We start from the raw sequence: 132186 nt of genomic DNA, 5'->3' as shown, positions 1-132186 counted from the left end.
GTAGAGAGAGAGAGAGAGAAAAGAGAGAGGGAGGAATCTCCAATATTTGACAGATAAAGAATATTCTGGGGGTGATGAGACCTCTCAGTTGAAAAAAGAAAAAAAAGCAAAGCCAGAAACTCTTGACAATGAAGATGACAGGATGCAGCTGGCTCTCACGTATATTCATGGCGGTAGATGCCATCTTCACCTTTCGTCCTCGGGTTGCTTCCTTCCTTCGCGCCGAAGAGAAAATGAGCATGTCGGCCACAACTCTTCCTGTTCCATCACGAGATTCAATACTTAGCTTCGAAGAAGTTACGCCAATATTTTTACAGAGAAAACAGAGGGAGGAAGAAGGAAAAGAAGGATGGATTCTCGACGCCTTTACCTTCCAAGGAATATCCAGAAGAAAGAAGAAAGTGGCCCAACATTGGTTAATTTTGTTCTTATTTGGTGTGGTCCTGAATCAGATTCTTAAAGAGCTTGTCTCTTCAATCTGTTTTAAGTATTAAATAAAAATAATACAATATCTTTTAGATGAAACGGGCCACACCGTGATTCTTAAAGCAAGCTGCAACCTTAGATCTTTTTGAGTTTAGTGGGGCTCTGTGTATATATAATTAACAATATGCTTGCTATCATTCTTGAAAGAAATAAAGCCGCATTCTTTTAAACCATCGAAGTTATTGTGCATTAGGAGTTGTTGATTTTTTAAGTTCATTCTCACTTGCACTATGTAATGTTTTAAAATTTGTTACTTTTGGGTAAGCGATGTGTATTTCATCCAACTACTCAAAAAAGAGCCGAAGCTTCCACCTAACTTCTCATATCTTTAAGGTATATGACTTGCTTTTGGGGCCTTAAGTACTTCAACTTGCACGTCAATGGCTCCTTTTGCAGCATAGAAAATTGACACTGAAAATTCAAAACTAGAATTGACCGCCTACTAGTTCCTACGGTTGCGCCAACCCGCTCCCTTAATGACATATGTTGATAATTATAATTCATTAAGTGAATTTAAAGTACGGTACGTTAGAGCACATAAAACCTGGGGCTCACTACACATATACACACAACATCAAGCAACCTGGGGCTCCCCATTTCTCACAGAATTAGAAAACATAAAGAAGCTGATGGCCAAGTACATTTAATTCATGAATTTACTTTTTGTCTGACAAACCGTGAACATAGACATCATTTGAATGATTATATACGTGTGTATGTTTGTGTGTATTCGATTCATGTATCTCTCTAGTTGAGGTTGGATAGAAAAATCCTCTGGCCTTTTACAACATACTGCTTGTTGGGTAGCTGTAGTTGGATGAAGTCCAAGATGGCTGGAAGATTTTGATAGAAATGTAGCACCAATATCTGTAACCCGAAAACAGCACTCACGCAGGAAGATAGAGAGAGAGAGAGAGAGAGAGAGAGAGAGAGAGAATGAAAACAAGAAGAAACTGAGGAGAAGAAGCCGTAGCCAAAATGGTTTGCACGGCCTCTATTTATAATCTCATTTTCAGAATTCTAAGAGTCTCCAATCGTAGAATCCTAGGAGATTTCACAAGCTCCAAGGACATTAATTACATCATAGAAACCTAAGAGACTTCACATATTACAAGGATATTAACTACAACATAGAATCCTAGGAGACTTCCCATATAACAAGGATATTAACTATAACATAGAATTCTAGGAGACTCTTCACATGTTACAAGGACATTAAATATTTTAACACATTCTACAAGGAGGTGGAATCCTAAGAGACTCCTCTTCAACGTGCTGGTGAAGGATTTATATTTTAACACCCTCCCTCAAGTTGTGCATGGTTTTGCACCATGTACAACTTGCCTTTTAGAAACCAGAATCGTTCCTTTGTTAATCCTTTTGTAAATAAGTCTGCAACTTGTTCATCTGTACGAACATAAATAGGCTGAATTTCCTTGTCTTCCACCTTTTGTCTAACAAAGTGTTGATCAATCTCAATGTGCTTTGTTCGACCATGTTGTACGGGATTAAAGGCAATGTTAATAGCGCTTTGATTATCGCACATTAACATTGATGTTTTAATCTTTTCTCCAATGTCTTCTAGCAAATGTCTAACCCATGTAACTTCAGCAGTACCTGCAGCCATGCATCTGTATTCAGCTTCAGTGCTGGATCTTGCTACTGCCTTTTGCTTTCGACAACTCCAAGACACAAGATTACGTCCAATGAAAATACAAAAACCAGAAATGGACTTTCTTTGATCGGGATCTCCAGCCCAATCTGCATCTGTGAATGTCATAAGTTGATGTCCAGTGGTTATATTTTCACTCTTACCATAAACTAAGCCATCTCCTGCTGTCCCTTTAGTCGTCGACTGTAGATAAGACCCGAATACCGATGTGCATTGTTGCTCTGTTCATTATTGTTTTCGTGATGACTTGATGGCTGTGTTGGATCTTCTTGATTTTCACTTTGAGCCATATCCGACGGTTGTATTGCTCTCTCTGAATCTTCACTTTGAGGCACATCATTTTCTATAACAGGATCTGCATTGAATAACTGTGTACTGGTCCACAGGTCCAGGGATCATAAGATTCAATGGTCATAGGCATTTCATTTGTATTATCAAAACTATGTTCATCAAAAATGACATTTCTTGAAGTTTTGATACGTTTAGTTGTTGGATCATAGCATCGAAAACCTTTATATTCATCAGCATATCCAACGAATCTACATTGAATAGCTTTGTCTTGAAACTTGTTCCTCAAGGCAGCATCAACGTGAACATAGCATACACAACAAAAAACCTTCAAGTTCTTGTAATCAGGTTGTTTGCCTAAGAGTGTAAAATATGACGATTTAGACATCAAGAGTGTCATAGGCAAACAATTTATTATGTATACAGCAGTATGGAAGGCTTCAGTCCACAAGGAAATGAGCACATTAGTATCATGCATCATGCTCATGGCGCTTTCAACTATATGTCGATGTTTCCGCTCAACTACACCATTTTGTTGTGGTGTGTAAGGGCAGGAAATTTGTCTAGTTATCCCTTTTTCACGTAGAAATTCAATAAAATCAAGCGAGGAATATTCTCCCCCTCCATCACATTGAAAATGCACCACATTGGATGAAAATTTAGTTTGAATCATGGCATAGAAGTTTCGAAATATGTGAGGTACTTCTGATTTGTGTTTCATGAAGTAAATCCAGGTGAAACGTGAGTAAGAGTCAATGAATAAGACATAATATCTTGACCCAGACATGGAATCAATAGGGGCTAGCCCCCATACATCAGAAAAAATAGTTTCAAAAGGTTTGGAAGCCCTTTGATTTATATTATGGAAAGGTAAAACATGACTCTTACAAAGTCCACAACTTGAACATTTTTTGACACTTGAAGTAAGAGGTAAACTTGATCTTGGAATGAGACTATCTGTGACAAGTTTTTCAATGAAATGTCGACCACAATGTCCTAGCCGACTATGCCACAAATCAGACTCCAAAAATTGGTTAGGGCCCCTTACTTTTGATTGAAAATGGCAAGAACTTGGCACTGATGACGCATTATGAGAAAGAGAAAATGTCTTCAATCCTATATCAAAAGTGGATGAATCCTTGGGTAGACATTCCTTGAGGACGTACATATTCCCTTGACGCTCCCCTCTAGCGAACATTTTCTTCGTTTGGAGGTCCTTGACATAGACAGAAGAAGGTGTGAATTCAACAGAAGAGCTTGTATCATCAATGAGTTTAGAAATGGATATGATGTTCTTTTTGATATTGGGAGCAAGAACAACATTAGACAGTGATAGAGACGAGGATGACAATGGAATATGTGCATTTCCAATATGTGTAATAGGATGAGATTTTCTATCACCTGTTATAATGCAACTTCTACCATAATGAGGGGATAAGTTAGTCAATTTACCTGCATTTCCTGTCACATGGGTAGCTGCACCTGAATCCAAGAACCATTCTCCCTGCTCATTTTGCTTTATAGTCATCTTTGAGAATGCGGCCATCAATAGCTGTTGCATATCTTCAGCGGTGGATTTAGAACTTTGTCCTCCTTGTTTATAATCATGTCTTACCCCTTTGTTTTTATTTTGAGGATTAAACCAACATTGTGCCTTCATGTGTCCTTTCTTGTTGCACTGAAAACAAATTGGTATTTTTCTTGAAGTATCCAAAGGAGACATACCTTGGTTATGTAGTGTTGGTAGAATGCCACGACCACCATGGTTGGAGTTCCCATGGCTCTTACCAAACTTTACATTCATAGCCAACACATTTTGGGAGTTCCCTTGATCAGTCCTTTCAATGACTCTTTTCATATTCATTTCATGTTGGAGAAGTTTACCTTGTAGTTCGTTGAAGGAAGGCAGAACAGGAAGGACCTCAAGAGCTGTAATAAAAGCATGATAATCATGCCCAAGTTCATTCAAGGTTTGCTGCACCTTTTCCTTATCAGAAATGTTATTCCCTGAGGCAGCAAATTGGTCTGCGACGGCCTTAATACGCCCCAAATAATCCATGATAGACGTTGAACCTTTGCTCAAATTCTGAAATTCTTTCTTTAAGTACATAATTCGAGCTTCTGATATTTGGGAAAAGGTATCAGCAAGGGTTTCCCATCATTCTTCTGCAGTACAATCATCAGAAACTGAAAGTAACACTTGTTGAGATAAAGTGGACAAAATATACGCAACCAGACTTTGATCATGTCTCATCCACATAGCATGTTCAGGATTGTTGTCTTCATGAACAGCAATAACTTCTCCTGCCTCATTTTTTATTTCCTGTAAGACGGATATTGGTGGAGCCTTTGTTGAACCATCGAGATGTCCAAAGAGGCCTTGACTTCTTATGAAAGGCATGATTTGCCTTTTCCAGATCAGATAATTCTCATGGTTGAGTTTTTCGGTAATAAGGTGAGGAAGAAAACTTGAGGACATGCCAGAATGCGAAAGGTTTTCCATGACAGCAGAAAGGAATGGTATATAGGTAGAAGATGAGAGGGAAAGAAGACACGATATAACAAGATGTGTCCTTGATAAGCAAGAAGAAAAAGGAACAAGAATTGCGCAAGAGAAAAGTAAATTCAGGATAGAGACAAGATGAGAAAAGAGTTCTAACCAGATCAGACCTGTTTGGGCATTTCGTTTGGTAGAGATAACGTAACCTGGCGCTCTGATACCATGATAGAAATGTAGCACCAATATCTGTAACCCGAAAACAGCACTCACGCAGGAAGAGAGAGAGAGAGAGAGAGAGAGAGAGAGAGAGAGAGAGAGAATGAAAACAAGAAGAAACTGAGGAGAAGAAACCGTAGCTAAAATGGTTTGCACGGCCTCTATTTATAATCTCATTTTCAGAATTCTAAGAGTCTCCAATCGTAGAATCCTAGGAGATTTCACAAGCTCCAAGGACATTAATTACATCATAGAAACCTAAGAGACTTCACATATTACAAGGATATTAACTACAACATAGAATCCTAGGAGACTTCCCATATAACAAGGATATTAACTATAACATAGAATCCTAGGAGACTCTTCACATGTTACAAGGACATTAAATATTTTAACACATTCTACAAGGAGGTGGAATCCTAAGAGACTCCTCTTCAACGTGCTGGTGAAGGATTTATATTTTAACAGATTTGAGAGAGGAGAGGGAGAAGGAGAGGGGCGATTTTTTAGATCTGTGAATAATTTTGGGTCCTGCCAATTGGAGGCTCTTTGATTTCACAACTAACTACGGTACAAGATCGGGGTTAGTTTAGTAAACTGTTGGCCCACTTGTGCTTCTTGAATAGGTAGAAGACAGTCACTATTGTCATCTAGTGGGCAGTATCTCGCATAGGGATTTGCTTTGGTTCCATGAGAAAACAGGTTGGAGCAATACTGTCATAGAGAAAGTGGAGCTGAGAAGAGGAAGCAAGAAGCAAATGGTTAATTAAATATGCATGAATTGGGAACGAAAATATTGTAAGAAACACTTAAGAAATGAAGTCTTCATTTCTTTAACGTATTACAGGAGTTGTTTTGCCTCAAGTTTTGTTCTTTAATATAGTCTTTATTTTATGGGCAGGCTGCCATTATGCAGATTTATACTAAATTATGCTAAAAGAGATTCACTAGATCTTAGATCAATCATGGAGATGCCAAAACTCCAAGTCTGGATCAATCATGGAGATTTTCAGATCCTGTACTGAACAAGAGAGTGATGTCCACGAGAATCAAACCTCACCTGCCTGTATGGTGCTTGCTGCCTTTCTTCTTAATCACTTGGCCATCCTCTTTTAGAGAGATCTTTAAATTTGCTTAATTTAAAGAAATCAAGAACAGGAAAGCAGGTAGAAATTAAGGAAAGAAGCTGTAAGAGAAGAACAACTAGAGCGAGTTTCGAAGTGAGGATCTTCTAGAGTAGACTATGCGAGGGCATTTTCTTCTTTCTGCTATCATTCCTTGCTCAGATGCGGTCGAACTTAGGTGGGAGAGTGCTACAAGATACATGCACATGCACACACATATAATGCTTATGCATTGGATCTCACTTTTGGTAGTCCACAGATGACCTTGTATAGGTATGGACATTGTCTACTTGTACAGAAATTGTTACAAATTACTCTTCATGTCTTTCTTCTTAGAAAGTCAATAATAGATTTGTTCAATCATGAAAATTTGCTTCCAAATTCCAAGCATTGTCCCAAAGGGGGTTGGCACAATGATTTGGGGTGGAGACTGATGTCAATCTCTTGCGCTGCAAAAGAAGAGTCACTAATTCGTATATTAAAACACAATAAGAGATGCACCCCGAGACACTAAAAACATAAAGGCCTGTACCATAAAAAGATAAGGGGTTGAGCGAAGCTACAGCTTTGTGCTGGGCGGTGGGTCTTACCTGCTCACCCAAAAGTTCTAAGCATTGATTGATAGCATTTGAAGGCATTTCCACACTTGAAAGACCATGAGTGCAATTCTCATTTGCTTCGTTGACCTACTTAAGCATTCTTATATTTTACGAAACGATGCTTTCTGGAATGGCTAAGCTCATCAAAAATCCGATTCTATGTGAAGAAACTTATAATGCCATGCAAGGTTCGTAACTTCTTCAAATTAAAGGTTTTGTGTAACACCTTGGCAAGGCTGGAGAATCTTCTATTGGCCTTTCAATTGAAAGGCTAAATAACTGTCTTCCTTTTCTGTAAAAAATGAGAACCCTGTGGTAGCTGCCTACTTAGTTTGAAGCAGGAAGCGGGTTTGCACCAGCTTCAGACCGGCTTCAGCCGACAAACACCGATACGTATCGCCACTGGGAAACTGTATTCCTTGTATCGATTACATGGGAAAGAAGATCCACTGATTGATGCCATTGATACCACATTCACCATGAAACTACTTATGCTTCCACAAGTTGGGGGCCACCGGCCACTGCAGCTACTTTGCCACTCTTGGTATCTCATTCTCTATGAAAACTTTACTTCGAGAAAATGACAGAAACCAGTCGGGGCTGTGCTATAAGACAAGATGTCTTGTAACAAAGTAAATATGCATGTTATGTTGATGGCTGTCGCGAAAAATTCCAATCGTGCTTAAAAATAAAAATGAAAAATAAGTAACAAGGCAACTCACTCCGAATATAGGCTTTTAAGTTTAGATATATGTTTTGAAAGTTGGTAATGGAGAAAATATGAGCACGAAAATCATATCTAAAGTGTACTGAAGAAATGAATGAAAACTCAATAAATAATTTCATGGAAATATGGCACAAGTTTTCCAGGATAAAATCACTAATGTTAAAATCTAAAAAGAACCATGATATTCAACCCATGAAATTACTTCCACAAGAAACGGAAAGATCTATAAACTAATTATCAGAAAAATGATATTGATATCTATGACTGTTTCTTGGAATATATGCATAAGAATTCTCGCAGAAATTCTGGGAACTCCTTTTTTGTTTATATTGAAAGGAACAACAATATGTAGCATTCTTTTAAGAAGAAAAAACGCACTACCTTGTTGTACTTGTAATTGCTTGGAAGGCTGACATATGGATTTGGAACCTTGATCCAAGAGAGTGTAACTTTGTGAAAATGATAAACAAGTTCTTTTGTTACCAATGCATAATCACCCTGAATTCAGAACAGCATAAGCAAACACACAAGATTCTGCTTGAGTGAAGACGGTGGATGTAACTAATGTTATCACTGCCGTATCGTATCGTGTATCGGTTGGGTTGACCTATACGCTGTATCGTAACGTATCGTAAATGTATTGTAACGTATCGTAAAATTAATTTTTTAATTTGTAAAAAATATTAAAAAATATAAAAAATAGAAAAAAATCTAAAAAAAATCCAAAAAAACAAGTAAAACTCAAAAAAACTCAAGAAAAATGTATTTAAAGGAACATTCATCATTCATGTATATGAAGTATGAACTATGAACTTATGAAGTATGAATATGAACGACACATTCCAAAATAAGAAATCAAACATTCAAAAATCAAAATAACATACTAAGCAAGCGAAGAGTATTCAATTACATCACAATTCATAAGTTTATAAGTCAAAACATATAGACATAATTATCATATTTCATCATTCAACAAAAAACCTCGTCAATCGTCTGCATCATCACCTTCATTCTTCATCATCATCTTCATTTTCTTCATTAAGTGCTTCTTGATCTATCCCCTCTGTTGCAAATGGAATGTCACCAACATTCCATTGCTCCTCAGTCTCTCATTCTTCAATAATCTCTGTTGCTCCTTCAACGTTCAAAAAATCAAAATCGTCCTCATCAAGTATTGCAGATGGTTTTTCTTCAACCCAAGAATCTAATATATCAAAATGATCAATGTTGATAGGATCATATTAAGTGTGATGCTTTCTCGTAGATGTTGTTTCTAGTTGCCTAATAAGAGAAAAGTTTAACACAATTGATAGAAATTAAAATATATATTAGAATTTGCTATTTTGTATAACAAATGTTTACCTTTGTCTCAACTTCATATTATAACGAACGTAAACAAGGCCATTCAACCTTTTATGTTCCAGCCTATTCCTCTTCTTACTGTGGATGTGTTGAAATACACTCCAATTTCTTTCACATTTAGTTGCATTATATATTTGGCTGAGAATTCTAATTGCAAGCTTCCTTAATTCTGGGCAATCAGGCCCAAAGCTTTCCCACCACAAATCTAATAACATATGGAAAGTAAAAATGAGACAGAATAAATATATGAGAAGGTAAAAATGTAGAATAGAAGCTAAACAACAAAAAGTATAAAGTCTCTTTTTCTAATACCTGGATGCATAGTTGTCCAATATCGAACTACTGTGTCTCTCGCCATGGTACCAGAAGCCGTATCATATTTGTTGATTGACATATGGATAGCGTCTTGTTCTTTACTATCACTTACTAATACGTCAATACAATCCAACGTGTCATACTCGACCTCTCTGTCCTTCTTAAAAGTGAGAAGATATCTAATAGCAGGATTTAGTTAGTAGGCTACTGCATGAAGTGGGCAATGAAGTTGTCCAGACTACCTTTCATTTATAATCTTTCATATAGGCATGTACAATTTCTTTTTTCCCTTCATATTATCTCTAATGGCCTCCTTGGCTCTGTCCATAGACTCATATAAATATCCAATAGAAGGTCTATCTTCACTATCAACTAATCTGAAGACTTTCACTAGAGGTACCCAAATCTTCAATAAGTGCACACATGATTCCCAAAAGTCAGCATCGAAGATGGTATCCACAATTGTCGTAGCCTTTCTTTTATAAGCATGTGGAGAGAAGAGTTCTTTGCTTGACTATACCCTGCACAGTCAAAACATTTGTAGCAAACCGTGTTTGTGTAGGTCGAATCAATTCAGCCCCATTTGTGAATTTCTTCATCAAATTCAAGACATAAGCATGATTATAAATAAACTTCGTGATTTCTTGGCATCTATAAACTGTCAACTTCATATCATCTCTTTCACTAAGATCCTAAAGCATAATATTTACACAGTGAGCAGCACATGGATTCCAATAAAATGTCATATATTGTGCTACTAACATTTCACTTGCAACTTTATAATTTGCTGCATTATCAGTGATAAATTGTACGACATTTTCAAGCCCAACTTCTTGTATAACTTTATCAAATATCTCAAATATAACATCAGCAGTCTTAGGAGTATCAGACAAATCAAAGATTTTAAGAACATGATATCAAGGGGGCAATATACAAAGAAGTTTACCAATGTTTTGTTCTTGATGTCTGCCCACCCATTTGCCATTACACTGCAGCTTTCTAGCTCAATTTTAGTTCATCACAATATGTCTTGATATCTCTAACTACATTGTTGAGAATTTTACCTCACAATTTATGAAAAGAGGGCATTTTATACCCTCGGCCTACACTAGCAATCGCATCTGCTATAGGCTGAAAATGATAAGAGTTTGCTACATTGAAGGGAATGGATGCATCATAGAACCACCTTCATATGGTTTCATCTGCTGCTTCAACAATATCCTTTGATTGCATGACTATACGAATCTCAGGATGAGCACCAGCAATAGTATAATTGGGAAAAAAATTCTTGATCGAACCAGACATATTACTCGACCTCATAGTAGGTACTCTACCACCACCAGTACGACCATGACTCTTGCCACGTCCTCGTGAAACTGAACTTGCACTTGCACCTTTTTTTTTTTTTTGTTGCAGTTGCAGAAGAACCACCTCTATGCATAATGTCTTTTCCTTTAGTTGTTCCCAAACTGACACCAACATATTCTTCAACCTCAACATCTTCACATTCACCTTTTTCCTCTTCATGTGGGTTCCCATATCTTTCATTGCATTTCCTTTTCAATCCTATTTGCTTTCACTGCATTAAGAAGGTGCTTTACATACGCTTGCAATGGGTTCTCTTGGAAGCCATTGCAAGCAGCCACATTGCTGTGTGTACTAGCTATATGGTTTTTAAAGCGAGAGATCCCTTCTAATATGATTTGCTTATAATAATTGCACTTAACTTTTAACCTATTTTTGGGATTCACCGTTGTACACCAGTGCCATGCAGGATCCGACATTATATCTTTACAAAACAAGTAAAAACATACAAATAAATGTAGGAAATAAGAGAAATGAACGATTCAACGACAAAAATGAGTTATTTCTTACCTTCTTGGTGTTACAAACCAAAAAACCCTCTTTCTTTAAGCTTCCCACCGTTCCAAGACTTCCCACAATAAGAAATAAAGCTTCTTCACCGGCAAATCTTGATGCAAATGGAGAAAATCTCTCCCTCCCACATCTTTTGTAGTGTTTCGAAATAAAAGGAGAGAGGGAGAAGCGTAGGTTTAAAAAAAAGACGCAAAAAAAAGGCCGTCGAGCCTCTTTTTCATTTTACTCCCGTATCATGCGATACGAACGCGTATCATGCTTAAAACATGTGTGGTATCGTTTTTGTTGATACGGATGATACGTATCGTACGATATGCGTCCGTATCGTGCGATACAAATAACATTGGATGTAACAACGTTTGGGATTGGTTTTGCAGTTCTGATTTTAATCAAGAAACAAAACGCATACAATTCACATATCAAATTTTATTCATGGTACAGAAGAGTGGCCGACAGAAAGTGCGTGCGACGAGCAATGACATTGATTCATCCCTCCACTTCAAGTGATATTTTCACTTGGTTCTTATCAATCTCAAAGGAAGTGTTTGCATGCTAGCTGAAAGTTCAAGGATGTAACAACGTTTGGGACGGTGGATGTAACAACGTTTGGGATTGCTTTTGCAGTTCTGATTTTAATTAAGGAACAAAAGGCATACAATTCACATATCAAATTTTATTCATGGTACATTGTTGGGCAGAAGACTGGCCGTCAGGAAGTGCATGCGACGAGCAGTGACATTGATTCATCCCTCCACTTCAAGTGATATTTTTCACTTGGTTCTTATCAATCTCAAAGGAAGTGTTTGCATTGCCAGCTGAAAGTTCAAGGAATCAGATGTCACAATATATCAGAGGAAATGGCTGCAGATATACTGAAAACCAGATCTTACCCATGGTTTGGGAGTCCTCAGATCACCTTTGGGATACAGTTTTGACAACTCTGAGCGAAATGTTATAACTATAGAGACCTGAAACTCTATTGAAAATTGTCTGCATTAAAAAGGTAATAGTTAGAAGATGTGCATCAGAAAAGAAACCCAAAAGATCTTTAGAGTATATTAAAAATGTTAAAAATCTAGTGAAAACATCTCAATATTTTTGTTTTCACATGATATTAATATATATATATATATATATATATATATATATATATATATATATCATTGATAGATTGTTCATTTGTTGTACTAATAGAAAAATATAAAGTCGTACACTTCACCCCCTTAAAATACCAAAGTCTCAAGCATGCTGCAAGTTTCCAATTTGAAAAGGAAAAAGATTGATGAAACCAGCAAATTCTCCAGTATTGAATTCAAAAGGTTATGAGGATTGATGACAGCAACACAAGAAATCGAGTCCTCCTATTTTCACAAAAAACAGTGGGATACTGAGAGGAGCACACAGAAAGATATCAGCGATTTAAAAGAGAATAAAGTACCTAAAAAGGTAGCAGCAACCTACCCAGCTAAAACTGTAGGACATGTCAATAGACGGGGAACTATGATGTAGATGGGAAGCATCATTGAACGATACACATCTCCATCTGCCACCTGTGATATAGAAAAAGCACAGGGCCATGATATCTCAATTTCACAAATACCAGTAGGGAAAAAATGCTAATTACCTGTGTGGTTTGAATGACAGATGTCTCACTTATAAATTTCTCACCAACAAGGATTGATTCCACGCGAAGCAACTGAATATCAATGGACTCTATTTGGGCAGCAGATGCTTCAACTGTTAGATCACCAGTTAAAGGATTGGACAAAGTGCACTGGGTCACCATTTTTCCAGAAATACGAAAACCACCTGCATGACCACAATATCATGTTTGTCAACTCGTAGTACAAACAACATAAACATTTACACTGTTTTAGAATCACATAACTGACATCGTTCATGAAAGTTTGACACCTATTTCAGTGCATGGTGCATTCTAAATTAGTTGCTTTCCATGTGTATCAACTGCATCAATGTACACATCAGTGGATATGTTTTCTGTAACTAATTCTGTTACTCAGATGAAGCAGGACGTTACAAAACCAAATCAGTAAAGACATGAGATCCAATATGATCCTCGTATACAATGCATAGGTCTAGTAATGGCATTATGTAATAGGTTTGGCTTCTCTTTTGGATTCCTTCAGTTCTGTCTCAGTGTATTCAAATTTGTCAAAGCAACATAACAGCCCAAAGTGAGGTTTTACTTCTATTTTATTTTATAAAAGTAAATGGAAAACCAAGATTTTAAGGTTTCTACTCAACTGTTCAAAATTAAACATGCAAAAACCCTCAATGAGAAGACATGGGGGGAATAAATTGACCACTTACAATCTTATACAGCAAAAGATCATGATACCTGAAAATTAGGAAAAATGCCAAGAAAAGAAGTGCTCTGTTATACATCCCAAACATGTGTGTCAAAGTTCAAGTATTGGGAAGAGGACTGATCATATTAGGTGGAGGAACTGATGCTGAATGAGCACATTCCACTGAGAGACTTTGAACTGTGAAAAATACTGCAAATGCATTTCCCAAGGTTCGAACTTTAAGCTCCTCACATTGTCCCAAAATTGGACTTTCAAACCTAATCTGCTGATAGTAGCCAATTTGTTACTTTAACCAAGGGTTTTGACCTCCTGCAGTCAATGATGAATCATTTGATGTACTTATTAAACTAGTAGCTTTGTTACTCAAAAATCCATCTGAAGTACACGACATTCCCTAAAGGACAAATGATGGTGGATTGTGCCAGCTGAATATTCATGACAAAAAAAGTCAAATAGTGACAAATCACTGTCAAGTCAATATTTGTAATACCACAAATAAGGGTTAAGTTCTAAAAGAGACTAAGGTGCTGCAATCTCCCACGCAACGACCAGTTCCACTGATTCCCAATCATTAATACGGAAAACAAAAAAAAAAGTCACAGAAAAGGAATTCTAGATAAACAATCTATTTATGTTAAAATTGCCTTGACAACATACGAAAGAAACACTGAATAACCTGATAATAGTTCTGGCAATAATTGGTGACTCTGAGTGTCTTGAGTGATGTAAAAGCTGACCATTTCAGGAGAAGGTATAGTCTCCATAAGCTTAGCTGGAAGTGACGGCCAGAGCATGTCAAGAAAGCCAAAAGTGAAACTAGCACATTTTGAAAAGAGAGAAGAAAAGCCAAACACACTTGAGTACATATCATGGATCATTGTCTAAATTCACTATGAAATTTACCTCGGTCGCTTTCAATAATGAATTCCATAGTCATAGATAATGGTTTATGCAGATATCCCCTGACCACATCTGCAGTTATTAAATACTATCAAAGAATGTGTCAGACATTATAAACTAATAACCTTTAGAGGTTAAACATTAAAGTTGCTGAGATGGAGAATAAAACAAAGGATTAGATATTAAACGTAGTGGTCACACACGATTTTTAGTTTCTGATGATGGGCATCCAATCCAATTGAGGGAAAGGAGAAAAGGTAAAATCAGAAGAAACTAAGATCTTCCTGTCATCATAAAGAAGGAACAATTTCAAAAGGAACAAATGATCCATCCTTCAGAAATATGAGAAGTGCACCCAAGTTTTCCATATTCTTAAAATGCTATATATCTTTTGAAAATAAACAAAACATGCAACATTTCACTCATCACACATACCAGCAAATTCATGGTGAAGCAATCGTTTCTTGCTGGAGGAAAAAAAAAAGAATCATTTGCATCTTAAGAGGGGAAAAAAGGGTTAGAGTAAACAACAGAAGGAAGAGGGATTAGTCCCTGGATAAGAGGAAAAAAGGGCAAATTTACCTCTCAAATCTCAATGGAATAAAGTTTTATCTCATCAATGGAGAAAAGTTTAAGGCACAATCTTGAAAGTAAATAAGACCTGACATAAAAGTTCTGACTATTTCACAAAAGTCAGGTAGTTCTATGAGCTCTCCAAGAAGAAGAAAGTATACCTGTATGCTAATATTTTCTCCATGGAAGGTCTCAAAAAATTCATCAGATCCTGGTGAGGCTAAAGTAATACTGAATGGTACCTGTTATGGATTGTCAGAATTTAGACTTGTATGTATGGGCTCCTGCTTTAGATGAAGAAAATGTAGAAATAACAAACAATTATCCAGATATGCATATATAATGCAGATTATGTCAGCGAATGACCCATGAAGCTACTGCTAGACTGCTAAGGTTTGATCCGAAGAATGTAATCACTTAGGCTCATCCAGGCATTACAACGTTACTTATTGGAGTCTACCACAGAGATTGTTATGTGATGGTACTGGCATTCTAAAAATAGAACCTTCATGGGAAGTCCATAATCTTCCTGATATGGCAATGTCAAAGGAAACAAATGAATTTCCTAAGATAAATTGATAATATAACTGAATTTCACAGAACCAACATCAATTTGAATCCAATGGTCCAAGTTATCTGTTCTTTTTGCTTGTTTGATATCAAACTGTTCCAGTACAACCAACTACTTTCCTAAAGACCTAAAATGAATGTAGTTTCTTTGTTTTCTCAAAGTTGATGGAAAATGTTATGGACCTAAAACATAAGTTACAAATAAGATGATATTAAAAAAGTATAAATAGTTTAAGAACAAGCCTTTTAAATATTTTTTTTTCTTCCCATGTTTGGTGTTACCAATGCATGAATATGAAGAAACTAACATCTTAACCTTGGTACCAAAGTTTCTCTTACATAGTTCAGATATATTACCAATGTTTTACCAGCAGCTAGCTTTCTGGAATGACTTACATCAACACATTTACTCCTGCATTTTCATAAGACTAGGATGTTGATAACCAAAATTAATAAAGTAATATAAGGAACTCAAACTTATGCAGTTCAAAAGTGACGTGTGTAGACAAGCACGCTAGTGTGCTGAAGACCTTCCTGTGTGCTGTAAAGAGAAAACATTAGCCAGGATGAATGCATGCCAAGTAAATTTGATTCAGTTCCTAGTCACCAAGGCTGTAACAGTGCATGGAAAATGGTCAATTTTCTAAGACAGTAGCGTGGCAAACTTCTGAAAAATGAAGACAACTTAATTATGTTTAAGTGATGCAATAAGTTGCATCTCAAACTATTATGCCCACATGCCTAAGTTCAGACATGTTATAGGAACCCCCACTAGCAACCAACAAGCTTCTGAACGAAATCGAACAAAAAAGAGAGCGAAGAAAGAATTCCTGGTACAAGCTTGCAAAAATATTGTAGCAGGAGGCTTGAGCAATTTTCTCATTGTATACCATACAAACACATAACCTGGCTACCAGAGCAGTTTCAAAGCCAAACTGAACACTGCGAAAGTAACTTACCAAATGAACAATTACTGCCTTACTGGCTAGTTCATATAAAGATTCCAACATCCAAAGCTTGCTTATTCAAGGAAAAAAGGATCCAAATCTAGAATGCCATCCATGTCCAAGAATAATTACTACAAACTGTCCTAGTTATTCATGTTTATCTCTTGCCACCTACATCAGACCTTGCAGAGAACAAAATGGATAACCTATCCTTGGATTGACAAATGTATTTCTAACTAACAATAACTATGCCACAACAATTTCTGATAAAAGCAGTTGCAATAACGAGCAATTAAACATCCTACAATAGATGTTATACATAACAGACCATCCAAGGTCCTTTTCATTTGGTATCCTATGTCAAAATTCCAACAGAAGCTAACTTCGTATGAGTAACACTCATCAACTAACATATCTGTTCCCAAATCTAACAGACGAGAAATACTTGAAAAATGTATGAGGATTTGCATTTCTCACTTATGTTTTTCCCGAAGACTGATTATCCATTTGTATACTGGATAGGTTCAGGCCCAAGAAATACTGCATATTATCTCTCCATGATAATCACTTGGAGACATTGCTACACCATATAAGTTAGATTTCTGATGACTATGGATGCAGATGAAGTTCTTTCATTTTACTTGCGGTCTCCCTAAATGAAGCCCTGCTTCATCACAGAAATCAGCAGTTGCGGACAAGGATAACTAAAGACATATAAAGACAAACCTACAAGAAAAAACTCAAATAAATACAGTGCAATTTACAAAACTCACATGATTTTAATTGGTTTGACCGAACCGTACAAGGAATCAATCACCCCGGTCACTCCACTTCGTGCCTAGTAACAAGGAGGACACACCACAAATGAGAAGCAATCATAAGATTACGTAGATATAACTTTAATTCAGCTTATTTCTTCAGTTCCCATTGTCACTGCAAGGGAAACTGAGGCACTCAAACAAGTCATGCGCCTTCAGAGCCGATCAGGATGGCTGGAAAACTGGACGCTCAAGTACCATCCTCACTACACATTTCCACCACGTTGTAGCCATATTTGACCAGAGAAACATGTGACAAATCAATAATGAGAAAAGCGAAATTTGGAAAGTGGTCCAATGAATGAAGTATGAAGGATTAACAAAACAACTTTCATGGGGGAATGGAGTCCCAGAGCAGCGACTTCGCTTGCAGCCATGGTTCAACTCTAAGACGAATGCTGTTAATGGGACGTGGCCCGAATCCCTTAACGGTGTACTCGGAAAAAATTACAATAGTAAAACAAATTTCTGTCTGGTGCAAGGTGATCCTTGTGTTATGGTTTCATGCAGATGAAATTGATATTACAGAAAGAAGCAAAACAAATGAAAGAAGGGAAAATTCACCTGCAGATTGACGGCACCGTTAATGGTAATCTTGATGCCATGGTGTGATATAGGTGACGAAGAGGTGATGATGATAGTTCCTTCAATATGTTCCTGCACACCGTTGTACAACTTTTAAGAACAATAACCAGTCGGAAACCAAGAATAGTTCTCTACTTACTGATGATTCAGAGAGAGAGAGAGATAGAGAGATGGAGCACATAAATATGCTGTTGTAAAAAGAGGAAGGGGTGTTCATGGAGGCCGAAAGATAAGGGATGCTTACAGATGGGCGATATATACGATCTGCTCGAGACAGCTTTAGCTCTATAGCCATCATCCACGAGAGAGAGAGAGAGAGAGAGAGAGAGAGAGAGAGAGGGAAGGAGGGAGGTAGGGAGGGAGACAGTGAGCGAGCGAGCAAGTTCTATAGCTTAATTGGGCTGCCAAGGCAAGTTCTGTAGCTTAATTCGGGCTGCCAACGGAGCTGATAGGATCTACAAGCAATTGGGGAATCATGACCCTTGTTGAACCGAAGAGAAAGATCAGATGAACAGTAATAATTTTGTTAAATCGCTTCCAATTTTAACCGTAAAGAAGTGATTTGTGTAATTAAAAGCATCAAAGTTCGTACTTATAACAGTTTTTTTATGTGTGTAAAGCTATCACTTAACAAATACAATTTTAGCAATTTTAGATTGATTGTCTATCTTTACAACATTCTATTTAGACATCATGGTGTTCAAAAATAGATTTTAGACCATACCCATATGACGACATTTTGAAAAGCATATGAGACATTGATACCTAGAATGTAATGCCACAAATTTTCAGCAATTACATTGCATGTAATCGCTATAAAAATTATCAGAAGCTCAATGAATACCGAATCCTACTTTTGAATCCTCCATAAGCTTTCTTTCTTTTTTACCTCTCAGACAAACAAGATGGATGTTTTAGACAGCTGCCAAAAAATATACTAAGTAGGTCACAATTCTTGACCTTTTTCACATAAAGGTCACAAATCAAACACCTAACTAGGTACTGGTCTTTTGTATAACCCACACTGTGGAAGGATAGGCTTCTGTTTGGCGACGGCGGTTTTTACATGTTCTTGGCTCATTTGTTGCTGGTGGAAGTTACCGAAAGCAAGCAACAACCAGATTGCTTCTAAAATGCGGCTTCATGCAAATAGTGAAGATATTGATGCAGATATATCAAAGATACTTTTCTAAAATGAAGCTTCATGCAAATAGTTTCAACTTCCGAGACAAAACAACCTTATTAACCATTTGTCAACTTAAAATGTTGGAGAAGGTCCCCTTCCGTTATTTCTAAAACTTTTACATAGAAAAGTAAGGAGCCAAGCATCAAGCAAGTAGAGATAGAACAGCAAAACAAAATGTAGACTACTCCCTTCCCTTTAACAAATTAATTACTAGAAACTCTAAAAGGACATTGGGTTCAAAGGTCAAACACATAGAATGTGGCTGCACTTTCTTCATGACTCGTGGAACACCAAAATGGCATTTTGAATGTGAGTGTTAACTCTTAATACTAATCCAAGAAGGTTGTAGGTAAAAAATTTAATTGGGCACTATTGGTCCAATTGTTATGTCTCCACTGAGCCTTAATCCTCAATCACCTCTAGCATCTATATTCTAGGAACTAGCTAGAAAAATTGTTATTATGAGGAAAGTTCGAAGTATTTTGAATAAGCTTTTACACAACTCTCACTCAAGAAATCTCTTTCTTAATGGCTAACACCGTGACAAGGCTCAAACAGTATACTCAATGTCCTTTCTGAAGCATAAACTCCTTGGACAACTAACAACATACAATCAACCTCTCATTTTCATCCTCCTTGGATTTGCAAAAGAATTTTCCACAATAACCTAGCGTTTGCTTACAAATGCTTTATTCTAAAATAACCTGCCACATAATTTGGTTAAATGCTTCTAGCAATTTTTATACAGAAACAACCAAATGGAAGCACCCTTTATGACCAGCCAATGAAAATTGAATACACTCTTAAATGGCAAATTTCAAGAAAGATGTGGTTAATTTCTAAGGGCAGTCTAACTAACTGGTGACAGTCTTAGCCTCTTTGAGCCACCATTTATTTCATAAATAGACAAGAGTGGGATTCTTGGAGCCCATCCACACTCTAGGCCCCTTCATTCTCATGAACTTTTGGTGGATGTTTATTTTGCATCTTTGAATGGGACACAGACTGTTGATTGACAAGTTGATGTAAACAAAGGATGTGGAACATATTTAAATGACATTCTGTAGAGAGTTTGTTTAATGATGCCAAATTATTCTTAGGATGGAAGGAACATGACATCTTATTCTTCACATCTTCAGTATAGAAATCAAACACCTCTTAGGAGCATTATGAGATTTAAAGCTTTAGATACTTTGTGTCTACTAAACTGGCTTTTAGAAGATTTTGATTGTTTATGATCTTTCCTTCTAAGTAAGTTATGTTAAATTAATCAAAATCTCTTATCTTGGCTATCCATGATTTCTTCTTTGCAAAGGGATTTCTAAAATAGAAAATGACTGCCTATTATGGTTTGCCTCTTGCCAAATCAGCAGATAACCCTTTTTCAAAGTAGTTCACTTTGTTTGAGGGATTCTCATTGCAGAAACCAAAATATAAGAGAGATGAAATGACTAATTTGATGAGATAGAAACAATTTTCTACAAAAAAAATTTGGGTTTTAAAGTGTTTTTTTTTTTTCTAAACCAACAGTTGATGGAAGGTATCTTTGTGATGCTTGCAAATAGAATGAAACAAAGATAGACAGGAGAAATGATATGATTGTCATCTCAAGGTGGAATATGTGTTGAATATGGTTCACCTCTAAAAAAAATGGAAGAAAACATTCTAGGCTGCCACTTCAGACCAATTGTCACTGGATGGGCTCAGGTCTATCCGAATAGCTGCCATACAAATGTGTACTTTAACAGAGCCTAGATGACCTATTGTTTTCAGCATTTGATCACAACGATGTTGGTGATATAGTAGCCTGTTATACTCATAAAGGTAGTAGAACTAGCGAGGAATTTGGTTCCTTATAAAATTATTTATTAGAGTATTAAGCGTCTTTTTGCTTATAATAATGAAATTTAACTAAGAGAGGGTCTCTGAGTTACAACATGAGGCTAATGAAAGTGTAGTGAACAAAGAGAAACATGCTGCACCTTACAGGAAACATCAATAGAAGTTAAAAAAACCGCAATACGGTTGACAAGATAACTGTTGTAGTCAATAATTTTGTTATGCTCCATCTAATCACGTTCTGCTTGATTCGAGAATTCATTGTTGCTAAACTATGAACTAAAATTTTGCTTGTGTCATCTACTCTTGTGGTCGACAGTATTAATTTGCTGGTAGAGAGGAATGAGCAAGGTCAATGAAAATATCAAAATATTGCATGCTCTTATACTTAATTCCATTAAGGTCACATATTATATGCAGACATGTTGATATAGAAGAAGAAACAATTAATGAAATGCTCAAGGATTTTCTAAAGCCAAAAGTTCGCTTGTGGGAGGTTGAAGATTATCAGTATGAGAAGGCAATAGAGAAAATCATGAAACCTGTTAAAGACAACATCAATGTCATCATGACAAGCTCCCAATTATTTTTAAGCCTAGATAACTTGTTGTTTTCAGCATTTGATCACAACAATACCAGTGATACAGTAACCTATTACACTGACCAAGTTAGTAGCATTAGCATGGAATTAACTTATTTATTAGAGTAGTAAGTGTTCTCTTGCTTGGAGAATGAAGTTTAACTAAGATAAGGTCCTTGGATTATAGGGCGAGGGCGATGAAAGTGTAGCGGATGAAGAAAAGCGCGATGCACTATACAGAAAGCATCATCAGAAGTTGAAGAACTGCAATCTGACTAAGAAGGTAATCGATGTAGTTCATAATTTTGTTATGCTCTGCCTAATCACGTTCCGCTTGATTTAAAAATTCAACGCCATTGAATCATGAACTAGAAGTTTGCTTTTGTCCTCTACTCTTGTAGTCGACAACATTAATTTGCTAGTAGAGATAAATGATCAGGGTCAATGAAAAGTTCAAAACACTGCATGCTCTTATAACTAATTCCATGAAGGTCAGATATTAGTGGTATGAGGAGGTAGTGGAGAAGCTCATGAAGCTTGTTGAGTATCCAGTGTTATGATGAAAGCCTCAAGTATTTTGAACAAGTACTTCTCACACAAATCTCGCTCGAGCAATCTCATTCTTAATGGATAACACTAACAAGGCTAAACTAATATACTCAAGGTCTATTATGAGTCAAACTTGTTTGACAATCAACAACGCATAATCAACCCCTTATTCTCATCATCCTTGATTTTGCTAAAGAATTTACTACAACAGTCTAGCATTTGCTTACAAATGCTTTGATCTAAAATGACTTGTCATATAATGTGATTAAATATTTCTAGCAGTTTTTATATGGAAGCAACCTCTTCAATAGCTGGTCTGTCATTGAAAGTTGAATACACTCTTAAATGAAGCTATGACATCTTTCAAGAAAGATGTGGTTAATTTTTAAGGCAGTCAAACTAACTAATGATTAGATCTTTGCCGCTTTGAGCCACCACTCATTTCATGAATAGACAAGAGTGAGATTCATGGAGCCCATTCACACTATAGGCCCTTTCAACCACAAGAACCATTGATGGATATTTGATATGCATCCTTGAATGGTGCACATTCTATTGAATGACAAGTTGATGTAAATAATGGACGTACACCACACTTAAGTGGTATTCTATAGAGATTTTGTTTGATGATGCAAACTTGTTCTTAGGATGGTATGAACATGACATCTTATTTTTTGCATTTTTAGTACATAAATCAGACACCTCTTAAGAACTTTGTGAGATTCAAAGCTTTATATACTTTGAGTCCACTAAGCTGATTTTTAAAAATTTTGATTGTTTATGATCTTTCTTTCTAAGTAAGCCATATTAGCTTCATCAAAGTCTCGTATCATTGTTCTCTGATTGCTTCTTTGCAAAAGGATTTCCAAAATAGAAAATGACTTTGCCTACATGGTCTGCCTCTTGCCAAATCGACACGTAACCCTTTTTCAAAGCAGTTAACTTTGTCTCAGGGATTCTTATTACAAAAACCAAAACATAAGGGAGATGAAATAACTAATTTGATGATATAGAGAATTGTTTACCAAAATAATTTGGCTTTGTAGATCGGTTTTTCTTTCTAAACCAACAATTGCAGTAGGCTTCTTTGAGATGCTTATAAATATAACCAGGGGCAGAGCCAATTTATCAGAATTGATTTCTTAGTTGCCCTTACAATTTGGCAATTATTTTGTTTTATCTTTGGATAAGCTAGATTTTGATGGTTGGAATATTGAATTCTTCCACACTCATAAGATGTGAATCATTTAAAGCTAAAAGGGCACAAGAAGCAAGCATCGTGCTCAGCGACCATAGGTCCACATATACATCCACGCTTACTGAGAAAAACTTGGTTGACTATTTCAAAATTCATACATATCATCCTTCTTTTTGATTCATTTATATAAATTAAGCTTTGACTGTCAGTGACAGTTCTACTGATCTTATCTCTCCTGTACACTTAGGCATTCTACTGGAGCTGGCCAAGCAAGTTGAGGTTCTGTCGCAGATGTCATTGGTTTGTAACTTTGTATAATACCTATACCTGGAGAACAAAGCACGAACAGCAACGAAGAAGAAAACACAAAATGTGATGGCCAGTAGTGCAGCTGCCACACTTTTGCCTCCACAAGGAGAGATGATAACCAAGCCCTTGGCTGCTGGTACTAGAAGCGAAAAGGAAGATAGTAGGAGGTATGCAGCTAGCTGATCAGACAACCTCAAACAGATTATATTTCAAAAAATGCATATGATTCTCTTCAAAGTCGATAGATCAACACCACACACACACAGAGATGCTCTGAGTGCATGAGTTATGTATATATAAGTGCAGATAATAGGACTCTTGTACCTGATCAGACAAGAAGAATGCACAATCAATGGCATCTTTTCGCAATGGCCCCATGGTACCGGAGATCCTCCTGACGAGCTTGTAACCAGAAAGCAGAGCAGAAATGGACAAAGAGAGAAACGTGCATAAGGAAGTTGCCAATGCAACAGCTACCATTTTCCGGCAACCTTCGCACGCCATTGCCGAGTCACTGGTCAGAAGCGACAGAGTTGAACAGGAAGACACTAGAAGGTATGCCATCAGCTGCACCATAGGTGATGTGTCTCAGACCACATGACATCACACACACACACACAACACACTCACACACACACACAGATTCCATGAATCCATCTAAATGTATCTAGAGAAATGAAAAAAAACTCCATTTTCACCTGATCTATGATAAAGGTTGTATAGTCAGAAGTCACTTCTTCAACAAGAAGCTTTTTCTTCGCTATTTCGTATAGATCTTTCAGAAGCTGACATGTAGAATAGGCCAGTGCCTTGGCAACGACAATCCGGGGGTACCTGTTACAAAAATCATGTTAAACTCCCATGGTCACAACACATATAGGAAGATGCCTTCTGCAGAAATCATCAAGTTTTTTTACTTTATGACATGCCATGAGAGTGAAAGCTCAAAAGTAAATAGAAAGAAAGAAAAGAAAAGTCACATGTTCTTCATCTCAATAGAGACCCTCTGCATGATAGAAGACCTCTATTGTAAGACATACAAATAAAATGGATTTTGTTTATTACACTTTGACGACTGCTCCTGTGTGAGCTAATGGCCTAATCATCATCTTACTAAAAAGAATAATTAGACATTACTATAAAATAGTTATCGCTTGAACGTTCTAGAGAACATTGGGACTTGGGAGGCCAACTTTTGTCCATCAGCTAGAAAGAGCCTCAATTTTTGACTACCTCGAACGTGCATGGTTCTTTAACTTCGAAAAATCTCTTCAAGATTAACAGTGGGAATACTTTAAGAAGATTCAATCGGACGGTTTGTCTTATTGAACTTAATAAGAGGGATAAAGAATTCAATGGTTAGATTGAATTTATTAAGAATGAAAAAAAACCCATCATAGAAGGACAAAATGAAAACTGAAAAAGTTGCTTTTGTTGCGGCCGGCGGACAAAATTTGTTTGATAAGAGGAAAAATACTGTGAAATGAAAACAAAAATGATGCCCTCATACCACCTTCAATCCTTTGTACCAATATCAATGCTTGTCACCATCTATTCAAACTTCAGATATTCAAATTTCAGATTGCTGGCTACTTGTTCAAACTATATTAGTTAGAAACTTAGAATCTAATTACATTAAATATTTGGCATAAGTGACCAACTTGTAGAATGGTCTGACCTTTCCATTCTCCTATTTAATGAATATGGAGGGGAGCATCTGTGCCCAAAAGTATTTTCTTCGTCAAATCTTTTAAAGATTAATTATATGAAAATTGTCTTGGACGTGACGTTATCCTTTTGGCAAATGTCATCAATATATGCCTCCAATATATATATGATTGGAATATGTTGGATATTGCTGGATGGCTACATATTAAAAAAAATCTATTGATAAAAAACAGTTGATAGAGGAACATTAGTAACAGTTTATGGTCCAACAGCAGTTCAAGGTACTTATAATAACATTTTATGGTGCTTTTAGTGATAGATTTCTAATTTTTAACAGTTTAGCGACATTCTGGTCCCCGATAGATTTTAATAAAGAGAGAGAGAGTGAGAGAGTTAAAATCAGTTAGCACTAGCTATTTGTTTTACATGTTTTTTTCTTTTGTTTTTTAAAGTGATGGTGAGCCCTACCGTGGAAAAGCTCAGGTGGATTCTTGATTCAGGGTTTCCAACTCTTCACATTCTTCTTTTACCACCTTCTCATCCCCTGTGGTTGTATTGAACAGATAATATTTGAAGAAATTCAATTCTAAACTGCCATTTAAATTAATAGTCCACAGGAGAAGGACAATGTTACCAACAACAAACATTTTCTATAAGGGCCTAAAGAATAACTGCTACGAAGCTATTCAAACGTACTGTTAAGAGAACATTTTCATTCGCACGTGCTTAAGTCAGGCCTTAATCTTTTTCTCTTTAAAAAAGAGGCTACAGGGAATATATTGGTTGCTGTGGAAAAATTTGTCAGATGGACGTGCAGAGATGTATATATCATGTATATGCACATAAATATTCCACTCAACCATTTGGGAGTTGACATAAACGATACTATAAAATAAGTTGTTTACTAATTATCTCAATACATTAATTGCCTAATAAAACCTTTGATCAAGGTCTCTCATATATATGCCTACTTCTCCTCAAAACTAATAAACCTAACTTTATACTGAATGCCCTAAAAATTTTGGTCATACATATAGAGTACGATCTTCAACCTGTGTAAAGAGTTACAGCACTCTTGAATCGGCCATGAAATCCGAATAGAACCGCTTTGCCAGGCTGACTTGGGTTAGTTCTAATAATGTCGAATTGATCACCCCAAGAATCAATATAATCCTTGTTTGTCATGATTTTTTGATAAAAAATAGTTATTAATTTTATGCAAAAGTTTTATTTTTAATGTTTATTTAGGGAAAACTACATTGGGCATAAAACCCTCAAGGTCATTACCCTTATGGCTTCAAAGTTGTGGTCTGCTTTGGGGCGTCGATGGACTTACAACACATCCTTTTATTAACTCAGGTATCACATTTTGCCACCATTTGTACTCCAAATAAGCATGACAGTGACCATGGGATGTCAATCTCGAACCCCCTGAGTGTGAGCTTTCATTATGCTGGGTTACGCCACGCCCGTCCACACCATCCAAAATGTTCTTAACCATTCAACTTTTCAACACTTAGAAATAAACTCTCAGGCACATAAATGAGTTTGATCAGCAATTTGTGACAAGATGTTTACCAAGTCAATCATGAAATCACATCCAAGGGTTTGACTTGACTTATAACCTTCATTTTTCTATAAACCTACATTCATTTCATGTCAAAGAGTTGCTGTATTCTTAAATCCAATTCCAGCCATGATTTATAAATACAAGAGAGGCCTCGAATAACAATATACTTCATGTGTTCCTTCCACTTGCTTTGTCGGGGGCACTGTTGGTATTTAAATATTTACTATCACAAAATCCAGATTCATCTGTAATGTTAAAAATCCAGAAATCTTGCCGCATATGTATGACTATGCTCTAAAATTAGGGTTGCAAACAGGTCAATTTGGAGGACGTGTGTTCACGCTCAAAATGGAAAAGGGGGAAAGAGCTAAAAAGTTTTTTTTTTTTGAAAAAAAAAACCGCGATGAAAATTCCCCTTACACAATACACAACACAGAAAAGGTGCTCGGGCCCGAACATGCGCACACCCCCCCCTTGGCCTTCTCTATCAAATGGCTTCTACATGAGCGCACCGCCCTAGTGCATGCACATATATGCATCAACCTGGAGTGACAGGACACAGGGAGTTGTGTGGGTTCTATAGCCATGCAAAATGTGTTTTTATTAAAATGTGTTAAAAAGACACTAAAAATGCAAAAAAAAAAAACACTTTTTCGTTTCTTTCGTATTTTTCATGCTTAATTGCCATATTTTTATTTTCAAATTTTTAGCATTTTGTTTAAGATTTTTTATGTGTCTTTTTTTCATCCAAAGATTAATTGTTTTAAAATTTGCCCAACTTTTTTTTTTAAACCAACTTTATCATACAGAAGAAAAACTTTACTGTTTTAAAACCGGAAAACGATATTTGTAACTATATTAGTTCGTTCTAAGCATTCAATAATTAAGTTTTTTCAAAGCTCTTTTGAAAAGTATAACTATAAAAACCTTATCCTCGTGAACTAAAATTGAGAAAGTGTTCATCGAATTAAGCCCCTTTTCATGAAAATGATTCCCAAATATTTCATGTGGCTGCATAAACACAACCTTCCCAACCTCCCAAAATTCACATACCATCAAAATTATTTTTTGGAGCTTGATGAACAACATTAGAAATCACATCTGCTACCCATCTAACCAAACCGATCAAGATTGAATTTCTTCTTTCCAGACTATATTGAAAACAAAGGAAGGTTCAAATTTTATTCATGAATCACATTACCCCTGACCATCTGATGCTGCTTTCCTGTCTGTGACTGGAAACAACATCGCCTGAACAGGTGATAACTCCATAACATGCATGTGACCAGGCGAGGCAGCAAAGAAGCCGTTAAATTAGAGGTCGTTTGGTAATAGTAATACATTGTTACTGTGTAAATTTGTCATAAAAGGGATTAGATTCATAAAATATTTCTAATTGTGTTTCATAAGTCTACTTTATTTTTTACTGTTGCCAAACAGTAGCAGTCATTAAACCTTTAACTGCAGCATTTATATTTGCCAGATTATCCAGTTCTCTGCATCTAAATGTGACCAGAAATATCCTGATTTTCAATGTTTGGAAAGCTACAAGAAGTTACGTCAACGAAGGCTGAGCGAGTTGATGTATAGATCATGGCAGACGTTGTTAGATAGTGGCCCTAAGCCCTATCCTTCCTCTCGTAACTGCAAGAGGGTTCTTTGCAGTTGCGAAATTAAAACAGGAAATTAAAACTCTGCTACTGCGACACACAGGTTTCATCAATTGTATCAGAGCCACGGTTCTTCGAATCCAAATATGACTTCATGCATGTAAGCATAGGATCATGTTGGCCTTGATTCTAAAAAGGCTGATTTATGTAATCATCAAGCCATTTCTCACTTTAAGAGACAAACCTACAGATGTGAAAAGAAGAACATATGAGACTTTTGAGAATGATGACTTAATGACCAAAACTATCATGCTAACATTCATGAAAAATAACATGATCAGAATGTTTGAAGACTATCCAATGACCAAAGATATGTTTGGTACTATCTCATCAAAATACAACACCACTACTACGATGCATATTCAATTATTGTTAGAACAATATAACTCATATAAAATGAAGGAGTCAGACAAAGTGGTTGACTATGTTAACAAAATGTTGGTCATGGCTAAAGACCTAGCCATAGTGGGAAATATAATATCTGATAACATGCAAATATGTACCATCCTGAATAGTCTACCACCTTCCTGGGATATGACAGTCACAGCACTGAGTCTCCAGTTTGCCACTTTGACTCTAGAGAAACTCTCCATATAATTAGCCATTCAATAAAAACGTCTGGCCAAAAGAAATGATGCAGAACTAACGACTGCCCAGGAAAAACCAACAAATGGTCATGTGCCTGTAAAACCCCAAAGAATTTAAAAAGAAAAGTGATGACAAGTTCAAAGGTAATTTTACAGGAACTTTGAGAACTCAAGGAACTGTAATGAAATGCTACAGATGTAAAAAACCTGAACACATCAAGAAGAACTGCATGACAAAATTCATGAACAAGAAGGACAACAAGAGTCATGACAACAATAACATGAGGAGAAATCAAGAGGACTCCGACAAAGAAGTCATTTGTGTTGTGTCAGAGTGCTTATTCGCAGCTGAAGATCTAACTAGTTGGTGGGTTGATTCAGGAGCTACACATCACATTACAAAAACAAAAAAGGCTTGATTCGTATGGAAGACCTGAGTCCATAAATGCAAAAAGTCTATATGGGTAATAATTCATATTGTAATGTCATGAGAGTTGGGTCATATCGACTAAATGTTGGGGGTACCAATGTCATTCTTACTGAAGTCTTGTATGTCCACTCTATGAGGGGGAATCTAGTATCTATTCCTGCTCTGACAGGAAAAGGTTTTTGAAGTCCGCTTTATTCCAAAGGAAGTTATAGTGAGAAAATATGAGAGGACCATGTTCGATGGAAAATATGTGAAAGAATATGGTATGTTCAAACTCAGTCAAATGAATAAAACTTCTAGTTCTACTTATATTGACTGTGCAATGAGTGTAAGTACTAATTTATAACATAAAAGATTCTGCCATATAAGCATCAACAAGATGAAGATTCTACCACAACAAAATATAATACCCAACATAAATGTAAATGATTTCGTGCAATGCGAGTTGTGTTTATGCAGAAAGATGACAAGAAAATCTTTCCCGTCTGAAGTAATTCGGGTCACTAATCTATTGAAAATAATCTATACTGATATTTGTGGACATTTCAGAGTCCAAACACATAGTAGCAAGTTATATTTTATAATATTTATTGATGACTTTTCAAGATTAAGTTATATTTATCTGATTAAATATAAGTCAAAAGCACTTGAAAAATTTAAGGAATATAAATTTGAAGTCGATAGACAACTTAAAAAATATATCAAAGTTGTAAAGTCTAATTGAGAATGTGAGTTTACAACAAATGAATTTCTCGAGTATTGTAAAGACCTTAGAATTAATAGGCAAAAAGTAATGCATAGAACACCACAATAGAATGGTGTTGCTGAGATGTGTAACATAACCCGCTTGCACATGGTGAAATCTATGTTGGCACGAGCACAATTACCCAAAGTTTTTTTGGTTGAGGTTATGTTAACAACTATGTATACTATAAATCGAGTGTCCTGCAAAGCAGTCCCAACCACTCCTTATGAGAGATGGATTGGTGTAAAAGCAGATCTGAGACATCTCAAGAGATGGAGTAGCATATGTGAAAATTATAGATCCAAAAAATAGATAAAGTAGACAACAAATCAGTAAGATGTGTGTTTATTGGATATCCAAAAGGATCCAAAGGCTACAGATTATATCATTCATCTAAGGACTTATAAAAAGTAGCGATATAGAGTTCCTAAAAGAACCCGATACGAAAGACCATGATCCAATGGGAGATCATCACGATCTACTGGATGATCTGATTTATTCAGAAGATCAGTCTGACAATGAACTAACTCGGGAACAGTTTGGTAACGAACCAACTAAGCATGAATTGTTTGAGGAACAGTCTGGTAACAAACCAACTGAGGAACAATTAGGTAATGAACCAACCGATCCGGATACCCTATCATCTCATACTCTGTTAGGTCATAAAAGACCTAGAGCTCCTCATTCATATTTGAGTGATTACTATGTATATCTTGCAAAGAAACTGTGTTATTTAGCAGATATTTACAAAATGTCCGACAACCTGACATATGACGAAGAGATAAACTCGAATGAATCATTAGATTCGTTGAACGCTATGGATGAAGAAATCAAATCCATAGTAAAGAATAAAGTTTGAAAACTAGTAGACCTTCCTAAGGATAAAAGACTCATTAGGTGCAAATGGGTGTTAAAGAAAAAACATAAAGCTGACGAATCAGTCGAGAAATTTAAAGCAAAACTGGTGGCGAAAGGTTTCTCCCAAAAGAAATGAATTGATTACTTAGAAACATATTCGTTGGTACAAAGTTTGCACAATCAGAATAATTTTGGCTATTGCACCCTTCTTTGACTTGGATATTTGCCATATAGACTTGAAAATTGCATTTCTAAATGGTGAGTTGAAGAAAACCATATATATGTCTCAACCACATGGATATATCATCAAAGAAAATGAAGACAAAGTGTACATGCTGCATAAATCATTGTACGGTTTGAAGGAGTTACCTAGACAGTGGTATTTTGCCTTTTACAAGACAATTATAAAGTTTGGATACATAACAAACCAGTTAGACCAGTGTGTATATGTCTAGAAAAGTGAGAGTCTCTTTTGTATCATATCATTATATGTCGATGACATTCTATTGACTGGAAACGATAACGATATGTTATCCAAAACAAAGACTTGGTTGAATGAGAACTTCGAAATAAAGGACATGGGTGAAGCATCCTATATATTAAGAATAAAGATCGCTCGAGATAAAGACTTGAGAATTCTGAGTTTGAGCCAAGAATGATATATAGACTACATCTTGAAGAAGTTTCGAATGTAAGATTGCAAACCAATTGAAACTCACATAGCTAAAAGGACAAATCTAAGTAGGAGCGACTGTCGTGGAGAAGAATAGCAAAAATTAAATATTTCTTATGCACAGGTTGTTAGCAGTTAATGTATCTAATGCCTTGTACAAGACTAGACATAGGTTTTCCTATCGGTCTTATGAGCCGTTACCAAAGTAATCCTGATTGGCCTTACTGGCAAGCAGTTAAAAGAATTTTTCAGTATATTAAAAAAACTAAAGGACTGAAATTGTTCTACCAAACTGATGAGTTAACTTTAGTTGGCTATTTCGATGCGGATTTTGTAGTTGTAAAGTCGACAATAAGTCAACATCTGGATACATTTTGCTTTTGGAGGTGGTGTGATAGTCTGGTCCTATAAGAAACAAGGATGTGTTGCTCAGCACACACAAGCAGAGTATTTAGCATATAATGTTACAACTATATTTGTTGTCTGGATAAATCGGTTTTTGAAAGATTTTAAATTAGATCTTGACCATGAACCAGTTCAATGATACTATAATAATCAGACAGCAATATCACTTATGAAAAATAGAGTTGGTAACTAAAAGAGTAAATATATAATGGTAAAATACCATTACGTCCATGAAATGATTAAGAAAAATAAAATCTCAGTTGGCTATATGTTTACCAATGACATGGTAGCAGATCTCATAACTAAGAGAATATCTGAAGATTTGTTTACCAAGCTTGTAGCCCATATGGAGCTAAGATATATTTGAAATGTTGCGATGAAAAACCAGTGAATGGGAAACCTTGCTATAAACCTTGAACAAAATTTAAGTTATGGTGGACAAAATCAATCATAGAAAACGACGTAATTAAAGATAAAAAAAACCTATACATAGTGGAAGCAAACTGGCGGTCCCATGGTCAAGCGAAAGATGTTGGATAGTGGCCTTGAGCCCTATCATTCCTCTCGTAGCTGCAAGAGAGTCCTTTGCAGTTACGAAATTAAAATAAAAAATTGATTACAAAATAAATAGATTCCATTAAACAAAATCAAGGTTTAATATGTTACCAATTACAATCTTACCAAAAATTCGCTCCGGCCATAACCGCTGCTGGGATTTGGGAAATCCTGGAAGGTAGACTATAAAATCCCAGCTTCTATTCATCCAATGTTTTGATTGTCAATTAATTAAGTTGCGCCTCCCAGAAGCAAACCTGGAAATCAGTTTCTTTCTTGCTTCTTCTTTTTTCTCCTTGCCACAGGTGCTGCCTCTTCATGCTGAGACGCTGCTACTGTTTCTGTTGCTGCTGCGACACACAGGATTCATCAGACGTACCTGGAAAGGAAAGAAACGAGGCAGGTATGGCAGCACGTGCCATGTGACTGAAGGGGAGCCATGGAGAGAAGCACCAGAGCCACGCATCAAAGCGCAGAAGAGAAGGCAGAGGTTGGAGAGGAACATAATGCTCAAGTCAGGCTATGCCGTCGGCCATGAATGCCGTGGACAATTGATTCCCGCCATTCCTTTCTCCCTTTCTGGCCTCCTCCTTCTTCTTTGCTAATTTCTTTTATTTTTTCTTTACAAATTTGCTCTCAACTGCGTTACCCAGGGTTTTATATTGCATGACGGGAATAGTTTTACTTAGATGTCCTATCTTTGGAGTCTTCAAGTATTTGTTGTCTGTACAGAATCTTCCTACAACACAAAGTCCTTATGCTTCTTCATTCTTAAATGTACAAAGCCAATTTCCAATGTCTTATGGGGATGTTTTCATTATGTTTCAACTTACATGTTGGTCTTGCTGCAGGAAGCGTTGATGCTACAAAAACTTGAAATCCAAACTAACTGTCTACCAATTCTTGTCTCATCCATTGTGCCAATTTTCTCGAGAATAATTTGGTTTCTTAAAAGCCATATACGTACTGTGGACCTACAATTAGGTTCATTACCCACTATTTATTAATGTCATGCATCTTATTTTAATTGCAATGCATAGACACCAACAGCTTTCATAACTAAATGACCTCTTACTAGGATCCTTTCTTGTTGGCTTTGCCATCTCTCTTCCATTAATCTTCATTCTCTTTCTTTTTTAAATATTTGAAAAGCCTTGCTTTCAACTGCGGAAGGTGGTTATGTGCATTTTCCGAAGATTGTGCACATAGTGTGCAATGACCAAAATTCTCTTATTAAAATACAAAAACAAACTTTTTAGAAGATTAGAAAAGAATTGTGAAAAGTGAAAAGTCCAAAATATTCATTATTTTATAAAAAATCAAAAAATTCAAAAATACCCTTACCCCATTTCATGCACACTTATGTACAGAGGTGCACACACAACTCAATCTTGCGTGGCAAAATCTTTCATTTTTCATCTTTCGCTTTAAATTGAATAAATGAGACTCAAATCTTTTATTCAGCGGGTTTGCTGTGTTGCATGTCAATATGAAGGAGCAGAATTCCGCGCCTGCTCTTCTTATGGTTATTAACACCCAATGCTCTCTTTACTATTAACACCTTAGATTAATTGGAATGAACATTCAATTACACTAATATTGTGGTGCTGAAGGCACTTTTCATTAGACCTGGCCATATGCACTAGAGTACACCATGCACAACTCCGGTGCATGACACGGTCCATCCTAACCCACTTTCAGGAGGAGCATGTCTTGCATAAGGGTCCCTAAAAGCCGTTGCATATAAACGTCCTTCAACATTTCATGTTACATCATTAACATGAGAAAACATTATCTCATCGTTTTACCATAATGGCATTTTCGTAATTTTATGGTGTAAAAAAATTTAGTTTTCATTCCTGCCTCTCTCTCTCTCTCTCTCTCTCTCTATATATATATATATATATATATATATATATATATATATATATATATATATATATATGCACCCATGCGGCAAAGACAAAGGCTTGAGGGAAGAAGTTTAGACGTTCTTGTGGCCGTGCCAGTTGGAGGCTCCCTAGGTAACTTAAAGATTTAAAGAAGATTTGTACCTTGCACTCAAAAAAACTCATAGTTGGCTTACTCACAGAGTTGGCTTGGGCATCACCAAGTCAACTCATATTGTTAAAGAACCTAGGCATGCGTAAAGGTTGGCATGGCTCGTCTCTGACTCGCCCTAACTCACCCCTGCTCGTCCTAACTCACCCAATTGAGGTTATTTTAAAACTTGACCAAGTCTAAGTCAACTTGCTGACCCGATGACTTGTCATGGGGATCTGAGTATGAGTCACCAGTTTGCCAACTATGAGAATAACTGTGTTGCAGACAAAGCCATTGACATTAATTTGGTTGGTCGGAATCAAATTCATTGCAATAAAATAATTACTGAAACTGTTAAAAACAAGTTTAAGTAACTATCTAGTTAGAAGATATTACGAGAATTCGAAAGCTGGTTTAAACTAGTTTTAATAAACGTACATTTTTTAATGTTTGCACTTGGAGCAACGACGCAGCCAGTGAAGTAAAGAGAAGGCGTGTCGATTGCTGGTTGACAATGCAAATTTTTGGAAGAAATTTTTTTCAAAGGCATAACCTGAATTATTTCGTGGCTATGAAAACTCACTTAATTATTCCGTAACATTTTTTAATTAATATAAATGACCCATAATAGTAGTCTTGTTAAACTAATTATTATAATAGTGGGTACTTACAGTTTTCCCCTTCAAAATCATAAGATAAAATGTCCCTAATTTTGCTAATGCATTCTTTGAATAACTTTCCAGTGTTCAAGTACATATAAAAAGTTAATTTATTATATACAGTTAACCAAGCTAATTTAAAATGAGAATTTTTACCTTGTTGGGTCTATTTTAGTGTTTTTTTTTTTTTAACATCGGCCCTAACCAGCTTAGTCTCGTAATACCCTAGATAGGGTAAATTGTCAAAAGGTTGTTTTCTAATTACTAGTGCAAACTTAGCTTGGTTTTATACAAAGTAAAAGACTGAGCTGGCACCTTTTACTCTCGCAAATTTTTAGATGTCCATGTGAATACTTTCCTTTCCCACAACTACGGTTTTACTCAAATATATGATCGACTTACCTATTTAATTAAAAAAAGGTAAGCTGCAACGGTTTCAACATTTAAGTAGTTCACTTTGCTAAAAATACCCACTAAGAAGCATGATTGGGGGCTAATGAAAATTTGATTATCAATTTGATTTTCATGGATGTTGTTTCTCTAGATTGCAAATGGTAGATGTATGAAACTCGAATTGACGCATGTACTACTTCTCACTTATGTTTCCAGAGCAATCCTGGACCCCAAGGGCGAACAGTAAAGGAATAGAAGCATCAACACCCTCACCTCCACCATCAAAAAAAGAAAAAAACAAACCCTCCTCAAGAATTGGATTCGAATCAAATATACCCTTAACTATATCTGCTTTTTTCGGTATATATTCACATATTTGGATTAAAATACGAATAAAAAAGAAAAGTGACATCAAGATCCGATTTCACAATCGGAATCCCAAATTTGAACTGAATTTTGTGAATTTTCAAAACTCTAAGGCACATAAATCCGTTTGATCAGCAATTTGTGTCAAGATGTTTACCAAGTAGTCATGCAGTCACATCCAAGGGGTTGACTTGACTTAGAACCTTCATTTTTCTGTAAGCTATGGTAAGGCAACCTATATCCATTTCATGCACATGCACCAGCTAATTGAATGTCTTATCTTTTATGTAAATGATTCCCAGACATTTCATGTGGCTGCAGAAACACAACCTTCCCAATCTCCCAAGATTCACGTCTAACCAAATAGATTCAAGATTGAATTCCCACGGTCCAGTCTACATTGAAAACAAACGAAGCTTCAAATTTTATTCAAGAATCACGTTGCCCCTGAATCCTGATCATTGATGCTGCTCTCCTGTCTGACTGGAGAAAACATTGCCCGAAGAGGTGAGGATTCCCTCACAGTTGACGAGGCGCGGCGGCAAAGAAGTCTTTAAATTAAAGAACAGCCATTAACGACGGCTTTCGAAGTCATTAAACTTCTAATTCATTCGTCGGATTATCCAGTTCTAACAGAAATATCCTGAATTCACTCTCTAGGAAGCTTAAGAAGTTGCACCAACGAACGCTGAGCTATAGATCAAGGCAGACGTACCTGGAAAGGGAAGAAACGAGGCAGGCATGGCAGCGCGTGCCATCTGATTGAGAGGGACCGATGGAGAGAAGCACCAGAGCCAAGCAGGAGAAGAGCAAAGCGCAGAAGCGAAGGCAGAGGTTGGAGAGGGACGTAATGCCCGAAACAGGCGGCGCCGTCGGCCGTGAATGCCGTGGACAATTGATTCCCGCCATTCCTTTATCCTTTTCCTCTTCCTTCTTCTCTATTTCTTCCTTGTCTATTTCTTCCTTCTTCTCTATTTCTTCCTTCTCCTTCTCCATTAGAGCAAATTTCTTCCGCTTTCTTCCTTCTCTATTTCTTCCTTCTTCTCTATGTCTTCCTTCTCCTTCTCCATTAGAGCTAATTTCTTCCGCTTTTTTCTTTTGAAAATTTGCTTTCAACTGCGTTGTCTGGGGCTTTATAATGAACAGTTTTATTTAGAGGCCTAATCTTTAACAAAGTTTTTCTGTTCAGTCCTTAGAATGAGACCCAAAGGGCTCATCTTTTCCTTCATCTCTCAAAGTATTAATTTTCCATGATTTCACTATCTTAGGTGATGCTCACATTATGTTTTTATATGTCGATGAGTTGTTTTTATTGATGCCATGAGATCTCGAAACAAGAACTGAAGCCTCTTCCTCATCCATTATTTCAATAATAATTTTCTTTTCTCTATAATTTTGACCAAGGGTAACGGTTTATTAAAAGCTGCATACGAATTGTGGACCTACAAATAGGTCCATTACCACTGTTCACTAATGTCTTGTATCTTATTTTATTTGTAATGAACATGATAGCCAATTGACCAGCCAAGCAATTTCCTTATAGAGAACCTTTCTTTTTTGGCTTTGCCATATCTCTCTCTCACACATTAATCTTCAAATTCTCTTTCTTTTTTTAAATATTTTAAAAAACCATTTTCTTTAATTTTTTTCAATATCTTGCTTTCAAGTCAGAATCTTCCATTTTTAATCTTTTGCTTTAAATTGAATAAATGAAACTCAAATTTCTTATTCATGGGTCCAAGTTTTTGGCAGTCCATTACAAAGCAGTTCATACGTCATGGAGCATGAAAGCAAGACTAGATTACTTGCACTTGGATGCATCATTCACAGCTTTTTGGGCATGATGAGGGGCGAAGACACAAATTTTTTATGAAGAATGCTAAATTAAAGTTTCTAAATTTTGACACGGGTCGAAATATCATTTAAGTAAAATTTTTTAAGATTTACATGTAAATTTAAAAAAAAAATTGAAGTGAGGCCAAAACTTATACGGCGCCCCCGAGCAACACATGCCCTGACACATTCTCAAAGACATGCATCTTTCATAGAAGCATGGTGTAGAGTTTTCATGTTATATCATAATACATTATCTCATATGTTATCAAACGAGTATTTTAATAATTTTGTGGTTTTTTTTTCAAATTTTACTTTTACCCTTACAAAAAGAATTTTGTCATTTGATTATAATGGGTATTTTGGTCATTTTCGACCCATCCTTTATTGGAGTCATAAATTGCTTCATTACAGCCCTGGGTTGACCAAACAACTATTAGTATTCTATTTTCTCTTGGTTCTCTTTCTTAGGAACCATTTCCTCATGAGGAGAAGTTTAGACTTTCTTGTGCACGTTTCAGTTGGAGGTCTCCTTGGTAATTTAATGAAAATATGTGGCTTGCATGCGAAAACTGGGTTACAGACGAAGTCATTTTCATTAATTTGTTTAGTCGGAGTAAAATTCATTGCAATAAAAAAAATAAAACCGTATGAAAAAAAATTACGTAACCATATAGTTAGAAGGTATTCTCAAGCATTAGAAAGCTGGTTTATATTAATTTTAATAATTGCAAATTTTTGAATCACTAGTGAGGTAAAACAGAGGCCCGGCAATTGCAGGTTGAAATTACAAAATTTTTGGTTGAAAATTTTGAGATGTACAACCTAAAGAATTCGTGGCTATAAAAAACTCAATTAATTATTCCATATTAAAAACTTTTGTTTAATTAATAAAAATGATCCATAAGATTAGTTTTGTGAAAGTAATTATTATTATAGTAGATACTTACAACTTTACCCTTCAAAAATCACAAGAAAAGTATACCTAATTTTGCTAATGCTTTCCTTGAATAACTTTCGAGTATTGACAAAGGCATACATACCAGCCCATTTTAAGTAGTGATAAAAGTTAACTAGTCTTAGGGGCCGAGTTAGAAATTTTTTATAAGAGGACTCGAATTAAAGTTTTTAAATTTTGACTATGACAAATATCATTTTTCAAAATCTTTATACAAAACAAGTAAAAATTTATAAAATTTACATGTAATTTAAAAAAAAATTAAGGTGGGTGAGGGCCCATGCGAGCCTACCTTGGCTCTGCCCCTATCAGTTTGTATAGAGTTAATCATGTACAGTGAAAGAGAGGCTAACGCAAACTGATAAACAGAGTCTATTTATAAAAAATGGGCCCTAAGCAGCTTAGTTTCCTAATAACCTAGATAGGGTTAAATGATAAAATATTGTTTTTTTAATTAATGGTGCAAAACTGAGGTGGGTTTTAGAAAAAGTAAAAGACTGAGCTGGCATTTTTTATTGTCACCAATTTTTAGATGTCCTTGTGAAGATTTTTTTCCCTTCTTAAAACGACATTTTTGCTGAGATATTTGATATAGGTATCTATTTAATTAAAATAAGCAAGCCACAACGGTTTATTACTTTTTACTCATGTTTCAAAGCAGTTCCGGACAGAGAGAAAGGGAAAAAGTTATGACCTCGTCCAACTAAACCCTCCCACCAAAAAAAAAAAAAAAAAAAAAAAAAAAACCAACAAGCCCTTTACTAACGCTTAGGCTCCATGTTTTAGAAGGCTTTCCCCTTTGTAAATCTTAATAAGACATGGTGTTGGAGTAGGAATGTCAATATATCATATTTGGATTGGATATTCGATCAAACAATCTCAAAAAAATAGGATACGAAAACTTCAATATCCGAGTAAGAAATCAGATCAGATTTGCATTGTAATGACATCCGATGGATTTGGATTTGGATACGAATTCAGATCAGATGTATTTTTAAACAAATATCGTATATTTAATGCTCTTACTTTTTGAAAATTGGCCAAATTTGTTCAAAATTTTGGATTCAGATTTGGATATGAATGTAAAAATTGGTTTTGGATTGTGAAAACAGATTCGGATATAACTTGTGTTTATTAGTATTCGAATATGTGAATATCCGAAAAGGCAAATACGATTAAGAGTGTATCTGATTCGATGTATCACTTTTTACTCATGTTTAAACCCCAGAAAAAAGGGGGAAAAGTTTCAACCTCCTCCACATAAACCACCTCCCCCCCAACAAAAAAAAAAAAAAAACCAACAAACCCTCCACAAAGGCTCCGGCTCCATGTTTCAGAATGCTTTTTCATTCATAAATTTAAATCATATATGGTGTAGGAGTAGGAATGTCAATATATCTGATTTGGATTGGATATCTAAACAAACCATCTCAAGAAAATAGGATACGGAAAATTTAATATATGATTAAGAAATCCGATCAGATTTGGATTGAAATGACAACCAATTGGATTTGGATACGAATTCATATCAATTTTATTTTAAAACAAATATCATATACTTAATGCTCTTACATTTTGAAAATTCATCAAATTCAGTACAAAATTTGGATTCAGATTCAGATATGAATGTAAAAATTGGATTCGGATTGTGACAACAGACTAAGGTATGACTTTTGTTTGTTTGCATTCGAATATGTGAATGTCTGAAAAAACATACACGGTTAAGAGTATCTAATTCAAAACCGATCCGTTGATATCCCTAGGGTTTTTTTTTTTCTTTCCCTTGCTCTATTAATCTTGGGTTTATTGGTGGAAGTTGTTGATGATACGGGCGTAAAACCTATTTGTTTATCTGGTCTAAGTACATGTATGCTAACAAAGAGAGTTTCTCACCATTAACTAAAGTCACAGTCAGAAATTTATTTCTTACTACTTTGTAAAAGAAGCCAACAATCAGTACTAAAAAGTTCTTCAAAATGGCTGAGCAATTTCAGGCCAGCTTTAGTTTTGTCGATTTAGTTATTGAGATATCAGTGTCGCCATACAACTAAATTTTTTTTTTTTTAGAGTCACCCAACTATCTAATCAAGGCCGTACATTTCATGTAATGGATGATTGAGAAAAAGAAATGAAGAAAAAGGTGAAAAGTAATGTTAGATGATGAAAATATACATCACTTTTTTATCCTTGTTTTTCTTTTAACCATCCATCATGCTATATCAAACTGTCATGATTAGATAATTGGGTGATTCTAAAAAGTCAAAGTTACAGTTCAATTTTTTAATATATATATATATATATATATATAGTTACTAAATCATGACTCTAAAAATTTTATAAATTTATGGACATCAACCCATTTTAATAGGATGCCTTAGATCTTTATCAAAAAAAAAAAAAAAGAGATTTGGTGGATGGGGGAGGAAGGATTTTGGTCCCCCGCCCACTATATATACATTTATATATATACACACTAGTAGTGCTGCCTAACAAAATGATAGATGGCCTTGGTATGATGTCCCTGAACACAAAAAATTTCCAAGTCATATGTATATATATATATATATATATATGCATTTGAAAAAATAAGAATTGACTCCTGGGAAAAATTTTATTTAGGGTGTCACACTGATCGTTACATCCCCTAAAGACTCAATCCTAACTTTGTTCATATATTTGTGTGTGTGTTTATACACACACAAGTTTTCTTGTGTTCTCTTCTCTTATGATCAACAACATTAATTTGCTAGTAGAGATGAATGAGTAAGGTCAGTGAAAAAATCAAAACATTGCATGCTCTTACACATAATTCCATTAAGGTCAGATATTATTTGTAGACATGCTGATATGAAAGAAAAAGAAACTAATGGAAAGATCAAGAATTTTCTGAAACCAAAAGTTCGCTTGTGGGAGGTTGAAGATCATCAGTATGAGGAGGCAGTGGAAAAACTCATGAAGCCTGTTTAGAACAACATCAGTGTCATCATGAGGAAAGCCCTAGGTATTTTGAACCAGTTCTCACACAAATCTCACTCAAACAATCTCCTTTCAAATGGCTAACATCATGCCCAGACTTAAACAATATACTCAAGGTCTGTTATGAGACATAAACTCATTTGAAGACCAAAAACACACAATCAACCTCTCATTCTCCTTGAATTTGCAAAAGAGTTTTCTATAGTGGCCTATCATTTGCTAAAAAATACTTTATTCTAAAATGACTTGCCACATAATGTGGTTAAATATTTCTAGGGAAACAACCAAATGGAAGCACCATCTGCAATGGCTGGTCCTCCATTGAAAGTTGAATATACTCTTAAAATAAAGCTATGACATCTTGTAAAAAAGATGCGGTTCATTTCTAAGCGCAGCCAAACTAACTAGTGACTATGTCTTAGCCACCACTCATTTTATAAATGTTAGTGTAGAATGCAACTCATAAAGCAAGATAATAAGCAATCCTCTTGCTTATGAAGGAGGTGACAGATGATCTATCCATTGAAAAAGAGAAAGAAAACATGTTCTTGTATAGAACATGCTGAGCCAAAAAGAAGTTGAGTCTCAGCTAATTACCGCTTCTTCATAAGAAGTGAAATAAATCATCCAACCTTTCAAACAAATCAATGAAGAGATTAGAAAAAAACTCAGATTGACCATAGAGTATAGCATAAATACAAGGTAAGAGAATTTTTTAGATCAGGGAATAGATAAAGTAGTAGATGCATGGCAGATGAAGTAGGTAGACTGTGATATAGAATCATGAGAGAGTCCATTTGGTATAAGTAACCATTAGAGCACATTTTGCAGACACTCAATGGTAGACCCAATATGCTGGAGTATGTATATTAGGGCACCATTCACTTTGAAGACAGTAATGATAAATGTTGTTCTTAAATTGATTAATCAGATGAGAAATAATCTTCGCTTGACAAAATATTCTCATAAGACTTTCAAGAAAACTGTTTATTATTAAAGGAACTCACCTTTTATAGTCTGTGTCTATGCTTGTGCTTAAGAATGCTACGTGAAGCAAAATCTATTCTAATGGAAAGTGGTTTGCTCATTCTTATCCGATTGAATACACCTTGGTTTCCATTATGTCTTTTGGCAAAAGTTATTAACGTGTGTTTGTGGATATATATAAAATTGACATGAAATCCTCACAGAAAAAGGAATTCCTACATATGCATGATATACAAAATCGTTATTTTGTACTCATGCAGAAATGGAAAAGGCTTTTATCTCATGCAACACTATGTAAGATGTAATATGGTTCGAACCCTTGTGACTCTATCTCCATGGTTCAAGCTTAATTTTCTTTCTCTTTGTCTCTCTTAATCTTCATATGGGTTGATAGGTCTAACTTTTCTTGGTATAAATTTGCAATTTTCAGTTTTGCAGCTAGTATTTACAATCATATTTTATTTTAGGCATTTCTACCCCAAGATCTCTTGGTTTTCTGGAATTCCTCTAATTTTGCTTGCCATATTTACTGACCTTCCATTCAATTTATCAGAATTGATTTCTTGGTTGCCCTTACAATTTGGCAATTTTGTTGTTTTATCTTTAGATAAGCTAGGTTTTGAAGGTTGGAGTATTGAATTCCACATTCATAAGGTATCAATCATTTAAAGCTAAAAGGGCACCTGAAGTAAGCATCGTGCTTAGTGATCGTAGGTCCACATATGCATCCATGCTTATGGAGAAAAACTTGATTGACTATTTCAAAATTCATACATATCATCCTTCTTTTGATTCATTGTACAAATTAAGCTTCGAATGTCAGTGACAATTCTACCTGATCTTATCTCTCATGTACACTTAGGCATTCTACTGAAGCTGGCCAAGCAAGTTGATGTTCTGCCGCGGATTTTGTAATTACATGTGGTTCCTGCTCCTTTCCCGCTCTCATTGTCATTGGTTTGTATAATACCTGTACCCGGAGAACAAAGCACGAACAGCAACGAAGAAGAAAGCACAAAATGTGATGGCCAGTAGTGCAGCCGCCACACTTTCGCGTCCACAAGGAGAGGTGATAACCAAGCCCTTGGTTGCTGGTACTAGAAGCGAAAAGGAAGATAGTAGGAGGTATGCAGCTAGCTGATCAGATAACCTCAAACAGGTTATATTTCAAAAAAATGCATATGATTCTCTTCAAAGTCGATAGATCAACACCACACACACACAGAGATGCTCTGAGTGCATGAGTTATGTATATATAAGTAGCAGATAATAGGACTCTTGTACCTGATCAGACAAGAAGAATGCACAATCAATGGCATTTTTTTGGTATGGCCCCATGGTACCGGAGATCCTCCTGACGAGCTTGTAACCAGAAAGCAGAGCAGAAATGGACAAAGAGAGAAACGTGCATAAGGAAGTCGCCAATGCAACAGCTACCATTTTCCGGCAACCATCAGAAGCCAGTGCCGAGTCACTGGTCAGAATCGACAGAGTTGAACAGGCAGACACTAGAAGGTATGCCATCAGCTGCACCATTGGTGATGTGTCTCAGACCACATGATATCACACACACACACACACAACATAGACGCACACACAGAGATTCCATGAATCCATCTAAATGTATCTAGAGAAATGAAACAAAACTCCATTTTCACCTGATCTATGATGAAGGTTGCATAGTCAGAAACCACTTCTGCAACAAGAAGTTTTTTTTTCGCTATTTCGTATAGGTCTTTTAGAAGCTGACATGTAGAATAGGCCAGTGCCTTGGCAACGACAATCCTGGGGTACCTGTTACAGAAATCATGTTAACTCTTATGGTCACAATGCATACAGAAGGGAAGATGCCTTCTGCAGAAATCGTTTTTACTTTATGACATGCCATGAGATTAAAAGCTCAAAAGTAAATGGAAAGAAAGAAAAGAAAATTCACATGTTTCTTCATCTCAATAGAGACCTTCTTCATGGCAGAAGACCTCCATTGTAAAACGTACAAATAAAATGGATTTTGTTAATTACACTTTGGCAGATGTCTGGGTCTTTGCCTGCTCAACTGTGAGCTAATGGCCTAATCATCTTACTAAAAAGAATAATCAGACATTACTATAAAATAATTATCGCATGAACGTTCTAGAGAACATTGGGAGGCCAACTTTTATCCATCAGCTAGAAAGGGCGTCATGTTTTAAAATTTTTTTTCCAATGAGCATTGTTCTTTAACTTGGAAAAATCTCTTCAAGGTTAACAATGGAAATACTTCAAGAAGATTCAATCGGATGGTTTGTCTTGTTGAACTTAATAAGAAGGATAAAGAATTCTATTGTTATGTTGAATTTAATAAGAAAGAAAAAGAAGGCCTCTGACAGGGAGGAAATGAAAACTGAAAAAATTGCCTTTGTTGGGGCCGGCGGACAAAATTTGTTTGATGAGAGTAAAAATACTGTGAAATGAAAATAAAAATGCTGCCGTCATTCCAACTTCAATCCTTTGTACCAATGTCAATGCTTGTCACCATCTATTCAAATTTCAGATTGCTGGTTACTTGTTCAAACTATATTAGTTAGAAACTTAGAATCTAACTACATTAAATATTTGGCATAAGTGACCAGCTTGTAGAATTGTCTGACCTTCCCATTTTCCTATTTAATGAATATGGAAGGCAGCATCTGTGCCCAAAAGTATTTTCTTCATCAAATCTTTCAAAGATTAATTATATGAAAATTGTCTTGGGTGTGACGTTATCCTTTTGCAAATGTCATCAATATATGCCTCCAATATATATATATATGAGTGGAATATGTTTGATATTGATATTAAAAATAAATCTATTGATAAAAAACAGTTGATATAGGAACATTAATAACAGTTTATGGTGCAACACCAGTTCATGGTACTTATAATATCACTTTATAGCGCTTTCAGTGATAGATTTTTAATTTTTAACAGTTTGATAACATTCCGGTACCCGATAGAATTTAATAAGAGAGAGAGAGACAGAGAGAGAGAGAGATTTAAAATCAGTTAGCACTAGCTATTTGTTTTACATGTTTTTTTTTTTTTTTTTTTTTTAAAGTGATGTTGAGCCCTACCATGAAAAAGCTCAGGTGGATTCTTGATTCAGGGTTTCCAACTCTTCACATTCTTCTTTTCTAGCTGCTCATCTCCTGTGGTTGTATTGAACAGATAGTATTAAAAGAAACTCAATTCTATACTGCCTTTGAAATTAATAGTCCTCAGGACAAGGACAATGTTACCAACAACAAACATTTTCTATCAGGGCCTAAAGACTAACTGCTACCAAGCTATTCAAACATACTGTTAAGAGAACATTTTCATTCGCAAGTGCTTATGTCAGGCCTTTAATCTTTTTCTCTTTAAAAAATTGGCTACAGGGGGAATATATTGGTTGCCGCAGAAAATTTTGTCAGAAGGACGTGCAGAGATGTATATATCATCTATATGCACATAAATATTCCACTCAACCACTTTGGAGTTGACATACTATATTATAAGTTAAGTTGTTTACTAATTATCTCAACACATTAATTGCCTCATAAGGCCATTGAACAACTTCTCTCATGTAGACGCCTACTTCTCCTCAAGATTAACAAACCCAACTTTATATGAATGCCCTGAAAATTTTGGTCATGCATATAGAGTATGATCTTTAACCTATGTAAAGAGTTACAGCACTGTTGAATCATCCGCACCGAACCGCTTTGCGAGGCTGACTTGGGTTGTTTCTAATAAATTTATAGTCACAAAAAGTGCGTTATTTTCGAAAAAACACGAAAAAAACATGAGAAAATAAAATGTCGTTTAAAACTAAAAAAATACGTCTTCTTGAAAAAAGCAAGTGCTTTTTTTCACATTTTTTCATTTTTCTCATTTTTAATGTCAAATAGTTTTTTTTTTGTATTTTCTATTTTTTTATTTGTTGCAAACTTACTTATCTTTTGATGTTTGTGTTATTATTTTCTCACTTATTTCATTTTTTTCTTATTTTTTGTTTTTAAATTTTTTTTAAAATACTATTTTTCCATTTTTTCTCATATTTTTCAAGTCTACTGTATTATACTCGAAAAAAACCTCGTCGTTTAAAACTCCGAGACATTATTTGACTATGGTTTCTAATAACATTGAATTGATCGCCCCAAGAATCAATATAATCCTTCTCCATCATGATTGTTTTGATAAAAAAGAGTTATTAATTCTATCCAAAAGTTTTTTTAATGTTTATTTAGGAAAAACTGCATTGCACGTAAAACCCTCAAGGTCAAACCCTTATGATTCTAAAGTTTTGGTTTACTTTGGGGCTTAGGTGGACCTACAACACATCCTTTAACTAACTCAGACCAAATGTCGCATTTTGCCGTCATTTGTACTCCAAATAAGCATGACAGCAACCATGAGATTTGTTCTTAACCATTCAACTTTTCAACACTTAGAAATAAACTCAGGCAAATATATGAGTTTGATCAGAAATTTGTGACAAGATGTTTGCCAAGTCAATCATGAAATCACATCCAAGGGTTTGACTTGACTTATAACCTTCATTTTTCTGTAAACCTACGTTCATTTCATGCCAAAGAGCTGGTGTATTCCCCGCCAAATAATTGAAGGCCTTAAATCCAAGTCCAGCCATGATTTATAAATACAAGAGAGGCCTTGAATAACGATATGCTTCATGTGTTCCTTCCACTTGCCTTGTCGTGGCCACTGTGGTGTGGTATTTAAATATTTACTATCACAAAATCCAGATTTGTCTGTAATGTTAAAAATCCAGAAATCTTGCGCTCTGAAATGAAAATTCCCCTTACACATTACACAACACAGAAAAGGTGCTCGGGCCCGAACATGCGCGCACCGCCCTAGTGCATGCACATATATGCATCAACCTGGAGTGACAAGAGACAGAGAGTTGTGTGGGTTCCATAGCCATACAAAATGTGTTTTTTTAGAAAAAAAAAAAAGTGTTAAAAGACATTAAAAATATATCAGCCGAAAAGAAAAAAAAAGGAAAAAACGTGGTTTTCAAAAACACTAAAACTGCAACAAAAGACACACTTTTTCGTATATTTCATGTTTAATTTTCAAATTTTTAGCATTTTGTTTAAGATTTTGGCTGTCTTTTTTCATCAAAAGATTAATTTTTTTAAATTTGCCAAACTTTTCTTCAAAAAAAAAACAAGTTTATCATACAGAAGATAAAATTTACTGTTTTAAAACCGGAAAACGATATTTATAAGTATATTAGTTCGTTCTAAGCATTCAATAATTAAGTTTTTTCAAAGTTCTTTTGAAAAGTATAACTATAAAAAACTGATCCTTATGAACTAAAATTGAGAAAGTGTTCACCGAATTAATCCCCTTTTCACGAAAATGATTCCCAAACATTTCATGTGGCTGCAGAAACACAACCTTCCCAACCTCCCAACATTCACATACCATCAAAATTATTTTTTGGAGCTTAAGTTTGAAATCACATCCTCTACCCATCTAACCAAACCGATTCAAGATTGAATTTCTACCTTCCAGACTATATTGAAAACAAAGGAAGCTTCAAATTTTATTCATGAATGACATTGCCTCTGATCATCTGATGCTGCTTTCCTGTCTGTGACTGGAAACAAGATCGCCTGAACAGGTGATAATTCCATGCATGGGACAAGGCCAGGCAGGAAAGAAGCCGTTAAATTAGAGGTAGATTGGTAACAGTAATACATTGTTACTACGTAAATCTGTCTAAAAATGGATTAGATTCATGAAACACTTGTAACGTTCACGAGATAATATCAAAATGTTACTGTTTGCAGTCCATTAAAAAACAACCAGTAACAACTCGAAAGCCGTCATTAAACTTTTAACTGCAGGATTTGTATTTGCCGGATTATCCAGTTCTCTGCGTCTAAATGTGAACAGCAATATCCCGATTTTTACCGTCTAGAAAGCTGAAAAAAAGTTACGCCAACTAAGGCTGAGCAAGTTGATGTACAGATCATGGCAGAGGTACCTGGAAAGGGAAGAAATGAGGCAGGCATGGCAGCGCGTGCCATGTGACTGAGAGGGAGCGATGGAGAGAAGCACCAGAGCCACGCAGGAGAAGAGCAAAGCGCAGAAGCGAAGGCAGAGGTTGGAGAGGAACATAATGCTCGAGTCAGGTGGTGCCGTCGGCCGTGAATGCCGTGGACAATTGATTCCCGGCATCCCTTTCTGGCCTCCTCCTTCTTCTTCTTCGCTAATTTCTTTATTTCTTCTTTGAAATTTTGCTTTCAACTGCGTTATCCGGGGTTTTATATCGCATCCCGGGAATAGTTTTATTTCGATGTCCCATTTTTTGCTTTTAATTCACACAGAGGTCTCTCAGCCTCTCTTTTTTTTTGTACTCTAGAGAGAAAAGTAAGATTATTTCAAAAGGGCAGAGAAAATGTAGGGCTTGGTTGGGCCTTAGCCCTATTTTATTATTTTTTAAAATTTACAAATAAATTTTAAAAAATTTTATTTGTTGTATATAAAAATTTTAAAAAATGATATTTCAGTCCTAGTCAAAATTTGAAAACTTTAATTTGATCCTCCTCATGAAAAATTTGTAACTCCACCCTTGCAACTGGAAGCGCTGATGCTACAAGAACTTGAAATCCAGAATAACTTTCTACCACTTACACTAATTTTCTCGAGAATAATTTGGTCTCTTAAAAGCTATATATGTAATGTAGACCTACAATTAGGTTCATTACCCACTATTTATTATTGTCAGGCATCTTATTTTAATTGCAATCCATAGACTACAAATGGGAACCTTTCTTGTTGGCTTTGCCATCTCTCTTCCTTTAATCTTCATTCTCTTTCTTTTTAAAATCTTTTGAAAAAGCCTTGCTTTCAACCGTTGAAGGTGGTTATGTGCAGATTCCAAAACTTTAAAACACAAAACAAAACTTTTTAGAGGAGTAGAAAAAAAATTGTGAAAAGTGAAAAATTCCAAAACATTTATAAAAATTTCAAAATTTTCAAAAAATACCCTTACCTCATTTGGTGCATACTTATGTACAAAGGTGCGCACACAACTCAATCTCGTGTGGCAAAACTTCCATTTTTAATCTGTGGCTTTTTATTGAGTAAATGGAACTCAAATTTTCTATTCATGTCCAAGTTTCTTGGATATCCATTACAGAGCAGCTCATACGTTGGCTCCGGAATCACCAAGTCAACTCATATTGTTAGAATACTTGGCCACTAGTCAATGTTGGCCTAGCTCATACCTGATTCACCCTTGACTCGACCCAACTCACCCTGACTCGTCTTGACTCACCCAATTCAGGTTATTTAAAACTTAACTGAGTCGATGACTCAACTCGCTGACCCGGTGACCTGGTCATAAGTGGATTTGAGTATGAGTCATGAGTTTGCCAACTATATAAAACTGGTTGCAAACAAAGTCATTTTCATTAATTTGGTTGGTACAATCAAATTCATTGCAACAAAAAAATTACTAAAACTGTTGAAAAAAGTTTACGTAACCATCTAGTTAGGAGGTATTACGAATATTCGAAAGCTGCTTTAAACTATTTTTAATAATCGTAAATTTTGAATGTAAAAAAAAATTAGACCATTCTCTTAATACCCTGGAAAAGGTTAATTCTCCAAAGGTTGTTCTCTAATTAATGGTGCAAACTTAGATGGGTTTTAGAAAAAGTTTTCAAGAGGTGGCAACATTTTACTGTCGCCAATTTTTAAATGAAGTTTTTAAATAAGCTCTTGGCCAATATCATTTTTAAAAAAATTTATATAAAACAAGTGAAAATATCTAAATTTACCTTTAAATTTTTTATTTTTTTAGAGGAGGGGCAGGGCCCTGTGGCTCCCCTTGGCTCTGCCCTGTGATTCAGGGCTGTTGAAAATTTGATTATTAATTTGTTTTTTTGTAATTGCTATTCATCTAATTGCAAATATGACTTCTCACTCATGTTTTCGATGCAGTCATAGACCCAAAGGACAAAGGGAAATAAAGAGAAGCTTCAGCACCCCCACCCCCACTAAACAAACCTAGATCAGATTTGAATCAAATAAACCCTTAACTATATCTGCTTTTTTAGATATAAATTCGCATATTTAAATTTAAATACTAATAACAAAAAAACATATCCAAATCCAAATTTTGAACGATTTGTGTGAATTTTCAAAACTCTCAGGCACATAAATCCGTTTGATTAGCAATTTCTGTCAAGAAGTCACATCCAAGGGGTTGACAAGGCAATCTATCTTTCCGAAACCTCAATTTAAGACATCTAGGTTTAGTATGTCATTTTTCTTGACAATGAAAACATATGATCTTCTTGTTGCATTTATCCTCATAATTTCGATTAAAGTGAGGATTACATGTAATTAAAAAAATCATTTAGCTTATATAAAAAATTTTAAAAATATATATTTTAGCTCTTATTAAAATTTCAAAATCATAGTTCAGCCCTCGTAATAGAAAAACATTTATGGCTCTTACCCTGATTTCATGTCAAACAGCGAGTGTATTTTCCACCAGCTAATTGCATGCCTTACTTTTTATGAAAATGATTCCCAAACATTTCATGTGGCTGCAGAAACACAACCTTCCCAATCTCCCAACATTCAAACACCATCAAAATTTATGGAGATTCATGAACAACGTATGAAATCAAGTCTAACCAAACAGATTCAAGATTGAATTCCTAAGATCCAGCCTACGTTGAAAACAAAGGAAGCTTCAAATTTTATTCATGAATCACATTGCCCCTGAATCCTGTTCATTGATGCTGTTCTCCTGTCTGACTGGAGAAAACATTGCGTGAACAGGTGAGGATCTGGTAGAAGTCACTGCTTGTCGCCCCCAACCTCCCCGTATCAGGATCCCATCACATGTGACCAGGCGCGTTGGCAAAGAAGTCGTTAAATTAAAGAGCAGCCATTAACGACGGCTTTCGAAGTCATTAAACTTCTAATTCATTTGTCGGATTATCCAGTTCTAACAGCAATATCCTGAATTCACTCTCTACGAAGCTCAAGAAGTTGCACCAACGAACGCTGAGCAAGTTGATGTATAGATCAAGGCAGACGTACCTGGAAAGGGAAGAAACGTGGCAGGCATGGCAGCGCGTGCAGTCTGATTGAGAGGGAGCGATGGAGAGAAGCACCAGAGCCAAGCAGGAGAAGAGCAAAGCGCAGAAACGAAGGCAGACGTTGGAGAGGGACATAATGCTGGAGACCGGCGGTGCCGTCGGCCGTGAATGCCGTGGACAGTTTATTCCCGCCATGCTCGAGACCGGCGGTGCCGTCGGCCGTGAATGCCGTGGACAGTTTATTCCCGCCATGCTCGAGACAGGCGGTGCCGTCGGCTGTGAATGCCGTGGACAGTTGATTCCCGCCATGCTCGAGACCGGCGGTGCCATTCCTTTCTCCCTTTCCTGCTCCGCCTCCATCTCCTCCTCCTTCTTCGTCGTTAGAGCTAATTTCTTCGGCTTTTTTATTTGAAAATTTGCTTTCAACTGCGTCGTCTGGGGTTTTATATTGAACATTTTTATTTCGAGGCCCAATCTTTTGCTTCTAATTTAGAAAAGGGGTTTGAGAGTCTTTGTTTTCCTTTTTTACTCTCTTCAGTCTTAAGGATGAAATCCGAAGCGCTCATCTTTTCCTTTCTCTGAAAGTATTACGCTTTTAGTACCTTAGGTGACGTTCAGCTATGTTTCAACTTACATATTGATGTTCTGTTCTTATTAATGCTACAAATTCACAATATTTCTAAACAAAAACTGACTACTTATCAGCTTCATTTGTTACTCCAATAATAATTTCATTTTCTTAATTTGAACGACTTGAAGTGTTTCTTAAAAGCTGGATACGAATTGTGGACCTCCAAATAGGTCCATTACCACTATTCACTAATGTCTTGTATCTTATTTTAATTGTAATGAATACATAGACAATTGACCAACCCAAGCAATTTCCTTATAAAGAACCTTTCTTGTTGGCTTTGCTATATCTCTCTCTCACACATAAGTCTTCAAATTTCTCTTTTCTTTTTAATATTTTAAAAAGGCCTTTTCTTTACTTTTAAAAAAAAATCTTGCTTCAAAGTGCATGAAAGAATCTTCCATTTTCAATCTTCTGCTTTAAATGAATCGATGAAACTCAAATTTTTTATCCATGGGTTCAAGTTTTTGGCAGTCCATTACAAAGTAGTTTATACGTCATGCTTAATAAGAACAAGAATAAAGGCCAGACGTGTACTGGAGTGCATCATGCACAGCTTTTTGTTAAAGTTTTTAAATTTTGACATGAGTTGAAATATTATTTTTCAAAATTTTTATATAAAACAAATAAAATTTTCTAAAATTTACATGTAAATTTTTTCAAAAAAATTTTGAGGTAGGACTTAGGCCTATGCAGGCCCCCTTGACTCCGCATGACACATGCCCGAACATGTTCTCAAAGAAATGCATCTAGCATAACAACATAGTGTATGAAACCAACTTCGACTTTTCATGTACATGATCTCATCTGTTATCAAAGGAGAATTTTAATAATTTTATGGTATTTTCTTTTTTCAAATTTTACTTATACCCTTACAAAGAGAAATTTGTCGTTTGACTAGAATGGGTATTTTGGTAATTTTCAGCCTATCCTTTATTGGAGTTGACCAAACAAACATTAATATTCTATTTTCTCTTGGTTCTCTTTCTTAGGGACCATTTCCTTTCCTCATGAGGAGAAGTTTAGACTTTCATGTGCACGTTTTATTTGGAGGTCTCTTTAGTAATTTAATGAAAATATGTGGTTTGCATGCGAAAAATGGGTTGCAGACGAAGTCATTTTCTTCATTTGGTTAGTCGGAGTAAAATTCATTGTAATATAAGAAAAAGATAAACCGAAAAAAAAAAATTACGTAACCATATAGTTAGAAGGTATTCTCAAGCATGAGAAAGCTGGCTTATATTATTTTTAATAATTGTAAATTTTTGAATCACTAGGGACCCGGCAATCGCAGGTTGAAATTATGAATTTTTTGGAAAAAAGTTTTGAAATGTACAACTTATAGAATTCGTGGCTGTAAGAACTCAATTAATTATTCCATACTGAAAACTTTTTTAATTAATAAAAATGATCCATAAGACTAGTTTTGTTAAACTAATTATTATAATAGAAGATACTTACAATTTTGCACTTCAAAAATCACAAGAAAAGTATACGTAATTTTGCTAATGCATTCCTTGAATAACTTTGCAGTATTGACAAAGGTATACATACCAGGCCATTTTAAGTAGTGATTTTGTTATCTATTTTCATCTTCTTTAAGAAAAAAAATAAACATCGGCTTTAACCAGCTTAGTTTCGTTAACCTAGATAGGGTTAAATGATAAAAGATTTGTTTTTTAATTAATGGTGAAAAACTTAGGTGTGTTTTAGAAAAAGTAAAAGACTGGCTCTTTTTATTCTGGCCAATTTCGAGATGTTCTTGTGAAGATGTTTCCTTACTTAAAACTACATTTTTTATGAGATATATGATATAGGTAACTGTTTAATTAAAATAAGCAAGCCACAACGGTTTCAACATTTGAGTAGTTCATTTTGCTCAAAATACTCACGAGTAAGCCCCGAGGAGTGTAGCGTAGTTGGTCGGATTGACAGGTTAGTGAAAGTCCAGTTGTCAATTTGATTTCTCTATGTGTCATTTCTCTAACTAGTGCAAATAGTGGATGTGTGAACCTCTAGTTGATGAATGTATTACTTTTTACCCATACTTCAAAGCAGTCCTTCCTCAAATACGGAGAAAAACCCCCCCAAAAAAAAACCAACAAGCCCTCCATGAATGTGCCGGCTCCATGTTTTAGAAGGAATATGAATGTCAATATATCAGATTTGGATTAGACAACCACTTTATAAATCTCAATCAGACATGGTGTCGGAGTAGGAATGTCAATATATCAGATTTGGATTAGACATCCAACAGAACCATCTCAAAAAAATAGGATACGAAAAAATCAATACCCAATTAAGAAATCGGATCAGATTTGCATTGTAATGACATCCAATCGGATTTGGATTTGGATACAAATTCAGATCTAATCTATTTTTAAACAAATATCATATATTTAATGTTCTTACATTTTTAAAACTGGTCAAATTCGGTTCAAAATTCATATTCAGATTTAGATATAAATGTATGAATTCGAATTGTGACCAAGTCTCGAATAAGACTTTTGTTTGTTCATATTTGAATATTCGAAAAGGCAGATACGGTTAAAAGTGTGTCTTATTCAAAACCAATTCGTTGATATCCTTATGTAGGAGGGCGTTATAGACCGAGTGTCTTTCCTTTGCTCTATTCTATTGATGTTGGGTTGAATAGGGGTCATCCTAAAAATAAATAAATTTTAGAGGTCAAAATTTTCGACAACCTTAGTTTGGCCCCTCTTAAGTTTTTGAAAAAATAAGAGTTGATTCCTGAGAAAAATTTTATTTAGGGTGTCACCAAGGGCGGGGGGGGTGCCTAGGCCATGGCCCCACCCTGGCAAATGAAAAAAAAAATGTTTTATATTAAAAAAAATATAATTTTTTAAGTGCGCAATGTATTTTTTAGAGCTGAATTCAATTTGGCCCTATCCAGATCCAGAGGTTGGACTGGATCATTCCATCCCCTCCTTTGTTCATATATGCGTGTGTGTGTGTGTTTATACACACAAGAATCATTGAATGGTGAAAACTGAGAAGGTACACGAAGAATAAAGATCTTCCAGCACCAATGGCTACACAGACGGAACTTTGCTTGATCAAATGATACATTTTTAAAATAATCCATTGCTCTTTGGCCTTTTCACCATATAAGCCGCTTGCCGAGCTTGTAACCAGACAACAGCGCAGAGGCGGCGAGAACCAAGAAGCAGAGCGAGGACGCGACCACCGAAGCTCTCACCGTCTTCTTGCAGCCACCTGTCGCTCCGTCCATCGTTGCATTCAGCAGGATGGACGACGAAGAGAGAAGAAGATAAGCCATTAACTGCGTATACCAAAGAAGGATTAATCAGTATCCCTGCAATCATCACCTTGCATATTATAATATTGATGAAGAATCCATAGATCATAAAACTGTTTGAAATCCTTAATAACATTTAGGCATCCCTCTCTCTCTCGAATTGGTTTAACTTGTGTTACCTGATCGATAATGAAGCCTGAATAGTCCAAAAATTTCTCAGGAATGAAGCCTTTGAGAGCGATCTGGATTATTCCTTTGAACAGTTGCAGAGCAGCGTAGAGCAGGGAAAGGAAAGCAACGATGACCGCGTACCTGCAGTCAAGAGGTCATGGTTGCAGTCAGATCACGCTCTGTATCGTCTTCTTCACGTAAGCCTGTTTACCATAAGAATTGGACTCACCAGGTCCATAGACAGAGATAGAGAGATAGCGAAAGAATAGCTAAGCTCATAAAATTCTCACAAGTGGCCTAGTTCACATGGAAGCTGGTTATATATACACGTCTATGCATGAGAGTTCTTTATTTTTAAATAAAAATCTTAAATATTTATTTTTATAAATATATAAGCATCTGCCAGATTTAAGTATCTTTAAACAAGTGGTAGCAGTCTTTTAAAAGTTTTTTATTTTTAAACGGGAAACTTAAATATTTATTCTTGTATATATATATATATATATAAATGCCCCATCAAATTTGAGTATTTTTAAACAAGTGCCCCTCTAGTAAATTGTTCTAACTTTTGTGCTGGTTATAGACCTTTTAAAAGTGAGCCAATAAAAAAAAAAATATGTCATGCACCGAGAGTTGTGCACGGTACTACAAATTTTAGCGGCAAAATGCCTTTATTGATAAACAAAAGACATCATTCACATAAGGGCAAATGCAGTACTCACTGTGAAATTCCAAAATATCATTTAGTAAAATGTGGGAACATGTATTACAATATTAGTAGTATGTATACTAGGAGGTCCAAATTAACATATAAAACATGGTAAGTATGTCATATACTCTAAGAAAACGACGGGTTGGGTGGAAACTTTGATGTTCCCTTAGTCAAATAATACCCTAATAACTAATTACAAATAATTTCGAAGTTGAGTGTGAACTATTCAGAATAAAAAAAAATTGTGCATGAATTTTCCATGATGGAGTCGTATGGACGGAAGGAAAGATCCAAAATATGAGTCGGAGTTTATGTGGACATCTGCCTAACAGTCCTAAAAAATGAGCCTGGCGTTTCTTGTACTCTTCACTGTCCACAAGGTCATCAAATTAAACATCGAGTGTCCACACTGCCCTTGTGGACCCATCACCGACATAGTGGCCCTTGGCGTGGACCCGATCCAAGATCCAGATCCAACCTTGTATCTTACGAAGAATTACAGATCCAAACAAGGTCTTATATATGAACCCCCTACACATCCTAGTGTTTTTCAGGGTTTTGAATCTTATATCCGAGCGGAAGATCTGGTATGGTATGGACTTGTTGGTTCCACAGGAGCTCCAAATCCAAAATCCAAGTTTGGAGTAGCTGGGTCTTACATGTCCAAAGTTTTTTAGTTGGGTAGTAATCAAAAGTCACTTAGGTCATTTATAGAACTATCAGTATCTAAACCTGATGAAATAGATAGGTGATATGATGCTCCAAAATGATCTTCTATTAGCTAGTGACTACACAAAGATAGTATACTTCCGTAAATGAGAAGCTTTTCTGGTGAATAATATAATTATGGGGTTCAACACTAATTACAAAAGTTTAAACTAAAATAAAGTACAAAATAAAATTATTTCTTCATAATTAAAAAATTAAGAGATGTAAAAAAAAGCAAGAAAATCAAGGAAAAATATGATCAATCACGAGCTTCTAAAAGCCTAACTTAGCCGAAGGATGGAAGGAGATACCCCAAAACCTGAAGCCCGTCTTCCATTTCCCCTGCTCATGAGGTCCATGGTTGCTTCGGAATTTGGGTGAACTTATGGTTGCTCCCTTCAACTCAAAAGTAACTTATACCACACCACCATTTGCAATCCAAAAAAATAACTAGAAGATAGAACTCTTGTTGTTGATGATGGTCAAGAGCAGACTTCTAATGAACTCAATAAACTTTTTTTTTTCTCTTTTTTCAATGAAAATCTGATTTTAAGTGCATTTGAATCCAGTAGATAACACCCTTCTTTCCTGTAAATGCTGAATGCCTGAATCCAATTACAAGATAGTAAATGGATTTATTATTAATTTATTTCTTCCCATCTGAAGTACTCATTATCAAATACATGCTTGACATAGTTGAGGTTTACGCTAATGAATTCCATTTCTCTAGTCAACCCACTTTAGATGGTAAGATAACGACACAGAGAACTGCTCCGAAGTCATTTTTGACTTGTTCAACCGCAATTTTCGTAGCCTGGAAAGCAGCAGGAATTCGCATAGAAACGGAGTTTCACGCATGAGCTAGAGAGCAGTACCTGAGAATTCTGATAGACTGGATTTAATTTCTTATGATTGGGACTTGGTGGAGAGGGTCCGTTTGGCTGGTCTACGAACAGTCATTTTCAGTTTATTCAACCACAATTTTCCTAGGAAAGCAGCAGGAATTCCTAGAAATAGAGTTTCAAGCATGAGCTCCTGAGAATTCTGATAGGTTAGACTTTCTCAGGATTGCTTGTAATGGTAGACTGGGTAGGAGAGAAGGCCGTTTGGCTGGGCTGAGAACTCAAAAATCGTTTTTCCCATAGCCCAGATTCCCTAGTATATATATATATATATATATATATATATATATATATATATAATGTAATTATTTTTGCTTTCTTTTTCTTTTTTTTGAGATGAAGAACTCAAAGAGAAAAACAGAAATTATGAATTTCTGATGTCCGGTTAGGATTTGATGAGCAGACACAGCTGAGAACTTGGGTGTTTTTGAAATCCAATCTGCACATGAAGTTTTCTTCAATTTTTCCTTTCCTTACTTCTTTTGAATCCTTATCTCTAAACACATAGATTTCATCAATGATTTATTTGGATTCATCATGAAGAACAACTTCAATTTTGAATCCTTATCTCTCAACACATAGATTTCATCAATGATTTATTTGGATTCATCATGAAGAACAACTTCAATTTTGAATCCTTATCTCTCAACACATAGATTTCATCAATGATTTATTTGGATTCTTCATGAAGAACAACTTCAAGACTCTAAGAAGGCTGGAAGATAGAAAGAAAGAAAGGATCCAATACGTAACATAATTTAACTTTCCATACTGTATAGCAAAAGGAGAAAGAGATAGAAAAGAAGGACAACGGTATAATGAGGAAATTAAAGTGGGAGTACCAGTAAGAAGATGAGCGGCAGAACGAGGGGCAGTGGCTTCCTCTGTTGCCGCCATTGCTGGTCCGTGGACCGATGAGAACAAGCATCAGAACTGCCACCAGCGAGAGGAGGAGAGCCGAGGCGCGGAGGATGAGGTCGGAGATGTGAAGGACGGGAGGCTTGGTGCTCACCGCCGTGGACACGATGGACAGTGCGAACGGCGAAGGTGATGGCAATGGATATGGGGAGGAGAAGGCTGCCGCCACATATCGGCTCGGAGTCCCCACCGGCGTACTGCCTCCTTGCTCCATCTCTCTCTCTCTCTCTCTCTCTCTCTCTCTCTCTCTCTCTCTCTCTCTCTCTCTCTCTATATATATATATATATATATATATATATATATATATATATATATATATATATATATATATATATATATATATTCTGCGGTTGGATCTCAGATCCATGGTTTTGGATTTGAAAAGTGTGCATTTGAAATCCGCCGTCCGTTTAAACGGTGGATCTCCTTCAATGAGGATCTTGGTGATTATTTAAACAATGGATCTCTCTGAGAGCAGATAGGAGAGATGATTAAGAACTATCGACAACAAAGATCACGAAAGTTAAATGTGTAGCGTGTCTTTTATGAGCCCAAAAGGCTAAAACAGGTGATCTTAATGTGTTCTCATAAAATCGTATTTGTTCCAGTACATTTTCATGCCTTTTTGACATAATTTTGAGCATTCCACATTAATCACAGTTATATATATATATATATATATATATATATATATATATATATATATATATATATATATATATATATATATAGAGAGAGAGAGAGAGAGAGAGGTGATGTTCCAATCTTCAATATTTCCAAATTCACAATGCCGTCCCTGAATTTAATGATGCAGATGGTCTCAACAAAGTTTTTTTTGTTGACAATCACAGTTGTTGACATGTTTTCATGAAATACAAAGGTCATACATAGCTTTTCAACCGTCAACTTTTCTTGTGTTATATTGCCTTGATATCTCTTTCATCTATGTCTACCACCCAATATGTTGATATTTTGTTTCTTAATATATCTCTGTTGAAGCTAAATCCGACTTCTAATCCAAATCCAAATTCTACTGGATATTTATTTAAAGCTGAATCCAAATTCGAATATACTATCCAATATCACTTCTTAAAATCCAACTTCATCCCTATTAGTCACATATATAATCCGAATCCAATCCATGGACATCTCTACTTAAGGTCTTTCATATGAACCTGAAATTGGAAAGAGTGTGAAGCTTGTGTCATCAACAAAGCAAATATTATATATATATATATATATATATATATATATATATATATATATATATATATATATATATATATATATATATATATATATATATATATATATATATATATATATATATATATATATATATATATATATATAGAGAGAGAGAGAGAGAGAGAGTAATCTACAGGGTACATTTATTTATTTCCTAAATATCATGTGCTTCTGGTCAACCTTATGAAGATGATCTTATCCTGCCACCTTCTTTTTATAATCGACAACAGTGTTGCTTTCTTGGATTAAAAATTCACTCCTGATGGCAACAGCAAAGGACAAGTTACCTAACCTCTATGAATTGAATCTTTATTATGAGATGATTTTACTATAGAAAATCACCTAGCTTGTCTTGAAAATATGTCATAATTGACCAATTTGATCTTAAGTATGGCACCAAGTTGGGAGTATGTGGGTTACTCAAATATTCCTGTCTAATCTTGTCCTCTGCAACTTGCTCAAGTAAATATTATCAACAGATACTGCAGCTATAGAAAATTTTCTTTTTTAATTTGAAATTTTTTCAAGATGCACCAAAGATTTGACTATAATTGAAAAAGGCACCTTGCTATTTCATACTGTTGAAAACACACCCAAGTTTTTCAATCAAAAACAAAGTTTCCACTGCTAAATTATTGTCACTAACCTCAGTTCAGTTAAAGATATAAACTAAATAGAATACCTAAATGCACACAGGTTTCTTGTTAATACCAACACATTTTTTACATTACCTAATCGGACAACTTTCTTTTCATAAATGTTTAAATTGGTTATAATTTGGATCTATTTTGTCTTTGTTAATGCTATAAAGTTGCCCCTGAGAAAATATTCACAAAATCATGTAATTAAAATTTTCATGTTAATTTTAGAGCTCAAAATGGTAACTTATTGACTGAACTTTGAACTTGACAAAGTTAAACTTATAAACCTTTTTAATCAGCTATAGATAAACTTAGTTACTTCTAAAACATTGCAAAGTTTGAAATATTTTGTATTACTGTTAAATATGTTGAAGATTTTTGCTGTCCTCGCATCCATGAATCTATGAGATCTATGAATTGAAAATGCAAAGGTTAGAAATTTATGTTCTAATTAAATTCTGCATCACTAAAAACAAAAGACCTAAGATCATTGTTGAAAATCATGGATCTAAAGAATAAGTTCTGAAATATCATCTGGTATCTAAGATATAGTCTTCTAGTAGTTCTATCCATAGTCACAAGAAACGCATTATTTTCGAAAAAGCACGAAAAAAAAAAACATGAAAAAATGACATGTCATTTAAAACTTTAAAATTTGTGTTTTTTTGAAAAAAATGTGAAAAACGAAAAAACTCATTTTTAATGAGTTGTTTTTACTTTTTCATTTTTTTAATGCCAAACAGTTTTTTTTATTTTCATTTTGTATTTATTGCAAATCTACTTAGCTTTTGATGTTTGTGTTATTATTTTTTCACTTATTTTATTTTCTCCATGTTTAGTTTTTAAATTTTAAAAAAATACAATTTTCCCTTTCTTTCCTATATTTTTTTATGTCTGTCATATTATACCTGAGAAAAACGTTGCCGTTTAAAACTCCGTAACGATATTTAAGACTATAGTTGTATCTTTCTGCTAAAGCCTAGTGTTGAAGTTTTCATAGAAGAAATTCTGAGCTAGTTGCCTAACTTGATAAATAAGAGAGATTTACACTTATATTGGAACCCAACCAGATAGCTTCAGTAAACAAAACAGAACCCGACTCGGCCACGGCTTAAATCCAGTTTATAATTGTAAACCACTTTTCGTGGACAAAATTTTTATTTTAATATTAAAAACCAGAAAAAATTACTTTCCTGTCAGTAGAAATATATATCTATATATATATATATATATATATATATATATATATATATATTAGGTTATCATGTCTCACCTTCAAATATGGTAGTGTAAAACAAATTAACATGGTTCCAAATTAATATGGTAGTGAAATATATATATGTCTGTGTGTGTGAAAAAAGAAGATGCCCGCAGTTCAACTTTAAGAAATTGTTTGCTATAAGGATCACAAATCATCATTAAAGCCAGCATAGACAATCATTAGTGTCAATATAGTGACTTTTTAATTTTTCTGACTTACAAATCCTGCAACAAAAGTTGATAAACAAAGCACTTTTTTTTTGTTAATTAAGGCAATGGGAACAGTAACGAAGTGTACCATGAATCGCCCTAAAAATTAAAGCAAAGAAAAAAAAAATAGAGCAGATTCATGAAAAGTTTGTCACTGTTCCCATTGCCTTAAATAACTCCTAATTATATTCAATGTTCAGTAGGGGCCGTTTGACAATAGGAACAATAATAAACAGTGTATTACTTTGCCGAACGCCCGTACAATACAAATTCTTCTTGCTTTGGTTAAGAGACTGCAAGTCACGGTAGAAAAAATTCAATGAGATTCGCACAAACTGAACTGGCTTTGTACAATATCGAAATTCTTTTCACTGCAACGTTGTTTTCTACCAGATGATTCTCTTGCAGAGCTTATAGCCTGATTGCAGGGCAGACATGGCGATGGTGAAGAAGGCACAGAAGGACATCCACGCCGAGGCGGCCACCAGCTTGCTGCAGTGTTGCATCACAGTGGCATTCGCAACCAGTGTCGAAGATGAAGACATGAGGAGGTACGCTACTATCTGTTACCACCTCAGACACAATAATTTTTTAACATAATTTCGGGTGAGCAAGAGATTAACAACCCACCAAAAAAAAAACACGCACACATGCACATGCACCCATGTACACCAGATGTGGAGCTACATAAAGGCATAATATTAAAAAAAAAAATGTGTTCTTAAAATATATGTTCTTAGTTTAAGAACATCATATTCTTGTTTCAAAAAGATGATGTGATTAAGCAATTTGACTTTGAATTAAAGAATGACATCTACAATAACTTCATGTTTCTAAAACTTTACACAATGGTATTTTTATTGAGCTCTCTCTAATGGGGAAGAGTATTCTTACCTGATCCAGCATGAAGGTAATGTAGTCAGAGATCTTCTCAGAAACTAGTAGACTTCTGAAAGCAATATCACATATGCCTTTGAACAGATGCAAAGTTGAGTAGATCGAGCTTATTATGGCAATAATCAGGGAGTACCTAGTAACAGATAAATAAACCTCAATCTGGTAGACTTGATGACAATTGTATTTGCCATTGGTTTTAAACTAAGTCGCCCAAATACCTGTGTTTGTACATGTACGTGGGTATAACTGCATACAACTGTACTTTTAAACTTAAAAATTTATATCTTCAACTTATTAGTTTTGATCTTTCCCTTCCACCTAGATTCTATTTTTTCTTTAATTTTTGAGAAATTTTGTGGATCATATATATATATATATATATATATATATATATATATATATATATATATATATATATATATATATATATATATATATGTATATTCCCTGTCGTACCATCTTACCCAGCTTTTCTAAAATCACTGCATCAATATCCTCTATGCCATACCTCTACCGGAACCTATACTAGTACCCGTGTGACTTAGGTTTTAAAAAGACATATAGTGATAATTAAGTTAAAAAATGAAAATATAATTGTATTTTCAAAAGATTGAAACTCCCCCTCAAATGAGATAAGAAATGTTTATTAGCAACATTCATTTGTTTTCTCCATCGTGGGGTATTTTCAATTTCTAAAAAATATAATCAAATTTTCTTTTTCCCAATTTAATCTCAATCATTGGATTTCCTTCAAATCAATGACTCAAACAATTTTCCATCAAATCCAGCATATGAAAGTCTAGTAGCTAATAGATGGCTATAAGAGAAATAAAAACCGGACCATTTAATTTTGGTGTTTAGAATGTTTTTTTTTTTTTTGCAACCTAACCTTACTGATACGATCATAAGAACAGGTTAACGCAAGACATATATTAAGTTAATAATTTCTTATAATTTAATAGTATTTTCATAATAAAAAAGAACAAATCGCCGCCATCTCATCAACATTTTGATAATAAAAAATCACATTTTTCATAGAGAATAAATAAATAAATAAATAAATATATATATATATATATATATATATATATATATATATATATATATATATAGTTAGACGCTCTTTAGGCTGTGCCAAAGGAGACTTGTCTCTGAAAAATTGAACTCTATTCTTTTCAACTTAAAAGCTTTAGTCTAGCGAGTTGGCAGGGCCTTTATGAGCATAAAAAAAGGCAGTTGGTCCAATTACTACATGGGGCTGTCACGATAGCCTGCCTTATAAATGATTGGCCAGGCAAGTTACATGTGTACGCTTCTGGCCCACCCATGTGATGTGATACACTTTCACTAAAATATATGCAGAAAATCATTAATATACCAATCACTTGTAAACCACTCAAATATATATTTCCCATTAGACTTGTGCCTCGTCGCCTTCTGTTTCTGGTTGGTCGGTTTTGCTATAAATATATGTATCCCATTTTAAAATTGAGACAATAATTGCCACTTAAATAGAAGACAAAGTTGTGTTGGTTAAACTAATGCTCCCAACTATTTTTTAACACCAAATGCAGAGCGGCAGAGTTAGAAAAATTAGCTGGAAGGACTTCTGTTTAGAAACATTTATATTTGAAGATATACTTATATATGTATCAAAGTAAATTCTAAATTTGCCAAGATATATCTTGAGGGGTTGCTCACGTCAGCCCCTCAAGTTTTCTTTATTTTTAATTAATATTTTTAAATATTTGGTCGGTTATGTATATGAATGTTCTTTCATACATTAAAAAAAAAATTCTGGTTCCTACACTGTTCAACTCCCTCTATTTTAAAGCCCATAAACTAATGGCACTGAACTGTCGAGTATCCTATGGCTGAGTAAGACAAAAGAGAGGTTGAGTAAGCCTACCTAATAACTTGTTCTTTTAGGTATTTGGCTACCTGCAACTCTATTGTTAGTTGGAGCGTTTCTTATTAGCCATCATGCTCTCTTTACCTAGCTAAGCTTTTCTTATTGGAATACTAGACATAACAGCTAGCTGGGAAACTTGATATATAAGTGAATTCAAATCTTTCATGTGTAGGATGTTACCGGATGGTTAAAAATTAAAAAAATTATCCATAAAAAATAGGTCGTTCCCATCTTAAGGGCGTTTTGTGCAGGAAACAAACTGCCCATTTTCCATATGATGTTAACATATGGGAAAGCAGCTGGTCCGTTCGCAAGCTGCAGTCAGTCGCCGCCCTTCTACCAAAGGCCCCTCATTTCTAAGAAACTTCGTTTCCTAAGAAATTTCTTCCCTATCTAGGAAAAAGGGACGACAAAAGTTCTAGTAAATAATGATATATATATATATATATATATATGTGTGTGTGTGGTGTGAATTAAACAAATTAAAACAGACTTTCCTTTAGATAATTTAACTTTTTTTTAATGTTTATTTAGAGGAAACTGCCTTCGGCATAAATCCCAAGGAAACTGCCTTCGGCATAAATCCCAAGGACATACCCTTATGCTTCTATGGTTTTGGCTTGCTTCAGGACTCGGTACAATTCTACTTATTGACCACACCCATTTTCACGAGACCAATTGAACCAAATTAAGAACTGAATATGAACTTGGTTTATGCTCATATCCAAGCTGCTCCCTGACCAACCAAAGACTCAATGTTTAGCCAAGTTCAAAGATATGTCTAGACATACCAGTAGGTAGACGAGCCGCGGAAGGTGGAACACTGCCATCGCCATGCTGAGGAAGTGACCAAAGCAAGAGGAAGAGCGGCGAAGAAGCAAACCAGCAGCGCCAAAAAGCGGAGGACGAGATTGGAGAGGCAAAGAAGAGTTGGCTGTGAACTCAACGTTGTGGATGCAATTGATTCTGCAGGAAATGGTGAAGGTGTATAGATCCCACTGAAGGACCCATACTCCATTCTTTCAGACTCCCCAATTGCCCTGTTCTTGCTAGACATGGAGACGGACTTGAGCTTTACAATGGTGGAAGATGCACAGATGAAACTGGGCAGTGATGAATTATATATAGATCAAGATTGTTGACTACCAACAGAGATATAATCAATGAGTGTGGGGCCAATGAAAGCAAAACATTTTTAATGTGATTTGTTGATGATTTCAAAACATTTACTATGAAAGGTCACATCAAGTGCGATGGGTCTCCTCATTGGCCTATAAATGAATGGGATAACTCAATATAATAGCCAAACTTTAACAGTTGAGCATGAATCAGCACCAGCCGTTTGCGGTTTTCATGCAATTTTTATGAGTCTTTTATCAACTGCCAACTAGAGATTTGTTTTCTTGTGAGTTGGGATCTAGATGAACTAAGTAAAGCAGGAAAAAACAAGATCTAGAAATCACGTCGTGCCAAAAAATCTGAAGTCATAATCAACCCTGCAGACATTTTATAATCTAGAAACCCTCAGGTTCCGTTTGATAATTATTCCGAGGTCAGATTTGCTGCGTAAATTTCTGAGGTTTATCAAAGTGTAGATCTAAAAACAGTAGCCCGTGAGAATGCTGAAATCCATAGATCTCAAATCGAAGTGAGGGCCTTACTTGAAGTGTAGATTTCAGATCCACACATAAAAGTAGAGAGGAGAGGAAAGTGATTCGAGGGAATCAAATGCAACCGCAGTTCCTGTTTTATTATGAAAAAACAAGAATTATGTACATGAAAGTTGAAATTCAACTATATATATATATATATTTGGGACATGACAAGATTGAAATCAGAAACATGGTAGTCTTATGGAGACATATAGTTTGCTATTGCGATTTGGTAAAAGTTATATCATATGCTGATAAAATGGAGGTCATACAAAAAATAAATCAGATTTGGCCAACTAGATACAAGGACATTAGGGGATAAAGACATAACAAGTGCCCATGAAAGAAAAGGATTGCATTTTTCTTCATGTTAATCCCACCTGTGGAAATCCATGTGCTCTGTCTTTTTCCTGTCTCATTCATCTATTTGGCCAAATCCATTGCAAACTTGGAGGCTACTTAATGAAGAAGAAGAAGTTGAACCACCCTCCTTTTCAATTAGTAAGATGCATGATAGTGAAGTTGTTGGATTGGTTGTTTCTAAGAAGCTTCATTGGGAAACTCTTCATCAAAGCTTTGACAACGAGATGTTTGTCTGACTTGACTACGGACTTTTGGATATGAATGAGTTGAAGTCAGTCAAGAGTTCAATTTCCGAAAGTTTGTTTGCCTGTAAGCAGGATGAACGCCGCTGATGTCAGATTGCTTTCAGAAAGAAAAAGTTTGATCAGAAGACTTGAGACATAAAGAATATTGATCCTCCCAAAAATATGTATGAACATCTAGAAGGCGTCAGAATGACACCTCGAAACCAGGTTTTGGAAGCAAAATCTGGTTTTACCTTTAAAATTAAGTTTTTGAAGTGTTTGAATGCCATCAAAACTAGATTTGAGGAAAACCTGGTTTTGTAAAAGGAAGCAAAAACTGGCCATTTTTTTTCACCAACGCCTATGGCATGGATGTCAGTGTAACTATTTTTACCAACGTTTGGAATATAGGCATCGTTAAAAGTCAAACTTCAATGACATCCTAAACTTCAATGACACTCTAACGCCGAATGTCGGTGAAGGCTTGTTTCACCAACATGGTAAAAGTTGTCTTTCACGGATGTGTCTTAACAATGTCCCCCCCTTACATTATTCAGTTCTAAATAATCAAACATGGAAAAAAAATTAACATCCGATTAAGAAATGACATATGATCGAGCTCGAATTCAGAAGGGTTTAGTTTTTAGATATGTGTCATATAGCAAATGTTCTTACATTTTGAAAAATCAGTCAGATTCAATTCAAGATTCGGATTCACATTGGGACATGGATGTAAAAATTCGGATTCAGATTCTGAAATCAGATTTTGGATTCAAATATGACTTTTATGTCTACTTGAATCTGAATTCAAATATGAATATGTAAATATAAAAAATTCAAATATAAATATGTAAATATCCGAAAAACAGATACAGTTAAGGTTATATCAGATTCAAATCTAATATGTTGACATCTCTACTTTGGAATTAATTTTTTGTGTGGTAATGTATGCATGTACCCAATGTCACGTTAAATTGTTTGCCAGATCCATCAAATAAATTGGTGCTCTAGGAGAGTTCATAGAAAAATTTCATCACTCCCATCTAAGATATGTTAAATAACTGGAAAATCTGTAGCACCGGAATATTTTTATCGATTGACTGGTAGATACTTGCTGAAATGTGATATCCTTAAGAAAACTGATATGGTGCCAACAGTGGCCACATGTGGTTTGGTGTGGTCAACAAAATCTTTATTTTTGCATTGTTGCTTTCAAGTTTTTTTATTATTTATACATATTGGTGTCCCTCCAAGTATGAAAATTTTGGATTATTGCCTCTGCAACTATAATTTCTAATTTCTGGCTCCACCACAGAGTGCCAACATTGACGGCTCATCTTCTTCGAGTTTCTGATGTGCTTAAATTCTTAATGCCCATGGGCAGTAGCAGAGGCAGCAGGTCTACCAGCCGATAAAAATTTATTTATTTATATATTGGTGCCTGCCTCCATAATTTTTATTTATTTAAATACAAGTTTAAACTGTTAGTGCCCCTCAGAAGGCACCTTGCCCTTATTGACATGACGCTGGGGCTGTCCACAAGCCATGTACGAGCCGAGCTGAGCCAGCTCAAATTCTACTTGAGCGTCCTAAGACAAAACTCAACCTGGGCTCGAGCTTGAGCTGACTTCAAGTTCACAAGTAGGGATGTCAACGGATCGGATACATCTTCAACCATATCCATTTTTTCGGATATTCATATATTCGGATTCGGATTCAGATTCGAATTCGAATAAAGCAAAGTCATATCCGAATCTGAATCCAAAATCCGAGTTTACAATCTGAATCCGATCTGAATCCGATTTTTATATTTATATCTGAATCCGAATCCGAATTTTGAACCGGATTTTGCCATTTTTCAAGTATTAGATAAATGATATTTGTCTAAAACTGAATCCGATCCAAATCCGTATCCGATCCGATATTCATGTATATCCGAATCGGAATCCGATCGGATGTCATTTATTAAATCTGAATCCGATCCGATTTCTTAATCGAATATTAAATTTTTATCCATACCCGATTTTTTCGGATCGGATCTGTCGGATATCCGATTCAAATCGGATATATTGACATCCCTATTCACAAGTTCATCAGCTCGAGCTCCTCTCAGTTAAGCTCGTGCCGCTTCCTACCCATTTGTGACAATATATATATATATATATATATATATATATATATATATATATATATATATATATATATATATATATATATAATCTTTTTCAAACTTAACTGAACTGAACCCACTTAATTGACACATTTCTTAACTTGAACTTGATTTATTTAATAAACAAGTCGAGCTCAAGTCAAGTTTAAAAAGCGAATCTACCCCAAGTTTAAAAAGCGAATCTACCCCGACTTGGCTCAATCACTGAAACACCCCTACTCGATGCCCAAAAGCTCTAATGATGAATTTTTCTTAAAAATTAAAAAAAAAAAATAGAATACATGTAACACCCCAGAAGTTTAGGGGTTGTTACAATACATGTAACTTTTTAAACATTTTTATTTAGCCTACATAAAATATATTTCGACCCATGTTAAGATTTTGAGACTATACTTCCAGCTCCCTTGAAAAAAATATATATATGATCCCACGACTGCTTTGGGCCTTGTGTTATAACCTGCTCCGCTGTTCATGGGTGCTGAAAGTCATTACATCTGCAACAGCTAGTTATCACTCCGCCATGGGAAGCAAGTTGGCGAAAAATTTTAAAACAGTGATGCAATTGTCTTGTGGTCAAAAGACAAATTAAGAAAAGGACAAGCAGATTGGACCTCAAAGTTTATTGAGAGAGAAGCTTATGTGAATTATTATAGATTCCTGCCTCTTAGTTACGTAAGCAGATACATCAAACAAACCACAGATGAAAACGCGCATGTGCGTGTGTGTGGATTCAAGTTGCTACTTCTTATTTGGAACTTGGGAGAGAGTATTTCCGATTGAAATTTCTCCTGAGAATTGAAGATTCACACAAAGCCACATGACTAGGAGTTCGAAATCAAAGGAGCTTGGAAGCATGGAAAGAAAGGCTCAAGGAATACGTTTTAGGATGCGGATCTAAATGAAGGGTGTCCAAAATGGGACTGCATGTTTGGCATTCTTTCAGGTCCCCTGCAACTGGACTCGGTCACCTCGGTGAGTTCGTGACCACCGAGGCCTACGAATAATTCAAGAAAATCCCAGTTTTACAGCATATCGAAGCCACCACTTGAAAATAACACACACACACACACACATATATATATATAGAAAGAGAGAGAGAGAGAGAGAGAGAGAGAGAGAGAGAGAGATCAGTTGCCTTAATCTGAGGGTTTGGTAATTACCTACTTCTCTCTCTCTCTCTCTCAAGGGTATTTTTTAAAAAACAGCTTAAATCTTCACCGTCTGGTTTGCTTATAATCAACGGTTCAAACTATTCTCATTAAGTCTGGTATATGAAAGTCTTGTATTTTTATATGTGTTTATATAGGGAATTCTGCGCTACCATGTGAAGGATGCTCTCAGAAAGCTAAAAATTAAAAATCAGCCACTAAAAAGCAGTTGTCGCATGAGTATTAGCTACAGTTTATGTTGCAGAAATGCTTCATGGTTTTCTTAGCAACCGTTCATGATGCTTTTAATGGCAGATTTTTAATTTTTTTCTTCCCGTTACACCATAGCATAGAATTCTCCTATGTATATGTATAATTATTGTCAACTGAGAGGCTAAAGTGAAACCCTGTTAACCTGAAAAAAAAATGAAAACCTTGAGCTAAAACTGTTTTGACCGTACCCTTTGTGAATGAATTCCATTTGCACCGTCTTAATTAATGTTTTGCATATTTCACGCGTTAATGGAAGCTTACTTCAAGCCCTTGGTTGTCACTATTCGTTAAACTGCACTTGTTAAGGAAAAAATAAGAGAAAATCGCAAAGCTACGGCCAACTAATGAGCCAATAAACATTAGAATGATTGAAGACATAATATAATTGCACTCACCATTTCAAAAAAATGCAGACAAGATCAAAAATTGGAAGAAAAAAAAACATCGCAGCCCGCTCCTGTAAGAGAAAAAGGCCTATTAGTTATTGCTTCAGTAGTTAAGCGTGGTTACGTAATTTTAAAATTATAGACAAAAAGTAGCCATGGAAAAGAAACTTCCCAATAATTTGTGCTAGCCACTGCTGCTTATTAAGAAATCAACGTGTTCTAGTTCTGCATTTTATTCATATCATCAGGATTCTTCAGTTGATAATAATATGATTTCTTCTAACCAAAAGCAAACGTTGATAAAAAGGCCTTCCGTCAAAAATACATTCCAAGATAAAGAGACATGGACAAGAAAATTGAGGACTTTCATTAGGAACGCCTAAATGACTCGCTACAAAATTTCTGCTGTATCAGCTCATACAGAAAAAATAACAAATATATAAATTGGATTCCCAGCAATAAAACTGTGACTCTTCTCTTGTTCTTGTTACTCTCTCCCAACAGGCCTGCACCTTCAAGCAATGCAGTTTGAACCAACTTTACTGACTGGCGTCTTGAAATCACTGTTCTGTCATCTCTTACCGTAAGGGGTTAACTCACTAATTCCGTGCCGATTCCTTCCATCTCTATGCATCTTTTTTCTGAACTTGGAAGCGTTGCTGTCAATATTCAGATTTACCATGGGAGGCGAATCAAAGCAGAAGGAAGCAGCAACATCCTGTGGCGAAACAAACAAGTCTCAGCGCTTGGAATGAACGTCATGGAGTAACAAGCAGAAGAAACTTGAACCAGGCAGTTGGAGTTACCTGAAGATTTAGGCGGTGAACATTGAATACCTCCTTCATGGAATGAGATGCATATGCTTTTACATAAGAACTATAAGCATCTTTTGCTGCACGGAGGAGGTGATAATTGTTCACTACAAGTTTATCCTGTCACAGCAATTGAACAAGTCAGTTCTCACTAAAATGTATCTAGATGAATGAAAAGATAATGATCATGTGAAAAAGAGAAATACCAAAGCAGCCTGAACATTTGCCAGCTTCTTCTCATCGTACTCGTACTCTTTCATAGGAATCTTTTCTTTCTAGAAATAGTAAAAAAAAATAGAAGATTTTAGTTGCTGTAACCCAAATAATTGTTCGACTTCATTCAGCAGAATTTAGTAAACAGACCCTTAAGTAAGAGAGAAATTGCAATTCTTCTGGCATTAGAAACAGAAGCGCGTGGCCACTTCCAAATTCCCCACGTGCAGTTCGACCAACCCTGTGTATGTATTCCTGAAACAGAGAATGCAACCAAATTGTAACACCACAACAAACTTGTTAAGAAAGAGTTACCCACAAAAGGACAAACCTTGGGATCATCAGGAGGATCATACTGAACAATCCAGTCCTACAAATAAAACCAAAAGTTCAGCAAATAAACAAGTGTCTAACTCAACATCTGGTACCTAATACTAATAGAAATAACTGCTGAAAGATCAAACAACTAACCACTGAAGGGATATCAAGTCCCCTGGCAGCAACATTTGTACACAAAAGAAAGCCCTTTTGCGCCTTGCAGAAGTCAAAGAATGTAGTAGTTCTTCTTTGTTGCTTTTGTTTTCCATGAATATCGAAGCACTCAATATTAATGTATTTGAGTAGATCTGCATAGAACTTGACTGAGTTGCAAGAAGAGAAGAAAACCATAACCTTCTTTGACATATTTCTCTTCAAGAAAGAGTATAGTAGAACGAATCTTTTTGCACAAGGCACCACACAATATCCCTGTTGCAAATTTTCAGCGGTGGCCTAGCACAAAATAAATTGCTCAGTGAATTAAGTGAACAAAGAAAGGTAAAGGAAAGCAGAACTTTGCCAAGCAACTCATGCCAACATGTACCTTCACTCTCCCATCATCAACACCAATATATTTAGGTGTGGACTGAAAGGACAAACGTACAAGGTCCGCAACCTGTCACAAATCATCAACAATTAAGTATCCCACTGACATCAAATGTTCAACGACCACAAACTTCCATCTAAGTATAACAAACCTTTTTGGTCTGAGTAGCAGAGAAGAGGACAGTTTGCCTTTTCTGCAAGTTGCAAACAGGGGGTAACTCTTAGAAATAGTGCGTAATAAAGATGACGTATTCTAAAATAGATGCAAGAAATTTCACCTAATGCTGATGGTTTGGTCCAAAATAAATGCAAAAAACAAAAAGGAAACAAGACTAAACTACTTGCATCTCAAACTTTCAACCTTGAGAAGGATAGCTACGAGGTTATGCCAATTTTACTGATATATTTATTAAATATGCACCCCAACAAACACAGTTTTCTTTCACGGCTTAAAGGTGAGAACCATTGTTCATTATTGGCCAATATCAGCTGATGCTCATGGTGTCAGCCCCTCACCATAACGATGCATGAGCAAGAAAGGACCTTTTCTATTATCAACCAATATGGGGCCAATCTGAGCCATATATAAGATTTTAGAGACCAATATTTGCATAAAGGATTTTAAAAATGAATTCTTTTCTAATTTTTAGTTAAAAATTTATTTTTTATGGCCAACACAGATGAATGTTGTATCGATTGGTAGACTGTGTCAAGGATTACACAAAAAGACGAAATCCAATATTGAAGTATTGAACAAGATAAGGAAAACATAAGATTGCAGCAGGAATGAACCCGTAATGTCATAAATAATAAAACCACTCCATGTAATTTGACAAGAATCAGATTCCAAGCATTTGTCTAAAAAGGGAAAACAAATAATCAGCTGACTGTTTGATGCTAAACTAGGCTCGTAAAAGACTTGGTGTTTTGGTACATCCATGTACTAAGGTGTCAAGTGTCAACTGTCCACATGAAAGCATGGCAGACATATGAGCTTACATGCATACAATTGTATGTGTGCATACAAAGTACAAACATATTCAGGATATCTACCTATAGCCGTACAAGACAACTTGACTAAAGGATTTGAAATTATAGTGGTTGCCAAATAAGTACTTTGACCTTAAATAGCAGCTTGTAATATCAAAGGTATACCTGGTCCATCTCACTAAAAACATTCAGAAAGCAATCTGAGGGCATTAGACTCTTTACTACTCAAGAATTTACAAACCGATGGCCTCAAAATTTACAGATCATTGATCAGCACATACACAATTGGATTAACATTCAGACTTGGATCAGGCAATAGAAACTCTCAGCTTGTCCTAATTGAATACAGTTTTTCCAAGTGAAAACACTAAAGTAGACCACATACCTTCGGAAGAATTGAAAGAATCTTTCTCATATCCTCTTCAAAATTAGGATCCAGTATACGGTCAGCTTCATCAATTATAAGACACTGGAGCATTGACAAATTTGAGATTAGTAATGCAACAAGAGAGAGAGAAGTGCAAGAATATAAAATGCAAAAACAGCAGCAGAAGAACAGAAGGGAGAAAAAGTATATCCTAATCTACATGCCAGTACTGATATAAAGAAGAACCAACAATTGACCATATACACGATAACTACCCTTCCTGCAGGGAACCAAAAAAAAAGGTATCGGATATTCATTTTTATTTGAGCCATAAAAAAAAAACAACTGTACATAAGGGTCATTCTAAAACAGAAAGCTATCAGTCTCTCAATTACACTAGCACATAAAACAAACAACAGAAGCAAAAATAGCAATATAAGTAGAGAGAACCTAAACAAGGAAAGCAATTGTGATGCTAACATGTATGTAAAACATGACCACATTTTGGGATTCAGATGGAAATAGCAACCTTACTCCCACAGAGGTAACCCAAGATATAACCCCTATAAGATCAGGAAGGTTTTCTAATGTTTTCATGAGAACTAGAAATTACTAGGAAAAGTTTCAACTTCAGGTTGTGCTTATCAAGAAAGAAACATTATGAATGAATTATGAAATGCGTACAATTCCATCATCAGTTTATAGGCCTTGTTAGATGGACAACCTTTACAGCAAAGGATAAAGTAACAAGGAAATGTGTAGGAGACCATAAAATGCCATGAATTTAGAAGGTTAAATGTTAGAGTTGCTCTAAAAGAAGTGGGGAACTAATCCATTAAATCCCTGTGACACCATCTGCTAGCAACATATATAAATTGGTATACATGAAAGTGGATGTAGAATGCTGACCTTTAAATTTTTGTATAAGAATCCCGGAGTGTTCTCAAGATGATCACGGAGTCTACCAGGGGTGGCAACCAAAAGATTTACACCCTTCACAAGGCGCTCTCTTTCTCCCCTTAAAGCAGTCCCACCAAAAATTACACCATGGGTCTGTTTGTGGTGTGACAAAAGCTCTGTTGCAACAGTGTGGGTCTGTCATAATGAGTACAGATATTAGTAGTAATTATTTATTCCTATAAAGACATAGAGATATATTGAAGCTCTACTCCCTACAGTTTCTATTAGAATTTTCTCAGAAATGAAAAAGAAACTGCAGTAGAAAAAGTATTGAGAACACATCATACAAACACAAAGACTACATCTATCTGTCAATCAAATAAAAACATGCAAACACTAGCATAATTACAACGCCAAGTTAGTGCATGTACATATATTTTTCTGTACATAAAGTTAGATAAAGCAATTGAAAAAGAAATGGATGGGCTCACATTTATTTAGGTAGCCTTGGTTTTATTTTTCACCATTACAAGGACTAAGAATAACAGAAAGTAAATGGGTTTGAAGCAGAGTCCTTAACTCTAGTTGTGAGTAAATTCACGTAGTATATGTGAAAAAAAAAGCAAAGAAGTCTCACGATTTCTAGTTGCATGGTCTAATACAGTTCATCCACAATTTTAAGATCAGAGAATGTTGCATGTATCAGCATCTAAAATGTCCTCCTACTGTAAAACAAGTGCACCATGTTGCATGGATGAGTAACACAACTGCAACTATTTGTCCAAAGTGGATGTCATCTATAGGTTTCCCCTTGCTTCTTGTTACCAATAGGCAAACAGGTTCCATTGATCTTCTAACCCATTACCTTATTATGACTGGCTAAATGGTCAACTGGAAAACTTTCAAGTCCAAGAATAAAAATGCAAAACTTGCACCAAGTTTCTCCATACATTTTTTAATAAAAGATGCACAGGAAGGGTATGGCCTATGCCTATCTATATGACAGTTTCCTGAATGTGTAACAAGATAAAACTTTGATTTTTGCAACCACAAACTTGGAACCGGTGTCTTTCCTTTTGCTCCCCAAGGTGCAAAAAGGTGCCTCTCAAGGCAATTTAATACAGAAAAAGCCTTCATGTGCAGACCCAAGGCATGGAGAGCATAATGCACACACCTCATATGCCTCAAGGCATGCACGTCACCCCATGGTGTGTGTTTGAGAAGTTAAGGGATCAAGAGCGAGCTTCAGAACATGGTTAGTTGACCAACTTGAGAACACATTTAAAGGGAGAAAAATGTAGTTGAAAGGGGATTGGGCACGACCTTTAGGCAGTCCTTACTCAAAACAGGTCTCCAGCCATTATGGGGGTGATTCTCCCTTTCTTCTATCTTCCTCTTTTCCTTTTCTCCTTCTTCTTTTTCTTCCTTTCCTCTCGTTTGTTTTTCCCTTTTCCATCTTTTGCTTGTTTCACTTCCCTCATTTTCCTTGTTTTCCAACTTTTCCTTATTTTCCTGTTTTTCTATCACATTTTGTTCTCATTTCTTTGCATCTCCAGTTCTTTTCTTGCTTCCTTGTCATGTTTCTTTTTTTTTTTTCTACCGCTATAGCTTTATTACTTTTTTTTTCCTTTTATTTCCTGCTTTTTCCCTTTCTTTTTAATATACATACATAGTTTATCTGGACGTTTCATATGTGCAGTGTTTTTCTGTAATCTTTGAGTTGGACTAGTTCTTACATGCAGTGTTGATATGTGATGTGCATGTGCAAGTTTGTGTTGTACTGATTTGTGTGTGTGTGTGTGAAATTAGATCCTGACAACTACTGTTTGGGACAACTCAGACAATCACTCTATCCCACAATCAAATGTACATTATTGTGCATTTAATATGAAGAGAGATACAGTTGTTTTAGACTTTGAGTTGCCTCAACATTTTTTTTTTTGGGTGGGGTTTGTTGAGGGGAAGGAAGCAGAGGTGTGTATCGTTCTGGATGAAACAGTTTTATATCTTAGTAAAAAATCTGTATATTTTATATTTCTAGTGAAACTTTATGTACTAGAGTTGTCATGCTTAGTGGGACATTCTCAGAAATGTATAACCATGGTGCATATTTAATTGAACTGTCATGCTTTATGTGTTCTATTTGACAAACTGGAATATCGTACTTACTTGAATTCCACGCTTTACGTGCTCTATGTGACAAATTTGAATGGCCTATCACTCATTTTAACTATCTCAAGTTGATGTTTCATTCATTAAGCGATCAAACACTCTAATTTGCTTTTTATTTTATTTTTTATGTTTTCCAAAGATGCATTTATGAGGCTTATATTTTATGCATTGCTTCACGCTTATGTGAAATGCCTCACGCGTTCTCAATGCTATTCACATCATTGCTTCAAATATTTCAAAGACACATAAAAGCTCGCATGCTATATAAGTGTGCCCCATGTTTATGCATGAACATACCTGTATAGCAAGTTCTCTTGTAGGGCAAACTATAATCACCCCAGTCCCATTGCGTGGAGTGAAATGGATGTGATACAACAGTTCCACAGCTGGGACCAGAAATGCAAGGGTTTTCCCAGATCCTGTTCTTGCAGCTCCAACCACATCGGAACCTTTTAGCAACTCTGGAATTGCCCTGGCTTGGATCTGTAAGAACACGTTAACATCACCAACAACAATAATGAGCACAGAATACAAACAAAATTACAGTTGCATAGCTGCATATATTGCCCTTATGAACAAATTACATTAATTAAGCATACGTTGGTCAATATCCCTTTGATGGGCCTATTCGCGATGTGCTTGGAAATAAAATTGAAATGGGCCAATAGGCCAGTAAGGCCACTTCTGAACACAGAAAAGACACAATAACGATAGGAAACTCCTCTAGCAGATTAAAATGAAGGTAGCATAGTGCCAACTAGGCCCTTCAAGATACAATTTCAACGACCAAATGAAGGGGCATCTTTCACAAAAATGGTGCATCTTACTCAGTGTCACATGGACTCTTCAAAAAAATTGCTGCACCTGCGTCACGGCAGCACCAGCATTGCATCCACTTGTGTCACGGCTCTGACTCGCACGCCAACCACACCCTATGTTAGTCCCTTTAAAAAAAAAATCCCTTTTTTTCTCTCTCTCTCTCTTTTTCTTTATTTACGGTAATAAAAGTATAAAAAAAAGTTAAAATAAACTAATAGACAACCATATAATTATATATATACTGTGAGTATATATATATATATATATATATATATATACATATACATACCCTCGCTGCACCCCCGCACCCAATCTTTTTGGGATGTGCCACACCGCACCCGCACCTTGCATCCACGTGACATACATCTTACTTATAAAGGTAATTATAGCATGATGATGGATTTGTACAACATTGTTAGGTCATTCTGATGTAAAAACACTGTAGTATATTCTGCTAACTGAATGTTTGGTTTTTAGAAAACGAACATCAAATCTGGAACCACATTTTAGTCGAATACCATCTCCATCCAATGTTATTGAGGCATACTCCAATGAGTTTCCTGTTAACGGAATTGCTTTAGGTATTACATTCCGGAAAGATTGCTAAACCCCTTAGGACTTGCTTCCCCAGTGTCTACGTTCAGGTGATTACCCTTCCACAACATAACCAACTGCTCAAGAAATTCAGTAGCACAAACTAGATCACAAAAGCATAAGCTTACTTTCTCTAATAACAATTATAAGCAGATGATGTTTCATCATTCATTTTATTCCTCTCTTTTGTTCAAAGTCCTTCCATCTAATCCATAAAACAATTTTCCTTATTGAAAGGATGAAAACTAGACACTTGAAACATGGTGAAGTATCCTACTTCTGTAATAATAAATCCAAGATTACCCAATGTAATGGGAAAACTCGTCAAGCACATGGGCCATTCAATGCTGAAGTTCCAGGTTTTCAGGATAACATAATAAAATTGAAAATACAAAAGAGATAAAGATCCGGTGAGCAATAATTTAAAGTTTAAACTTATACTTCAATAACAACGGAATTCTAAGAAAACCAAAGCACTATCCAGTTCACAAGAACTATAAAAGTTTCCGCGTGCTTCAAAACCGAACACGAATTCTTTCCTCCAAAAGTAGGATTTACAACCACCGCAATTCCGCAAACATAAGCACTTACCTCCGTCATATTGCTGAATCCCATCCCCTGAATCGCCTTCATTGTGAGTTCCGACAGCTCCAACGCCTCAAACGTCAATGAGCTCATGATCCCCGACCCACCACCACCAGTCTTTGGCTTCTTCGCACCTTCGCCAGTTTCCTCCGCTCCCTCGCCCTCTGAATGCCCCTCGTTATTAGCATCTTCCTCCACCTTCATCTCTTCTTCTTCCTCCTCCTCCTCGGCATCGCTCTCACTCGCAAGTTCCACCTCTTCCTCCTGCTGTCCTTGGCTCATCCTCTTCCTCTTCTTCTTCTTCTTCTCTACTTCATCCACCTCCTTGTTCTCGGCCATCTTCTTCTCCTTCTCCTTCTCCTTCTTCCTCTTCTTCTTCTTCTCCTCCACAGGAGGAGTGGCTTCTGCAGCAAAGTCACCGTTTATGTTTGAGGGCATCTCGTTCTCGTTTTCATCCTCGTTCTTAGTCTTCTTCTTCTTGTCCTTCTTCTCCTTTTTCATCTTCTTCTGGAGGTCGTCCTCCATTAGAACAAGGTGGGCGGTGGACACACAGAGAGGGAAGAAGATCGATTCAGAGAGCCCTGGGATTTGAGGGGTTTTAGGGCAACCATCCGAATATACACGAGAATATTTCACAAATTCACAGCAACAGGATCACGTTTTGAGCGTATTACAATAATGTGCTCAAGTTTTCAAATTCTTCACATCACCGCCTTCATTAGAAAAAACTTAACAAAAACACGCAAACAGAAATTCCGTGCCAAATCTAAACAGAATTACCAATTTGAATATTGTCATGACTCAAGTAAACAAGCAATACTTTGATTTTTTGTGTCATTTAGGTTGTTTTAGATACGAAGCTCCATTAAAAAAAAATTGTTTTGAAAGATCTTCATGTAAAAAACTGTGAATTCAAGGTTGGATGGAAGGTTGGACCTCAATGGCAGATGGCGGAGCTAGAAAAATTGATTAGAGGAACACTTGTTTAAAAATATTCAAATTTGATGGGGCACTTTTATATATATGTATATATATATATATATATAATAATAATAAATATTTAACATTCTCATTTAAAGAAACAAACACACCCTAAAAAAAGTTTTGGTATAAAAAAAAATTGTAAAAGATTTTACATATATAGTAATGAAAAAATAATACCCAATGGATAGTTTCCTTCTAACATGAGAAACGCTTGTCAGAAAGATGTCAAGTTTTTTATAAGAAAAGCTCATAGGAAATATAACAAGTTTTTTTATGAGAGTTTTTAATAGCATTTGTCAGATAGGTTATTAAATACAATTTATATTTTTAAAAAATATTTTATAATTAAAAATTAATTTTTAATTTCAAATGGACCGGACCGGGCCCAGGCCAACCCAAGCTATCGGGCCGGGCCCGGGCCAGGTTCACCGGCCCGATGCCCACCCTTACATTTTATATGTATGGAACAGTCAGGAACGGATAGGACGTCTCAAATTTCTATGGAAACTCAAACAATGGACAAAGAACGCAACGAGCAGACCTGGACGATGGAATATGAGGTATAAATATCCCCATGTTTGCACCTTTCATGTGGTTTACCTCATAATAGTAAACCATATCTAGTGATTGTGTGGGCAATTGTCTATACCAGTCTCTTAATTTTTTTTTATTTTTTAAATGAGCATCTTTAAACATTTATCTTTATATATATATATATATATATATATATATATATATATAAGTGCTTCATTAGATATGAGTATGTATAAACGAGTGCCCTCCAGTCAATTTTTCTAGCTCCAGCGACCAGGTCAGAGACAGAACTCCACCAACCACCTCTTGCAATTCGCCCTCCTCCTCGCTATTGTTTCTTTCTCTTCTTTCTCTCTTTTTAGCCCACCCTCCTTCTTCCTCCCTTCCTGCCCTCTTCCTCTCTCCTCACCAAGCAGAGCCAGAAATTTTGACTAGAGAGGGGCAATAATTCAATAAGTTTTATAATTTTAGGTGCACCTATATATATATATATATAAACAAATAACCTTTGTGAAGCTGGTGCAGTTGCCCACACCAGTCACCATGTGGCTCTGCCACTGCTCAACACCATTTCATATTTCTCCTTCTCCCTCACTCACGTTCCCCTTTTTCTGCCATTTGTGCAAAAAGATTAGAATGAGACTGTATGATTGGGATTGGTTCTTCTCCAGTCCAGCACTGGAGTTGCTGGTGAGTCTCTTTATTGGAATTGACGGGCTTAAATTCTTTGGAAGAAAAAAAATCTTTAAAAAAAAAATCTTCTAATGTGTATAATGAACAAAAAATATTATATATATAAGATTCAATACTACTAGATGTTATCAAATGCTTAAAATTTAGAAGTTGTCATTAAAAAACTGTCACTATAATATTAATGACGGTTATTATTTAGTGATGGTTTATGGTGGCTTTAGCAATCAAACATGTTAAACGCGCGAAAATTCGAATAAAAAAGCTGTAAAAAAAAAAAACCTGAAGTTTAAACATAGATCAATGGAATAAATCGAGTATACACAATCAAAAAATCTCTAAGCTCACTAAATAGTTATGAAAAGCCGTCGTCATACTTAGTGCTTCATGCATCCGAACAGCAACTACTTCAAGGCGAAAACCACAAGCGTTTGGACCATGCAAATGAGAGCTGAAGAAAAATGAGCAAGGAAAGATCCAGTTTTGTAAATATGGCTAAAATTTTTGTCCTCGTCATGCAAAATGGCTATAGCATATCATATATTATGGCGCATAACATATGATGGGATTTAAATTATCTTGGCTAAAAAGGGTGGCATGTTAAACGATAAGCAAAATAAAATATTTCATCTAGAGGCCTGCCTTTTGTAACATCACCGTCTTTGATATTCTTATAAGGCTTGGCGTCGGGCCGGGCCGGAGAGGCCGGCCCGGCGGCGGCCCGCCGACTACCTCCCCGCTTCCCCCCTTCCCGTCTCCCTCCCCCTTCCCCTTCCCCTTCCCCCCTTCCCATAAGGTCGGCGAACTCCGGCTTCCCCTACATCACCTCACAGAACATGGCGGACAGCAGCTCCACCAGCACCGCTACCACGTTCGTGTCGTAGCACACTAGGCACGCCATCGCTGCCCTGATGGACGTGCCGCTGACGATGGCCAGCCCTTCCTTGGGCTGCAGCTCGAACCTCTCCTCCACTGGGTTGCCGGACGCTGTGACAGTCACGACGAAGCCGGGTCGAGAGACGGGAGGGGGAGGCCGGAGGGAAGGGGAAGCCCGGCGGTGGCTCCTGCACCCCATCTCCCTCTTTCTCCTCCTCTCCGCTCTCTGCTGAAGTCCGGCGGTGGCTCCTGCACCCCATCTCCCTCTTTCTCCTCCTCTCCACTCTCTGCTGAAGTCCGGCGGTGGCTCCTACGCTCCGGGAGGGAGACGGAAGGGGAGCCGGGCCATCGGGCGTCAGCACGCCAAATGGGCCAGGCTGGGCCTCATTTTGGGTGGACCGGCCCGGCACGGTACCCAGCAATATTACGGGCCGGGCTCGGGCTTCAGGCCCGACGGGCTGACTCGGGCCGAGGAAAACCTAGCCGACCCGGCCCGATACCCACCCCTACATTATCCAGTAATATGGAAATAGGCCTCGTCAACTTTTTGTTGATTGGAATTATAAGAAATGAAAAACTTGTCATTTCATCGGTTGTTTCTAACATCTAAAAATTAGTCGAGATGAAATGGTGAAACCTGCCATTTGTTATGATCTTCAGAAAGAAAAAGTGGCTTTAAAAAAAAAAGTCTGAAATTTGAGGTTTCTTTTTATTTCAACGCCGCAGTTAAGAAACAAATCAAAAAGAAAAAGCTGAGAACTCTTCTTACATTTCTAAAGTTGAGTTGGCAAAAATAAACGCGTCACTGTATGGAGAATTGGTCACACGACAATTAAGAAGATAGTGGTTTATTTATATTTAATTTAAATATATTTCTTCTTCAAACATCATTAAAGAGGTAGAGCCACAAGGACAAAACAAAGATGAAGTTTCTTGGGAAAAGAACGTCTACCGACTTCAATATCTAAACAATTAATTCAATATAATTCAATATAAGATATAATTCAATATAAGAGAAGTGAGATAATGAGAGAATACGTAAACAATTAATTCAATATAAGAGAAGTGAGATAATGAGAGAATACGTCCCAAGTATAGTAGTTTTACTTGTCTGATTCTGTGGCATGTTAGTTTTTCACTTGTTGTTGTGTGATTCTGTTGTTCCGTCTATTCACTTGTTCCCTCCCAACTTTCTTACTCGGCTTTATTACATTGTTGTATTCTATATTTTATTATTCTGTTTTGCTTTTACGACTTGTTTTTTTATGTAAAAGACTTTTTATCCATAAATTTTATTATGCATTCCTATTTTATAGCTTATGATTATAAAAAAGAGAGTGTGAAAACTTCTTCTACTTAGTGTCTTATGAGACCAAAACTCTTATTTGTTTCCCTTTGTTGTTAATATTTAAGTTACTGACCGCTTGTCAATTAAGTGTTGCATTGTTATATCCCTTGGACTATTAACGAGGAACTCTCTTAAGCGTAAGCTTTACATATAACCTCAACTTTTGGGTATACACTTTCTTCATGCTGAACCAAAAATCTAAATAATTTGCAATCTAACATATATATATATACCATTTTCTTCCAAGTGTTTAATATTATTTTAACCATAAAAGAAAGTCTCTAATTTTAGAAAACTGGCCAAAGATTAGGTGGTGAAAAACCTTTTTGAGGAAATGTGAACGGGAGAATTTTCGTAAACAAAAAGTGACATCTTTAAAAGGAAATTTCTCAAAATTAACACACCTGAAGTTTGAAAAACAATAAAAAACATTAGGTTTCTATATTATCAACAACACGTTTAAGTTTTTGTACCACTAACCAAAAGCACGTTCTTTCAGTGTCTGGCTGTCTTTAAAGCCAAAGTAGACTGGAATGCCCTTTAAGTTAATTTTGTTTCTTTTAACTATTGGTTCTCACGTTTGTCAATAATTTTCATCTTGTGATTTTTTTGCGTATTGTAGTGATTCAATAATATCGTAAAATTAATCGCATAAGTTATTATCTCTCATTCTCTCGCTCTTAATTAGGGGTAAACACGAGCCGAGTCGAGCCCGAGTTCAGCCCGCTCAAGCTCAGCTCAACTAATGAAACCTCGAGCTCGAGAATAGTTCGACGGAAGCAGCTTGAACTCGACTCGATTAAGACTCGACAAACTTGACTGAATAGAATTGATATTCATTGTTACTTGTTAAGCTCTAGCTCGACTCGATTAATACTCGACAAACTCGATTGAATAGAAATGGTATTCATCGTTACGTGTTGAGCTCGACTCGATTAAGGCTCGACAAACTCGATTAGGCTTGAGCTCGACTCGGCAGTTTGTGTTGAGCTCGAACTCGACTTAATTATTTGAACGAGTCGAATCATGAACTCGAGTTCGACTCGTTAAGGAAATGACTCAGCTCGAACTCATTCATGAGTCAAGCTTTAACAAGTCGAGCTCAAGTAGTTCGACTCGTTGTTCACCCCTACTGTAATGAACTTAATCGTGTTTTAAGGAAAACATGCTAACTTGGAGGGGGAAAACCTGTATGCATTTTATTAAACAATACATAAATTACGAACCTTTTTTTTAGGGTGCCTTTTTAAGCCCGAGAGGCGTAACGTAATTGGTCAGAAACTAGGCTGGTAAAAATTCAATTGCCAGTCCAATTCTCTTGAATGCTACTATTCTGAACTATAAATAGTGAATACACGACACTTTTAGTTGATAGGTGTTTGTTTTTCGCTTGATTCTGAAACAACAACACTAGACACCAGTCCAAGAAAAGAAGGTAAGAGGCTTCGGATATCTCCCATAGAAGTGCTTTTTTGAACAAATTTTCTAAAGGGATATTGTGGCTAGGCCGCTCAAAATTGTTTGAGATACTTCAACATATGTTGGTTCTAAGTCAACGTTAGGTTTATAAATTATGTGTGTATGTGACGAAACTGCTTAGTGATGTTAGCCTTTACTGCTCACTATATAATATATATATATATATATATATATATATATATATATATATATATATATATATATGTATATTGAAAAGGGCGGTGGATTTATATACTTTTTTATCCAAGCAAAAGCTACATGCAACCTATTCCATCTACTCTAATCAAAATGCGCGTTGACGATATTATATAATTTGGATATGATACATTGTTGAGATTCATTATGAATCTGTGAAGGTCTTCCAAGTGTGCAGGGAGGTAGGGTGTATAATGTCCAATTTTTTTTTATTAAAAAAAAACCTTTTTGACATGTAAAAAAAATTATGAAAAAGTTTTAAAAAATCTAAAATATCTATTATTCTATAAAAAACAATCAAAAGTACCTTCTACGGCCTTTGGTGCATATTTGTCTATCTCAGATCTACTGTCTAGAAAGGTGTTTGAAATTACCGAGGCACCATGGTAGGTTCGTGCAAGGTTTATAATTAGGACTGGGCATTGGGTCAGGTCGAGCAGGCCCATGGGATGGTAAAGGCGCGCTCGGGCTGACCCGAAGCATACGTTAGCAGCCTAAGCTCGACTCATTTAGTTACTAGGTCAGGTTTAGTCATCGAAAGCGGGATGTTCACTCTTATTTGAAACCCTCAATATATTTTTTTCTTTCATCTTAGAAATTATTTATTTATTTATTTATTTATATATAATACACATCAGTCTTGAAGAAGTAGCTAGAGAGAGATAGAGAGAGAAAGGGAGAGTTAACGTACAAAAAATTTGTGTCGGAATTAAAATTGGGACACCAAAAAGCACTTAGGACTTGCACATACACAAACTATACATGGTAGAGTTAAGATGAGAAAACACCAACAAACTTTAGGCCTTCTTCTTGTAATATTGAATTGCCTCCAAGAAATTATTCCACACATTGAAAATAATCTCAACCGCACCAGATAAGCCCTCGATCAGCCCAGCTGCCGCCGGCGGTATGCCGTTCCATGCAATCTTGGTCATGCCAACCAGCCCAGAGGCGCCGGAGCCGACTGCGCTGGCGACGCCGGAGACGGAGTTCAGCGAGATATCAACAGACGCGGATGCAATCTTGAACAGGACATCCACCAAGAACTCAACTGTGTGCGCCAAAACAGAGAGAAGAAACTGAGCGACCTGTTTGAGGAGAACACCGCAGGCAACGGCAGGAAACTTTAGTGCATGAACTGCTAGGACCAGGAGGGCAGCCACTGACCTGAAGATGGCCATGGCTGCTAGATTCACAACACCAGAGAAGGTGTTCAGTATGGCGCTAACAAAGAGAACCATTCTTCCTCCTCTAGAGAGAGAAGCAGAGAGATCTGTATTCTGTGACGACTGATAACGTAGAGTGGCAGCATTATATATAGATAGCGGTGTGAAGATATTCAACTAAGGATTTTGTAGATTTCCTTTCAATGAGGTGGGGTCGCCATTTCATTAGAATATAAGCCCCTAATTGTTACTTTCTTAAATTTGGGCTGATGATCCGAAGTTAAAAGATAAGTACAGAATCCTAAACCCATCAATCAGATCTGGAAATTTCTTTGAGGAGAGGCGTTCGTGTTTTGTGAAAATTTTAAGGTCCTCAAAAGGCATTTCTAAAAAAATTGGATCTTAATTTCTTTCCTGAGACCCTACACGGGCCAGGCCCGTTCGGCTGTTTTTGGTGAAAATAATATATATATATATATATATATATATATATATATATAGTAATATATTTCAACGTAAGTGATATTGGAAAGAACAATTAACAAAGTTTAAATAATGATAAAAGCTATCATCATGCGCGTGCAACTGGGTGAGGTAATACTCGAATATGTCGTAAACAAGATTAATTGAACTTGTTCCTTATCTTTTAGGGAGCTGGAAACTGATCCTCCAAGTGAAGAACTGGACCCAAGTCTCTTTCTAGCTTTTAGTGTATTGAGATGATGCCCACGCAATAAAGTCTGAAGAACTGGACCAAGTGTCCTTCTGGCTTCTAGTGTCTTGAGATGATGCCCCCCACAATGAAATCCTTTTTCTTTTGACTAATAGTGTCTTGAGATGATGTTCCTGCAAGTCCTTCTTCTAGCTTTTAGTGTCTTGAGATAATGCCCTGAGATGAAGCTCCACAATGAATTCCAAGTGAAGAACTAGACCTCAACTTCTCGAGACTTCAAAACTAAAATTGGCCACCTCCACGAAAAAATATAAAAGGAAACGCCAGTCTCACAGAATTTATTTATTTATACATATTGGTTGTCTCCAAATATTTGCTGGGTTTAGAACAACGGTCAACAAGAATCAATGAAATGTATAATACAGAGAACTTCCTCACAAGCTGCTGGAACAAAGAAATCAGACATTGTAGAGGAGCATTACGTCGCCTCCAGTCATATGTTTGCAGAAATCCCCGGTTGTTGATACCCGTATCTTCCTGAATCCCTTTCTCAAATAGGCATCCAACTTATCGTCCTCGCTTTCAAAGCTTACTTGGTAGCTGTGGTGGCCACCGTCGGATTCATGCTCAGAGTTACAGAGAGCTTCTCTTGTTGTCCGAAAGACAACTTGGTCATCTCCCATAACTTCAATATGAACAGGAATGGTGCTGCAGCCACCACCATTTTGGCCATCGCAAGAATTGACTCGGCCATAAACGTTCAGATGGACTAGCTCTTGATCACTCTCTGGAATCCCGAACAACAACTTTCGTTCTTGAGGGCTCCACTGAATCAGACTACCAGAGAATTGGCACACCTCCAAGTTCTCGAACGATGCCTGCAATAACATTTAAGCATAAGTATATATAAAGCATGATCCTCCAACCGACAGGTATAGCCTACATGGCTCTTAAGATGGAAGAGTTTTAAGCCAAATGGTTCCCCAGGCAGCTGCCATATGTATGCACATCGATTTAACTTTGAAACGCAGAAGAGGTTGAAGCATGGTGGCATGATTTTCAGAACTACAGGCTTGACGACAGCGTCCTTTTGTGCTCCTGTACTCGGAATCTCAGAATTAGTATATTATGGGAAGAAAGGAGAAGAGGCAGCAGCCTTTTATGGAAAACTGAGAGAACATTGCAGGACCCTTTTAATTTCATACAAGATAGGCTTTTGACCACCGTCACAAATATCGGCATTTTTTGCTAAAAAAGCAAAAGAATGGAAAAAGGAAAATGAAAAATTGGGAAATTTTGTCATACTTTGAAAAATTGCAATTTCTATTATGATTTTAAGAAATTCAATTTGTTTTTGAGGTTTCTTTTAACATTACTAAATATTTTGAACTTTTGCCCAAAGTCTTATGTACCAAAAAAAGTCTTTGCAGGAAAATTAGTAGAAAACCCAAAATTTCATAGTTCTTCTTATTATATTTTTTAATCTTTAAGTTTCTCAGAATTGCTTGACAAAAACAAACTTTCCGATTAGAACATCAAAAAAACCTTGCTAATAAAAATCTGAGAACAATATTTGTGACAATGCCTTCAACTGCTAGTCTACAGAGTTAAATTCTTTTTCTTTTTTATGGAAAGCACGCTACCACACCAAGCAAGTACCTTTGAAAGACTTTCCATGATGTCAGCACCAAGGCTTTCGCAGCCATCCATGTATAAGCATGTTAAGTATTTCAATCGCTCAAGGCCACAGAGAGACGTAAGCTTCCTGCACCCACGTAGATTTAAGTTACTCAAAACCTTTAATTTAGGAATGTCTGAGATCGATTCCAATGCTGTGCACCCATTGGCATCGAGGGTACACAGAGAAGGCGGCAGCCGAGGCAGAGACTGAATCCTCTTGCAGTCCTCTAAAATTAATTCCTCCAACAAAGAAAGCCTACGGACACTTGATGGTATGCTGCAGAATCCACTATGGCTTAAGTCTAGTATCTTTAGAGATGGTAGTTTTCCAAAACAAGTAGCATCCACACCCTCTAGCCAGTTGCAACCATGGGCAACCAACTTCTCTAAGGAGCTGAGTAGAAAAAAGCTCGAAGGAAGAGCGATTAGCTCAGGGTTGTTGCTCAGATCTATAGTTTTCAGCTTCGTGAGGCCTCCAAACTCATGGAACATTTCCCTGATTCCAGTGTTTGATATGTTTAACTGGACCAGGCTTTTCAGCTTCTCCATGGAGGAAGGCAGAACTCTCATGTCCATCAACCCATTCATTGACAGTGTCTCAAGTCTTTCCAGTAACCCAACTGAATCTGGCAGAGATCTGAGCTTTCCGCATTCATCTACCATTATACTCTCAAGGCTTTTTAATTCTCCAATGGACTCCGGAATTTCCTCTAGTAATTCACACTTATACAGAGATAACTGATTTAGGTTCTTCAGATGCACTATGGATTCTGGTAGGTTTCTTATTCTGGTGGAATCTAGATTGAGCTCCTTTAAGGACTCCAACCTTCCAATTGAATCTGGTAGTTCTTCAAAAAGGTCTGAGCCATTAAGAGACAGCTGAATAAGGTTATGTAGGCCTTCTATAGAATTAGGCAACCTTTTCAGTGAAGTACCTTCAAGGATAAGTTCTTTCAGACACTTTAAATCTTCAAATGAATCTGGTACCTCTTCTAGAGACTTACATTCCTTCAAAGATAATTGAGAAAGATTCTGAAGATATCTTATTGAATCAGGTATGTCTCTTAATGAAGTGCATCTGTCAAGAATAAGCTCTCTTAAGGACTCTAAATTTCCTATGGATTGTGGCAGTTCCTCCAATAATTCAGAATCCTTCAAGGATAGCATATAGAGGTTCTTTAACTCCCCTATTGAACAGGGCAATTTTCTTACTTTAGTGCCAGCAAGGGTGAGCTCCTCTAAGGTCTCTAAGTTTCCAATGGCATCTGGCAGCTCTACCAGTGAAGGACATCCATCTACCCATAGCTGATGGAGGTTCCTCAAGTGTCCTATAGAATCAGGCAGTCTTGTTACTAGATTGCACCCGGTAATTGTCTCCTCTGGACTCTCTCTCTCTGTAGAACTCAGTGCACTTTTAATTAATTCATGACCTTCTAAAGATAGCCGGTGAAGACTGTTCAAATTGCCAATGGAATCTGGTATAGACATTAGGAAAGCAACATCAAGGATAAGGTCCCGAAGAGATTCCAACTGCCCGATGGAATCTGGTAGTTCTAATAATTTGCAACCCTTCAGAGACAGCTGATTGAGGCTTTTAAGCTCGCCAATGGAATCAGGTAATTTTGTTACCGCAGTTCCTTCAAGGTTGATCACCTGCAACGATTCCAGTCTCCCAATGCAATGTGGCAGCTCTTCCAACAATGCACATTCCTTTAAGGATAGCTTACATAGGTTACTCAGCTCCACAATGGACTCTGGTAATTTTCTTATTTGGGTGGAGTCAAGGCACATTTCAGTTAATGATTCCATTTCCCCCACTCGTTCTGGCAAAGCCCAAATATTCTGGCAATTAGAGAGGTTAAGGATTTCCAGAGAGCCCAATTTAGTAACACCAGTGGGCAGTTCTGTTAAAGCTACACACCACTGCATACTCAAGTAAACCAGATCTTCAAGACATTCAATTGATTCATCAATTTCAAGCAAATGATAACACGTATCAAGTATCAGCTTCACCAGGCATGGAACACAAGCAAAGTCAGGAGTTGCAACAAGACTTGAGCAACCGCTGAGATTGAGAACCTTCAGTCTGCGAAATACCTGCCAACCATTTCTTTCATGAGAAAAAGAGAGCATGCAAGAACTAAAACATGATCAGTTTAGCATTAATGTTCTCTAAACACCAATGCTCTCTCATGAATTTGTCATTGCTAAACCTAGCAGCATGGTTGAGAGTATCCAACTTATGGTACATTTTAGTGGCAAAGACAAAGCCTCGCTGATGCTAGGCATTAGGGAGGTGGTTTTTTTATGGTTAAAAGTCTCAAGACCAAACCCTAGACAAACCTACTTCCCTATGATAAAAATCTCAATAATAAAGATCACATCAATTCCCTCTTCTGCATCCTGACAGTTGAAAAATTCGGTTTCATAGCATAAATAATTGCTGCCATTAATGCATACAACTTTTGTGTTTACCAAATTAATGGTACTTACCATGTTTCCTCGATGTAACGGTCCCCTGAGCTCCATGTTCAGTGTCTTCTCATTCCATATTTGCTTTACCTTGCTGTGAGATAGATCAAGAACAACAAGATCCAGAAGATTGCCATCCCATGTCAAGGACTCCAAGGGGCATGCTCTCCATTCCAGCCATTTTAGCTTCCGAGGAAAATGTTGAAGATCACATTCTTGGAATGTTGAAAAATTAAGATTTAGCATTCTGAGCTTGGGCATTGTCGAAAAGGCCTTCGTTGAAAGATAAAGATGTCTCTTCCATTGGGAGGTGAAATAGAGGAAGATGCCTTCAGTCTCATTCCGGGTTTCCTAAAAATAAAAATGTAAAGCCAGCATTCACCATAAGATAAGAATGGATTGAAAATTACCTGATGCCAGTCATGATAAAGGATTAGGAAATGTAACTGACTGATATGGTGTGGACTTAAACTAAGCCTTGGTAACTAAGACCCTAATGATCAGAAGTTCATTGAGGGTCTGCGTTCTTGATTTAGGGGCTAGTTTGGCTGTATTTGAGTCCTATTCAGTTGCTGTATATAGTACTTGGTTTGACTGATGATACCTTGATAAAATTATTGGTTAAAAAGAAGTCCCACCAGCTGGGCTGCACCAGCAAAGCAATGTTTTCTGCAAATATTTCTCCTTTCTCTATCAGTGTCACAAAAAAAGCACTCAGATTTTGTGTAGGGAACTACACAAACAGCTTACACAGTTACATTGTACCTTGTTCACTGTGTTTCGGATCTTTGATTGGCCATCACTTGCAGCATGGCCATAACCTCAATGCCAGAAAAATAGATGCTTTAACTTTTTTCATGTAGACAAAGGCATTAGCCAACAGTGTCCATCAACCCAAATAAAAGAAGGCAGGTCTTTTTATCTGAACCGGGACCCAGATGTTGTTAAACTTACTATTAGCAAGAATGCAACATTTAATTAAAAAAAATGCAGCTTAAGAAGAAATTAAAAGCTGTTTGACTTATTCAACACTTACATATTTTACTTTCCTACAACCAATTTATAGCTTGAAAGACCCATCCAAGTCTACATTCTTGGACGGTAGTCCAGAACATTATTAGCTCCAGATGCATGGAGTGGTCACATCAATGAGTAAAACTTTTTCTAAGCAGCCAGTTCTGTTAAAGTAATTAAGTAAAGGTCGAACCTTGGACCTGGTTATATCAGTATTACAAAAATTTTGATGTCATAGAATTAACAGAGTTAGTTCTTTAAAATGGTATAAGCTGTCAACAGTAAGATCATACCTCTGGATTTTCCAACACTCGCAAGACGTCATCCACACCCCACAATCTGCTGCGCAGCCCCGGGTACAAAAGGCCTTCTTCTCGGACAATTTTTCTTCCCATATCCCGTATTTGATCATGCATTACAAATTTATCCTTGTCCTTGTCAATCTTAACAAGAGATTTGTGAACAAGGACTTTAATTGCTGTATTTGGGAAAAGGCCACAATCCTTCCACATTAAAATTGCATCTTCTTTTCCTGATCCCACGAAAAAACAAGCAATGTCTAAAAAGATTATCTTTTCTTCAGAAGTCAGTCCCTCGTAACTTATTTTCAGTTTTTCATAAATATCCTTGTCTTGAACACGTTCCAACTGTTCTATCATTTCTTTCCACTCATTTTTAGTTCTTATGTCATAAAAAAGTGAACCAAACACTTCGAGTGCTAATGGTAGCCCCTCTGTGAATCTAATAACTTTCTTGGACAACTCAAGATAACCCTCCATTGGTTTGTCATTCATAAATGCATGGCGACTGAACAATTGAAGTGACTGATCCGTATCCAGTTCTTTAGGCTTGTATATCTCATGCTCCTTGAGGTGATGCTTTACTAGCAAATCTCTGTTTCTTGTTGTAATGATGATCTTACTTCCTTCACCAAACCAGTTTGGACTTCCTGCAAGTTTACCTAGTTGATCTATATGATCAACGTCATCCAGAATAAGCAGAACCCTTTTGCGACTAACTCTCCTTCTAATTATACTGATTCCTTGCTCGACATTAGATATTGATATGTTCTTTGTTTTCAAAAAATCATTGAGCAGACAGTTCTGCAGAGTGACAAGTCCATTGGATTGCACTGACACTTTGCCAACGTCAAAGAGGAAGCAACTGCTCTCAAAATTAGGGAACAATTGGTTGTAAACAGCCTTAGCAATGGTGGTCTTCCCTATTCCACCTTCACCATGGATTCCAACCATTCTAAAATCATTGCCTTCCATGTCCAGCATCTTTATGACATCTCCTACACGGGATTCAATCCCAATTGGTTGCTTTGCTACATCAAAGGGGACCTCATTTAATTCACTAAGAACTCTCTTAATAATAATTTTGATCAGCCTACCCTCATGCCTGCCACATTATAATCTAAAGGCGTTACATATGTTATGATCAGCAATACAATAAGCTCCAATGTTAAAGAAATGTAGAAAAGCAAAGGTATGTGTTCACTATCAACTTTAACACATCCTGTGTCTGTGAAAAATATCATGCATGGTGGAGTAAAATGTAGTTTAGCTTAGTAATTTGCTTAACATGACACTAATGACATAGTGCAACAGTCATATCTGAATACCTAAGACATCAATGCAAAATCAGTTTTTCCATGCATAGATGCGATCAAGTAAGGATCTAAAAGTTGGCAGTCAACAAATTATCAGCTTATAAAATTATATCTATGCATCAACGAAACATGAATTTCTTGTTGATCCGGAGGTCTTTAGAATGAACATACATTTGCACTCTTATGTTTAGATTAAGGGAAACAAAAGGATGGAAAGGAAAGGAAATTAAAGGAAAAGAAAAGAATAAAAAATGATTACAGACGGGAAAATAAAGGGATGGGAGGGAAAAAAGTTACTTGTTGTCTTCCTTGCTTTCTTTTCTCTCAGTCATAGACTCATAGTTAGACATCCAAGCACAAAATTGGTTACCCTTTTCTACGTCCCTCCATCCAAACAGAGTGTTAGTCACACAAAAAATGCATTAACATTGATATCTCCGAGTGAAAGTGTGTGTGTGTGTACATACATACTTATATATATATATATAACATTACGCAAGCAAAGACAGACATCCAACTCTATGGGTGGTGGTAACCTCCCTTTCCCACTTCTCCTCTACTGAACACCCAAGGAGGATGGTGGTAACCGTTCGCATGCTTTGCCTGGCATTTCTGGCCAGAGGTCGGCCAAGAATGGCTGAACTGGCACCACTCTTTTTGGTGCTCTGCTCTGACTGTTATCACTGACCAAAGACGGCAGAGAAAGAAAATTTTGTCTCTGCAGAAACAATTGGTCGTTTATTCAACTCAAAGCTAATTTTCGTGTCATATGCCGGCCGAAACATTATCAAACTTTTGTTTCTTTCAATTTATTTCATTTTGAACTTCTTGACTCATTTAGCGCATTTCATAGCTAGCTGATTGACTTTCATTCCCGTTGGCCACAAAATTCATTGGCTAGGGTTGATTCTGCTTTCTTTCTGACTATCTTAGCTGCCCCATTTCCGAAACAGTGGCCAGAAAATGGTTACTGAAATTTGCTTCACTTTAGTTTATCTTTACCATAACCTGGTTTCTAGGACCAGGTTTTGGTGCTAACCTTTTCTGATGCCCTGATTTTTGGTACAAATCTTCCTAAATGAATGAAAGAAAACCTACTCAGTTTTACTTGTTCTTGTCAGCAAACATGATTTTTACCATAATGATGTGTCTACACCTGTGTTACACGGGTACTCCTCCAAAGGAGGAGTACCCGCCCGGTACCAGTACGACACCGGTACTGATATGGGTACGGGCTTGGGTACGCCAATGGTGCAGCGTACGGTCAACGCACCGGAGGCCGTATCCGTCCTTTTTTGGACACGGTCAAATTTGACTGAGTCCAAAAATGTCTGTTTTTAATTTTAACGATTATTTGATTTTATCTTTTAAAACCATTTCAACGTTAAAAAAAAAAAAAGTTCGAAACCCTTAAAACTTAAAACATGTTTTCGTTTTAAGTTTTAAGGGCTTCTGTCTTACCTCTCATCGAGCGACGTCCGGCGATGAAGGCAGCGGCAGTGAAGGCAGGGGCGGAATGGCAGCAGCAACCGGCGACGGAAGGAGGCGATGGCAGGAGGCGACTGTCACGGTATTTTTTTCATTTTTCTTTTCATTTTCATCTACTCCATCCCTGCCTTCGCCGCCGGCGACGACGGCCACCCCTGTTCTATTTTCTGTTTTTGGTTCTAATGTTTGAGTTTGTGTCTATTACCCCTGTTCTATTTTCTGTTTTCGGTTCTGTGTGGTTTTCTCCCACCTATTCTCTCTTGGTGTCATGAGTCGTGGTTGGTTTTCCTACTTTACTAGTGTTGTCGACCGATCGTTCTCCCTGTCCCATTTCTTCTTTTTCCTTTTCTTTGGATTCGTAAAATTGTTGCTTGTTGTACCTCTTTTTTTTTCTTGTTTTCGAATTCAATTGCTTTTTGTTCGTCTAGTTCTTTTGTTTGGTTCAATTAACATGAAATTGTTTTATGTTTTTTTTTCTTGAATTTAATGAACTTCATTGCTGGATTTTTCATAACATTGGAAATGTGTTGGAGTGAAACGAGCCCCTGGGTCTCTTGCTGAACATCAGACTCAAACAGGGTTCAAGTGCTTTTTGTTCATCTGGTTCTTTGAGCTTTTTTTCCCTTTTACGTTCTTCCTTCTTTCTTTTCTTAAGGTTGGAGTTTATTAATCCAAGATCTTCCTTCTTTATGAGACGCAGGATTTTATAGTGTTTGGAATTATTCAATGTGTTGATAATTTGATAAATGTGTTCGGCAATGAGAATGTTTGAGTCTCCTATTGCAGATTTTTCATCTTTGCGTCTTCCCTAGTTATTGCTATGATATATCGTTTCGTGAGAGGATTCGTCTATTTGGAATGATCCTTGTTTCTATTGGTTCTGTGTTGCAGCTCTTTTGCTAGGTAGGTGCTTTTAAAACATAAGTTGTAATGGCTGATAAAGGAAAAGAAATGATGCCTACAGGAAGCAGAAATGTAGAAAGCAGCAGTGGTAGTGTTAATACCGCTACAGTAGAGAAGGATAATCCATCTCAGCCACTTTGGCGCTATGTGAAGAAACTAGAAAAAGGACCAGGTGGTGGTGGGAATGTAATGTTTTCTTGTAAATCTTGTGATATGATGTTCACGGGCTCTTATACACGTTGCAAGGCACATTTGTTGCATATTTCAGGCATTGGAATTAGACCATGCCCAAAAGTTACCAACGATGAGATTAAGATATTAAAAAAAGAACAGGATGCAGCTGAAACGAAGAAATCTTCATCCAAGTCAAGTGTGTCTGTTCCTCTTTATGCTATTGAAGAAGGTGAAGATGCTTCAAAAAAAAGAAACATTAGCACAAGCATTCAATAATATGGGAACGACAGAGATGGATAGAAGGATTGGAAGGTTCTTTTTTGCAAGTTCACTTCCTTTTAATGTAGCCAGAAGTCCTTATTGGAAAGATGTTGTTAGAGGTTTGGCTAATTGCAGTTTAAGTGGTTATGTACCCCGAGTTCAGAGAAGTTAAGAACAATAATTCTTACAGAAGAGAAGACAAACATTGAAAAATTATTAGAGAAGAAGAAATTTTCATGAAAACAATATGGAGTATCCATTGTTTCTGACGGGTGGACTGATATACAAAGGCGGCCCTTGATAAATTTTATTGCTTATTCGCTTGATGGACCAATCTTCTTGAAATGTGTTGATGCATCCAGGGAGTATAAAGATGTTGAGTATTTAAAAGGGCTATTTATAGAAATCATCAAAGAAGTGGGTGAAGATAATGTTGTGCAAATTATTACTCATAATGCTCCAGTTTGCCAACAAGCAGTAATGAATTTGGCAAGTGATCCCAAGTATGGTCACATATTCTAGACTCATTGTGTGGCACACAGTATAAATCTAGCACTTAAAAGTATTTGCAACCCATCAAAAGATGATCCAAATGTCAGTTTCTTGTGTTCATGGATTGAGGAGCTTGAGCATGATGTCAGAAACATCAGAAATTTTGTTCTAAACCACAACAATGCTCTTTCTATATTTAATAGGCATTCTGATTTGAAATTGTTGAAGGTAGCAGAGACTTGTTTTGCATCCATTATTGTAATGATAAAAAGAATAAAGCAGGTGAAACATGCATTAACACTTATGGTGACTGACAATGATTGGAAGTTTTATCGGAATGATGACATTGTGAAGGATCAAAAAATTAAAAAATGCATTTTAGATGATGAATGGTGGGATAAAGTTACATATTTTCTGCAGTTTACAGAGCTTATTTGGCAGATGTTGAGAGAAGTTGATAAAGAAGGGCCCATGCTTCATAAAGTTTATGATATGTGAGATAACATGATTAAAAAAATTCAAAACATCATTTTTAGACATGAGAAGAAGAATGTTGCACTTGATAATTCTGAGTTTTTCGATCATGTGCATAGAATTTTAGTAAGAAGATGGAACAAAAGCAATAACCTTTTGCATTGTATGGCACACTCCTTAAATCCCAAATATTATGGACAAACATGGTTGGCAGGAGGTACTGGTCGTGTTCCTCCTAATCGAAATATCAAAAAATAGGGAGATATGTTTGGGAAGACTATATTCTGATTCTCATCGGTTGAAGATAATAAATAATGAGTTTGTGAGCTTCTCTGGTGGAAGAAATGATTCAATACAAGCTGCAATGGCAAAAGATGAAGAAGATCCTGTTAATTGGTGGTTATGTTTTGGAGCATTGACACCAAATCTCCAACATCTTGCATTGAGTTATTATCTCAACCTGCAACCTCTTCATGTTGTGAAAGAAATTGGAGCACTTATTCTCAAATTCACAACATCAAGAGAAACAAGCTAACTAGTAAGCGAGCAAAAGATTTAGTTTATGTCCACTCCAACCTACGCTTACTTTCACGTACTTCAAATGATTACAGGTATTTCTTTCTTTTTTTATCTCTGATATGTATACATATGTATATTATGTTGGTTGTTTAATTAAAGTTAATATTATATTAACTTAAATCATATTTTGATTTTGTTGCAACTTGCAGTTCAGGATCATCCAAGTATTGGGCAGAGGACATTGACGTAGAACTTGAAGGAGAACATGAATTGCATGCTCTTAATATGGATCTTACAGAACCTGTTGTTCCTTTTAATCTTGATGATGCAACTGAGGAGTGAGGAGAATGAAAATCAACAAAGCTATGTATTTTGAATGTTAATTATGAGACTGAGGAGAATGAGAATCAAGACTGATAAATTTTTGATTATGATTTATGAATATGACAATATGTTATTCTCTTTGTAATTTTTGATATATATATGTGTGAATATGTTATTCTGTTTGAAATTTTTTGACATATATATGTGTGTGTGTTTGTACGGCCGTACTCCCGTACCCAAGTTTTTTAAAAATGGTTCATACCCATACCAGAACTGGCACCCGTACACATACCCATGTGACATAGGTCTACACAGTTCAAAGCTGGATCATTGACTCTGTTTCTTTGATAGCTAGGGACAGATTTTATAATCTACAAAATGTCAAAAATTTTAGAGCCTTAAATAGTTTATCGTTATAAATCCTATTTGTATCCACTCTTTTTGTTCGGTACACATCACATTTTATGATGTATGGAAGTTCAGAACTTTAAAGCCCCAAATATTTCGTTCTTACAAAATCCTATTCACACATTAAGTAGTTAAATCCGCTTGAGAATCAATTTGTAGGTTCTGAACTATGGAGTTCACATACATATGCATAGAATTTTGAAAGAAATGAACTCATGACTTCCTTCACAATGCTCTTAGCGGTTGAAAAGGAAAGGCTCCGATCAACAGTGGCACAAACCTGCCTGTGAAGCAAACTATAAGTTTTCTACGTGACCTAAGAGGTTTGCAAAAAAGCTGAGCTTAACTTGGTTAAATGTCTGGCGGAATAGTAATAGCCATTATTCATCAGCCAGAAAATAGTGCAGTTGAGGTTGCCCACAACTACGTTTGCAGATATACCTTCTTTTAGTTCTGGCCGTCTTCGGTTGGCCGCCGGCCGGAGTGATACCATCCGGCCAGGACCCTACCAGTCTGATCTTTTTAGCCAGCGGCCGGCCGAAAATAGACCAACAATAGTAACGACGGTGGAAAAGTAAAAGAGGGAAAGGATCACGAGACCTCATCTCCAATAAACTACGTTGGAGTGATCTTAAATCAAGTTTTTCTTGACAAATTTTAGTTTAAACTTGGTTTTTGTCAATCAAACAAAAAATCTCTCCGATTTGACACCAAAACGATGCTTCTAAAACTTGATTCCAATAGTTTTGGATCTCATCCAGATGGAAAAAATTATGTGATTGCCTGATTTCTGTGAGATTACCACAAGATCTGTTCTGTAATCAGAGATGAGTCTCCGTAATTACTTACCCGTCTGTCTCGTTCTTAAGGTCGTAGCCGGAAATCTCCCCCACCTTTCTCAGGGCACCTCGCCACTCGTCCACCGTCCGTTCAGTCAGCTCCTTGTTACCCTCGTGCTTCCTGAACGCCGCCTCGAAGGGGCCCTTCTGCCGCCGTATATCGGAAGGATCGACGTCAAAGAACACGGGAATGATCAGCCTCCCGCTACTGACAATCTTGGCTATCTCCATCAGACACCATCTGGAGTCGGCGTAGTTTTTGGACAAGATGGGGACGAAGAGCTTCGACTTATCAATGGCGTCGAGCAATGATTCGACCCTCTCCCCCTTCTTCAACTTCTCGTCGTCCTTGAACGTGTGAATCCCTTGCATCTCCAAGCCATCGTAGAGCAGTTCGGTGAAAGTTTTCCGTGTATCTTCCCCTCTGAAACTCAAGAAAACGTCGAACTCAAATCCATGGCCTTTAGGTGGTGGGGGCGACGGCTTCTGTGCTTCACTGACGGTGATTCGACCCACATGGCTTCTGTTGATTCTTTTGCTTCTACGTAGCCAGGAAATGGCCACGGTCACGGACACGACAGAGAGGAAGGTGAAGATGACGATGGTACTGGTAGGTTTGGGAAGCGTCAACACCATGCCTTGGAATCTGTGGGAGACCTCTTGCCACCTTCGTGTCCAATGAAGATCTCTGAGTCCAGTTCGATCAGGAGACTCTGGTGCATCTCAGTGGATCTGTCATCAATGTTCTTCGCACGAACTCACGTAAACTAAACTCCAGCCAAATATTTATTGAAAAATTTACAAAAGACAACGAGCCAATAACCAGTCGGCCCTCAACCTTTTAACTATCACAAATAAGCATTCACCTTTTTCAGAAAACTCACAAACAGCCCCTTTGCATAAAGAAACATTACAATATAAGATTAATTTACAAATCGAACCCTCTAAATTCAAGTGAAACCTTTTAAAAGACACCTATGCGGAGGGCGTAGCCCCTTTAATTTAAAAATTTCTAATTAATTTATTATCTATAATCGTTTATTAAGCAGTTGTAAATTGGGCATATATTTTAATATTTCTTTTTAAAATAAATATTTTTGTGACTTTCAAAAAAAAAAAAAGCAGTTCAAAGTTTGAGGGTTTATTTGTTATTGGCCTAAAAGACGGGTGTTTCATAAATTCTTCATTTGTTTACAAGATACATTCCTTGCCAAGTTTTGTCCTTAAGTTGGGGATTTATGAGGTCGCACCAATTATTCATGGTTTTTACATTAAACAGAGGTTGTTGACATGTGTTGCTACATCCAATGCTGATTTTGATTTTAAGGTGTGTTTGATAGTTTCAAATTTTAATCATATGGCGGATCTAGAAATAGAAAAAAATCCTGGCTGCAGTAAATTGCAATAAGGGATGATTTCTCAAACACTTTAAGACCATTTGGCAATAGTAGCGGGTTGTTACTATTTTATAAGTTTGTTACAAAGATTGAAATAGATTTATGAAATGTTACTATCTATTGTATTATGAATTTGTTTTAAATATTTGAGATGTTAATTATAAAATATGTCATAAATATATGTTAAATCATAAAATACCAATATCCTCTTACTAGAAGCAAATAAAACTGCTAAAAGTAAGAGCACTTGAACTAGAAATAAAAACTTGAAATATATAATAAAAAACATAAGGACCAAGTTTAATTCCAACCTGATTTTCCTAATTATATCAATAAAGAACATAGGAACTGAAAATATACATCGAACCCTGTGATTGGATACACTGTTTATAAGTTCCAATTTAATGGGTTCTCCTGCTCACTCAGATAATTGCCAAACCCTGAATTTAAAAATAAAACATTTCAACTTTGAAAAGTGGGGGAATGTTTATTTTTCGAGAAATTTCTATAAGAGACCGGAACTTTTACGAATTTATTACATAACAACGAGTGAAATATAAAATGCCCATAAGTCAGGGGGCCATTTAGAATCGAATCGAAGAGGAGACGGGACGAAGCTACCGCAGATTCGGAAACGCCGCGGCCGCGCTTCCCCTCCCCGTCTATTTCCCTGCCGACGACGCCTCCTCTTCGGCCGAACAGGCGGTTCCGGCCGGTTCTTCTTTCAGCGCCGACGGTTCATCTGGTACTCTCTCTCTCTCTCTCTCTCTCGGTCGATCGAGCTGATTAGCTTGATTGTTCTCTTCTTTCTCTATTGATGGAAAAGGAGAAAGGATTGGAAGCCTTGATGAGCATGCTTCAGAACCGCCACTCATTTGCCATGACTCAGTAATAGAATCCACTTCTAGGCGTTTGATGCCCTGGAATTCCACAGTGCAAGTGGAATTGGAGTTTGAAAATTTAAGAAACGCACCTCCTGCATCAAACACATGGTTTCCTGCAGCCGCATTCTTCTTCGCACCACCGAAGCTTCTTTGCGGCACCATCTCAGTCCAAGCTTCTTTGCAGCACCGTGGCAGTCGAAGCTTAGATCGAAACGGAAGTTGCTTGTTGAGACAACACCTCTTTTGGCTACCGAACAGGTGCCTGAGCAATGAGGCGCGAAGGTAGTAGGGCTTAAGCTGTGGCGCCATGGCCCTCGAGCGAGGTACTTTCCAAGACCTCCGTCCGTATCGGTTTCTTTCCTTCTCCTTCCCTAACCCTAGCAACGCCACCGGTGGCCATGGTCCCTCGTTACGGATCGCTGTCCTCGATTCTCCATCCTGCGGCGGCACTTTTCCTCCTGCTGATCCTACGGTCGCAGCAATGCTGGTCCCGATCGGCCGGGAGGACGATTGGATCTTCTCGACCGAGGCCGGGCACCATCAGCTCCTCTCGTCTTCTCGCGTCTCCCGGTTGATCCTCGTCGGAAATCTTCCTCGCACAAAGGGGCGGATTCCTTGGGTTATCGCCCCGCCGGAGCAGGGTCCGTGCATTGAGGCCTTCCAGACCAGCCTGGTTCCGCTTCTTCTAGCGTTGTCACCCCGGATTCTCTTCCGCTGCGGCGTCGTTCCATCTGTTCCCTTCCTCCAGTACGAGGATGACGTGGTCGGCCTCTCCGTCGTCGATGAAACCGTGGGTCCTGTCGTGGGAGAGATGCTGATTGAAGACGTGGAGGTGCTTCCGAGAGAGGGGTTGGTGAAGGGGCCTGGCGTTACGGAATTCAGGAGGAGACTGAGGTTCAAAAGAATGCCGAATCTGGTTCAGACGGAGGTCCCTTTAATCAAGGTTTCAGATTCCAAGTCTTCATTGCCCGATCTTAGGCGTTTGGTGCATCCGTATCTTCCGCCCATGGTTGCAGGCCTTTCTTTGGTGGCTCCACTTTTGGAAGAGTGCGGTGGATCAGGTTCTCGCCCTCGTCTTCTTTGCATAGGAGTTGGAGGTGGCGCATTGCTGGGGTTCCTTCACGAGCATTTTGAGTTTCACGTCATTGGAGTTGAAATGGACAAAGTGGTTCTGCAAATTGCGGGGCATCATTTTGGGCTGGTTGAAAATGAGTTTCATAGGGCTTATGTTGGCGATGGGATTGAATGGCTGGTAGATTTAGCTCAGCAGGCTGTCCAATTCGGCCTGGCTTCTGATGATTTAGCAAATCTTTGGAACCAATTGAATGTTTCAGAGTTGGGGTTCGGAGGAGAGAACCTTTCCAGCTTGAAAGATGGAGCTCTTGGTTGCACAAAGAGAGAATCCTTTGTATCAGGAAGCTGCCCACTAAGGGCTGGCGTTGACGGATCATTGGTTCACGTAATTCTCATAGACGTGGACTCCAATGATGCTAGAACTGGACTGAGCGCTCCACCAGTGGAATTTGTTAGAGAGAGAGTGGTTCTAGCTTGCAGGCTAGCTCTTCATAGTCGTGGAATCTTGGTGATAAATGTTATCCCGCCAAGCAAGTGCTTCTATAACAACATGGTGTCTGTCTTCAAAAAATTCTTCTTGGAACTGTATGAAATAGAGGTGGGTAATGGTGAAAATTATGTGCTTATTGCAGCTGCTTCATTTATGGATTCCGTTGATGAAGATAGTTTTATCTCAAAGAAGCTAAGACAAATCATAGACAACCAGTTCTTTGACCAAATACGAAAGATCTGAAGCCAAATGGGAAACTGCTGTCACTTGCAAGCTGCTTAGGGAGAGTGAAATGTGGATTGGGAGTTGAAGAAAGCTTCAAGCTAATTTTTTGGTCAAGCAGGGATTTGGTTTATTTCAATCGCTGTAAGGCTGAAATATTGAAAGGGTTCAGCTGCAGCATGGGATTCTCACATTTGCTGATTGCCGTGGTGCTGAAACTGACTAACCTTCATGATATACTTAATAACTCCTGACAAGATGACTATGTACGTATGAAGGGATTTTATTTGAGGAAAGATGGTCAAAGTTGGGCTTTTATTTCTAAGCAGCTCTTTGTGGTGGTAACACTAGCCTTAGATTTAAGTGGAGTGATGTTATATCACATTTCAAGGTGAATTGCTTATCTGGCTTCAGACACTAATTCATGATGAACCTGAACAAGAGTTTCAAACACTTCTCTCCCTGCCACCATAAATTCCAATTTTGGGCAACAGAGAATAAGCTTCAGAACAGCCATGCGAGCCTTGTGTATTTCAAAGTTAAATGTATGTGTTGATTCTTTACAACATCTGTACAGATTAACTGTAAAGAGGTAAATTTGATAGTGGAACATTATGTGAAATATAAGAAGCAAGGCTGTTCTGATCTTCTTCTTTTCTATTTGGATTGAACTAGGGTCAGCTTTCCACTCTTATCTTCTTGCCTTAAAAAGAGAAGGCTATCTTTTTTTCAGAAAATTGGCTATTATCTGTTTTGAGTTATATCAACCTACTATTACTCTCTTATCTTCTTTGAGTGCTGATATTGTCTGCATATGGGGCTCCTCACACTTAGATGCATCTTGTGATTAAGATTTTCAACTTGGAGGAGGTGACTAGGATGCTTGGCAAGGAATAGAGCAGGTTTGGGTGTCAATCAAACATTGACAAAAATTTCATGATGTCTCTATTCTCTATATAGACAATGTTTGATCCAGAAAAACAAGTGCAACAGCAATGGCAAAAAAAAAATTCAATAACTTTTCTCCGTTTCAACAAGCAGCAGAAAAAGGCTTCTGGAATAAAACTTCCAGACTATCAAACACACCACAAAAATGGAAAATGGAACTAATTTTCTATTACAGGGCAACAAACACCCCGATTCCTTTCTTTGTCAGTTACCTCATCCACGTCCTTAAATATCAATGAATTCAACAGGATGATTTGAGTTTCAAGCTACCAAATGAATCATTGACTTCCATAGAGAGCTCATGAAATGTGAACACTAATGGACATTATTGTAATATACTCAGTAGTATATTTGGATGATGTAAAGTAGTCTTTTAGAAAGCATGCAGCAATTATCTTTTCATCTATCAACCATCTTCATAGAAGATGAGTGTAGAATGCAGGGTTTAGTTTGTGAACAAGGATGAAATGTGAGTCTCTGACCTTATTATCTGTTTATCAAATTATTTCTAGAAGGATCGATTTGCATAGAGGGGTTTTTCTTCTTTTCTCATTATATAAACTTCCACCATAGAATTGAAAACAGTTAAGGCTAACCCTGTTAAATCTTGATCTTCATGGACAACTTTTAGGCAGAATGAGCTATGTTCTTGGGTGTATGATAAGCATTAGGCCACTATGTAATGCATTTGTAATTGCTCACTCTTGTTCACAATTAAACTTGATGGGGACACTGCAATCTTCTTCTCTTCTTCAAAAGAACTTTAGATTTTTGTAATCAATCATTTGCATGAAGTCATCACCACCACCATCATGCAACTTACTGCTGATTGTAGTTAATTGACAAATTGGGAATGTAAGATTCATGTTTTCTCCATTTCTCATGGATTATCTTGTTAAAATGCAAACTGTTATTTTGGGTTTCATTTGTTTTTTAGGGAACTAACCTACAACATGAGAAAAGCTCATCTAAGTTTCACTTTTGGGTATATACAATTGCATGTATTAGAAGGTTTAGTGGGATCATCATGGCCTGTTTAGTTTGAACAGAAAAATTTTCAATCTATCTCTACTGAGATCTACAAATTGTTTATATTTTTTCTGTTTGGTTGTTGATTAGAAAAATTTAATATGATGTCACCTGCCAACAATACAAAACAGCTCTTATGCAATAACTGCAATCTTTACCTTTTGGAACTTGGACAGTTGGACCTTTGTATCAAAATCTTCTTTTCAGGCGGTTCATTTGGATGTATGGGGACTTATTCTAATTGTCCCCAAAGGTGGATTCTCTTGTTACTTGATGTCCCTTGATGATTTTGCTATATATGTTTGGCGTTTAGATTTATTTTCTTAAAAACAAATCCTATTTCCTTTCTCACTTCAATTTTTTTTGTAATATGGTTAGAATTCATCTAATGCTTACATTGAAATTGTTAGAAGTGGTTTAGCAGAGGAGTATCTTTTAAGAGTTTTTTAAAACGATCTAGAAGAAAAAGGAATATGGCATCAAAGATTTGTTCCAAATCTCCTCAACAATTAAAACTCTTCTTTTGACAAAAACTGTTCCAAAAGATATTGAGTGAAAGCCACTCTTCCAGTTATGCTTTCCAAGACTTTGGAGAATGTATCTCTCTTTCCAAAACCTTACTATATTGAACCAAATTAAAATAGATTCAAAATTTTGGGTTGTAGGCCATTTTGAAAGACAAAAATGTCAGACTTTCTCCTAAAGCTATTAAATTTGGTTTTCTTGGGTACATGGGAACCAAAAAGGTCACTTGGAAAAGTTGAACATTATGCGTCCTGAAATGTGATATTTCTTGAAGATGGAATTGAAAGGAATAGCTCCAAACATGTTTTCTTTTCTTTTTGACATATTGTCTAGGAGTGGTGGCTTTTCTACACATAGTGAGCATAAATATGATTGTAATTTTAGTAATGGTTCTGTTGTTGATGGTACATACGATTCCTTTCTTGATAATGGAAATCTATGAAATAATGTTGGTTATCTAGGGACATGATTACATAGCATAGAAGAAGAATTAAATCAATTCCAAACATTGATTTTCAACTCACTCTTTGGAGATCATGTAGATGATAGAACCACCAGGCTTCCTAAAACATTTGTCTTATGTTTTGTTTTCAATAGAGCATGCTTGCTTGCTATTCATTCCCATTTTGAACCTATCACTTTTTGTGAAGCAAAGCAATACCTCATAAGATTCAAACTATGAATATTAACTCAAAGCATCAGAATGCCCTCTTGTTATTGTTGATGATGACCTTGATGTTGCTATTGTTGTTGCAGTTGCTGTACTACTTTCATTTATCCTGGTCATTTTGGCAGACATACTGCACAGTGCTTGTAAACTCCTTGCTAATTACATTTGGCGATCACTTTTCCACAGCTTGCAAAGTCTTCACAAGAAGTTTCAAAGTTTGCAACTGTTGCACTGGTAGATGTTGATTCTGAGGAGATCCAATCTTTGTTAAATATTTTGACATCAAATGATACCATCTACTATCTTTTTCTTCAATGCACACCACATGAAGATGGATTCTGGGTAAGAACTTGATATATCAACTTTCTTATTATGTGTCTTTTTTTCCTTTAGTTCGGCACTCATTGATGATTCATAACAAATGATTACTTCTTGCCTTCTTGGAACATTTACTTGTTGGGCATCACATGGTTTTCTTGAAGAAACGTATCTACACATCAACGAGGTCACTATTGCTATACCATTACAGGCTAGAGAACGGCATTGTTCTTAGTCTAACAAGCATGTTTGTGCTTTATACTTTATATTAATGGTTAGGAAGAGACAGCCCCATATTTCTTCCCTATCTTTATCTTCACCTCTTCAAGCTTGGAAAACACTTAGCCATCTTCAAACTATAGTTAGTAGATCTTCTTTGTGTTAAACAACATGCATTTTGGCTGCAAAGCTGCCTGAGATCATTACAACTTAGCACCCTTCTTGTGATTCATTCATTTTTATATGTAGATGTTGGATATGCTAAAAGGAGATATTTTGGTTGTTTGCATCCATATTGAATGAATAGTTTCTATTGAACCAAGAAAAATGTTTTGTTGAAGGCAGCCAAGGGCTCCTACAGGCCCCTGAGAGCTATTGTTGTAAAAAAATCTTCATATTGATGGAAAAAAATGTAGGGATATGGTAAAAGATTATTTTGAATATGTATATCAATATGATAATCAAACCAAAATACTTTTATATGGAGATGGCATCATTTGACATGAGGATGTAATAGAACATTGCAATGCTTTTGTATTGCCTTGTAAATTAAGGCATGGTTCTAATGTAAGCGTGTTTAATAGGGGGTATCAGGTATGCCAGCTGATATTTGATTAATCTCCACTCTCTGTTCTTTTCTTCAGTAATATGCGTTGGCCTATTTTTTTCTCTTTTTATATTATTGCCTCCATGCATCATTGTTTCTTCATGTTACTATCAGAAATGTGAAATGAGTGTCTTCATCTCTCTTGCCATTCAGAACTCCAGACCATACTAAATGGGTTGGTATCTTCCAAAGGAAGCAAGATTTTGTCGATGTTGTTGAGGTATGCAGCTTACTAGCATAGAACTTTTTTTTGGTTTTTGCAGTTACATTGTGTTGAAGAGAATCATATAAGGTTTCGGTACCACACAACCCTTTACCTAGTGTTGTATGTATCGTACGATACGGGTAGCTGATTCCCGTTGGGAGGAAAGGGGTTTTTTTAAATCATGAAGATGAAGAAGAAGATGGAGTCTCGAGATGAGGATGAGAATGAACATGATGAAGATTATGAATGAGAGTTGAGAGTGCTTTCATTTTATATGTATTGACATTGAACATTTTCACAATTTCATTATCATCTTGTGATGTAATATATAACATTTCAAACTTGCTTTTGGATGTGGTATCTCATAGACTTATGGACCTTATGACTTATGAATCTATGGTTATAAAATTATGATATACGTCGTGTAATTGTTGACTTGTTGTGCTTTCTAGATTGATATTGTTATGAATTTTAATGTTTACGAATGATGAACCTTTACTTTATAGCAATAATAAGTTTGTCATTTTGTAAAACATGTTTTTTATGAAGAACATACTATTATTGATTTTACTGATCTTTTTATGAATTTTTTGATTTTTTTTCTATTTTTTTATTTATTTAAAAAAACGATATGGTTACGACACATTATGATATTTTATGATATGACGTATCTTAAAGCCAAACCGATACGACTTACGATACGCTTTTTACAACATTGCCTTTGTTAAGTTTGTACAGATGGATCAGGTCACCCAGATCCAACCCATTTGATCCACACACCCAACACATCATGGGCGGTGGCATACTTGTAAATCTTATTGTTATTTTGTGTATTTTATGATGTACCCTAAATCGTGATTAGTATATAATGATAACAAGAGGCAGACGTCATTTGTTGCTACTCTCGTTCATCTCTCTCTTGCTTGGGCGTGCAGCCCACTTCTCTCTTCCTCCTCTTGCATTTAAGTTCATTCGGCGGTTTGGTATTAGATTACAAAATCTTACATGGTATCAGAGCCAGGTTTTGCCACTGAGAATGTTCGGTAAGAATCTTTAATTTCTGCCCTAATCTTTGCTTCTTTTCTGCCCTAATCCTCAAATCTCTATCTTCTGCCCTAATCCCTAAATTTCTGCCCTAACCCTAATCCCCACATTTCCTGCCCTAATCTTCCCTAATCCTATCGTCTACCCTAATCTACCCTAATCCTACTGTCTTCCCTAATCTGCTCTAATCTTCCTTAATCCTATCGGCTACCATAATCTGCCCTAATCCTACCGTCTACCCTAATCTGCCCTAACCCTACCATCTGCCCTAATCTGTCCTAATCTGCCCTACCGTCAGCCACCTAACCCTAATATCAAAATTTCTATTTTCCTACTATTTTCTGATTATTGCATTTATGGATCCCCACCGCAATTCCAGCATCTTTTCGTCCAATTTCCTCTCCCAACTCATCTCACAAAAGCTAAATCATACCAATTATTTGACATGGAAACGTCAAATAGTCCCGTTCATCAAGAGTCACCGTCTCTATGGCATCACACCTGCGCCACCTGAATGGATTATGCAAGAGGTGAAGAGTGCTGCAGGGCAAGTTCAAGAGACCATTGTAGAAATCAATCCTGAATATGAGATGTGGGTGGCTCATGATCAATCTCTCGTTGCTTATCTCACATCCAAACTATCAGAGGAAGTTTTGGCGGGTGTTGATGATGATCTTTCAGCACTTGAGTTGTAGAATGTACTTGCTACCACATATTCTCAAGTATCAGAAGCAAGATTTCTACAACTGAAGAGGCAATTTCAGAATATCAAGCGAGGCACACGTTCAGTCTTGGAATATATACATGAGATAAAAAATGTCAGCGATCAGCTTGCCATCATAGGGCATCCAGTGAGTGACAAGGACAAGATACAACAGACTTTGAGTGGATTGGGGTAAGAATTTGATGTTTTTTGCACTGCATTAGAGGTATTGCCTGTTCTTCCCTCTTTTGAAGACTTGAAAGCAAAATTGATTCATCATAAAGCGAGTCGTGTACAACGACATGAATCAGTTCATTCTGACGATCACAATGTATTGGTCACTGGGACCCATGCTTTACAAGGAAGTCATCCAAGAGTTTGGAACTCATAGGCAGGGATGGGGAGAGGTATCATACCTACACCTAACACAAATGCACATGCAAATGTACCACAAAGGATACCTACTTGTTTTTATTACAATAAGAGAGGTCATGTGAAGTCAGAATGTTGGCATAACCCACAGAACAAGATAAAACAGGTCAGACATGATAATAAGGCAGCAGGGTCATCTGTTTCGAACACGACTGCGGCATCGAACATTTCCCCTCATGCGCAGCAGATTCTAATGACAGCGTTGTCTAAAATCAATCTCAAGCAAAATGAGGAAGGACAATGGTATGTGGATTCTGATGCTGCAGCTCATGTAACTAGTGACGTAGGTAAGCTTTCTAGTGCTCTCCCTTATTTAGCTAAAGGCTCAGTCGTCACATGAGATGGTTCCCATCACAAAATATCACATATTGGAAATGCATACTTATCCATGACTCATTTCTCAATACCCTTAAAGAATGGTTTTGTTGTTCCAAATGTCAAGAAAAATATCATTTCTGTGTCAAAGCTTATTGATGATACTCATTCCTCTGTTGAGTTTACTCCTTCTTCTGTTTATGTTAAGGATGCTCGAACCAAGAAAACATTCGCTGAGGGTGTTCGCAAAGGAGACATGTACGTCATTGAAGAAGTTCCAAAAGTGTCTAAGTCTTGTGTTTTAGATTCATCCTTTCTCAGTCGTAGTGAAGTCAATATCACAGAGTATGATAAGCCATCTCTTTAGCACGGTCGTTTAACACATTGTAGTTGGTCTTTCATTCAAAGTCTTGTTGCAGACGGGCTATTACAAAAGTCCAGTCTAAGTCCTGTCAGTGAGTCTAGCATGTGCTCAAGTTGTCATATTTGTAAGGGTCATGTTCTTCCTTTTCAATCAATAAATAAAAGAGCTTCGAAGTTATTTGACACCATTTATTCTGATGTTTGGGGGCCTGCTCTTATTTCTTCCTCGAGTAAATATTATATTGTTTTCATTGATTCTTATTCTCGTTATACTTGGATCCACTTCATAAAAAGCAAATCAGAAGTCTTCCGCTTGTTCACCCAATTCCACGCCTTGGTCCAAAACAAATACTCTAGTAATATCGTGCATTTCCAATGTGATGGTGGTGGTGAGTTCATTTCAAATGAATTTACTGGGTACTTACTAAATCATGAGATCACTACAGATTTTCTGTCCTCACACACCACAACAGAATGATATTACTGAAAGAAAACATAGGCACATAGTTGAAAGTGCTCTCAATATGATGCATAACACTGATGTGCCCATGACTTTATGGACTGAAGCCTTCCATAATGTTGTTCATGTTATTAATTGACTGCCACTATCCATGCTTGAAGGAAAATCTCCATTTTTATTTTACATCAAGAACAACCAAATTATGATGAGCTACATGTTTTTGGATGCATCTGGTATGTTCATGTTGATGTTTCTTTGAGAAATAAGTTTCAAGATCGAGCTGTCATGTGTAGATTTGTGGGTTATGCAGAAAATTATAAAGGCTATCGCTGTTACAATCCAAAAACTGGACGTGTGCATATTTCACGACATGTTGTTTTTGATGAGCTCATGTTGAAGGATTTAAAGAAGCCACATGCAACACTTAATGTTAGAAATGATGTATATGACTCATGGCTGAATGCTGAAATATTAGACCAAAGAGCTGATACACACCACGCACAAAGTGACAGAACTATTGATGAACTCGAGACAACCACAAACACTCAGATGGACATCATACCTTCATCTACTCAGACCAACAACATGAGCATGACTTCACCTAATCGGTTTTCAGGAATGGTGTATAATCGACGATCAGTTCCAGTTGATCCAGAAACTGCCACTACTTGTCCACGTAGATCAGAACGTGTGTGGCGCCCTATTGATAGATGGGTAAGTTATGGTAATTTCTCTTTGGATTTTCAGTTCTTCATGACAGAATTGAACAAAAAAGGTAGAGCCAAAATGCTATGCGCAAGCGTGCAAAAGCAAACATTGGATCGAGGCCATGAATGAAGAAATGACTGTCTTAAATGAATGTCAAACATGAGAGATTGTTCCTCGTCCAGATGGTAAGAATGTAGTGGGCTCAAAAGGGGTTTACAAACTCAAGTATAAACCTGATGGAAGCATTGATAGATATAAGGCTCGACTCGTGGCTAGAGGCTTCACTCCGCAGTATGGGAAAGATTATGATGAGACTTTCAGTCCAGTCATCAAGATGAGAACGATCCGGGTTATCATCTCTTTTGCCGTCTCATATGGTTGGAATTTATATCAGTTGGATGTTAAAAATGCTTTTCTTCATGGCTTTTTAAAGAAAGAAGCTTATATGGAACAACCTCCATGATATGTGTCTAATGATCTAACCAAATGGGTGTGCAAATTACAAAAATCACTGTATGGGCTTAAGCAAGCATCGTGTTCATAGTTCGATAGATTTTCCCTCCATATACAACAGGTTGGTTTCCTCAGAAGTTCACTTGATCATTCCTTATTCATCTATTATTCAGGTTCACTTGATCATTCCTTATTCATCTATCATTCAGGTGAAGTTACCACTTGACTATTTATATATGTAGATGACATAGTTCTTATTAGAAACTCTTCATGTCATATATCCTATGTTAAGGAGGTATTGCAACAGGAATTCAAGATGAAGGATCTCGGTGAACTACTGTATTTCTTGGGTGTAGGGCTGGGCGTCCGGCCGGGCCGCCGCCGGCCCGGCCCGGCCCATTTAGGCCCGATAAATTTTTTAAAAAATATATTTTTTTAATTTTTTTTGTTTTAATAATATTTTTTATTCTTAATAAATACATTTAATATTAAAAAAATATTATTTTATAATTAAAAAATATTTTTTAAATTTAAATGGGCCGGGCCGGGCCCGAAATGAGACCCGGGCCGGGCCCGAAATGAGACCCGGGCCGGCCCGATACCCACCCTTACTTGGGTGTTGAGCTTGATAGAAAAGGTGGCACATTAACTCTTATACAACATAAATACACTCTTGATATTTTGGATAGGGCATGTATGACAATTTGCAAGCCCATAAATACACTAAGTGTTCTCAACACAAAATTAAATGCATCTGATGGGAGGGATGCCTACGTAAATCCTAGTTTCTATCGGAGTATAGTTGACATGTTGCAATATCTCACTTTTACATGTTCATACATAGTATATGCTGTGAATCAAGTCTCTCAGTTTATGCATGCACCCACAGAAGGACATATGGATGCTACCAAACGTGTTTTGCGTTATCTTAAGGCTACTCTTGGGGATGGACTCATCTACACATGACAGTCAACTGTTTTGCATGACCACAACATTTCCACTTGTACTGATGCAGATTGGGCAGGTGATCCAGACGATAGATGATCAGTTTTCGGTTATTGTCTCTTCCTTGATTCCAATTTTATTTGTTGGAGTAGCAGGAAACAGCGTGCAGTTGTCAGATCTAGTACTCAGGCAGAATATAGGGCAATGGCTGCAGGCACCGCTGAAGCTTCATGGTTACGTCATCTGCTTGGGAACTTTCTCTTCCCATTGCTCAGTCATATCTATTTTGTGACAACCAAAGCGCGATCAAGATTGCATTCAATCCTGTTCTACATAATCACACTAAGCATATAGAGATTGATCAACACTTCATTCGTCAAAAGGTTGCGGAAGACGAGATTGTTCCCACTTATATATCCACGTCTAAACAAGTAGTTGATCTTTTTACCAAGGGACTCATAGGGCACCATTTCTGGGAATTGAAGAACAAGTTGCGCATGATCAAACCCATGCACAACTTGAGGGGGGCTGTTAAGTTTGTACATATGGATCGGGTCACCCAGACCCGACCCATTTGATCCACACGCCCAACACATCATGGGCGGTGACATACTTGTAAATCTTATTGTTATTTTGTTTATTTATGATGTACCCTAAATCGTGATTAGTATATAATGATAACAAGAGGCAGACGTCATTTGTTGCTGCTCTCGTTCATCTTTCTCTTGCTTGGACGTGCAGCCCACTTCTCTCTTCATCCTCTTGCATCTAAGTTCATTCGGTGGTTTGGTATTAGATATCAAAATCTTACACTGTCCGTATGGCCTCTGTTATGTTTCTATATATGAATGACTGCACAAGGAACACTGAGCTAGAATATTGAAATCTAATCCAAACCAGTTAGTTCAAGATTTAGGATGTCTATCCAAAACAGAAGTTAGATGATCAGATCACTTACGTTTCCTGTGGCATGGATGAGTTGCAAACTTTAATTCCATTTTCCTCACTAAAAATCTTGGTGCTTTGAGCCACACACAGGAGGTTTAGAATCCTGCTTTGCCGACATGTTTAACATGCTTCTGCCTTCTGGCCATGTGAACTAAAGTTTTGGTACTTCATTTTTCAGAATTAGCTGCAAAACACACTATGATTGAGGTAAATCTTTGGTCGATCTTTATTCTTTCTAGGATCTCTGTTTCGGGCATTGCTTGCTTTTAGTCTGCCAACTGAAGAAATGACAAAAGTGTGATAGGCATAGAGTGGCGACAAACTGTCAATCGGCTATACAACGCAACACCTGCAGTTAGATAAATGCTAAAGTTGAGAAATTTACATAAAAATCAATTGACAATGCCGATTCGGTTTCAGTGAGGCCATTTTAGAGTTCAAAGTTCTATTAGTGTCGAAGGCTTTAAAGCATGTAAATGATCGTATGAATCATAAGGGAATTTCCTTTAAAACAAGTGAGCATCATTTAGGTTGTTTCCTGAGTTTCAGACATGCAGTTAGGTGGGAAAAATATCAAACCAAATCACAAGGGATAGAAACTTAGGTTCTTGTGATCCTCACACTTGGCTAGGTCAGTCTGATCCAAGGCTTTGAGTTGAAGGCGGTCTAGTATTTAGGACATTTTTGGTGGAAAAGTTGGATATCTGCTGGGAATTTTTACACCAAGTGGCAACTAGAATAGGAAAGCATCCATGCTATCAAAAAGTGTCTCATCCAAGAAGTTGTTAGTTTCCTTAATATAGAAATCATGAAAACATTACAAAAGTAGTAAAACTAGGGAAAATGTTCCCTATGAAAAAACACGTACAAGGACAAGTCTATAAAAAGTAGCCACTGAAAACACATGAATCAAACATAAATTTAGTAAAAATAGATTCACATTTCACTCAGCAAAGTATGTCCATTAAATTAACTTAGAATTAAAGTTCTTAGTACATAAAAGTAAACATTAAAGTCTTCAAATACATTATTCTACAATTCAAATTCCTAATAACAATTTAACAAAGCTCTTGGAGGCTTCAACTATTCAAAGTAAGATAAATAATTGATGGCTTTACTTGGTTCTCTGCTCTGTTTGGTTCTCCTGCTCACTCTTGGTGTATTGTTGACTTGTTGGTCTTATTGATGATGTTTTGCTGATGCTGTTGGTCTGACATCCTCATCTTCGAAATCAGGGATATCAAATTACCTAGTATAACTTGATCTTCAGAATCAGGGATTATTAGATCACAGTGTTTTAATCTTTAGAGTTTGGAACAATATCTCAACCATGTGTATTTGGGTTGCTAATTATTACAACCCTCATGTTTCTCTAGGTGAACACAGTGAACTCCTCCATGATCTGTTCACTGAAACTAGGATGCTCATGACAATGCATGGTAGCACAAAATGTTAAGCACCATAATCTTAACGGTCAATCACATGCATCTCAAACATTTTTTTAACATGTGCAACTGGCAACAATAATGTGTAGGGATCATCATGGCTTCCCAACTGAATTTAGTTAGTCATTGTGAAATTTAAGTCAAAGCTTAACAGGGGAAAGATATTTACAGTATTCTAGGTAAATGTCTATGGTAAAAATAAAAAAATCTTTAACATGCAAAAAAATGAGAAATCTACTGCAAATCTTATACGTGTTGGTAAAACTCAGTTCTCACACACAAAAATGAGTAAAAGCTGTCTTTTCTGCAATGTAAAGTCGACCCCTTGCACAAAGGTTACAAATTAACATTTTCTTTTCCAAAATAATAAGATCTCCCCACTATGTAAGTGCTAAGAGTGTCTAATAGTCGTGCATGGAGAGGGTTTGGAACCCAAACCCTTCAAAAAGTGTTGGGTTCTACTTCAATTTCCATAGACACTGTATCAGATGAATGTGAAATACGAGTACATTGTGCCTGTGCAACTAGGTTAGCAAACGACCTACAGAGCAAAAAATGTTGGGTTCTACTTCAATTTCCATAGACACTGTATCAGATGAATGTGAAATACGAGTACATTGTGCCTGTGCAACTAGGTTAGCAAACGACCTACAGAGCACATGCACACAACCGTGCAGTTTTGTAGTGAGTCTAGTGACTGCTTGACCCCTTATGATGCTTCATTTCTAACGCTTGGCTTCTCCATACAAGAAGCAGAATCTTCTTTTCTTGCCACAGTTGCTTCTGTTATCTCGTTTCTGATGAATGAGTTGATGCCTTGATGGACAATCTAGAACTGCTACTGCTAGCAATTGACCAAAGAACTCTTTTAAAATTTATTCCTTTGTGGGACGTGCCATCAAAGAGTCTGATGTTTTGTAATATTTTAGTGGATATAATATATTTGCATTTGTTTTCAATGTTAGTACTGCGGATATTCTCATTCATTATCCCGGTATTCAAATAGTTATTATCAGTCATTCCCAAGAAAAGGAAAAGGACGATTACTTTTCTGCAAAACAAGTGCTTATCTTCCAATTTCGTTGACTTTCAGGTTATATTTAGAGGAGCTATGAAAGGCAAGTTGATCGTGGATTGCCCTCTGCCTCCCGAGAGAATACCCAAATTCAAGTTGCTGTTCAAAGACCTGTAAAAAAATTACTAGCAAGTGGGAGGGTGTTTGGGAATTCAGTTCATCCATTCAGCCTACTGAAACTCGTGATGTACAAAGGTGTTGGCAATATTGGTATGTGTTTGGTGTATGATTGACAATGCAAGACAGTCTTCACTCTTCATTATCAGTGTTAAAACCGGGCCCTCACCTCAACTTGCGGTACTATGCTGATAAATGATAATAAAAACAAGTGACACGTTAAAGTTTGAGCAAAGATTAGAGATGTCAATGGGTCCAATTCGAATTGTAAGTGGTGGAGCCACATATAGACAATTGTCCAACACCAATCTCTCAACGTTTTTCTATTTTCTAATTAACATTTTCAAATATTTGCTCAGTTATATATATATATATATATATATATATATATATATATATATATATATATATATATATATATATATATATAAAGTATCTTTTTGAATATAGAAATCTGTGAATGCTACTCTGTTATTGTTGTATCCGCTTTTTCAAATATTCACTTATTCATATTCAAATATGAACAAAGAAAAGGCATATACGAATCCAAAATCGTAAATCCTATTTCATGATCTAAATCCAATCCGAATCTGATTTTTGAATTGAATATAATTGATTTTCAAAATATAAAAGCATTAGATGTGTGATAGTTATAAAATTAAATCTGATCCAAATTTGATTAGATATTTATGTATCTTTGAATCTGATCAGATGTCGTATCTTAAATTTAAATCTGATCCAATTTCTTAATCAAGTATTAATTTTTTTTTCATATCCAGTTTCCTTTAGAACAGTTTAATCAAGTATCCGATATAAATCAAATATATTGACATTATCCAGTTTCCTTTAGAACAGTTTAATCAAGTATCCGATATAAATCAAATATATTGACATTCTTAGCGAATAATCCGATTTATATGATCCATCTTGAAAATGGTCGGGTATAGACAGTAGTGGAACCTATATTGCGAAAGTTGGACACGGACAATGGAGGTTGATTCAGTTAGGATGTTCTATTTACAATGATTTATGTGAAAATGTGCACCCTTGTGTAGGGACATGATACCTCTTTGACATATCTCCACTGCTTCTTTTAATAAAATAACATTTTGATTGCATTTGGGCAAGTGTGATCCGTTTGTCTCTCTTAATTTCAATCTCAATCTTATCTTTGTGCGGCCATTACCATTTTCCATTGCACCAATTTGGATTTTTAAATCTATAATAGTGTCGGGTTCTATCTCTGTCATATTATCCATGGTTTATCTTCCTAATGTTGGTCCAAACTGACTCTCAATTTCAAAAAAGCTTGTCAGTTAATGAAAGATTTTTTTTTTTTTTTGGTCACTTCGATTGTTGAATTTGATTCAAGCCGGGATCGTATCGACCTGAACAAAAAGAAAGAACTCCGCATAAAAAAGTAACAGTTAGTGTAAAAGAAAGCTTGGTATTAGGAGACATTGTATTTTGGCCAAAAAAGCAAAGTTTCCAAAACATAATTTGAAAAACATTATAATCAGTTCTTCGCACGCAAGCAACTTTCTGCTTTTTCTGCCAACTTTTTCCATTGCTGTAAAATAGAAAGTTCCCGTTTTCGTCCTTTCCGAATTCATTGGCACAGGAAGGAACAGATTCTCTCCCCCTCTTTTCGCTTAAGATGCGTTTTTAGTAACAAAGAATTTGTCTGCTTAGTTGGTCTTCCAGATTTTTCTTATCTTACTGGTCACTACCCATGACAAAATAATTCTTTTTAGAAACTTAAATATAGCGATCAGACATTATTTTTATTTTGATTTGTTTAAGATCACGAGTGACAGTCGATAAATTAACTCGATTTCACGTCGAAAAGGGCAGTTTCTTCTTCAGGCATGAGGTAGTTAGACACTTAGACGACCAGGCTTGACTTCTTCGGTATTACAGCAACCGCTCCTTCTTCCTCTAGCTTTTTGAACGTTTATGGTCCCGCAAAAACAGTGAAAATCTGTGAAGTAATCAAGTGATTAAAAGCAAGAAAACGAAATCTGGAAACTCCTTACAACTCTCTCATCGGCAGCTATTAGTTTTTACTTTTTAGTAACTTTCCTTTCTTGAAGTTAATGATGTTTGTATGTATTTATGTTGCTCTTGGCGAGTAATCTCATAATCTCTCTCTAGAAGCTTGCATGGTTTTCTGCACTGTACTCAGAGAAAAGGAGTTCCCATTGTGCACATCCTCTCTGCAGATAACTCAGAGAAGTTTTTAGTCTTTCCTTCTCAGTTTGTTAAGAGTGCAACAGAGGAACAGAGAGAGACAGAGATGGAGGAGGAGAACTGTGACCGCATCTCAGACTTGCCTGATGACATACTCGCCTGCATCCTTTCTCGCTTGCCCACGAAGGATTTAGTGGCAACCTCCATCCTGTCGAAGAGGTGGAAGGACGCATGGCTCCTCGTGCCCGGCATTGTCTTCGTGACCTGGGGAAGGTTCAGAGTCAAAGAACAAGTTCTGCTTTCATGGCAGACTACTCCGATTGCCAAGGACAGTGATCAGAGACGGGTACAATTGCATCGTCGAACTCCCAAGTTACCTAGCCTCATAAACGTTGTAAGCACCAACCTGATCTTAACCAGTTGTGATGAGAAAGATGGAAAGCTCCTGAAGTCACTGAAGTTGACCTACTGTGCGATCAAGGTGATTCATGAGCAGATCAACAACTTCAGAAGCCTCAAAACCTTGGAGCTCACTTGCACCACCTTCAGTTCTGATCAGTTCCGCCGCCTGCTTTCTGGCTGTCGCTGCCTTGAGAGCTTAAAGATGATCAAGTGCTCTGGATTTGAATCCTTCGGCGCGCTGCGCGTCGAGTTGCAGACCTTAAGGTCCTTAGAGGTGGCTTGCAGTGTGCCTGTGGTCACAGATACTAAGCATGTTTCTTGGTCTGTTGAACAGCCTAATGCAATTCACTTTGGTGGCTATGGAGGAATTGGTTATGGGTTAATCAAATTCATGAGCGCCTTCCCTTGTCTCAAGAGGATCACCTTATGCATAAACACATACTTCAAGGTGAGATGCCAAATTTCCCTTACCTAGCACAGATCTAGTTATCGTAACTAATTGCAGTTTTATTTACTTCTATAGTACGTAGTCAGAGATGTTTCTTGTTGATGTTGCAATAATATTGTATTTTGCATAAAGTTGTCAAACACGTACGGATAGCATGAGAAAAATAAAGAACTATTTTTGTCAGGCTAGTTTTCATTGGTAGTAACATGGCATTTTCAAAATAAATAGATATTAAACATTACAGGAAGGCACCTAACTGCTAGTGCAATAACAAAAACATCCAAGTTTCAAATTTTTTTATTAACTGCCTAATTTGTGTTGTATATACCTTAATTGCAGCGTGTAAATATGAACAACCAACCATGAGCTTGTTTTTGCTATTCATTCAAATTTTATCTTGTTTTTGTCAATTGTTCTTTTTAGATTTCATGTTTTCCACTGCATTTTATCAGCTGCGAGTAACTGAAGATAAAAGCAAAAATATTCCAAATCCTCTTTCATAATTCTGACATTTAGCTCCAGCACTCGTTATTTTGCTTCTCTTTCTACTATCCTTACGATAGAAGCAAAAATCAGTTGCCAAGAGTACTTCTTCTGGTTTTCTTTTGGTTTTTCTTATGGAATGTTGGTCTCTTTCTTGTTTGATTTTAGGGTCCAATTTGTCCATGTGTCTACAATAGCACAGGCAATGGTGGTTTCTACTCTTTGGTAGAATTGAATTTGTCTATGGATTTGAAGTTGAAGACACCGTCAGAGATGACACTGATTGCCTGTTTGCTGCAAAATTCACCCATCCTGCAGAAGCTAGTTATGAAGGTCATACTCACAAATCACATACATGATTCCTATTGAAGTCATTAATCTAAAAATGTATTTTTGCAGGGATTTCATATTTGCTAATATCTCTTTTCATATGTTTTTTCTTTTTTCCCAGACTGGTTTACCTATTTGTGGTCAGAAGCTCATCAGTGCAGAAGACTACTGGCAAAATCAGAAGCGCTTTGCTTGTCATGAACACCTCAAAGAAGTTACAATAAATGACTTCAGTGACAAAGTTGACATGAGTTTCGCAAAATTCATGCTATCCAACTCACAGGCACTTAGGCAGATGAAGATTAAGTTCTGCAATTTGCTCAATCATAGAGAGAAGCTGCAGATTAGAGATGAACTGGCGTCTACATGGAAAGCTTCTCCTCGTGTTGCTCTGATATTTGAAAAATTGGGCCATAATTCTGTTGAGGCTTCTCTAGGATGGTCTGTTGTCCGTATTGTTTCACATTTGCACCACAATCCTTGAATTACTAGAGAATCAAAGCCTTCCTGCATTACGTTGTATACTCATAAGAAGATGTTGAAAATTTTGAATGCATTGGTCTACTATTTCTATTACATTTCTATTATATTCCAAATCTTGTGCCACTTTAGAGCTAGACGTACGCGTGAACTATTATACAGAGTTTTGATGGCAAATCAGCAGATGAGGAACGCATTCATCCTTATTAACTTTTTTTTCTCTTTTATGACAACCAAACCTTTTAAGGTCTAAAACATTAAGAAGAAGAAGAAATAGTCCTGCTGGAGGTTGGCCTGCAACCTTTATTACTCAAGAAAACTGTATTAATACGTGCTTAATACAGTTAAAAAAAAAAAAAAGCAGTAATCAATGGGGGAAAGCAGCTGGAACGATGTTGGGTATATGACATTAATTTGCCTGCCGCTTAGATGAAAAATACAACCACCCACCTGCTGCCGACCAAGTTGTGTTACAACATTCTCAACTTTCAAGTTACCAGTACATTGAGGTCCTTTTCTTACCAGTAAATCAAAAGGATAGTGGCCTTACAATGATGATATATGGGAGAATGGGGCAGTTCTGCTGTGAATTTGTCTATCAAAACTTTCACTTTTTTGTATGCCCATGAAGAGAAGGATTTTAAGGTCATGAATTAGATGTTTTAGGGTCATGAATTAGATGCTACCCCCCATCGTCTTTGATCCAAGCAGACTTCCCTAGGTAATTTCCGTCAAAAACTTGAGCAAATTCCAGCTTCTGAGGCCTGATTTCATGATAAAGCACATCTCATTAGGCAACCATAACGAAATTCACTAATTAATGCCTTTTGCATCTTGACTCCAGTTCTAACTTGCAAACTCATTCAACTAACTTGATGGAAGGAAATAAACACACAATCAGAGTCTCTCACTCCTCAGAGTTGGAAATCTATAAAAAAGTATCTCATTCCTTAGTTGGAGCACTGTAAGAACTTAGTCAGCCATATGAAGAAACAGGGGAGTGCTGCAACATCAAGATATAACCTACGGACTTGAACTTGTTTGATTCTTTTTTCTCATCAAATAAAGTCAAATAAAACAAAGAAAGTGAACCATTTACAGGACCGACTGAAAAGGCAAAAGAGCAGCAGTAGTGCAATGATTTACCAACTAGACCCAATAGCTTTGCTCGATGATGTGGAAGACAGATCACTTAAACTCCAAAGCAGTTGCAGACGATGATCTGCGTGCGTGCAGAAGGCATCAAACTGCATCTCAACTTCAGCTTCTTTCGGTAACTATTCAGTGAAGGCGAGCAGTTAATGATCATTCTTTTAACAGCCCTTGGATAGATAAGCTTGAACTTTGCAACAATAGTACAAGTTTCACAATGGAAACCGGTGATGGCTACTTCAGCAAGGTATATTTTTCGAAAACCGTGCAACCTGAGAAGAAGCTACCGCCATAAAAATTCGAACTATGGTTAAAAGGTAAAAATGACAAAACGGTTCATTTCTTCAAGCACATGATCTGCATAGGCGTTGACTCAAAATATGAAAGCTAAATGATAAAAACTAAGGAATTAGAGTATATTTCAGATGGAAAGGGGAGGATATTGATTGGATTGTGGAACCGAACAATAGTGAATGTGCCACTTCCCGGCCTGTAGCTAAGATGTCTGAATCAAAGCTGGCTTCCACAAAAGATTGGAAGTCCAAAATAGCAACGATGGATCAAGATGAAACAATGGTTCTGGGAAATGGGATCAGATCACCCCCTGTTTGAGTCGCAGATGAAAGCCGGGCAACTTACTAAGGCAAAACGATTGGTGCCCAGATCTCTGCATGCAGAGCGGAACATCCTCAAACAGGAACAACGACCATGAGAAGCAGCAGCAGCCACAGGAGGGGGTATGGCCAATGCAGATACCTCAAGGTGGGAGAATCAACAACTTCAATTAAGTTGAAGGAACCTGACCATAACATCCGTGCTTCTCTAGTCTCCCAAGGCGTCCGCTACCAGACCCCAATCGTTTAAGAATTAAGATCATCCTCACGAATAGAAACACCTGCAAGGTTCAAGCGTACGAGAACGCTTGAAGCCATTGAATCCGGAAGGCGACCTCATGATGCAGTCGATGCAACACCGGAAGTAAGTGAAAGGCAGAGCGAAAGGAAGAATGAAGCGCTTCAGGATAGGAGAAAGAGAAACAAGAGGTTACTGGTGCGGATCTGACGGAGCAAGAACACCACTTTGTCAAGTGGGTGGTCGGAAAAAGGCAAATGCAGAATCAGAACCATTTATCTTGTTTGACAAAATTCAGGAGGCGTCAAAGGCATCTATTTAAAAAACGATCTTAATCTCAATGCTTAGATTCTCAGGATATCTGACTGTTTTGTTTTTCCAATTATATCATAAGGTGTTTTAGATTCCCAAGATCGATTTCAATTACTTTGGTTAAGTTACCTTACTAAAAGAATGTTGGAACCTAAAACTGGACTCATATTGTTTAAAAACTGCAAAGACCAAAAGGAAAAAGAGAATATTAAATAATATCATAATAATGACAATAGGTTTTGCAGTATTTTCTCTCAAAATCATAAAGAAAGAACCACAATTTTCTAAATATTAAATAAGAAAATGGATGCAGAAACTTTCAACGTATAAATAATCTTCATTCTTTTCAGAATGTGCAGAGATACAAATCCTATCACAATATCATTCGAGATTACATACGTTACGACAATAATTTGAAGATACTTTAGTGTTGTTTTTTTGTTACCTAATCAGTGTTGGTTTTAGCGGAAAATCAGCTCGGTTCATGTTCAATCGGCTTATTTGAATTGAAATGATCTCGTGATTTTCATAAAATGCTATTTCTTTAAATTGTAAATGGTAGATGCACGACACTATAGCCAATTGCAACCCTGAATCCTAAAAAAAGAAAGCAAACTTTCACCACCTCTTCAGGGTATCCCATTCAATTTTGTAGTTAACTTAAAACTTCCACATTTCATGTTTTTCTTTCATTTTTACTTTGTAAAATACTTTATATATATATATATATATATATATTTTAAAATTTTTAACATTTGTAATTGGCATCAAGTCACATGAATTGGTGAAGAAACACATTAACGGAATCTGCAAGAGAGACAAAAGGAAAATATCAATATGCAAGTTGAAGTATAGCAAGTGCATCGTTTACGACACAGAAAACAACCTTTATACATAAGAGGAACTCTCTCTCTCTCTCAAAATTAAAAAAAAGCATTAGCCACAAGATTTTAAGTTGTCGTAATTGAAACTTTTTTTTTTTCAAAAAGTTTTGACAAATTAAATAAAAAACTGCTGGCTTGGTTTGACCCATTCCAAGTCAAAGGTCCAAAGAGAGATCATCTACCTTTTTGGTTAGGTAAGACCCGGTATCGGTCCGAAGATCCGGATCCTACTTACCGGATCCGATGAAGATTGGGTGGGTCAGAATGCAGTCCCAGCGAAGGTCAAGGCTCCAAATCGTACACGTTCTTAGAGCCAACACCGGACCAGCTACGACTCGTCTCACTGAGAACCGATCCGTATCGCTTCCATTCGGTTGAAAAACCTTTCATTTTCAGGCCTACTTCTTTTACTGTGATGCCAAATACAGGCACTGCACTTCTATTTTTTGCGTCAAACTTGTTGTCGGTAAATGCTATGAAAGGGCAAATGGTTTAAGGGGACAAAAGAAGTTCTTGGTTTTGGGGAGGAGTTGTCCGAGATGGAAACAGGGGGGAGGGAGCTTAAGCCATAGATCCACCCCGGCCAATGAAAAAAATACTTTTTTTTTAATTACACCATGGTTTTTTTTGTATTTGAATTCAGTTGGCCCTACCCAAATTCAGAGGTTGGACTGTCGGCCTGTTCCTAAAGAAAATCTTGATTTCGCCCCTGAATGGAAAGACATTGGTCTAGTCAAGCAGTCTAGAGAATTGGAGAAGGAATGATTAAATTTTGGTATGATAAATGGTCAGCTAAATGTTTTCATTTAGAGTTAAATATGAAGGAATGCAGCCAATTTCTTGATGGGCAGTTTGGTGGCAGACATTTTAAATTCTGATTTGTTTTTGGAATCAGAATTACCCTGAGGAGTAAGTATAAACATGTGAAAGTTTAGTCTCATATCGAAGATGAAGAGAAATATTTAAAAACATACAAATTATGTAGGCGGTTAAGAGGTAAAATGTATTGGTTTAAAAGCATACAAATTAAGTGGTCGGTTAGGAGGTAGAATGCATTGGTTTTTATTCATTTCAAAGGAGGAATTGAAGCTTCTAGGGGGTAGATTGAGACCTGCAAGACTAGGAGCCTGAACCTGCTGTGGAGAGTGTGTTCGTATTGTGAAAGTTGGTGGGAGAGCTGATTTAACATTTCGAATTGGGGTCACGTGTATCTTAAGTCATATTGTGAAAGTTGGTAGCAGAGCTGATTTAACATTTCAAATTGGGGTCGCGTAAGAGGGAGAATGGATGAATGTCTGAGAAAAATCTTCAAAAGACATATAAAGGAGACAATTAATTAATCAGTAAAATTGCCCTGACTTTCTTCTCTCTTAAGAGAAAGAAGAGTTAGGGAGCACGTTGAGATCTACCAAACCAGGAGCTTGAGCCTGGTGTAAGAGTGAGCTTCAATCATTACGGAACATTCCTTAAAATGTAATATCTGACTTAGTTTCAAGTTTATTCCATATAAATGGAATAATTGAAAAGATAAAAGAAGTTTGCATTTAGATCTTACCTAAGGGAGGAAAGGCTTTAATCTTTGGGATGAAATATGACATATGGTCTCTGTTGAGTGGGTCTGTTGCGATCTCTTCTAGTTTTTCTTGATTTGTTTGTATTCTTTCATTCAGTTTTAATAAAAGTAGGAGGCAGAAGTCTCTCAGTCTCGCTGTCTCAGCCAGTAAGCAGCAAATTTTTTTAAGCTTTAAGCGGTTTTCCTGAATACATTAAAAAGAGGTGCAAAATGTCCAATTTAGAATAAATTATGGACTCCTAACGAAAAGTGGTGGACCAAGAGGGGAATCTCCATCGGATTTTAGATCGAACCGGTCAGCAGTTCTGCCCCGAACCGGGGACCCATGAAAGACGGATAATTGATTCCGGTGAATCTAAAATGACAAATTTTAGTTTTGAGAAAATGGAAAGAACGTGGATCCTCGCCTTAATCGGATCTGGTCACCCTTGACGTGTGGCGGCTTTGGATTTCATATTTGGACTCCCAACAATGTCCACTTCTTTTCACTTATTGCCCAACATACCCCACCATTTATTTTTTTTATTTTATTCTTTTTTTAACATTTTTACTGAAAACGAATTTACGCGGCCAATCTTTAAAAGACTTTTTGGATATTAACCGCGTTCCATTATTTTTATCATATTAAAAAATCCATTGAATATTTATTTGAAACTGAATTTGAATCCATTTAGATGTCATTTCTTAAATTAAAGTCCAATTTGATTTTGTTTATAAAATGTATTCGATTTAATTTTTTTAATTTTCTTTAGAACAGTTCAATCGAATATCGTCAATAGGGTCGTCAACATTAGTGAGGAAAGGGGATGCATTTTTATTCACTAAAATAATCGAAATAATAAAATTTGAAATTTTTTACCTATTTAAAAGACAAGTATCCCATCTTCCAGAGCCACATGTACAATTTTTTTTTTGTTAAAATCAATTATAATAAAATAATGATATTTAAAGGAATTCATGGTAAGATAGAGATAATAAAAATACTCTGTAGGTATATAATAAATGACGAGGCTATTTTGGTAAGCGAAGCGCAAATGTAGCGATATAAAAGCTCGTGCGTTTCTCCGTTTTTCTCTTCTGCGTCTTCTTCTTTCTTTTTTCTTCCTCTTCTTTCTGTGGTTTCAACTTTCAAGATGGAGGAAAGCTCTGCGAATTATGTGGAAGCTGTCGAGAATTCCCAGAGCAATCACGGATGGCAGAAGGTCGTCTACCACAAGCGCCAGCGGAAGTCGAAGCCCGAGAATTCCACCTCCGGAGACACGATCCGTGCTAACGGCGATAAGGCCGGAAACGTCTTCCGATCCGTGGAGCAGCACGCTGAGGAGCGCCGGAAACGCGTAGTAGAGGCCCAGAAGGCTTCCCTTCAGGCCGAGTTTCTCGCGAAGCCAGCCGCGGCCGCCGCTGCTGGGACCTCCGATGAGGACAGCGACGCCGAGAATTCGCACCCGAACGGGGCCACCGCCGCGGAGGAGAAAAAGATGAAGCAGAAGAAGGCTAAGAAACCGAAGGTCACCGTTGCAGAGGCTGCCTCCAAGATTGACCCTTCAAATCTCTCGGCTTTCCTCGTGGATATCTCCGTGTGTCTCGATCTATGGTTCTTTCTTGTCGTTTCCAGCGGTTTATCGTGATCCATGCGTTTTCTGGTCTTGGATTTGTGGAACTTTGATTCCTGGAGGAGTAGACTTTGAAAAAGTCTTGATTTTTGTGTTTTTGGGTTTATGAATTAGGGTTCATATCAAAATGCGCCGGATATTCAGCTGATGAGATTTGCAGATTACTATGCGAGGGCGTTCTCCGCGGTCAGCTCGTCTCAGTTCCCATGGACCAAGATGTTCAAAGAATCTCCCGTTTCGAAGATCGTGGATGTGAGTCGATTGCTGCTGAGAATTTGGGAACTGCTGTTGTTGGTGAATAGAACATGTGCATGCATAGGTTTCGATTTCTTGAAGTTACTTCTGATGCAAATTCCGAATTTAGTTGTAGTTCTTGCAGGGTGATGGTTGTTTGGAACGTGATCGTGATATCTTCTGGTACAGTTTTTTTGTGCCAGTTAAGCATTACAGAGAAGCTTCGATCTTTTTATTTCCCATGGTGGGCTTTGATGAACCCGCTTATCTATGAAATTGGATTGATCGAGCTCCGTAATGATGCGTGCTCACTTGTCCCTGTTGTACGGATAAATGGAGTGCAACATGCCTGTAGGAACTAACATCGACTGAAAGATGCCGATGATAACTTGCGTAGTTACAGATTGATATCTGTTCCACAAAATCTTGATTATTGAGTTCCTAAATTTCTTTCGCATGCATTTCCATTTATCCATTTCTTGGAGTCAGTTTTCCCAAGAAAATTTTCAAGTCGGCCTGAAATAGAATGTTTAATGGGTAATCATGGTTTCATTGTTTCGGGCATAAGTTACTCTAGTATAAAAATGTGGACGTTGTGGAGCTTTTTTCTAGCAAAGGTTACGTTGGTTTTAGATAACCTGCTTCTACATTATAGAATACATTTGTTAGTTGTTACGGGTGTAAATATAGTAGTTGATCAGATTCTTCCTACTTTTCTCCTATAGTCAGTTGTTGTCTTTGTTACATTGATGAATGTGCTTGTGTCCAACAACAAATACTTTCATTATGAGGTTTTGCTGCAAGTTTTGATTACTTTACTCATGAAGTAAACTAAAGAACGGTCATTATCTGTTTGTTCTTGGTCCTCCTACTTATTATGATGGGCTATCTTGAAGCTTTATGTTTAGCAAATTCGACCATTACTTTCTGATTTATCTTAGTCGGTGTATTCCTTGCTTTTTATTTGAATGGTGCAAAGGAGCTTCTGCAGCATCATTCATGTTTGTCGTTCATGAACTGAACCTTAGCATACTTGAAGCTGCTTTCATGTTGACCTGTCTGTATTGTTTGTGAGCTGATTGGATTGTGAATGCTTAAATTCTCATTGATTTTCTATTGACTGGTGATTCAGCACCATTGTTCAGCCATTAGGTTTTTTTCACCAATGTCTTATGAGATAACATATTGGTGGATTGTCTAAATACTTTTGATTGTGTAGAATGAGAAAATAAAACGAGTTAATATTATTTTTTTGAAAGATGTCTAGTTTATGTTCAGAATAATCTTATTTTCTTTGTGAATAACTTCCTGAAATCATTAGAAATTCATCCCAACGAAACAGTTTTTCTGATGTCTTGCTCATATGAACATTCAGCACATTCTCTTTTTCTCTGGTAGAACATTCACTATGCGTTAGAGATTTTTTGTCCACATGTTATAATTATTTCATTTTCATTTTTTCTTAAATTTCAGGTCCCATTGAATTCCATTGCCGAAGATGTATACAAAACATCTGTTGACTGGATTGGCCACATACCTATAGATGCCCTTAGTGACTTTGTTTTGTGGGGATTGGATAGTATAATCGCTGACCTTGTAGCCCATCAGGGAACTGCTAAAGGCTCAAAGAAATCCACTCAGCAGCCATCTTCCAAGGCACAGGTCATATTCTTTTCCCTGAGACATCTTCCATGTAACGTTTCCATGTGATTTCTTCAAATATTTTTTGTTTAAATAATTAATGACAGTTTTGTTATATTTCATCTTGAAATTTTGCTGACCTTGTTTGGGAAGGTCAATTTTGTTATACCTCATCTTTAAATTTTGCCTACTCAGTTTGTTGGAGGCTGGTATAGGAATAGTTGTTTCTTGTGAAATAATAGACCATGTCAATTTACATCAGCATTCTAGAGTAAATTGCAATAGAAAAACAAAGCACTGCCACACTGCACTTTTCTAGAAATACTTTCTGCCTTTCTGGAGTCTAGACTGTACGATGCAGACTTCCTTGAGACCTATGGGTAGCCATGCATCCACTAGTCGTAAAAGAAAGCGCGACAGAATGGAGTGATCCTATAAATGAGGTTCCCAGTTCCCACAATATGCCACTAAAATGAGTGCCAGTTATTCATACCTGATCAAATTCTTGCAATTTAAGTAGGCAAGTAGACTAGCACTTCCATAGATCACAAAACGGAGTGACTAGACCTCACTGCCAGGCTATATGCATTGGCTGAAGTCCCTTCTAGTTCTAACTACCCTTGTGTCATTCCCAAGCCTATCTTCAACCTTTGGCTCCTCCTTTACCCTCATATTTCTTCAGTTGACAAAGAGATATTGCTGGTTCTGCTTCAACAGATTTGTATGATACAGTTGCTTGACAAAGAGATACCATCTCTTTTCTAGTCTTCTCTAGATTTCCTAAATCATGCATGGAGTCTTTTTCTTTTGTTGTGTTGCAGACAATATGTAGATTTTTCTGATAAAATTTCAGGGGTGGGGCCAGTTATTTTAATTGAGGAATTGGGAAGGTTGTTGTTGTTGTTTTTTCTTTTTGTGTGTTGGTGGGGGGGGGGGGGTGGGTTGGTTCGGTTATGATATTTACAAAGGTCACATCCAAATATATGAATTTTCCATTCTAGCAGTTGCTTTTGTGGCATTGTTGAATATTCATATTATAACTGCAGGTAGCCATTTTTCTTGTTTTGGCTATGGTGCTAAGGCGGAAACCTGATGCATTATTCAACCTGTTGCAAACACTCAAAACCAGTTCAAAGTATCAAGGGCAAGATAAACTTCCTGTCTTAGTATGGGTTATTGCCCAGGTAAACCTTATTTCTTAACTGTTACTTTCATATCTTTATGAGTGCAATGAACTTACTATTGATTATTTGCCTTTGTTGTTCTTAGGCATGTCAGGGTGATATTGCTGTAGGGATGGCTTTGTGGGTCCAAATCCTGCTGCCTTTGGCTGTAGGGAAATCAAG

At 36.7% G+C, this 132186-nt stretch overlaps 8 protein-coding genes and 1 long non-coding RNA gene across 16 annotated transcripts in view; 4 read left to right on the top strand and 5 right to left on the bottom strand.

Annotated features, from left to right (window-relative positions):
* Positions 1-11573: 11573 nt before the first annotated feature.
* On the bottom strand, positions 11574-18389 carry LOC116249313 (uncharacterized). Of its 3 annotated transcripts, none has more exons than XM_031622552.2 (11): positions 18135-18385; positions 17870-17962; positions 17261-17325; positions 15898-15952; positions 15132-15212; positions 14401-14485; positions 14174-14269; positions 12792-12976; positions 12629-12717; positions 12058-12157; positions 11574-11982 (listed from the first exon to the last, which is right to left on the bottom strand). In XM_031622552.2, the coding sequence occupies exons 1-11, from the start codon at positions 18186-18188 to the stop codon at positions 11938-11940; spliced, it is 948 nt and encodes a 315-aa protein (XP_031478412.1). In that variant the 5' UTR covers positions 18189-18385; the 3' UTR covers positions 11574-11937. The 3 variants fall into 3 exon arrangements, 1 of the variants encoding a protein (XP_031478412.1); XR_007572690.1 differs by having other exon boundaries at positions 11965-11982; positions 12606-12717; positions 18135-18388; XR_004171112.2 differs by lacking the exon at positions 11574-11982 and adding an exon at positions 12400-12528 and having other exon boundaries at positions 18135-18389.
* Positions 18390-55615: 37226 nt separating this feature from the next.
* On the bottom strand, positions 55616-66599 carry LOC116246921 (uncharacterized). The gene is made up of 6 exons (XM_031618843.2): positions 66302-66599; positions 63596-63731; positions 63091-63264; positions 59266-59606; positions 56110-56242; positions 55616-55954 (listed from the first exon to the last, which is right to left on the bottom strand). Exons 1-6 carry the CDS (start codon positions 66565-66567, stop codon positions 55772-55774), a joined length of 1233 nt encoding a protein of 410 aa, XP_031474703.1. The 5' UTR covers positions 66568-66599; the 3' UTR covers positions 55616-55771.
* Positions 66600-72072: 5473 nt separating this feature from the next.
* Positions 72073-80624, bottom strand: LOC116248864 (DEAD-box ATP-dependent RNA helicase 51). The gene is made up of 12 exons (XM_031621873.2): positions 80049-80624; positions 78342-78527; positions 75882-76067; positions 74991-75074; positions 73768-73809; positions 73614-73685; positions 73223-73522; positions 73083-73121; positions 72902-73006; positions 72745-72813; positions 72533-72658; positions 72073-72444 (listed from the first exon to the last, which is right to left on the bottom strand). Exons 1-12 carry the CDS (start codon positions 80565-80567, stop codon positions 72298-72300), a joined length of 1875 nt encoding a protein of 624 aa, XP_031477733.1. The 5' UTR covers positions 80568-80624; the 3' UTR covers positions 72073-72297.
* Positions 80625-88316: 7692 nt separating this feature from the next.
* Positions 88317-101427, bottom strand: LOC116247584 (disease resistance protein RPV1-like). Of its 3 annotated transcripts, XR_004170856.2 has the most exons (6): positions 100661-101427; positions 93447-94557; positions 92161-92490; positions 89647-91764; positions 88931-89085; positions 88772-88865 (listed from the first exon to the last, which is right to left on the bottom strand). XR_004170856.2 is itself a non-coding variant. In XM_031619762.2 (5 exons), the coding sequence occupies exons 1-5, from the start codon at positions 101284-101286 to the stop codon at positions 88446-88448; spliced, it is 4605 nt and encodes a 1534-aa protein (XP_031475622.1). In that variant the 5' UTR covers positions 101287-101426; the 3' UTR covers positions 88317-88445. The 3 variants fall into 3 exon arrangements, 2 of the variants coding, with proteins under 2 accessions (XP_031475622.1, XP_031475623.1); XM_031619762.2 differs by lacking the exon at positions 88931-89085 and having other exon boundaries at positions 88317-88865; positions 100661-101426; XM_031619763.2 differs by having other exon boundaries at positions 88723-89085.
* A 1094-nt stretch (positions 101428-102521) lies between these two features.
* Positions 102522-108210, top strand: LOC116248355 (uncharacterized). 4 transcript variants are annotated; one of them, XR_007572600.1, is made up of 2 exons: positions 102522-105108; positions 108076-108210. XR_007572600.1 is itself a non-coding variant. In XM_050076274.1 (1 exon), exon 1 carries the CDS (start codon positions 103239-103241, stop codon positions 104736-104738), a length of 1500 nt encoding a protein of 499 aa, XP_049932231.1. In that variant the 5' UTR covers positions 102522-103238; the 3' UTR covers positions 104739-105347. The 4 variants fall into 4 exon arrangements, 1 of the variants encoding a protein (XP_049932231.1); XR_007572599.1 differs by having other exon boundaries at positions 102522-105262; XR_007572598.1 differs by having other exon boundaries at positions 102522-105309; positions 108076-108208.
* On the top strand, positions 107494-118388 carry LOC116246908 (uncharacterized). The gene is given in 7 exon segments (XM_050075763.1): positions 107494-107623; positions 107922-107980; positions 108076-108148; positions 108151-108171; positions 108174-108231; positions 109187-109253; positions 118148-118388. Coding segments are annotated over 7 exon segments (507 nt in total). The 3' UTR covers positions 118247-118388.
* A 1782-nt stretch (positions 118389-120170) lies between these two features.
* LOC116246903 (putative FBD-associated F-box protein At5g50270) lies at positions 120171-122603 on the top strand. Its single transcript, XM_050075762.1, has 3 exons — positions 120171-121312; positions 121967-122102; positions 122221-122603. Exons 1-3 carry the CDS (start codon positions 120543-120545, stop codon positions 122581-122583), a joined length of 1269 nt encoding a protein of 422 aa, XP_049931719.1. The 5' UTR covers positions 120171-120542; the 3' UTR covers positions 122584-122603.
* A 34-nt stretch (positions 122604-122637) lies between these two features.
* Positions 122638-124849, bottom strand: LOC126409740 (uncharacterized). The gene is made up of 2 exons (XR_007572370.1): positions 123726-124849; positions 122638-123343 (listed from the first exon to the last, which is right to left on the bottom strand). It is a non-coding gene; the product is annotated as an uncharacterized LOC126409740 (long non-coding RNA).
* A 3569-nt stretch (positions 124850-128418) lies between these two features.
* Positions 128419-132186, top strand: part of LOC116248647 (uncharacterized) — a 5809-nt gene continuing 2041 nt past the window's right edge. Inside the window, exons 1-5 of the mRNA XM_031621555.2 lie at positions 128419-128929; positions 129080-129217; positions 130673-130861; positions 131887-132024; positions 132110-132186. The exon at positions 132110-132186 is cut by the window's right edge and continues 42 nt beyond it. Of these exons, the coding sequence (XP_031477415.1) occupies positions 128486-128929; positions 129080-129217; positions 130673-130861; positions 131887-132024; positions 132110-132186 (986 nt within the window). The 5' untranslated portion in view covers positions 128419-128485. The remainder of the gene's footprint in view (positions 128930-129079; positions 129218-130672; positions 130862-131886; positions 132025-132109) is intronic.

The sequence above is a fragment of the Nymphaea colorata genome, chromosome 2 (assembly GCF_008831285.2).
Source record: "Nymphaea colorata isolate Beijing-Zhang1983 chromosome 2, ASM883128v2, whole genome shotgun sequence".
NCBI lineage: Eukaryota > Viridiplantae > Streptophyta > Magnoliopsida > Nymphaeales > Nymphaeaceae > Nymphaea > Nymphaea colorata.
Note: the sequence above shows the minus strand (reverse complement) of the source record. Positions and strands in the feature narration are given on the sequence as shown.

Bases quoted from the DNA above. Each gene is read 5' to 3' on its own strand.
- LOC116248355 (XM_050076274.1), top strand. From the start codon at position 103,239: ATGGCCCTCGAGCGAGGTACTTTCCAAGACCTCCGTCCGTATCGGTTT.
- LOC116248864 (XM_031621873.2), bottom strand. From the start codon at position 80,567: ATGGAGGACGACCTCCAGAAGAAGATGAAAAAGGAGAAGAAGGACAAG. The intron at 76,068-78,341 runs GTATGTTCATGC...TCATTATGACAG, and splicing joins CAAGAGAACTTGCTATACAG to ACCCACACTGTTGCAACAGA. The intron at 72,659-72,744 runs GTATTTCTCTTT...TTGCTGTGACAG, and splicing joins CAAATGTTCAGGCTGCTTTG to GATAAACTTGTAGTGAACAA.
- LOC116249313 (XM_031622552.2), bottom strand. From the start codon at position 18,188: ATGATGGCTATAGAGCTAAAGCTGTCTCGAGCAGATCGTATATATCGC. The intron at 12,718-12,791 runs GTAATTAGCATT...TCTATATCACAG, and splicing joins CTGTCATTCAAACCACACAG to GTGGCAGATGGAGATGTGTA. The intron at 11,983-12,057 runs GTAAGATCTGGT...TTGAACTTTCAG, and splicing joins TGAGGACTCCCAAACCATGG to CTGGCAATGCAAACACTTCC.
- LOC116246921 (XM_031618843.2), bottom strand. From the start codon at position 66,567: ATGTCTAGCAAGAACAGGGCAATTGGGGAGTCTGAAAGAATGGAGTAT. The intron at 56,243-59,265 runs GTACTCCCACTT...TCTTGACTGCAG, and splicing joins TGCCGCTCATCTTCTTACTG to GTACGCGGTCATCGTTGCTT. The intron at 55,955-56,109 runs GTAACACAAGTT...TGGTATACGCAG, and splicing joins CAGGCTTCATTATCGATCAG to TTAATGGCTTATCTTCTTCT.
- LOC116246903 (XM_050075762.1), top strand. From the start codon at position 120,543: ATGGAGGAGGAGAACTGTGACCGCATCTCAGACTTGCCTGATGACATA. The intron at 121,313-121,966 runs GCACAGATCTAG...TGTCTACAATAG, and splicing joins TGCCAAATTTCCCTTACCTA to CACAGGCAATGGTGGTTTCT. The intron at 122,103-122,220 runs GTCATACTCACA...CTTTTTTCCCAG, and splicing joins TGCAGAAGCTAGTTATGAAG to ACTGGTTTACCTATTTGTGG.
- LOC116247584 (XM_031619762.2), bottom strand. From the start codon at position 101,286: ATGGTGTTGACGCTTCCCAAACCTACCAGTACCATCGTCATCTTCACC. The intron at 94,558-100,660 runs GTAAGTAATTAC...ATAATGTGGCAG, and splicing joins CTTAAGAACGAGACAGACGG to GCATGAGGGTAGGCTGATCA. The intron at 92,491-93,446 runs GTATGATCTTAC...TTTTATTTTTAG, and splicing joins GAGTGTTGGAAAATCCAGAG to GAAACCCGGAATGAGACTGA.